This window comes from Rhea americana, unplaced genomic scaffold (assembly GCF_003343005.1).
Source record: "Rhea americana isolate MKP2758 unplaced genomic scaffold, rheAme1 scaffold_38, whole genome shotgun sequence".
Lineage (NCBI taxonomy): Eukaryota > Metazoa > Chordata > Aves > Rheiformes > Rheidae > Rhea > Rhea americana.
Window position 1 is genome coordinate 153881 of NW_028186512.1, and position 139061 is coordinate 292941.

General features: G+C 39.6%; 2 protein-coding genes across 3 annotated transcripts in view; one reads left to right on the forward strand and one right to left on the reverse strand.

The window, feature by feature from the left end:
* The first annotated feature begins 63209 nt into the window (after positions 1-63209).
* GATB (glutamyl-tRNA amidotransferase subunit B) lies at positions 63210-107240 on the forward strand. 2 transcript variants are annotated; one of them, XM_085313159.1, is made up of 14 exons: positions 63210-63362; positions 66033-66183; positions 78659-78772; positions 80984-81182; positions 82164-82286; positions 85227-85340; positions 86395-86479; positions 87212-87256; positions 89191-89380; positions 95563-95696; positions 96105-96183; positions 101773-101907; positions 104492-104654; positions 105315-107240. In XM_085313159.1, the coding sequence occupies exons 1-13, from the start codon at positions 63220-63222 to the stop codon at positions 104618-104620; spliced, it is 1641 nt and encodes a 546-aa protein (XP_085169285.1). In that variant the 5' UTR covers positions 63210-63219; the 3' UTR covers positions 104621-104654; positions 105315-107240. The 2 variants fall into 2 exon arrangements, with proteins under 2 accessions (XP_085169285.1, XP_085169284.1); XM_085313158.1 differs by lacking the exon at positions 105315-107240 and having other exon boundaries at positions 104492-104979.
* Positions 107241-112485: 5245 nt separating this feature from the next.
* The window catches only part of FHIP1A (FHF complex subunit HOOK interacting protein 1A), a 90140-nt gene continuing 63564 nt past the window's right edge, over positions 112486-139061 (reverse strand). Inside the window, exons 9-15 of the mRNA XM_085313160.1 lie at positions 131036-131203; positions 127568-127647; positions 125939-126126; positions 124396-125436; positions 120742-120920; positions 120310-120448; positions 112486-116234 (exon numbers count right to left, since the gene is read on the reverse strand). Of these exons, the coding sequence (XP_085169286.1) occupies positions 115984-116234; positions 120310-120448; positions 120742-120920; positions 124396-125436; positions 125939-126126; positions 127568-127647; positions 131036-131203 (2046 nt within the window). The 3' untranslated portion in view covers positions 112486-115983. The remainder of the gene's footprint in view (positions 116235-120309; positions 120449-120741; positions 120921-124395; positions 125437-125938; positions 126127-127567; positions 127648-131035; positions 131204-139061) is intronic.

Here is a 139061-nt window from a genome sequence, read left to right on the forward strand (position 1 = left end):
AAAGAAAGAAAGAAAGAAAGAAAACACTATGAATGCTTTAGAAATACCAGAGAATCCATCACAAGGATCTGGAGGCAAAATCAGGAATCTGGTAAAATTTCAGGAATTCTGCATTATTTGAACCTATTACTGAAATATCACACGAAGTAAAGTATTTTCAGTAGAGTTTTTTCACAACCCAAAATTCCAAGCAATCATGAAGCAATCAAGAAGAAATCTTTTCTCCTTTTGGATTTTTCCAGAAATTAGCAGGAATAAGGAGAAGTCATTTGAGGATCACTTGCACGAGATTAACTGCTCTGCGTTAATTTCTCAAGAAAACACTGCCCTGGAGCACAGAGACTTGAGCTATTCCATCACATTAGCTTCAATAGGATGCACTTCTCTCACTAGAGAGAAGGAAAGAGTGAAAGAGGCAGAACTAACATAGACTGAGTGTTTCTTCCACATCATCCACTTTTAAGCAAGTTAGATTTCCTCAGATCCACACAGACCTCAAGAGATCTATACATTCAGCAAACACATTTTGCTGCCTCTCCAAAGGAAGGGGCTACATGGGAAAACGTCTCTATGTCATACGCATTTGCATGCTCATTACAGTTGGTGAAGTTCTCCTCCTTTTTACTTCTGCACAGGAGATAATGAGGCCTTTCAACAATGAGCACAGAGGAATCCGTCAAACCTGAATTTGCACTGAACTGCAGCCAATAAAAAAGATTTTCTTGCATAAGGGACAACTGCTATAGAAAAATGTGTATATTACCAATGGGAATTGGTAATATACGAAGTTCCAAATAACAGTTCAGAGCACTTTGTCATTTAAAACTTTCAAAGGAATTTCGAGAACTAAAAGCAAGATAAGCCTGTAGAGTGTGCCCAAGAGCCTGCAGTCAGTTAATGAAACATCAAGAAACCTCCAAATTGCACTGTGGGATGAACCTGATGGCCTCAGCATCMTTTGGAAAAAAACAGATGCAACACATGCACCGCTCCACTGTTTTCTGGAGAAAAATACTCAAGATAACAAGTTTTATCCATAGCATATAAAATGTATTATATCAGGAAAATATTATTTTAGCAAGAAAGATCAAGTGATCTTCATAGGCATTTATCCTTGCCAACTGTTCAGACCAGCAGCTAATTAAATTATAGGTCCATTTCCTGTAAAGCATATGCAAAGACAAGAACATGAGGACTGCAGTAGAGTCATTTCCCTTAGCTATGTAGCTATCTTCCCTTTTAAGATTTCCACAATATTTTGTAGTAGGACTCAGCACAAAATGGCTAAAGAACATTCAAGCTGATGCAACACTGACACAAGCTGAAAGAGCACAGTATTATTGGATTTTCCTTTCCTTTTTTTTTTTTTACACCCCTTATTTCTTGCAGATGTAGGCTTGAGCAAAGTAAGTTTCAATGTGTGCCTCTTCAACTGAGCTTTAAGTTCAAGAGCATTCAGAACAAGGATAGCAATCTTGAAGTCACCTCTGCTTTATTGAGTTTCTAATTTAGGCAGAACAAATAATAGGTTCTCTCAATCTCTCCATGCTAGCTAAAACAATAAATAAATAAATAGTTGCATCTTGCAAAATCCTTACCAACTCCTACAACTAACTGTGCAAACAGCGGACCTACAAAACCTCAGATGTCAGAGACCAGTTGATATCAGTACACACAGAGGAAGCAGGATGTCCTACCTACCATACTTAGGTTTAAAATCACAGAARAAAAATGACTCTGTCCCCACTACAAGAAGGCATACCCACAGAGAGTGGTTAGGCCATGGAACAGGTTGCAGAGAGATGCTGAGGGACCTCCGTCCTTCAAGACATTCAAGACTTGACTGAAGAAAAAGCAAACAAACAAACAAACAAAACAACTTTGAGCAACTCAGTCTAACTTTGAAGTTGGCTCTGCTTTGAGCTGGWGGTTGGACCATTTGATCTCCAGAGGTGCCTTCCAACCTGAACTTATGTTTCTGTGATATACACTGCTGTATGACAAATCTCCTTTATGTACATGTGTATATCTAGATGGTTGCTGGATGACGAGACACACATTCAAACATACACTAGATCTATTTCCTGTGATGATTTTGTGTAGTAAGAGACACATCAGATGTTCTGAAGTTGGCAGCTGGCAAACTACAATATACAACAAATATTTTAGAGATTTTGGAGATTTCRGAGAAGCTACAGAATACCTATCACTTCATTAAACAGTGATCTTATGAACCCTGTTAATATTTTACCTCTGCAGAGGCAGAGAAATTTAGAATTGTATAATTTAGAACTAGTATTGTCAACTCTGATTCAGAAGAGAAGCTTCAATATCTATAGGAAATTAAGAACGGTAGTTATGATGCATCCATTCAGAATCAACGTCCAAAAGGGAGATTGGGGATCTACTAGCTACTTACCAACTAGCTACCTTCTCCTGATTCATCATGTTGTTGGAGCACAGCTTGCCTGACTGTGAACTAAATTTGCAAAGGGCTGAATTCCAATCTGGACAAGTTGCAGATTCTTTGCTTTTTTCAAAGTCAAGTCTGAACTTTGCAACAGGACACCAAGACACCATACTAGATCTTAATGCAAGCAGCAAGGCTTGCAAACCATCTCTAAGTAGTAAAGCTATTTGTAACTTTAGATTCAGATTCTTACAGAACTTTTGTAAATTCATGTCAGTTAATGATGCTGAGATGGTCTAAATTAGATAAGGAGAATCTGCTCCTAAGAGTCTCATTTCCAAAATGTAATGTACCACATATTTATCAGAGCAGGACTCCATTTTGTTAATGCTTGTTTATTCTGCTACCTTTGCATTTCGCAAACTGTTTTCACATCCAAGACATTTAACGTTTCTGCTTCTTAGGGTGTACGCGAAGCTATAAGACAGCTTAGAGCATGATTCACAAAACTAGTTATGAGTGCTCTGTAATTTTCTCATGGATCTCATACAGCAGCCAAGCTGCAAGCTGAATGCTTGATTCAAAGAGAGGAACAGCCACATTACATGGCAAGACTGTAAAATGCTGGTCAGGYGCTGGAAAACTGCAGCTCCACACAGAATTATGGCCTTAGAGAAACATCCCTATTTGGCCACTAGAAGATTTAATCATGCTGTCTCTGATCATCTTTTTTTCGGTTAACATCTGCCTGAGAAGGTCTGGAAATTGATAAATCTAACGGATTTTTCTCTGAAGTTTTTGAGACTGAAAGGACCTCCTCTGAAAGGCCCAAAGGTCAGCCCTTAAACCACAGCCTTCCCAAGTCCCCTAACTCCTGAGACGTGCTAGACAGATGTCTGTCAGCACAGAAGCTCTGTGACTCCGCTACACTTCAGATCTCCACCTCCCTAATCAGACAGCCCTTCTCATTCTGCCAATGACTTCCTCAGTTTGTGGCTGCCTCTGGAAGCATACCCTCCTTCTCCTTTGGGGGAAGATGCTAGAGATCATATTGGTTTTCCGAAGCTCTTTTCCTAGGCATCTACTAGCATTTAGTGAATGGTACTTGTGTCCCCTACACTCTGTGTCAGGTACCCATATAGAATCTCAAACTTGGAAGACAGTTAAATATCGGATAAGAGAGCAGGGCTGGGGAGGTACTAGTTACTTATTCTTGCCAAACATATGCAGATCAGTGAGGTATTCACTGTTTACTGGAAATAATAATGCTTTTCAAAAATAAAATTCTAGCTATACACTCATAGTGTAATTTGCTAGCTTCTCGTATCAGCTATTCAYGCCTTCTCCTTGTGCTCAATTCTTTCATTCCTGTTAGAGTTTTTTGTTTGTTTGTTTAAGTCTACTGAGATTTTTACACTGAAAAAAGGAGAACCATCTTATAATTTAAAGATATGTAAGTTGCTCTGTTTTTGGAAATTGAATAGAATTCATTAGCAACATACATTTACTATTAGCTTCTGATCTTTCTGGAATTACTTATTTTTCAGAACACCATAATGACAGGTTTAATAAAAACTGGTTCCTATATGCCGAGACATTAATTCTTGTCAAATGGAAATCATCTTACCTAAAAGAGRATGAATAGTACACAGGACATCGTGAATTATCTTTGGCAGAAAAGGCCTCTTTCAAAAATATCAGGCAACTAAGATGCTCGCAATAGCATCTGCTCTCACTTTTATGAATAAAGTTTTCTGTTGGATTCGTTTTCTTTTTCCATTTCCTTTTTAGCACAGGGTCCAATCCAGTATGAAAATGACAGAGCTCCTGCAGGAGGATGAACATCCTTCAACTTCCATTAAAACAAATGTGAACTGAGGGGCTCCAGCACATCTTAGAACATATTCACATTCTTGCAGGACGAGTCCCATATGTATTACCAGCATCCCACCGAAAAACATAATTGTGTAAGATATTAAGAAGTTAAAAATAAGAAGTAAGTRTCAATGAAAAACCTACATCAGATTTCTCTCATATCCAAATATTGCAAAGAGTCATATCCTTCCAATGAATATAAACAAACCCTTAACTGAATTCATGATATTTCAAAATCATTAGAAATGAGGTGAGGGAAAGCAACGTGATGCACATATAACGCACTTTTTGTTTTCAGAGGACAAACAACAGCGGCTTTCTAAAAACTAGATCCTTCTAAAGCAAGTCAAATAGGACACGCAAAACTCAAGCATTCAAGAAATAAGTCAGCACTGATAATTTTTCTCCTGGAGCTCAGGAAAAGAGTTTCAAAACCCAGAAACTGAGTTGTGCAACTGTACATCCTCATTAAAAGCCAATAAAGAACTCCTTAAGCTGGATATGTGCACACAAAACTAAAAGCAAAACTAAAAGCAAAACCAAGAGTTCCATAAAGGAAACTGCAGATTTGTGAATGAAGGTAGTTTACAGTCTGCTTTGCAGCACAATATAGCAAACTGTAACACAATTCAGTGAGCACAATGCCTCTTTAGAGTTCAAGGTCACAAGTGTTCAGAAGCATAATTTTCAAAGTCACACTGCTTTATGAGTGTTCATATGTCTAAAGACTAATTAACTGTGACAAGCTGACCACTAGGAAAAAACATGACAAGATGACAAATATTTTAACATAAATACAGTGTCATCTTAAAAAAAGGGGGAGGGGGGCGGATATGACTGGTTTGAAAATGAGTATTGTATTCTAAAACTTCTCTAATTAATTGAAATTTAAACCTACGAACCCCGTTAGATCCGGAATATAGTATTTCTTGTTTTAAACTACTCTCAAAAGCAAATGATCTAATAAGAAGGTATTATTTTTATGCTTTGCAGTCTGTTCCCTTTCTGTATTCAGCCTTTACTTACCAAAGTAAGAATTTACTTCTACTACTATCATTTACTCTGAAAAGTCAGAGGCTATAGGAAAGGGAGAACACAGAATTTCATTTTAAATATATCTGCAATCAGGAAACTAATCTCCAACCATATAATCCTTAATACTAATGATACATAGAAAGAGGATAGCCTTTGAGATTCAAAATTGAATTGACAAGTCTAACAAAAAGCACAGSTAGTTACAATGTCAAAACCACAAAATCTATCTTAGAGCATAAGAACTGATATCTTTGAGAGGAGAAAAGCCTAGCAAGCAAGACTTCGTATTTCCACTGCTTTTCCATCTTATCTGAAGTCTCAAGGCTTCACTTGCAATTGTATACACCTATACCATATTTCACAAACGTACCACATTTCACAAATAGAACGTGACCCAAACTCTGAGCTATGGCCTTAGATTTTCAGGACACCCCAGCACGTGTGAGATTAAGCTGCTTCTCACTTGATATTTAGAGTTTGGCACCATACTAGCGTAAGTTCACATCATAAATTCCAGTGGTCTTCTAAGGATACATTATGGTACCCAGCATAATTTCTTATGATAAGAAATCATAAGAAAAGCCCTAGTTTCATCTTTTCTTTGAATGTAGGAGCTAAGCCAATGTCCAGAAACCACTTGCCTGACTGAATACAAGTCATGAGGAGCTCAGGCAACTTAACACTGCTGTAAAGATGCATGGAGAGAAGTATGCTACGGCTAGTGAACTGCTACATACATACATTACACAAAATTCTTAACACTAAGTACATTTTGTTCTGATTTTGTTACAAAAATAGATTAAATGTTTTTGCAGCCAACAGAACTGCAGCTTTCCCACATGAAAAACTGCCATCACCTTTTGCCTGAGCAAGGAATATAAAACATAGCAATTAAGCTTCGTTTGCTGAAACTGGTAGAAAAATCCCAGTATTGACCTATTGCAATATGTTAGAATATAGCCCGAACCTAACAGCAGAACTAACTTCCTGATTAGTGTTTATTCACAACTATCCAAAGCCACAGGGGCCTTGAAAGCCTAAGTATTCTGTCAGAATCCTACTCAGAAGTCTGCACTGATACAGTCAAATTTGGTAAAGCTTTTTTTTTTTTTTTTTTATTCTGTCAGAATCCTACTCAGAAGTCTGCACTGATACAGTCAAATTTGGTAAAGCTTTTTTTTTTTTCCCCCAATCTCTTTTTATTTAACAATATACGCTCCTAACAACCACATGAGTGCAAAAAAAGAGCTGGGGTGGGCACATCCTTTCTCTAACATCCTCATGCAACAGCAGGACACAAATTAAATTTCATTACTACTTAATGGCATTTTTTCTTCTTAAAAAAAAATCTGAGATGTGATCCCAGCATCACCTCTCTCGTGAACCAACGCACAAACTTGTAGAGCAGGAGAGTAATCTGCACTATGTGGGGAGTGACGCAGTTTAAGTTTACTCCCACAGACCACTGGTGATCTTCAAGAGTAATTCTGCATATTGACTTACCATGTACAGACAACCCCAAACCAAAGGAAACATTTTTTCCTAAATTAATCTACCAAAAAAATCCATCTTGTTTACTACAGTTGTTTCCATTTTTCCCTCACTAAAATTAGACTCTACCATACAAAGTTACATATATCTGTATATACACTACTCAAAGTTTGTAATATTTGTTCAAGTCTTAAGCCTGTACCTAAAAGAAAGAGACACAAATATATAGGATATGGCTTAGCTAGTACGGATTTGTCTTGTGGTACTTGTCACTTTAATCCTTCTGAAAAATGTTAAATATTTCAGAACCTGGAAAAGCCAACTGTAAAAGCAATGTAAGTGATACTATTGCTAACTATGATTTTCCCAGTCCATTAAATATATGTTTTCTCTGTGGAGTCTGGTATCCATGTAATAAGCACTATGCAACAAAATACGTGAATGTAATACATGATAATGACAATAACAACTACTTACACAGGCCTATAAAAAAAATCTTTAAAATTCTGTTTGCATTGTGTAGTAGTTTCAAACAGTGGAAAGTAAAGATAATTTCATAACTTCTGTGTACTGCAGCAGACCTATGCTGAGACTCTAATAAGCTCTCTTTTGAGAAATAAAGGAGAAGTATAGATGGAACATCATGAGAATATAAGAGGTGATACCCTATGTAAGATAAGGTCATAAAACTTCATATTGTGTCACCGGTGAAAGCTTAGTGGTACAGAATGTCGAGGAAACAGTATAAGTGGAGTGTAATAATTTCCTCTGAAGTATTTCTTATCATTAGCAGTTATGAGACTTTCTTAAGTATAACATTTCCTCCAGATCATCATGTTTAATATTGCCCAACAGTCATTCCTTCCTAAAATTCTCTAAACTTTTAACACATTTACAGTTTTTTGAACTTGAAACATCCTTTGCCAATTGATGAACTCTAAAATTTAATTACATACTGCATTAAAAAAAAATCAATTATCCAACCTGATAATTTCATCGTTTTTATGCTACAGAAAATAGTTAGTAATCCTTCCCTAGTCGCCTTTTCTAAGCTTTCACAGTTTCACAGATCCGTTTCACAAATTCTTAAACAACTTCTTTTCTAGGCAGAGCAACCTTAGCCTGTTCAGTCTCTGCTCACGTAAAAACTATTCCATACATCCCTTCATCTAGTCTACTGCACATTTTTTGGAATTAAGTAAAGCTCGAGGTTATTTCATCTCCTTTGTAGTCCATTTATAAATATATTACATAGCAAAAATTGAAGTATAAATACATTAGAAGATTCTACTAGTTACCTCAATCCACAGTGACAGCTGACCATTTTTACCTCATCTTCACTTCCTGTCTTTAAAACAGTTAAAGAGCTATTCACAAGGGCTCTTGTGAAAAGGTTTTTGAAGAATCTCAGCACACTGTACTCAGCATACCACTCTTACACGAGCTATCATGCTCRCTAACACATCTGAAAAACTCTAGAAAAAAAGCTGTTAGACCGGTGAGGTATAGTTTTTCTTCAAAGAGGGGGAAAAAATTAAAATAAAGTTTATAAACCTCTTTATCCATGTTCACAATACAACTATAATTCACTTTTTTCYTACTAATATGCCCAGGGCAGAAGTCAGACCTTCTGGTTTGTCCTTCCCCAGAGATCTTTAAAAAGGTACATCACTTCCATTTGATGATGTAAACATGTTAAAAGTGGGCTGTGTCTGTATTGGATACATACTGGTTTGGAACAGTTTTGAAGTAAATCTCCTAATCATCCCAATTTACCACTCACTGACTTTGTCCACAGAGTGGATTTGGGTTGCACAAACCAGACGCTTTTCAGAGGAAACTGAACTGAGAGGTTCTTCCAACCCCAACAAGTTGGAAACAAACGACTGGCTCTTTAGACAGCCTGGAACTACATACACTGTGAGGACACTTGGTCCAAAGGACAAGACTAAAATCTAGCCTGAAATAGAAAGCCCCAGAGCTAATAAAGTCTCAGCACCTACTTCTTTTCTTACCATTCCTTTTGTACCAAATGACTTGCCAACATAGACAAAGCCTTACACAGTCAGAGCGGCAGAGCTATGTAGAACTAACATCAAAATATCTACACTGCTGCCTCGTTCAAGACATTATGCTGCTGAAGACTTGTTAAAATACCTTCTATTTTGTGCAGAACCAGGGATAAGGAGGAAAGGAGGTGTCAGGTGGAAGCTAACCCCTGAATGATCAATATCAATAAAATTTATAAAACTGATGGTAGTTGCAGCCTTTCTCTCTCCTGAGACCAAATTTTCAGGAGAGGCAGGAGATAGAGCTAGAACTTTGGCTGTGGCAAGAAGGTGAGGATAATCTATGACACRTGTGTGATACCTCCTTCTTCCCCTAAAGCTCTGCATAGCAAATAGCACTAGAAGAGTGCTGTGCCCTCAGAGCATAATTACGCCAATACTTCTTTTGAATAACTATAGCTCCACATCTTATATTACACAGAGCTCCAAAAAACCACTTAGTTGTTGCCTTTGCATAGACTCTGCACTGTGAGCAAGATTCTTTGCTAAAAATTAAGGCACATCTGAAATTAATTTCAGCATTCAAAACAGACTGTTCCACAAATTTCTGAATCATCCCCTTGAAAAACTGCACCCTTGTCCATGTTCCTGTTTTCTTTTCCCATTACTGTTTATACTTTCTAATTCTGCCAATTAGATGTACTAAAAAAAGCTCATAATTTAAAATCCAATTGCTTTAATTCAATTGCATCAACAGTCAAAGATGTCTCAAAATTACGGAGTCAGAGTTAACCAAGTTCAAGTACTTTTCAGATAAATTGGCAGTGAATTAATTAAATGTTCAACATTTTTATTTGCTGTTTTGAATCCAGATAATCTTTTATTCTTTTCAGTTGACTTACCCTCTAGCACTCACAAATTGAAAAATAGGAATCAACGCCATTTATATTCTTTGTACCTCAACTATATTAACACATTTTTCTTACTGGGAGTACAGAATTTCTATACAAATCTTAAGGAGGATTATAAGTACAGTTGCACATAATATTTCTTCAAGAGTTTGACTGGCACTACAAGTGAATAAGGTGGCAGGAACATGAATGACTTTTCTATTTTATTATTGCATGGTATCGATGGCAATTTTTTTAAACTTTTTTCCCCTTGTTACATTTTATTACAAAAATAGGTAATTAGAGTCAGATCCACGTCCCACTGTGGCATAAGCCACAGGATAACACGGTTATTGGAAATAAAGACAATAGTCTGCAAAAGTTTTCTGTAGAGATCAATTTGTGAGCACAAAGGATATCAGTGTTCAGTGGATGCCAGGTTTGAGATTTATCATTCTCCAATGGGCAAAATAGACAAGGTTAATTGTTGGGATTTAGTCCAGAACACAGGAACTCTGTGCTCCCGCTCCCTTGGCAATATACTGGCTTAACCAATAGTGTTCATGAGCACATTTCTCATTAGTGTCTGAGCCCGAGTTCTTTAATCTCGGAGCTAAAGGAATTGCCTCTGCCAGCAAAGAGGAGGCACTTTTATTGCAATGTTCTAAATACTAAAATTTAATGCTAAAATTACTCTGGTATTTGTGAAGTCAAACCCTCCTTAGAAGTGGTTGGTTCCACATAGGAACCGAAGGATGGAGTTAGTGAAGATATCTGCAATAGAACTTAACCCGGATGTCAAGCCTGAAGCCTCCCCCTATAACCAATAAACCTGCTAAGACAGAGGCTAYACAGATGTGACACACAATTGTCCTTAAAATGCCATTCCTTGTATCAACATTTACAGTGTTTACTATTTGACATCACAGTGCTGTACCATTTCTGTTCAATAAGGACAGAAAGTAGAAGTTACATGAAAAACAAAAAAGATAACTTTCACAACAACAAGAGAAGTCAGCATCTCAAAAGATATTTACAAGTTTCATTTCCTTGAAACTTGTAATTCATAACAAAGTTAGTATTTCAGCACGTTCCCTAAGGACATGGGATATCAGAAAAACGAACAAGTCTCCTCCATGTTCTCTCCATGAAAACACAAAGAAAAACAGGATAGACTAAAYGCATGCATGAAGTCTGTGTCAGTCAGGAATTAAAATAACTCTTGAATCTCGGTCTAACACCTCAGMTGAAGTGTTGTCCTTCCAAACTCAGTAAGTTCTGAATCGCAAGACAGTCCTTTACCACATGGTCTTTATCAAGAGGAACAAAAGCAAAACTCACTGTGTTGGTGGTGGCAGAAATAGCAGCTCCTGCGAGTCATTAACAGSAGGTGCAGCTACAAAAGAATAGGAACATAGCAAAGAAATAACACCAGGTCACATATGGGAATGCTTTCTGCAAATCCTATTCAACTCATCAAGAGTGAAAAGGGTTAAAAGGAAAACTAGTAACGTATAATGTCAGGACATTTTGTACTCCAAGTTCTTCCAGGATAKTTATGGCCATAGATGGTTAAACTAAGAGTTCTTTTGTAAGTATTTTTCATCGCTGATAGTGTCCTTTTTCTAGTGCTATTCAAGTCCTTTAGGTTTTCATGGCTTGGCTAATCCTATTTCTTTTTAAATCGCATTAAGACCATTAAGACCCTCTGTATGTATTACGGATAGTGAAAAGAATGAACACACACCTTGCARAGACAGTAGAATGCATCTCCTACAAGAAGGGAGGCAAGCTGGCTAGAATCCATCACAGCAACATTTAACTTTGGTACATAGTGGTGAAAGACATGCTTAAAGGATTGAGCAGCCTCCAAAATGCTTTCTAATACCATTACTGCAGCTCTTGGTTACACTAGGTTCCATCACCTGTCTAGACAACAGTCAATACCATTTTTCCAGTGTTTTGACATCAGGCATTATAGTAAGTGCTTTACCAGCAAGAACATAAAACCTACCAAACATTATTCTTGTTGATAAGTAAAAAACATTATAAAACACAGAACACTTGGTTTTATGGTGGATGTGCTAACAGGCTTCAACCACAGACATTTTTGCTTGCATTACCATAGTATCCAAATGCCATATACTGCTGCAAGTCAAATAGCTCTAATTCATTATTTTGACATCTAACAGGAGTTTGTGTGACTAGAAAACCACTAGTTTGAAAGTAGGTATGCTGCATTCCATACCAGAAGTTAAATTCTTAAGTTACATTCAGTGAGCTCCATGTCCAGTAACTTGTATAAGGCAGTGCACTCATAGCTCTGAAATCCTTTGCTCAGCTACAGGTCAGCACAACTATTTTTTATACTGACACACCAAAATTTATGAACTCTCATCTACATGCAATGCCTTCAGGACTTAATAGGTGCATCAATCACTGAGCAGCTGCTTCTTGACAATACTGCTAGGGCTAAAAAGAAGGACTGGACTTAGCACCTTTGGGATGATAARTTTTTATAGTGAAGACATCTCTTCACCAAGAAATGGTCTGGTATCACTAATCCACTTCACGGTGGCCACTGAAGCTAACGTTCTCTACCTGTTAACACATTAATTCGTGACCACTACTAGGACTGAACTTAATTGAGAAGTCTAACAATAAAAACTGTCCCACTGCATCTCCAATCCTTAAACTGTCTAAATTACCCCTAGTATCTTTTCAGATATAATCTTTTACTTCTGATAGGTCAAAYGGTGTATATTGTTACTAAAATACACAACTGATTATTGCTCTTTCATACACGCAGCTCTCTTGAATGCCCTGAAGTTTGAGGTTTCACCTGCTGAAAAATGCTAGCTTTGTGTACACACAATCTGAATACATAGCCCAACATGCTATTAAATTTTCAAGTACTGTGGAAAACTAATTTTCCCAGAGATTGTTTTTCTCTCTCAGACCATAAAATTATTGAGCGTAAATACATCCTCAGCGTTTTCTGAGCTATGTAATGGATAGGTTTCTCACAGCTCTATTCAAAGCAATATAACTTTTGTAGTTTTCAAGATTATAAGCCTCTCTTTTGTACTGCAAATCATGACAGAAAAGYTTAGTGTGATAGGCTGGGGCAGATCTATGCTATTATCTCTTAAATCAGTAGCACTATTGCTTTCACTCTATAGCGCTATACCTGCTAAGTTCAAATGATGATGACAAGATAAAGTGAGTCCTATCAATGGCATGCTTTGTATCCCATCAGAATAAACATTGTTAATACTTCACTGAAAACTAATGTAAAAATAGAGTGGGTTTGGTATTAAAATATATAATTTTTCTTTTTTTCTTCCAGGAGTGCTTATATTGCTTATAGTTATTGCATGGGAAGACATATCAAAAAAAAAAAAAAAAAATCTACACTTGAAGTCACCACAGTTGTGTTCCTTCAATTTTAGAGACTGTGTTTCTCAACATTACAGACAAGAAAAATATAATAAGAATTGTAACATGGATAGTAAAAATATCTTGTATTCTAGTTCTCCATAGGTCCAACTCTTCTTAGAGTGAAATAACATTATTAACACAAGGAAAAGTAAATCTTCAGAAGGCTTGGACTAGATCAACTCCTGAACACTTAATTAAACGGGAAGTTAAGATATTCAATATCTTGTAGAAGACATTCCACTTTTATCCTAAAAGGGTCAATTTACTTCTAAACCAAAGCTAAAAATTTCTGGGGCTGAAAATTAGTGTTATGCACATATAGCACAAATAGGCTTCTGAAGACGACAGTTACATGTGGAATACACTGACCTTAGACTAACTAAAACGAGGACTATCCAGAAAAGATCGCCCCTCAACTAGTAGGCAGACTAGTGATTGGGATTTGGAAAACACACAAAGCAACCAGTTCTCTAACTTACACACATGGTCAGTGGAACACCTAAAATTGCTGTTAGTTTATGGACTGATTACTTTCACCATCCTTTGAATTCTGCATGTCCGGAAAATGCTCACGATTTCAGGCTTCCTGGGAGAAACTATTACYGAGATTTGTAAGTACCACTCATAGAACAAATTTTCCTGGCCTRGACATTAATTGTTTATGATTTACAGGATTAGACTTTTCTCCTGAGAAAATAGTGATGTGACTAAGTAGGCAAATAAACCAGTGTGCTAATTAACAATCATGTATGGTGTTAATTTCTAGTCTGATATCCAGTGTTGGGCTCTCACTGTAGGTAACAGAACACCCACCTCCTTTCCAAATTCAGTTTGTAGAGTCATGTCTTATCTTTTCCCAATCTTCACTATTTTAATAGTTTCCTGAAAGGAGAGAAAGTCATACCTTCCAAAACAAAGTGAAGAGAGTGAGTTCTCTATTATTTTAAGTATACAAATAGTACATATTTCAGTTTTACTTCCTTGTTATTGACTTGCTGGTCTACAGAGAAGTGCAACAAAATAAATGAAATAGAAGTAAGGCATTCCTTGCATGGAAAAATCTCCACAGGAGGAAGACAGCAAGACAGCCGGGCCAACAGTTAAGAMGACGATTTTCTTCAGAAGCAGGCAGAGTTACACTGCTGCCTTGAAAAAGTCTAGACGCTAAAAATACATCCTAAGAAAAAGGAAAGAGTGATCAGAACATGGGTCTTTGACACAGTGACCACTGAAAGCCTCAGGAGTACAGCTGACTTTCTCCCTCATGCACAGATGAAGGTTACTGGGATGACTGTAATTAAGATTAAGGCATAAGTAAATAACACCATGCTAAAGTAATCAGAAACAGGAGTTCAATAATAAAGGCTGGTATATCCTCAGTGAATGAATAATACTTGCTCAGAAGATGTTTCAGTCACTTTAGTCAGCTACTGGTCGCCAGCTCCAGAAGAAGAGGAACATACAGATGCCTACCACTTTCATTAGCACAAAAGGTCAAATGGGAGGGTTATTTTCTTAGTCTACCTTTAGCTCAAGAGGAAGTGTGTTGCTTCACCTACAGAGACGAGACGGCAGCTAACCTGTCACCTGAAGGTTGCATTTAAGAAGTGAAAAGGGAAGGGCACTGGCACTGTCATTGCAACAGCAACCTATGTTAAGTCTGGTAATCCAACCAAAAGTGCACTGAACTACAGGGTTACTTTGCGAGAAAAAAGCAGCTCAGTGTTGGAARGAGTCCTCTGGTGAACAGAGGGGAGAGACAGCAGGTGCAATATGTAATCATATACCCAAGATAACACTATCTTAATACAGCTAAGCTTCAAACTTCTTTCCCACTGCAGAAAGATTCTTTCAGGGCTTTCAGTCCTTCAAGGATACTGTCTCATATCTTACATAAATTGAATGGGCTCTATTATTACTAAATAATCCAATGAGTTTACTGGCTGGCTGCAGGTATAGCTATCCCATCCATCCTGCCTCGACACAGTAGAAAGTTCCTGATCCCCTAGTATCTTTAATGTGCTTGCTGAAAAACAAACTATGAAGTGTATACTCAAGTAGGGCCTTACACCTACTCATCTCTTTAATTATATGAGCAATTACATATATAGTTGTCATAATTGTCATTAAATTCCTTCTTACAAATTCCCAACAGCACAAAAGTGCTTCAGTTAGCAAAAACAAAGGAGGACTGCATGAAAGTACAAATGGATCTGAACATTTTGGGGGGTGGGGCAACAGGATGACAACTGCAATTTACCTTAGGTAAATTAAGGTTATCACACTGGTAAAAGTGATCTGAACTGCTCATTTTCACTGATGGAATCTGACTGGGTAGAGCATTTGGAGGAAAAGACTTCTAGTAGTTCGTATTAATAGCACTGAAAATACCCAACACAGATCAGATGCACTAAGGCTTAGTTGTCACTCCAAAGTGCTTGTAAAAGAGAGTCCAGTGCAGGGCTACAAAGATGGTCAGAGGGCTGGAGCACCTGCCCTACGAGGAATGGCTGCGAGAGCTGGGCCTCTTCAGCCTGGGGAAGAGCAGACTGAGGGGGGATCTTATCAGTGTGTACAAGTACCTGAAGGGAGGGTGTCAAGGGGATGGGGACAAACTCTTTTCAGTTGTCCCAGGTGACAGGACAAGAGGCACTGGGCAGAAATTGAAGCACACGAAGTTCCACCTGACCGTGAGGGGGAATTTCTTCCCTATGAGAGCGACGGAGCTCTGGAACAGGTTGTCCAGAGAGGTGGTGGAGTCTCCTTCTCTGGAGATACTCAAAGCCCACCTGGATTGTCTACCATGCTCTAAGTCACCTTGCTCGAGCAGGCAGGTTGGACTAGATGATCTTCAGAGGTCCCTTCCAACCTTACTGATTCTGTAAGATCTAAAACCAAGGCAAAAGCTTACTGCACTTCTAGTTATGGGTGAGCTCAATGCAGGAGAGTTGTAAATTTTCTGTCAATGCAATTTATTTACTCCTACAGCATTACAAAATGGAATAGAGTATACATGCAATGTTTACTTCTTAAGCTACAATACCAAATAGAAGTCTGATATGATTAGTACCTCACTCTATAAAAATTTCACTTCGTTCATTTGAATTGCTGGAAGCTGATTTATGGATAGTACTGCTCCAGCTGGAGTCAATATAAATCCCAGTGATTTGAGAGAGAGATTGTCTTGGTTCTCAGGAAAACAAAACCAAGTTGTCTAGCCTAGACCTCCAAATACTTAAGCCAAATAGAATAAAAGTGTCGTGTGTGTCAAGCTTGTATAGTCTGAATCACAAAAAAGCTAGGACGTCTACTCAGTGAAGAAAAAAAAGACATACAGAAAAAGATGAGAAATTTATTTCAACCAAGAAAGTTCAYGAAAAACCCTCACAAAGAACAAAATCCTAAGCAAAACAGTGTATTTATTACCATTTACTATATAATGGATGACTGGGTGTGTAAAACCTAGCAAATAGAAAAATGAAAAAAACACATCTCAATTACTACAACCATGAGGAGTGATYTGAAAATAGAAAATGTAAAGAACAAAGATAGTACAGGTTAGATGTCTGCACAGAGATGTAAGAGAAGGAAATTTGGTTATTTTTAAAGTACTTTTTGCATCACAATTCATTCATCTTTGTCATCTTTCATGTTTCCCCATCTTTCCTATCACTTACTCTGCTTGTACGTATAGGAATTAATGCACTATAGTAGGTGCTCAAACATCATCTTTTTTATTAATATAGGAAATGAAGTGGAATGACAGTGATGTTTGTGCATATATGTAAAAATAGTGAATATTTCCACTTTGTTTTCATCTATACACTGATAAGACTCATCTGCTGCTAAAGGAAATACATTAAGATTCCATGAGGATTTACTCATACAGCAGAAGCTTGTCCATAGAGACATGTCATTTTCTCAAAAACTGAAATACAGTTCATCTTCAGTATTTTTCTATCAGCATAATTTCCTTCATCTCAGCAATCATCACAAGTCACAGTAGTGAAAGTGAATAAAACCAGTACTGCCCTGTATCAACCTGAAATTCAAAGATAGGAGGGGAGAAAAAACAAAATGAAGGGAATTTGTTCTTGAGATTATGAGTGCACTACTAGTCAAGTGTACAGTTTTATCTGAAAGTTACAGTTTCTAATAACTTAAAAATTATTTTGTCTGCAAATCTAGTTAAAAATAAGAATAAAATTCTTCAAAGTACCTTGAATATGTTAAAGAATAAACAATACTCCAACAGGAACATATAAGACTTCAAAGAGCAGAGTTCATATTCCACATATTCCATCATCATAGTGAAGTGACTTTACAAGTTTTTATGACGAAAGATTTGAATTTTTTCCCCATTTTTAAAAAAAACTTTCATGTATATGCATTACCTTAAGAGTGGTTTAAGCATAAAACAATAAAGAAATGCTGAGAGCGAAGTTCTGAAAGGCAGTAAGTTCCATTCAAGTTTTTGAAAAGTTTGTATTTAACAATAAGTTTCACAAACATTTTATGGTAGTAATAGGCACGCATAACTCCGTAACAAACATATGGTACACACGTCTAAGTATCACCTCTTAAAAAGGCAGCTCCTTTTCAACAGTGGCAACTTGGCAAACTCCATCTTACCTAAACAAAGTCTGACACACCTTCACTTACCTCTGAAAGCACTTTTATTACTACCGAATAAGAGAGAGATTTCAGCCATATCCAGCAAAAGTCACTAACGATCATACTTCCATTTGAAGCAGCAGATGGTGATACCATAGATGAGAACACATTTGGCAGGACAGAGTCATCTGCCCAGCCACTGAAGTCACATCATGTAGTGGCCTGCAAAATTCAGCTTGATTATGTGATGTGAAATCAAAACAACTAAGGCCAGAGAATGTTCTGACCACTGGACTTCACGAACATGATAGCAATTCCGCCTGCCCAGAATTCCCACCTGTGTCCTACAATCCCCCCTTTCCCCCTCAAGACTCTGCTGCTTCTTTTGCAGTTTGCTTTGTAAAAGATGGGCTCAGTTGTTCATTCTGTCCTTTTATTTCCATTGCAGTAGCTTATGGAGGCTTCATTTTATTAGACCAACTTTGTTCAATATAGGCACCATGCTTCTACAGAGCTTCACTGCGCAAACTCTTCTGTAATCTGTTGCCAGTATTGCCATCATGCCTGTAGCACTACGATATACAAAAGCTTGATTCAAAGCTCCATGAAATCAACAGAAAAGTTTTCTGACAGGACAGTAAAGCATGACCAAGTAACAGGATCAACAACCAAATTTCAAAAGTAATAGGAATAATTCCATACCTCCAGAGTTCCTTTATACAGCATGTTAAATATTGCCTTTGACTAACCTGTGGTTAATTTAATATAAAAAATCATTACTTTTGTAAACAACAATTATCATTTAAAAGTGAAATTCAAACTTGTCTTATTTGCATACAAGTATTACATGCATTCTAAAATGCCTTCTCTACGTTAAAGAGGAAACATAGCTCTCTCTGAAATTACCTGCAGTTCCGTGAATGCAATCCTTATGGAAGTTAAAAGCACCATAACTCCAAACCTACATAAAATCAAACAGAAAGCCCCTGAAATCAGCAGTAATATTTATTCACATGGAAGTTTGGCCCAAGAAACTCTTCATTAACAGCACCTATGCCTCTGAATGCCTGCTGTCTCCCCCTTTTTCCTGACCTTGCAAATAGCTCCCTTACTTCCCCCAACTCACTCTCTCTGCTCCAACAATCAAGCTGCTTTTGAGAGTCTCTCCAAGTGGCTTGAAGATGAGGGTGACAATACAGTACTAATAAGAAGCAGCTTTAAGTATAGCTCTCCTTCGGTAAACAGCAAATCTTTCGCATGGTCATATGCATAGGGTCAAGTGCAAGCCCATTCCTGAAATGCAAAGTCTGAACAGGAAATTACAAATTCCCAGAAATGTAAAAATGCAGTTTTTAATAGTTTTAGATCTGTGCTTAAGTCCAATCTAGAAAAGACAACCACTGAAGGATTTTCTCTTTATAGTCTAGACTGCTGCCATTCTTCATCAAAATCTCCTCGCATACCTCATGAAGAAAGAATATAAGAATATCTTGCAATACTATTACAATTATGGCACATGCCTCAGTTTTCCTACTTTTGGTAGCACTTTTAAGACAAGTAACTGAGTTAAAACTCTTATGCTAAGATTAATATGTGGACATTTGCATGTCTTGTCTGATGTGATTTGCAGTCAGTCTTTAGGAACAGAATGAAACTCTCCCACTCATAAAAGCATACCTTGGCAGGGAATGAAACATTCCCCTCTTCCCACACAGACACAACTGTACATTAACTTTTAAAATCAGGAACACTCCCTGCAACAAGGATCAAAGGAATCATGTGAAGAAAAGCGCATAAAATGGAATGGAAGATATTCTTCATAGACTTCAGAGAGAAACATGGGTGTTCCCTCAGTCAGACTTTACTCAGGCAATCCACACCAACAACTCTGACTTTCTGCGATCCAGTACTGTCATTGCTTGTCTGGCTTTAGAAAAACTACTTTGCCCAGCTTTAACTCATCACTAGCTCTCTGACCTTCCTTAAGTAGTAGTCTCCAGTGACCCACTAGCAAAATCTGTCATCTGAAATGCAGACAAGCAAGGGTACTGACCTACAGACCCAGTCTCAYGGCCAAAGGAGCCAGGGTAACAGAGGCTTCCTAAGAAGCTGTGCCAACACTGACTTCAGGAAATACTTGGAGAGGCTATGTGAATGGCAGAAAACCTTCAGCTGAAATCTGCCACTCACAGATGGTCACATAATGACAAAACCTGAACCAGCGGCCAAATCAAACGCAGCTGAAGGTTCAGGACATGTATACTTAACCTGATTTCTCATGCTTCCAAATTGTAGCTTTTTTCTGCTTCATCTTATGCTACAGAATCTTAAGGTACCCAGATGATTAAACAAAAACAAAANAAAAAAAAAAAAAAAAAAAAAAAAAAAAAAAAAACACACCACAGAAACAAAAGATAAAAGAAATCAACACACACAAAAACAAACTACTAATCCATTCTGTATTTTTCAGTTTTTGGAAAGCAGAAATAACTTAATGGCACAGTCTACCAAACTGCATGATTTACTGGACACTTCATTACTTCATATAGATTCCTCTTCCGTTTTGTTCATGGGGTACATAAAAGATGTATAAGTCCCCAGTGCCTATATGCATTCATCAGATAATATAATACCAATCAGCCTTCTCACGAGCGGCTAGAAACCTAGCTGGATTTCCAGGATGGGCACCCAATACTGCTAAGTGAGGAATCGATACAGCTTGATAGAATATTTTGCAAGACAAACGCTGTTTCTACTCCTGCCCTCACACCCCTCCTAGCTTAACACAAAGTAAGACATACCACCCCAGTGCAGAGTGCCTCACCCAGGGCTGCCGCAGAGAACACTCTGTACAAGCAGCCTAAAATGTCATCCCAGTCAGATATTTGATTGCATGTACTTGATAGAAGGATAGAGCTCAATTTCCTGCGCAGCAAACAAGATATTCTCGAGAAAGTCGAATACGCATTACAGCTGGCACAGATACAATTGGTTATTAAAATGAATCATACTTTTACAATTTAAAATAGGAATATTCATAACTTGAATGCCAAAACCAGTACTGTACAGTTCTAGAAGAAATACTTCTTGAAAATAGCGTGGGTAGAAATAGAATTCTATAACATTTAGACTATATATAAAGACATTTTTGATCAAAGACTGTTTCTGTACAAAATAATTTGTATTCCACAGAAGGGGATCACAGTGCTGTGAAGCTAATGGTTTTAGTCGATATCCTTTCCTTAGCCTACACTAACAACGCGATAAGCTCTTCCTGGCGTTCAAAGTGTCCTGTACTGGGGATCCCCAAAACTGAGCCATGCTTCCCCTCCAGTCCAGGTGATAGAAGGCCTTTATCACCCATTTCACAAATCATAGCACCTATCCTCCTGCTACTCTGTACTGAATCCCAGCCTCTCAGGCYACAGAAGTTTTTCCTGCCTTAACACATGACTGTGGGAAGAGAACAGAGTGGCTCCCTCATAAGTTAGACTCTCTGCAAAAATACAAGACCATTACAAAATAACAGACTTTTAAAAATAACTTCTATTTTTGGTCTGTCTAAAGTTATTTTTCCAATTCTCCCTGCTCATCCAGAGCATGTGTAACAATGATGGTACTAAAACTTTAACAGCTACAAACTGAGCAATACAATTTTGGTCTCTTATTGCAGGCATCTTCACGGAGTCTTGAAAGAGATGAAAGTACACGCATTTGTATGAAGTGTATGCACCTACTCGTATGTTCGCCCCCAAATCCCCACAGCTGCTTCTCTRTCCCAACCTGATATATGTGGGTCCCAACTGAACAGCAATGCACACATACCCTATAGCCATAGAAATTCCACATTCTTTTATCAATTAATTTTTGTCTCAGCCATCATCTGCACCTGCATCAACAAACCAACATCAGCAGTGCCATTTCCCCCGCCTCTCACCATTCTTTGTATGAACACTTGCTTTTCCCTTACATTCTGCCCGATACTAGTCTTTCACTCCATTTTCATGTACTCATATTACTCTTCCAGGTCTGGTAAAAGGCAGCTTCAGGTTGTCTTTTACTATCCTAAGGTTTTCATGGGGAGGAACATCAAAATACTTACTTTCTCAGAGCTGTTACATGCCTAGAAGAAACGGCTGGCGAAGAGTAAGGATTTGAATGACAGACAGGAAGGAGAGGGAAAAGAGAACCAAAATTTTTAGAGCTGCTAAACCAGTCCTGCTCTGGACCAACAAAAGCTCTGGCATCTTCAGAGAAGAGAATCAAAGAACAGTAGCAGCTTTCTCGGTAGCTTGGATGAATGACTGAATGACTTACTTCCGCAAAGGGCAGCTAAGGTGAGGAACACAGCCCCCCACAGCTTCACACCCCTGCAAGAATCCTATGTGAAAGGCTATGTCACATTAATAAACTAGGACAAGAATTTAGCAATATCTAAATTGTAATGCCCCTTTTGTGATTTACCATGTGGGTAGAAGACGACAACTCAAACCTAACAAACTAGCTGACTTTTTTTTATTGATGTTTTCCACCACATTTTGCTTCTGAGGTCTACTCCATTCCTCAAGGAACTAACACTGAGCAGTTCATTCAGAGAGGCACACAGACATGCAAGCAATATTTCTCCACATTGACAGTGGAAGATTCTTTCAGGTCAGAGCTTCAACACTCCAAACTCAAGACTCCTCCTGTTATAAGGTCACAAGTAAAAGCTCTGCAGTTTGCCACCAGGCAATGTTCACCATTCAGTGCCTAACACCTTGAATACTTCAAGGAATCTGTAATGACACGGAAAAGGGAGATGACAGACAGAGGGTCATCTCCAGCCACAAAGCACTTTCGTCTGGTAGAAGCAGACATCCGGAACCTGAGCATAAGTAATAACTTAAGAGTTCTGTCCAGCCTCTAGAACAGTTTTGCCATAACTTTTGCAGATTCCCTGAGTGCAAAGGAATTTTGATCTACTACCCAGTGATCCCAGGATGAAATTTAAATTGGAATACGTCTGTCTGTTGGGTATTTTTTATTTGGAGGGTTTTTTTTTTAGTTTAGAGTTTTCTTCAAACAGCAAATCTTTTTTCAAAATAGTAACAAATATTAACTATATATAACCAGCATATAACATATGAAATAATTAGTTGTATTCAACCTTTGTGGCACAGATTTACTTTCCACATCCTTTTAAGGCTACTTCAATATGACCCTACAGCAAACAACAATGAAAAGCTGGCCAGCAGGAAAATGCTTTCAATGTCTTTCTTAACATCACAGCCAAGAAATAGCTGCATTGGTATCCTTGCCAACTAGGTTCATATGTCAGCTGCTATTTGGATTATTGAGAAGCAACAGTCCTAAGAAGCTATCCTAGAAAGGATTGCAAATTAGTGGATCCCTATTCTTCATTTCAAAAATACTTTGGAGTACAGCACGAAGGATCAGCTGCAGCTGAACTTGGGAAACAGCACTGCTCTACAGGCTTGGAGCAATGGAGCATCCACTTAGATTTAATAGATAGTTCTCTTTCAAGAGTTAATTTGAATACCAAACACAGAAAGCCTTACTACTTACTACAGTTGTAGTGGAATTTCTGTATGAAGAAAGAAGTCAAAACTAAAAGATCTGTCCCACAGCTACGAATCCCCTTCCCAGTTCCAGTATACATATGTAACTGAGTTAATGGAGAAAAAGGAGGTGCACATTCCATTTTTGAACACGTTTACAGGAACATGTAAGTTCTTCTACTATGTCCTCAAAATGCTGTTTGAGAGACACAGTACATCAGTTCTAAACCAAAACCAGCTTGTGTTTGGTCAATTTTTGAGCATAGGCAGAGCAAGCCTCAGGATGTCCACATTTTATACCTATCATAGAAAGGATTAGAGAAAGCACGGTGTCAGCTCCTCTAGCCTTGCAACTCCCATCTCAAATTACTGCTTTTCTCCAGTCCTTTTTAGGCTCACGAAGACGTTATTTCAGATCAGAGTTCTTATTAACAAAAGATATGTACCTCCCTCACCTAATCTCTTTAGATTTTAGCTTTCAGTTCCTGTCCTACTCCACATCACATTTCTACATAGTGAAACGATGTCAATTCCACTGTGAAAGACTTTTGCACTCCTACAGTCCAGGAGCTAGAACATACACCTTATAAAGGTTAAAATACTTATTTGAGATGAACTGATTTTACTACCACTAACACGTGTGTACAGTATTCCGAATCAGGTTTACTGAAACTGTTGAGAATATTAACGAAAAACAGCTCCACTCCACGTTGGAAATGACAGTGAATATTCTGGGACAAAATCCAGCAAGGGCACCTTTCAAACTGCTGGTGTTATAACACAATGTATTAGCAAGTTGCACAGAAAAACAAATACTCCACACAATTAAGACCCACAAAATRTTCAGACTGAATTTGTCTCAGTATTTAAAGATCAAAGATAAAATTACTTCAGACAAGACGATTCTTTTCCAAACAACATACTTAGGACTGTAGAAAATGTCCATTTCAATTAAGATACTGGCACTGGCTTTTGAACATCACAAGTTTGATAATTTTATGTAAAGTAAAATAAAATTATATTCTCAACGGACTCCAGCAAGTGAAATGAAAATATTTCTAGCAGCTAATTTGAAAAGGGATATCATTAAAGCACTGTGTTGAATCTTATCTGTAGTAACCATTTAAACTTCTAGTCACGATATAGTCATTCAGCACAAAATAGCAGATTGTAATGTGGGCTGATATCTGAAGGCATTTCATGAGCATATTCATGTTGAAGTCTAAATTTTAGACGATCATTAGAGAGGATTACCTTTGAACCAGTTACAAAACCATTTTCTCCTCTTTGTTCTGTCTCTGAACTAGCACATGGCATTTCAAAGTTTAGTATGATTTTTCTTCTCTTTACTTCATTGACTAGTTAGCTAAAATACAATACAACACAAAACTGGAGATCATTTTCTTTTCTAATTGGAGGAGGGAGGGGGTCAAACCACTCAAATTACACAGCTTGCAAATTCACTGCCCCCAAAGCCAGGTTATCATCACAGCAATTACTTCCACCCTTTTCTTTGTTGCACTGCAACTATGGTTTTCCTCTGTTTGCTTGCATCCAGCAGGATTGATGCTTCAATGTGTTGTTAGATGAAAAATTTGCTTTGACACTTGTCACTACATCTTAAGCTAGAAAATGAATGTGGTTCTTAATCAGAACAGACAAAAGTACTGTACTGTTTGATGAAAATTACAATTTCTAACTGGCTCTGTGTAAACCATTCTAACCTAACGCCAAGCCCTTGATGATAAGTGCTGCTAGGAAACACTATTGGGCAGCTCTATGCATGCAGACGGTTAATTATGACTTCAGTGGAGAACAGTTCATGAGATTATGTACAGTTACAATGCAATTAACTCTTGTTTATCATTTCTTACATATCTGCAATGTTAGTTTGTGTGTGGAGCATAGATACTGTGCAAATCATTTTTAACTTCTCTGTTCAGAGGGGCCAAAAGCTATGAGGATCTGTATGCCTTTTCTTTTCAATAGGAAAAAGGAAACAAATCACATTCAGTTTACAACCAAGCCTCCCTCTGTCTCTGGTGCTCGTTTTCATGATTCCATATAAAAAATTAGCTAGATCTTTGCATACTATAGCCACCTGCTGAAATTTCAGCACCAAAATAAGATCTATAATTGGATATACAAAAACAGAAGCTCTGAAATTACAGCACCACGGGCCCCAAATTTGCAGCAGGGATAGCAGAATTCTGCAGCACTGTTTATAAGTGGCTGTCAGCAGTTGTACACCCACAGAATCTACTATTAGCAGTAAAAAAAAAAAAAAAAGAAAGAAAGAGAAAAAAGCCCACGTACACAGCCTCCTACTTTCAGCAGCTCTAATTTTCATTGCCCTTGCATGAGCTTTTCCCTGTCTTCCCCTGCAAAAGGAGTGTGTAGGCTCCATGCTGTACAGAGGGAATGCACAGGGCATCACCGTTTTTTCATAGCATAGTCAGGAGTTTAGAGGAAGGAGGAACAAGAACATTTAATCTTTCACAGCTTCCTTAAAATAAGGCTGAAAAATACTGTGTCTTCTAGAGTGAAAACACTATTTTCAGTTAACTTGCTTTTAATTAGAACTCATTTATCAGTGTTTTGAATTCTCATATAACTCTGATGATGAAAATCCACAGGCAAGGCACAGATGGAACATTCTATTCTAATCTTCACATACAACCTTAGTTTCTAGCTTTATTGACACTTGAACACATAAGCATTTTGTTTCAAATCTCCCACTGCAATAGTAACCCCAACAAGCTCCTGATACAGAAAGAACAGTGGAAGTGCAAGGGCAGAGTCTAGGGCTTTAGCCACTGCACCAGGCAGATTCAGCCAAATTCGGGTTCAATGATACAACAGTTACAATATTATTTGCTGCTTTGCTTCGGTGATCCCCAGTTGCCACAACATACTGGAGCTCACTGGGAAACAGAACTGGCATGTCATGGCATGCCAATTTTGATGCCAGGCTGTCCAAAGCTCTGCTATGTCCTAGCCTTTCTCCAGGGCTGCTCCAGGTGGCCTCCAGACTATCTGTGAGAGCAAACTTGGTAACACATCAACATATACTGGGGATCCAGTCCAAGATCTCAGAGTAAACTTTGCTTTCCTCCACCCCAAATGCTGATGCAGAGGAGAGGATTGAGACTGCAGCATCTAGAGCAGTAAATTGATCACAAAAATCTCGATACAACTTGGAATAAATACAAAACTAATCCAGACTCTCTTGAACTTAAAGCCCTAACAGAGAACACTGTATACAGATTTTCTTTATCCTCTTTGCTTTTTGAGAAAAAAGGAGCTAGTTTTCTCTATTTGCTGTTCACCAAAAAGATTTCAGAAGTCAGAGACCTTGACTTGTTCTGCTAAAAGTAATTAGCAACAGGCTTCTGTTGTGAACCCTCGCACTTTATTTGTAGAGGTGGGCCAGCAAGACATCACCTGCCAAACTGCTGGTTTTAACCAACTGAGAGCAGCTGTGTCAGCAACCCTGGGTGCCAATGTGAGTTTCCAGCTAACCTAGAGCACAACCTCCTTTCCTTTGGCTGCCTTTCCTCAGGAGGCAGAAAAAAAACTCAGCCCAAACCAGCCTGTTGATCAAGTGAGGTGGAACTGGGCATCATATTAATATTATGAATGCTCCTCCTTGGCCTCCCCAGGAGGTGCTGGCCTCTACTTTCACAAGGACTGACAGTAGCTCTGACCCCTAGAAAATAGACAATGCTCTGGGCTCCAAGAGGAGTTATGTCCTGTAGTTCCATATGTCATTTACTATAGGACAAGGAACATAAAAGATCAGGAAGGCCATTTAAATTGAGGGAGGATTAGGAGAATGATGACAGTAAATAGAGGCAGAAAAAAAGAATTAACTACAACTTCAGGACCTTCAGGACCTGGATGAAGCTGTAAGATGCACACTGCAAGACATATGTCATATGAGCCTCTGTTCTATCACTTCAGCTGTGTGGTCCAGAGAGGGCTCCTGAAAGAAGGGTCAAGAGCACTTCACAGTGTAAACCTGACAAAGTAACTCAAGCTAACACTCTGACATAGTAACACTCATTCACAAAGTGAAGAGACAGTTCAAAAATCGATGAAGCTCCATCTTACATTGTAAGCATATGTAATGAACTTAAGTACAAAGTCCATAACATTCCATCTTTGAATTTGGGCACTGACAATGCTATCATTAACATCGGATTGTAAATCTTTCGAGTGTTGTAGTACTGAACATTAACTCAGGATTTGTTAGGTGTACTCTAGCACAAGCAAGTGTTACTAGGAACTTCCATATAAAAGGAATGTCTGCTTGGGGCCCAGCAAGAGAATATTTACTTCCTACATCATGTTCTTCTAAAGAATCTGATCTTCTACTTCTGTGACCTGCTTCCTGAATGCCACAAATACTTTCCTCAAATCTTAAGTCAGACAAAACATAGAAAAGTCAGCTCTAACAGGCTTATCAAACTACCATTTTTTTWATTCACTTAGTGTATTTCTCACATCTTCAGCCATAGTAACTTTTATATTATTTATATGGAAGTTTGAGCCTGTACCGTTTCCTCACCTTTACATCAACCAGAGAGCACATGCTGTCAGTTACCACAGCTCACAGAGTACTTTTTAAGCTCCAGTAGCTGTCTGAATAATTTATGAGTTCTAATATCTTAGCAGTAGTGATTAAACTTAAACATCTTTTTCCAATTCTATGCAAACTGAAGTGTATCACCCCCATGTATCAAAAAACCATAAATCAGCTTAGAGATTTATTACATTGTATCTTCAAGATTTCTCTTCTTTTGGCTCTCATTCCAGCCATCCACTGCATCACAGGGACAACCAGCATTGCTCAGTAAACAGAGCTGACTGAGAAAGGCGAATTTGCTACCCGTACAGTTTTGACTACCTGCACGCSCATCTCTGGCCCACCTGTTCTCCCTCCCCTTCCAAACTTGTGAGTGTTGTCTATTCCCCAGCAGTTTGCCCACCATATTTGTGCTTCCCAGCCCTACCTGAGCACTCTTCCATCCTTCTGCAGCCCAGCTGTTCAGTCCTGTTTTCACCTAGCTAATCTTAAGTTCTTCATAAATACGCTGCTGCATCAGACGAGTCAGCCCAGGATCCTGTCCTTCAGAGTGACATTAGGAGATGCTATTTAGAAAGAACATGCAAGCCTGCCATTTTCTGCAATCCATCCCCAGCATCTGCAAGTGTTGTATGAGATGTTCAAGGGTACACTGCTACCTAGTTCTTTAGTATCCATTTACAGACCTGTCTCTATATGAGCTAATCCAATCYCTTTTAAACCTGCTGATACTGTCACAATCTCCTTACAGCAGCAAATGATTACAGAAAACTCTCACCTGATTCTGAGATACTCTTCTTATGTTGTAACATCATGCTTGCTCTGAGTTTGGCATTATGTAGGGATGGTGGTGGATTTTTTTTTTCTTTTTTTTTTTTTTTAACATAAATAAGTTACCTCACATTTATCTATTCTGAAACTTGATCTACCACCTTCCGCCTCCTTCTCCCATCACACCCCCAAGCTTTGTAAGGTCCTTCTGGAAATCCTCACCATCAGCACATCATTTGACTTCCTAAATAAGCTTATCATTATGTGCAACCTTGGAGGTTTCGCTGTTTACCCCTTCTCAGATTCACTGACAGTGATGGTGTATAAAACTGATTCCAGCATTGATCCATCCACATCCCTCTCCAGTCTCTTTTTCATCTTGAAAAGCGACTAGTATTACAATTTATCACTTGCTTCTTGGCCTTTAAGCAACTTCCATTTCATGAAATAACCCTTCCCCAGTCCTATGACAACTTACTTTCTGTAACAATCTTTGTTGTGAAACCTTCTCACAGTCTTTGCTGTTTCTTTCACCCTGGAAAATGGGATGGGAAACTGCTACAGATATTTTTCTCCTTATTTAGGAAGGCAATGGTACTCATGTTTCCTTTGCATCCCCTGTCACTCAACTTCCTTGATCAAGTGAAGCATGGAGGAACAAAGTAACCAGCCTGTTGCTTCCAAGGGAACAGTGATATTAGTAAGAGCAGGAAACAAAACTCTAAGATATTTGGCTCCAYCTGCTCTCGTGGGAATGTTAGTTTTGCTACGAGTAGGTGTCATCTTTCTCTCACAGCAACTTTGATCACTGGCTCCATTTCAGGCAATGCAAATGGCAGAGGCAGACGAACTGAAACATTTATTCCCACTATATTTGGAATCTCTTCTCCTATTATCATAAAACTCGCATCAGCCATCACCAGAAAGTACTTACAAAAGCTGGCAACATAACCTAGAGATGAAATCAGTATCACCCACTGAGGGCACACTTGACCATCACACAGACTGCTCGAGGAGTCCCGTCAAAACGTTCTGTTCTTTCAGGGAGTAATTTTTAGGAAGATTAGCCAGGCAGGTATAGCTCTACATCACATGCAACAGAACTGAAAGCTGTAGTGTCCTGTGGGAAAATGACTCATAGAAGCAGAAGAGGAAAGAGGCATTTGGGTCAGCATTTATTGAAAAATAGTAGATGAAGAACTTGCTTGTATTTAGTGGATGCTAAGCACCATGTACACTAAGTCCAACTTGTTTAGTCTGCTAGACTACATTCTAGTCCAGTGTCCTCAGCTTACCTCATTGTGCTCAGCCCGTACAGCACCTGAAGCTGCCCAACTACCAGTCCTACGTTATACTACATCTCATCCCCTTCGAGTCACATTTTAATATATCTGTAATGATGCTTATTTGCATGAATAATGTTCTGTACTCAAGCAGTTAAATGAAATTTAAGATTGAACAAAACTTATTACCATGAACCAGAGTGGGTTTTCCTAACAAACACTGTTTAACAGGAACATTATTTATGGGGAAAAATGGTTCCAAGAAGAAACTCCTATGCATGCTTAATGTCTTCTTCCCTTTATTTTTACTCTAGGTAGTGGGAAGGACTTAGAAAAACAACACAATCCAAAACAATGAAAAATTACTCGATCCCTTCTAATGACTGACTCCATGCAAAACTRCTTTTTTCCCCATTTTCAGTTCAAGAGTTCTTCAATCTACTGGATATCAATAGATAAAACATGACAAAAAAGTTCAYTCAGAAGGAATCTTAAATTAAATTCCAATCTAATAAAGGCCATTTATCTTCTCTGACTCACGTCTAAGAATGAAGGAAGTATAATGTAGATCCTCTTTGTCATGACCTCTTTTTCATTTCTTATTTCCTAATGTATATCAGGCTACTGAATTTTGGAAAATGATGAGGAGAAGATCTGGTAGGTGCTTCTCTCTAGAAGCTTTATTTTTTTCTAATTATTATATTTGAATATGCTGAACTACTTCAATTTTATTTGAAACTCAAGAGGTGAAATGGTGTAATTAAAGTTAACTGAAAGACACCTGCACAATCCAGTTGAAACTGTTTTTCACTTTATATCCTCAGACAGTAACGATGCACCTACAGGTTACCACAGAAATTACAGAAAAGTCTCTCACTTAGATCAAGAAGGATTCAGAGCCACATGGAGTATCACATTGTTTTTAACAGGAGATTCACACCCAGATCACAAGCCTCAATCCCTTATCTCCCACAGAGAAACGTCCCCCAGCGTTTCGGGGCACAGTGGAGCGTGAGCTCCTTAGATTTGAGACTGGAAAYACATTCTTCAGCTGTGAATCAATACAGGAACCACAGTTCACTTCACATACACGTTGCTGATCGCTAGGACCACGGAACGAGCACGCTGACGGAACCCAGATCCTCCTACATTACCAGGGTGTCAGCACAGCCACGCTTCTATGTGGCAGCTCTACTGCTGCTGGTGCACATTAACGCTTTCCGCTTCCATGAGAAAGACTTACAGATTGTAAACAGGATGTCTGAACAAGCCCAACGCTCACAGCCATCCTTTAGAAACTAATCTCTGGTAACAACAGCTAACTTCTTTCTGCTGGTCAACCTGGTAAGTGCAAACTGCAATGCACTGGGTAGAGATTTTAAACTATGTATTTTCACAATACGTGAAAAGGAAAAAGCAAACAACTAGTGTGAAAGTAGAAAATGCCAGATATCACTCCAAACTCCTCAGACATGGTTAGAAAACATTAAAAGCTAACAGTTAGATTTAGGTCTGTGTGACAATGGCTTCTACCCTCTAACTCCACAGGTAATTACTCCAGTAGATGGAGCGGATTTTGCTAAGTGAATTCCCTCAATCAGTAAGTACCTCTTCAAATACAGGCACTACCTGTCAAGAGCAAACCAACACGAGTTATTCTAGCCAGACACATCAGCTCCATTTTGGTTGGGTCTCGCCTGCAATTTACTACTCTCCTTTCCTAAAAGTCTTGAAAGGAATAAGCAGGATAAAYGTGACTTCCCTTTCACACAACGTAAACAAACAGGTTAAAGAGAGACCTCAATAAGCTTTTTTCTTCTTTTTTGCAGAAGCAGAGAGATTAGCAATTAGTTGTARAAATGTTCACCAAACACTTTGTCATCAAGGAACAACAAAACACTTATCACAGATGTTATCATGAAGTTTGATGATGTATTTTTGGTTATTCCTGACTAGGCCTAATGTCGATTTCTAAAGTTCATGCCACCATGGTACCCATATGCCTAGATACTCATGCCAGTTTTGATCAGTGTGTGCACATATTTATATGTATTCATATACTCGCACATTTCACACATATATATAATATGAGTGCATGTATAGGAAAAACGTGAGGAACTGGTAGGAGGAAGCTTAATAAAAGGATCGTCTCAATCAGYTGGGAGCATGACTTCTTTGGTTGGTAAACAAGCTATTTACAAAAACTAATACCTTTTACAAAAGCAAATATCACTGGCATATCACTGGCACGTCACTTAAGAAAAATTACGTAACTTGTGAGATATCTTAATGTACAGGTGTCTTCAAGTTAAATTAACTTGGAAAACTGCAAAGTGCAGTTAGGCCTAGCACAAAAAACAACTCAATAATGAAATACGGATAAAAATTACACACTTACCAGTATGGAAGCTAACTCATTCAACATTTATATTAGTTAAACAGGCAACTGTCAAATGCCTTTCCTATGAATATTGGTGGATCACAGGGAAAATACTGTTATGAAATTTCAGTCAATACTATAGCAGATGATTTTGACCAGTAAATCAAGTTCTAGATATGAGCTTTACCTGTGATACTGCTTTCTGTTGCATCCTGTGACATATCACAAATCTTTTTGCCATAGCATCCCCAGAAGGTAAATACTCACTCACCTCAAAGTATTACAACAATCAGTCTACAAGCCTCATATACCTAGACACTGTCAATGTAGAGGAAGACATTCAGAACTTCACAACACATGGTAATCCTTGCAGGATCAAACCTAATTGTAAAGTTCTTTGAAAATCAAATACTTGCTGAGTAAGTATAGTCTACTTGAGGGCAGAATTTCCCTTTAAAAGCTTAAAAAGCAACCATTGCATATATTTAATAGTCATATCATCACCTGTGCCACTGATTTACAGACTAGCAATCAAGATCTGATCTCCAGATTTTCAAACTACACTAAAACTAGTGTCAGAGCAAATAATGAAGAATAATACCATTGGATTCCAAAGGATTTGGATCATTTAGGTAATTAGGCCAGCAGATGGCAAATGCAGTTCAGTGCTGAAAAATGTAAAATAATTGGTCTGGGAATACGTGATAAATAGAACAATCATATAACATGATGATTAAGAAAAAAGATTATTTGTGTGTGGGGGGGAAGAAAGAGATTAAACCATGCAGACCTGCATACAAAAAAGAAAGAGAGAAAAGCTATGACAATATATCAGCAAATGAATAAAATGAAAATGACAGCGGGCATTGGTTAGCTCCTATGAAGCATAATATAATGTGAACTATTTTTATGATTAAGAGATTCAAGCAGGAAATGATTTAATTAGGTAACAACTATTGTGAAAATGTAAGTATAAGCAGAAACATTCAGCACTGTACAGGATGCATTTGGCATCACACAGCAAAAAATCTGAAGTCAGTAAAGTTGTCTGAAGATTAAGTACACTAGTATAAAACTAAGGCCTTTTGAAGTTTAAAACCAAAGCCTGGGTAAAACAAGAAACACTAACATATCACAGAATCATAGTACCTGATTAATAGTCAGTATCTCAATGTAGAAGATGCAGGGAGATTTCTTAGTCTCCCTTTTGGAATTACTGGGTTTTGTGTATGAGACCAAATGCAAGTTCCTGGTCCAAACTCTGCAGACYAAAGAGTTGGGACTTTGGTCTCTTTAAACACAACTCTAATCACTGCTCTATCAGCTGTTTTAGAGCAAGCCTCTCAAATCTGTCCTAAAGTTAAGGTCCCATTTCTAACACAAATTTCATCAAAACTAATATGATCTTATAAAAGGTTGAAAATGTCATTTTTGTAAAGTGCAACAAAAAGTTGATCCTTCAGAAAACTCACAACCAGCTGCACTAATTATATACCTCATAGGTGACCATGGTACAGTAATTACTTCTTTAGCTAGGTGTAAAATCCTAGTTTGAAGTACTGTATTATCCAAACAAGGCAAAAAAAAAAAAAAAAAAAAATGGTGACAATAAGACAGACTAGGGGGCAACTGGATAAAGGATGCAGCTGTGAAAAATCATTGCAGGGCTGTCATTTTTGGTACAAACCATTACTTTTAAGTAATAATATAATATACATATGAAGACTAAGCTAGAAGAAAGATTTGTGGAGCACTGAGTAGTAGGCACTGGTACTCTTAAAGGATGTTATCACATACAACCAATGACAAGGACAATGAAAGTTACGAGGAAAAATCCAGGCAGCCACGACCCATTTTCATTGAAAAAGATGAGAGAGATAACAAAATTGAGATTTTTGGAACTACTGACTGTTGTTATAGAGTTTATTTTTCACACTGGCAAAAAGCAAATTTTTTAATAAAAATCAATCCTGTTTGTGACATGAGATTTATTTGGAGCAGGATAGGATTCATGGGAGTAGGATTCACGTCCAAACTTCAAAGTTACAAAATGAGAACCAAAACTTAAAAATTACAATATAGAGATGTGCAAAGCTCCTGCATATGCTAGGAAATAAGTACTGATATATATCACTGAAAGCCTCAATAAAAAAAAAAGTAGCTTACCAAAGGCTGCAGTGGATTCTTCATCAATGGAAAAATTTTTTCAGCTGCCTTTTTAAAGTATATCGTCTAACTTCAGAAGTATGACAAGATATCTGTGAATCTGCACAGGGTGATTTGATTGTTGTTTTTTGGGGTTTTTTTGTTTTTTTTTTTTTATGTGTGCTTTTTTAAGAAAAAAACAGAAGGGCTGTAAAAAAAGCAGACTGATGAGATTAAAATACCAATAAATATTAAAAAGCACATTCCTAATCCTAAAATATCTTTTGTTCTTATAAAAGAACCGCAACRTTCTTCCCTTACACCGTTAATTCTCATTTTCATCTTAACCTGGTAACTTTATTTTATACTTGAGCTATCATATGAAAGTGCTTTGAGTGCTTTTCTCTGATTGCACTGGCAGAGTTATACGAACCATTACCTATCATTACCTTTATTTCAAACCTGTCACTCCTTCCTCTTTGTAGCCAACAAGCTGTAAGAAGAGGAAAAAATGCAGTCTCTATCAGAGAATAAAATCACCCATACARAAATGAGCTGAAAGGAACATGTGAACAAATGAGGAGGGAAGGTGAAGAAAGGCAGAGATGAGAGTCTTGATAAATCTGCTCTCTCTGTGCAAAGGACATTCTACCGTCCTGCTATAAAAAACACCTCCAAAACACAATGCACACCGGAGCCAACTTCTGCCCGATTCTCCTTTCTCCCACCACACCTTGTACTTGAAGTACCTCAAACATTCCAAAAATATCATGCAAATAAAGATAATATTGACACCACTGCCTCACACGTGGAAAAAAACGTACATAGCTGGAGCTTAAGTGCATGAGAAAAGATGCATTTCCCTCAAAACTGTGCATCTCTTACAAGGTGCTTTTCAGTAAATCCTTCATGAGCCACACAAGGGGCTGTGAGCCATTAATGCAAATTAGATGGCCCCCCTCTCACTCCAGTGCTGCCAGTGACACATTAATGACCTCAAAACGCACTTGAATTTGGAGCTATTTCCCTCCGGGTGCGTGCCAGGCTGCCTTACCTCTGTAAAGCTGTGGCATGCTCCAGCTGCTGCTGCGCATGTATGGAATGCCATTCCCACGCGCAGTAACATGCGCCCTTAGCCAAACACTGAAGGAAATTAACCATTACACAGAGCGCGGCAGCTAAAGCTCAGAGACTAAAATATGCCAGTAAGCCTTGGTTTGTCTCCTTRAAACACTCAAAGAAGCCACACGCATTTGCAAATTGATGGGGCTACTGACAGACCATCGTGAAGGCAGCCAACTTAATGCAGCAGAAACATTCCAGAWACCTTGTTTATCACGCTCAATGCACAAGGTTAGCAAGACTGTTCCTTAACATCCTTAACTAAAAAAATAGAGCTAATGCCACAAACTGTGGTATTCCACCCTCTCTCAGTAAGTACTTTATTAGGAGATGAAGAAATACAAAAGATTAGTTATCCATGTACTCTAGCAGGGTAATCAAAGGCACTAGAAATAACCAGAGGAAATAGTGCAATGAATTGGCAAACAGACGGCTGAATTCACTATTATTCCTCATTTGGCCATTAAACCTCTACAGACCAAGCTGAAAGCTCTCTTATTTTTTCCACCCTTGCATATGAATGTAAGAGGGGAAAAAAAAAAAATCCAGCAAAGGCACAGAATGACATGCAAGTATCCTTTGAAAGGTAACATCTCTTGAAAACACCAGATTCTTCAATTGAATAGATTGACAACAAATGTCCAAGTTTAGTAGAGAGTCTGACAACTTTTATCTCCAAAGCTATCCAAAAAAAGAAAATGGAAATACCTGGGATGTGTGTTAAGAATGAAGCCAGAGTGTCTGCCCTGGTGGGCACATTATTGGGCAGCTGCAGGGAACTATAAGGAGTTGGTTGAAGGAACCCATTAAAGAACATGAACGGAGAGAAAACTTACAAGACTTAACAACAAAGAGGACGCACAAATAGTGGCAGAACACAGACAGGGATAGCTGAACCCAGCTGACACCCTAGAAGTCATCTGATGGCACAGAAAGTTCAGATTCAGAAGCAGATTTCACAACTCATTTTGAAAAGATTTATACACCCATGCTTTATAGTCCACATACATGCGCTTTCTACGCTGTTACTTATTAATACCTCAAATAGCAAAACAATCTGTAAACCTAAAACAATCTTTTTCCTCAAGGTTGCTTGTTGATTATAGGATCTCTTCTGTCCTGCCAYTTCCTTTGAATGATCTAGAGCAGTTAAAATACAAGGCTCAAATCAATTTAAGCTTGTCATTTTACTGTGGTTTTAGCAGAGGTAAAGAAGTGTCCACCCTTCCTCCCCCCCTCAAAAAAATATATGTATCTAGTGGCAGTCAACAGTGTTGGGATGTGGAGAAATTTCTGTGACAAGGATAGGGAGAAGCTCAAAGATAAGCTGTTCCAAGAGCACAGATGGTGCAAGAAAAAGCCTGAAGAAAAGAGAAAATAGTAACTAAAAGTAGAGAAGAGTTATGATGATGGCAGTATATATTTCTAGGAATTAATATGCAGCTTGTCACCCCCCCCATCCCACCCCCCCAAAAAAAAGATCATCACAGGTTAGTATGTATAAGAACTAGAATGCAATAATGACATTGTGCATTCCACCCAAAACAGAATTCAAATTTGAATTTTATTTTCATTTCAATACATGAATATGTTCACTGAAGGCTACAGGACTCTGCTCTGACTACAAAAAAAGCATATAAGTTCAGATATTAAAACACACACACACACACACCTATTTCAGTGCTTGGATCCAAAAGTAATCCATGAGAGTCAGAGAAAAATATGCCCACTCAGAGACAGGAAGGAAAAAGACCTTGAAGAGAAGAGTGCGGAAAGAGGAGAGGCAGAAAAAGCAGATCCTAAAAGCAGGAAGAAGTCTGCAAACTGCGCTACAATGACAATATTGTAATTTGCTCATACTGGCTCTGTTACAATCTGTGAAAGACTGTTCAGATACAGTTATAGCAAAATACATCCCACTATAAATAAAGAAAATCTTTGATTTCCACAGGAAGAGAACAGAATATGGGAAACACATCAAGCCGTTGTCTGCTGGACTACATACAGTCAGAATATATCAAGTCTTATTATTACCATTACTTCATTTGGATTACAATAGCACCTATAGCTCAGTAGGCAACTTCCAAAGATTCCATCAGCGCTTCAGAGGATTCCAAATCTAAGCGCATGCAAGAGGGAGGGGAGAATATTAAAGTTTACCCTTTCAAAAAGCAAGCATCAGCTTACTCCACCAGCTAACTAGCCAAGAAAAAAAAAGAAAAAAAAAAGAAAAAAGAAAGAAAGAAAGAAATATCTAGTTCATGATTTATATTATCCCAAGCTTGGGGAAAATCTATTAACTATCCATAAAAGCTTCCCTCTAAAGAGCAGCATATGGGGGAATGAGAACTGACTCAAATTGTAGTAAGATCCTGCTGAACAGATTTGCACTCCCATCATGTGCAGTACCATGCATGGTCATGGAACTGAAAAATCTGATGCACATGTATCTAATGTGCTCAGACTAAAGAAGAACAAGAGACTAATCAGTAGGCAGGGAATACGCTTTCCAGAAGGGCTCCACTTCATGGGGGCTCCACTAAGTGGGCATCTGCAGCTGCAAACACACTTGCACATTCTCTTGCAGTCTCTAAATGAGAAAGATAATGCTGCCTAACAGATAGCAATCACATTGACTAACTGCTTCTGGCACTTGTGCTCCTACAGAAGGAGAGATGTTCAAATACTGCCTTGTAAATGAAATTGAAAGCCCGAAACGTGCTGGGATGCGAGCAAGTTTTATGAGCTTTTCCTTCAATGCACAATATTTGAAAAGTATGTACTGTCTTTTCAAATTTGACTTGAGAGTTGGACAGGACCAAAAATCCTGAAAATACGTATAAAGAATCTGAACTCTTTAGAGGAGAGGAGTGCAAATTACGGCATTCCTTCTCTCCTTTCTTTCACTTCAGTGGCCTTCATATGCATATCACTTAAAGACAGTATTTTAGCAGAGTTCTTAGTGACAGCACGGAGCACAAGATATGCACATGATGCTTCTCTGCTACACCGTGGATTTACGGTTGGGATACTAGGTGAGAATAATCATCAGTCAGATGGAATTAACTTCTCTTCTGCAGTCTCTGTTCTCTAGGAGCTTTTCAGAAGCAATATGCAAACAAGCAGCTTATGGATGGAAGAGAAAACTATAGTCATAAATATTGTCTCTGTTATTGTGTTACCATGGTTCCTGAGCAACACAGGCCATTCTGTTAAGCACTATACGAACAAAGGTGCAAAGGGTGGGGGGAGAAAAGAGTCCAGAGCACCACAAAGCACTACCACAACTTCAGGACAGTAGATGGCAAAAGAGAGGAAAATACAATGAAACAATGGGATAATGTTGGCCAGTACAAAGAGTGGTGATCTCAGCATAACAGCAATTTATCTGTCAATAACCTTTGTAAACACCATCATGGAATAAAGTTTTTAGAAGGCACTTGAAGGAGGATGATCAGCAGGTCTGTGCTTGTTACATGAGAAAAAGCACAGAAGTATTTAAAATTTTACATGCTGTTTGGCAGCCGGAGGCAGGAAGTTTCACATTATTAAAACTCACATTTTAATAATGCTAGAGATACGATAGGTGGGAGAGAATAAAGAGCCTCGAAAACAAATACCTTACATTTAACGCAACAGATTAAATGGGGCTAGCTGATGGGAGTCAAGGAAAGAAGTGACAATGGTCAAAATGAGAGCTAGGAAAATCGTATTCAGAGTAGCAATTACCATTGACGTGAATGGGTCAGAACTGCATTGCCAGGGCTAGGAAAAGGATGCTGGCATAATCAAGGAATATGAGACACAGTAGCATGAGAATGGCTGGCAGGGAAACCTAAGGGCTCTATTTTAGCTGTTTTGAGCTTCAGCAGGTGCACAGACAGACCCAAGGAGATAGCAGATAGGCCAAGATCTTAGTTTGATCATAGAAGCAGTAAAATACTTCTAGATCTCATCAGCATAGAGAAGGTATATGTACTTCCCTTTACAAATCGGATCTTCAGAGGATGAGATTCAGAGAGAACAGAAGGCCAGAAAGAGCAAAGCCTTTACAGACTATGGATGTGAACTGGGAAGATCAAACAGACCAATCAGATAGACTGAAACAGTGCTAAGATTCAGGAGCACAAGAAAAGAGTTCAGCATATTCTATGTACTACCCCAAAGCCGTGACAACAAACACGGCAAACAAAACAAAAGCTGTTGATCTTGAGCCTTACCATTTCTGTGTGTACTTGTGCATGCACATATGTATGTGTGCATGTGTTAAAAAATGAGAAATTAAAACTTCAACAGATTGTTAACTCTTGACTGACACAGGAATCTAGTAACCATGCAGGGAAAGCACACAAGCCTGACCAAATCAAAGGTTGGAGACAACGCACACAGCTTGTCAATATTTAAACTACATTTTCTAAAAAGATTAGTGAAGGAGAAAAAAAAAAAAAAAAACAGGAAAGTCTCTAGTGTCACTTGTCAGTTTCCGACATCCTAGATCTCTCAGCTGGGCTTTATGCTAAGATAGTTTTTGGCAGATGATTCCTCTAGACAAAAGAAATAAATTCATGCTTATCCTATTGGACCCCACTACAACATTTACTATCATCAGTCATTACTACTTTCGTATCTTCTAGAACACCATAAGGTTGAATGGAAATGCCTGAAATCTTTTGAGATCTTTCAATCCACATGAACCCAGACAGGCACCAGGAGCTACTTCTCCTCCACTTCTAACACCCTCACCTGAAGGGTATCACAAACTTCACTCTTTTCCTCAAGAGTCTACCAACCTGCAAACATCCTCAAGTTTGTTTTTTTTTTCTTTTTTTCCCCCATCATAAAAGTAAGTCTATTTTCAATTTTTTAAATGACTGATGAAAATCATCACATGGATGAAGATGATAGGGAGAAATGCAAAATGCAGCAATGATTTAAAAAAAAAAAAAGAAAAGAAAAGAAAAAAACAACAAAAACCCCTTTCTTCTTGGAAGTTCCCAGAACACCAAGTACTTCAGTTGTCAGATAATTAAAATCTCTCAGGCAATCTCATGGACTTTGCATTACAAACCCAATATAACTGAACAACACAGAAAAGGCTGAAGACTTGACGCTTTTTTCCCTTAGTCTGCACAGGCAGACTCCACTCACAGACCTCTTCTTGTATCAGAATAGTTTGGGAAGGAGAAGTGTAGCCAACAGTGGGGGAGCAACAGTCTATGACTTCTTATAAAAGCTAGATGTTTTCAAGCCCACAGGACCAGGTGGAATATACTTAAAGGGGCTGAAAGACTCAGCTGATTGATAGTAACACCAATGTTACAATTAATGAAAATTCATCATGATCAGTTCACAGATGACTCAAAGGTGAGCATCACACTGATCTTCAAGAAAAGTAAGGAGGAAGTCCCAAAAAACAGTCCCATTTGAAGCCATGGAAATTATGCAGCACATTGTCTTAGAATCCATTTCCAAATGCACAAAGAAAAAGAAGATAATGAGGAAAAATCATCTCTGATTTATTAAAGGTAAACCACACTTGGCCAACCTGTTTTTTTCTATGACCAAATGACTGGCTAGGTGGAAAAGGAGAGAGTGGTGGATGTAATTATCCAGACTTTAGTAAGGTTTTTGAAAGCTGAGAAAGGATGGGCTAGAAGAGCAGACTGCTAGTTAAGTTGAAACTAGGCTGGACTGCTGGGTTCAGAGAGTACTGTTCAATGTACCAGACTAGCTCAGTTTCTGTCTGGATGTCAGAAATAAGCAGGATATGCCAAGGATTCATACTGGGTCCATACTGTTCAATGACAGTTGGGCAGTAACAGTGAGAATCTGGAAAAGTTTTGTACCTGGAGTGCAATAAACCCTTATACCAGTACACGCTAGAAACTAACTGGGCTGAGTTTCAGCCCTGCTAAAAAGAACTTGTCAGACATAGCAGATACAAAGCTGAACGTAAGCCAAAAGCATTCACTATAAGGCAAACTATGTACTGGAGTGCACTAGAACGAGCACGGCCAGCAGAGCAAGGTGAATTCTTATCCCTTTCTACTTGATGCTGGTGAAGCATCAGGCATCTCTGCCCAGCTCCAGTTAAAGGGCGATATGCAGAATCTGAGGATAAGCCACAGTGGAGGGCCACAGATATGGTCATGGGCTTAGAGCACATGATTTACAGGGAGTGCCTGAGGGAGCTGGGCTTCGGAAGTTAATGAAGAGGAGGCTAAAGGATTTTAGACGGGATACAGATGTAACAATCCATGCTCCTCTTGGTAGTATCTGACAATATAACAAGCTTCTGTGGCTTCAGAGCCACAGAAAGCTTTCCAACTAGGAAGGTAGGTAGTGCAGCATGGGAAACAGGTCACCCAAAGAGTACATGGAATCTCCATTGCTGGCAAAGTTTCCAGATTTGCCCAACAAAGCCATGGCCAATCTGTTCAAGTGTTGCTAAAAACTCCCCTTCCAGCAGAATGTTGTACTTGAGGATGTCCCAAGATCCCTTCCAACCAACACATCTACGTTTCTGTGAAACRGATGTCAAATAATCATGCCAATAAAGCACAAATTTTCTTGTGTGCTGCTCATGAGCTTTTCGCAGTTCAAGCAGCTTCTTTGGAGTTCTTGACAGCACACTGCAAATTAGTGTCTTAAAGCTGCTTAATTTATGCCAGAGGATCAACATATTCCCCAGGCAACCCTTCCTGAACCCAACAAAGTGTATACAGCTAATACAAAAATGACTTTTGCCTCCTTCCTTTTCATCAAGGCTGAACTTTGTCCTGCTGAATCTAACAATTAAACAAAACATCTCCAACTGTTTACAAAGAAATTAACAAAAAAAATACAGGATAAACTCCATCTGCATGCCTCTAAAAAAAAATGTGATGAAGACATTTTTTGTGTAGTCGATGATAGAAAACAGGGGTAGAGATCAAAGTACACAGCGCACACATACCTTTCTACATACCTAGTACCTTCTGAAGTTGCCACAAAAGGGGTTTTTGCAGTCCTTGAAAGTCAGCATTTGAAAGTCAGGCATTCTGTGATTCGTTCCAACCCAGGTCTGTAAGTTCACCACTCACAGAAGAAAAAAAAACCCTAGACCCTCTACATGCAGCTGCTCTACATGCCTGTAGTAAAACTGCTGACATCTTAGGTCTCATGTAAATAGCTGTATGTTTCAGTTCTTCCTCCCATAGGCATAATAAGAATTAGGACCAGGGCAGGCAGTAGACTTTTAGAAGACACTTGATATTTCAACGGTAAGTTTGAATAGGTTTTTAGCCTGCTGCAGCACGGCAGTAAAATATATAGGTCTAATCAAACTAGAAGACTGAGCTAGTGACAGATCAGGAGAGATGTAACTGTTCACATACTATTGTGAAACTCTAATATAAGCAGTAACTTCAGCATCTCTCCTCCCCCTCTCTCCTCTTAGTAAAACTAAGCAACTTTTGGAACAACAGGTTCTCTTTTTACAGCAAGTAAGAAAAAGTCCAGTGCCTTCCCTCAAATAAATACAGCATAGGCAACTTTCTTCTAGAAAACTGGTATGGTAAAAAAGATCTGCAGGTTTGCTTGATATTGCCTACTGGCCTTTAGAAATGATCCTGTGATCACTACTGTAAACTAATCATAAAATCTACCTGTCCAAAACACTTGCTCTGTTTATTTCTGGGGAGCTGGTCAAATCAAACCATTAGATTTGCACAGCAAAAAAGCTCAAAGTAAGGTTGAAATACTACCTTCTCATTCAAGCAAGCAAGTTGTGTTTACCTTATTCTCCAAAGCCCCAATGTTTTGCACAGGCATTATACAGCAGCTCAGAGTGGCCAGGACTGTAAACACACGCTCAGGGTCTGCAGTGTGCGAACAGGCATACAGTAGATGCAACTGATACTATCAAACTATCAAACTGCAGTTCTCTGCTTGCATTACACCTGGGGGAATTTTCTATCTTCCTCAAGCTTTGTGGGATCCTATAAAAGCAGCCAGAAGTACACAGAAGAGTCCAGTGTGCTACAGCTACATCTTACAAAACATAAAACTAGCATTTTAAAACAGGAGTTCTAGTTTAATTCCTATTGAACTTGTAAGGGGGGCAGATTAACCACTTTGAAAGCTGAATGGATGCATTGAGCTTGACAGTAGACAAAACATTACATTAAAGCAATTCACATCAGCTCTCCTACAAGACTGAGAAAGTAGAGGAACTATCATCACTCTCTGTTATGTTCAGGACCACCTTGTGTGCCAGCTGCAGTGGTGGTCAGCGTCCCAATGCATCTCTTGTGAAGTGCACTGTGGCCAGTAGTGTATTTCACATTGGCTGCCGAAAAACAAGATTATATTAATCGCAGATGATACAAGCTTGAAACATTACCCCAGAAGAATGTAAGACTGAAATCCTACCTACCAGACTACCTATTGAGCACTAACCTGATGGACAGTTAAGAAACCATAAATAAACCAAATAAATCAAATAAATCCAGATGGCAGACCAGCAGCCATACATTATCTCACAAGCATTCACTATCACCAATAGTACAGGAGAAAAAGTGCTGTTTAATTTAACAGCAATGCAGGAAAAATAACATGCCTACTGCCCAAGACAACAACAGCAAGTTCCCAATGAAGTTAATATGAACAGAGTCCATGCTGTGGCGACATTTCTATGTCCTTCGCGTATAAAACTGTATTGCTAACATCCTGAAGCCTGATTCAATGGTATGGGACATTTCTTCAATAAAATAATTTTGTTCTAATGAATATGTGGGATATCGGAACATTCAGAAGTACACTACCTAGCATTGTAAAAGCRTCTCTCAAAGAACACACACACAAAGCAAGGGCAGCCTTTCCTGACACCGCGCTATCACAGCCTGTAAAGTTGCCTTTTATATTTGACTATTCAAAGACTTTTGTTTCTCCTTTCCCCACTTGTTTTCACTCTGCATCAGTTAGACTGCTACAAAGGCTGTGTTCACAAACAAGTCTGGGCAAGTGAGCTAAGGATTTAATCTTGACATAAAATAATATAGATACATATTGAAGCTTAAGTGCTGCCTTTCGCATTATCTGTAATAGTGCAAATCATACCCAAAGAACTTTATACAGGAAGGAAACAATATTTAAAATCCAAACTTGTTTTCTATTGTGTACAAGATRAGAAAAGTTTCATTTTTTCAAAATCTGTTTAAATTCTTGACTACTTAGATGACCATTCTATTATTAGTCCAGTGCAAAAGCAACAATAAGAATTCCATAGTGCTTCATGGGTCACAGTATTGGATCCAAAAACTATTAATGTAAAGGTGAAATATTATCTTCTTATTGACTTCAAAGGATTTTGGCTCAAGCCCATAGCAAAAGACATAAAGTGAAGCATTGCAAAAATGCCTGAAATGAACTAAAGCACTTCTCAAGATTAAAGAGAAATTATTATATGACACTGGATTTCAGCAATTACTGGTTACCAGCCTAACACTGTAGGATTTAATGCTATTTTCCACAGCTCCTATTCTACTATGAACTGGGGTTATCAGTAATAAAAATTCCAGTAAGACATTTTACCCTGCTTTTGCAAATCCTTAATCTTTCCTCTCTTTGTTAGTCTTCCCCACCAACCCTCCTTTTTAACATCATACTAGTTATGGAATCTGCTGAGTTAAGCTTAGACACACACAAGCCAAAAGGTAACTTGAGGGCAGAAAGCACKGAATCAAGTGGAATCTGAACTATTTTCGAAATAAAAGTTGACTTTTGCAGCTCAATGAAAGGCACTGCTAACAGTACGACAATGGGATTCGAATTACACAGATAAACAAGTACTTGTTTATTTAATAATCTGCCCATTCATGAGTCTCAGAATTTATGCTCTTCTCTGGACCTGATCTGCTTATTTCATTTACATATCCTGAAGCACCTATTAGGGGCAAAAAGGGTTTTAACAAATTATAAAAGTGAAAATTCTTCAAATCTGCAAAACAACATTTAAATGAAACTTTTACATGTATTATTAGTATTTCACTAATTATTATCATGTAGGAGTTTTCACCTGATCTTTGTTCCTACCTGTTGAGAAAGGCAAGAAAAAAGGAACAATAGAAAACTTCTGTAAATACAGATCTTACAGAAGAAGGCAGGCTTTCATCTCTAGATCTGCTTCTCTGGAATTAAGATGTGTTGTTCAATAATCACTTGTCACTAAAGCATTTGCTTCATTCAAGAACCAAATTCTAACTTATCAGTGCTACGTAACATGAACTCTAAGCAGCATTAATGACAGTCTCTTAAAAGTACAATTTCTAGTAAATTAGCTATAGGTTCCAGTAGTTTTTTTCTTTTTTTTTTTTTTTTTTTTTTTTTTTTTTTACGTTCATTGTAAATAGGAAAACCTACTCAAACTGAAAGGTATGTCTTCAGAACTCGTATCAATACTCACCTTTTGTTAATGCAATAAAATTCCATCTAATTAATATGATAGTAATAAATTTCTATTATTGATACTAGAGATTAGTAGATGTACAGCAGTGATAGGTGAGGTATTAATATAAGAAAGCATTGCTCTTCTAAATGAGAGCCATGCCAAATGCCAAAATTATGAAGTACTGAGATCTGAGATTGCCAGGGATGCTGAGGTCTCATGTGCCACACTATACCACAAACTGCTCGAATCTTCTGTTCGGTCACACTGTCCCYACATCTTTTAATTACCCTCTCGAGCCATGCACGTCAATCCATCTGTTTTCATGGAMTAAAGCACAACGGGATGCCAGTCAGAGTGACTGCCAAGGAAGTACTACCACTGCTTAAGAATGCAGTAAAAACAATAATATTTTAAAACTACCTTCTCTGTGAGGTATTCTCTACCTTCCTAGAGGTAGGCTTCCTGCAGGYATCTGCCCATTTAGGTACTGGAGGATTTAGCTGACTGCATAGTATATGCTTCTGGGTGATATTTCTCACCATCACAGCAAGAAACACTTTTGATCAAAAAACTCATTGTAAACTGTCCCCTTTAAGGATAAACAGTCACTTGTTAACATCTTTTAAATTCTCTGAAACTGAAGCTTATTTTGCCCTCTCCTCTGCTGCTATCCCACAGTATTCTGCTTGTAAAACTGGCACAGAATAGACAATTCGCTTTATGCTGATCTGGGTCCAGCTACAGAGGGGAAAAAAAATGCTAACAGAAGGAGCTGAGTGGTGAAAGGCCTATGAACGAAATCTAGATTCCTTGATATCAATTGTAGTTTGACTGTCTTCAGGGGATCCAGGATTCACTTTTAAGGTTTTTGTTTTTTCTTTTTTAAGAAAGATTCAAGAACACAGATTATTCAGCTTTGAAGGCCACAAGATAGAAAGAAAAACTCTATCTAGTGTTCTCCCTGTACAACACACCTAAAATAACAAGTGTCACACGCGACTTATTRGAATTGAATCAATTATATCAGATTGCTATGTTGTGTTCAAATACAGGAAGCCTAATAAGGAGCTTTTGATTTACTGTTCATCTTTTTCAGAAAACACGGTCTTGTGAGAAAAAGATGATCAAAATAGAACAGTATGTTACAGTCTATGTGAAGGGCTTCTGCTCCAAAAACAGCAAGTACAACTGCCTTGCATTTTGGGGGAATCCCTTGACAACACAGGCTACCACTAATTAGTGAGCAAATACAGAATCAACCACCTGCATGCCACATAACAGAATTCTGTATATTACCACTTTTAAAGACCCAGGTGTATTAGGCCACACATAGCGCTTAAAATAAATTAAAAAAAAAAATCACCAGGGCAACTCGTTGCGTAATTGAGATGAAATGCAATAATATATGCAAATCACAGTCACTGAATTTCATGACAGCAATAGTTCTTTTGCACCAAATCCACAGGATTGCAATAGCAGTAAAAGTAAATATTAACTCATATCATAGTCTCATGACCTTGCATCACCATCTCTGAGATGAGAAGCAGTTGAACAGTAAGAAGATATCACACATCTTAGTCCCTATAAAGTAGGTATCAATAGCTTTTTGGAGGCAAAGGATGCTGATGGAAATGCCTACATCCCTGAGAAAGCCTCTTAAGTCTTGGGCACTTCCCAAGCTGGAATAACTTCAGCCTCTTAAGGTTCTTTAGAACTCCATACTTAGAAAGAAGAACAAGTCTTCAATCCCTTCTTTCTAAAGCTGATCCCCTGCATAAAAAATGTCTATGCTATCGCCTGGCAGGAGATCACTTTCCTTCCCACTATACTTACTAGGCCACATCAAGATGGTTTCTCAGTAATTTTGGGCAGAGAAGGTCATACAGCTATTTATCACATACAGTTTAAGCAGCCCAGTCGGATGGACAGATCTTGCCTTTCTTCACAAAGCCCAACCCAGTCATCTTCCCTAGTCAATTCCATCTTTTGGTTGTTGTTGTTTTCAAAAAACAAAGGATTGATCCCCCCCCCCCCCAAGCAACTCCTTGCACATATGCATATTCTGACATTCAAATTTATACTCAGATTTGAATCCTACAATGGATCATTTTGAAAATGAACTGTCAGAAAAATAAGATAGAAAAAAAAAATCTAGTAGACTAGTTTGGCACCTACCAGATAAACAACTGCTCTATATTGTGGAAATTTTGTGATCACCACCTCTGACTGCAAGACCAGTGCAAATCTGCAAAGGTAGATTTTCAAAATAAGTCTCCTCTTTGAGTTACTGGGGGGGGGGGGGGAAGGAAAAAAAAAAAAAAAAAAAAAAAAAAAAAAAAAAAAAAAAAAACAGTATCCGGGGAGGGGGAAACCTAATCATCTTGATGTGCCACTGAAGTCAAATGGACTAAGAAAGTATTGTATTTCAGAAAAATGCTCTAGAGAAGACTGAGATCCCATCTAATTTTTTAATTCTTGCCATTAAAAAAAAAATTGTTTCTATATCGAAACCATTTTCTCTAACAGCCAAGGGACTTCTCTCAAGCAGAGCCATTAGCCTGTTAAAATAAACTGTATGTAATTTCAAATAGGATTTGGAACACATTAGGATCACAAGCTCCTATGCTTAGATAGGAATAACCAACTGCTCAAGCACACAATGGAGAACAGCTGGCTAGACATCAGTTCTGCAGGAAGAATCTAGTGCTTATGTTGGATCACAAACATGAATGCAGTAATATATTTGTTTCAATACCATTAGAAACGCAGATGTGCTGTTTGTAGGCATAAACATAAATACAGACTGAAAAGTAAATGAAGTAACTTCTGCTCTGTTCTGCACAGGTCAGCATGTGAGGCCTCAGCCAAGTTATGTATTCACATCTGGGCATCACATTTCACAAAAAAACATAAACCATCCGGGGAAAGTCCAGAGAAGAATGACAAGAATGATCAGGCATCTCAAAAAATATCAGGTATGAGGAAAGACAGAAACAGCCCAGACAAAAACAGGTCAGTTTAGCTTAAAGAGAAGACTATCAAGTGGAAATGTAGTAAGAGTCTTTCTGGTTTATAAAGGGCTTCTACAAAGAGGAAGGGAGTAATTTGTTCTGCCTGTCCTCTGTGGACGTGCTACCTTACTGCAGCAGGAAAGATCTGTGTTAGATATTAGGAAAAGTTTTCCATTAGCAAAGACAGCAAAGGACTGAAATGGGCTGCCTGTGATATAGGAAATCTCTACTGTTGGAGGTGCTTAAGAACATGTTAGACCTCTCAGGAATGACATCAGCATAAGTTGATTCTGTTTCAGAACATGGTACAGATTCAGAGGACTTCCGGTGATCCAAGAGTATTTCTTGATACTCTCCATATTCTCTTTCTTTTCAAAGTTTTTTGCAGCATGTAACTGTTGCCTTTTCAGTCCATTTCCACTTTCTGATCTAGGATCGACCAAGTGTTTGTTCACAACTAGCGCATGCAGAACTGCAAAGCTTGAGAAATACTGAAAAACAATGCCTAATACTAAATTGAAAAACCTTTAAAAATCCTATAGAAGATACATGAATTTGTGAGAAGGTGGTAGTCTAAAGGAATAAAGTAATAACTTACGAAGTGTGATCCACTCTAAGACTTCTTTGGGGCTGGTAAAAGCTTGAGAAGCTTCTTGTTAAACCAAAGCTATGCGTTACTGCAGTTAAGAAGCAATACATCAAAGCTGTCAAGTTATCCAGCGTACTATGCTTCATTTCTCGCTTTCAAAAACTTCGAAAGCCTATTTGTAAATTCTAGGAAGATATACATATCATCTGGCACCTGACACACATTCATGAACATACTAGTTGTGTTTAAGAGTTGAAATAAAGGAAATTAAGAAAAGAGTTCAAAAATGACAAAGAACGAACACAGTAATATTTGCCTGCCTTATCCTTCTCTGTGTTCACTGGCTGAGTGACAACAAACCTTAACAAACAAAAAACCTTATTCTCTCCTCTCAGAAAAATTTAGTAATCATTTTTCCATCCCTAACACATGGATTAGCAAAACTGTATTAATTATTTGTGGGAGGAAGAGGTAGTAGATAAAAGGGAGTTAATGAAAAGGGGTTATTAACGGGTAGCATAGCAACATTCATGAGTATGCAGCAAATGGGGCAGATACTTCAGTAACTGATAAAAGAACTATTCAAAGCGTCACACACTGGTAAGAAGTCTCTGGGGTCTTTCTCTTTACAAAAATAGTTGTTGTAGCCCTGTACTGATCAAACAGTAGCTTAGCTTCACTTCGTTATTTATTTGTGAGTAGAAATGGACAACCAACATAATCACTATTACAGTTAGATTGCTACTTACAATTATTTAAAAACCTAGCAATATTATATTTTAAGCTTTTTAATACTGTAAGATATATGTGTGTCCATTTGAGAGAACAGTCTCACTTCACATGAAATCATACAGGCCTATTTGTGCAAGCACAGAACTACCTAGGTTAAGAAAGGCTAGAGGATTAGGACTGAAATATTCTTGCTCAATCTTAGAGATTAATTCTGCAATGAGATAATAATTCACAACAAACTCTGCTATAGCATCTGGGACTTCATTTACTCTTTTGGGGAAAAAGTAAAACATCTCCATGAAGAATCTTAATTTACATCCCAATCTCACTAAATCCAAAGGATGAGTGTGCCATTTGTTTTGCATGCCTGGGCCACCCACAGCATAATTCCACTGCTGGAGCAAACACACGAACAGCGCAAGTGGAACCTTACACAGGATAGCAAAATCATGCCCACACCTCAGTTAGTGCTCCTCAATTCCAGCATATTGGCACAAGTCTACTCTCTGTGCTAAAATGCCAGGGAATGAACGCATGCCTCATTCTCTTTTGCAGACGAATGATGTTTCCTCCGGTTTATGGAAAACACCAGGTACAGTAAGAGTTGTCTGCTCTCCCCCACCCCCCSCAACTCGGTAGCAGAGGTGACAGAACAGAACACATGCCCATATCTCAGCTGCCGCAGTTCAAACTACTGTTTGGTGACTGTATTCAGACTGGGTCAGACTGTAAGAGGTCATTTACTTCCCTCTTCTATAAGGAAGGTACTCACATTCCTTACACTAAAGAATTCCTAAATTTACAAAGTTGTTGTTGAATAAACCACATCACTCTACTGCTTGCATTTGCCCTCCATTACCTTTCCAGTCCAGTCAAATGGGGTGTAATCCACTGTTAGGCTAGCACTGAACTGTCCAAATACATAATTTATAACACGTCTCCACATTTAAAAACTCTAGAGGATTATTTTTTCCTGCACTTAAATCAATGTACCACCCATTACATGGGTAAGGAACCCAGCCTGGAGTGTTTGCCTATAGAAGTGAGTATATAACTAATGAACTGAAGATCAGTTAGTTAAATAGCTGTGCAACTGCACAAGAACATGAGATATAAAGTACTGTAAGAGTACTACCTTCTACTAATGATATGTTTAAGAAATTTGAAAATAAGCTCCAAAACTGAAGGTCAAAACACCTTTGAATCTAGATGTCAAAACAAGCATGCAATTCATTAATTGCTAGCATGCAATACAGAATTACTGCACTAAACCTCCAGGAGGTGCTGTGATAAGTCAGTAGTCAACAAGACCCAGCCCAAGGCAAAGGACATCATGTGTTGCATTTGCCTATTTGCTACTAGATAGCAAAGCAGGTGCAATCAACTCATGAAGAACTCTACCCACTGAACAGACTTTCTGGACAGGATATCAGACTAAACTGCATCAGTTTTATACAGCTGACATACCACTGACCTCATTAGACTGTTCTTTGATTTAAACCAGCATCAATGAAAACCAAAGTGTAGAGCTTTGATTGTATCAAAATTCTGCTGGCTGCCACTGATTTGGGGAAGAAAACATTCAGCCACTTTACTGACATTTAGGACTGTTGAGATGCAGTTTTGACTTTTGCTGTAATTTAGAATAGCACTAGGTTGACTTAAAATTACATTTTGATGTAATGGTACTTGATCAGTTTTTCCTGAAACCACGTATTGCTGACACTTGGTGAAACACTAGTAATACTTTATTTCTTCAGCCAAACCCTTACTTGCCTCTTCAGCTTTCTCACACCAACTGTGGGACAATCTGCCAAAGACTGAACTACTTGAATATTCTTTTCTATTTAGAAAATCCTCAGAAGTTTAATGTTCTTTTGATAGCCCCCAAAATACTGTCTTGTGCATCTTTAATGCCGCTATCGAGATGCATATCAAGTGGGGTTTTGTTTGTTATGCTTTTCTCATAATGAAGTTCAGGGAGCTTTTCTGCCTCAGCTATGGGTAATTATGCTGAAGTTAGAAGTTTCGGTGAAGAGTCAGGAACATCATGCCTTTCCTGAGAAAGTTTTCATGTTATCTACACCAAATCAGATGTCAACTTACAGGTGCACTGTGCTTACTGCAGATATTTTCTCACATACAGCAGCATAAGATAGTGATATGGTGCAAGAGGGAACAATATGAATTTATAATGAGCTAAACCCAGACCTACTGTTACTGTGCCATGTTGAAAAAAGTAGAAACAATGCTGTAAATTCCAGGCAGAAGATTTATATTACTATTATCCTCTAGATGATTCCTACAGTTGGATTAAAAAAAGTCTATATATAAAGTGATTTTCAGCCATCTCTTGCTAAAATTAATTTCAGAGAAATAGCACAGAGGACAAATACTGAAGGTCAGACTTTTTAAGTTTAATGAGTAGGTAGATAAATAGCTTTTGACAAGCGATGTTCAGGAAGCCTAGGTCAATGATACTTAAATAGCAGGGTGTGAGATGGATATAAGAAACTCAGCAAAAGCCTTAGGTGAGGCTGGGTTTCTCAGTCTCCTCAGCTACTTGGTAAGTTACAGTGGAGGGTCTTTCTCTACCCTGCATACTTATGGGTAAGTCAATCTGAACAGAGTCTGGGAAGAGAAATACTGCTGCTTACACCTTGTACTTCTAGGAGGCACTTGCTGCAACTTGGTAATAAAGCTGCTGGGCTCACCTACCTATCCTAGAAGTCAAACTCATGTTCAAGACTTCCAATTGTCYTTCCCAACATGTGCTCTTCTGGCCTGGCCTGCCTCCTCCTTTCATGTTAGTGACTTCCTGCCATGGCATGCCATGCCAGAAGAGCTGGGCATTTGCTCGGTTCAAACAGGTGCCACTGAGGTTGATGGAAGAGTTCCAAGATAGGTATGAAATTAATCCAACTATGTGTGGTAGATGATAAAGTCCAGTATCTCAGCTGCTGTGTAAAACCAGCTGTCAAGATCCAYTTATAGTTTAAGTTTCAAAACAGACAAAGAAAAATTTGGGAGTACTTCAAGTCTTGGTCAGAAGCAGCCACATCAGTACCCCAAGCTGTGTGTACGTCTCCGTGTAATCGAGTAGAATAAGGAGAAGCTAAATCTCTCTCTGAAGCCAGGGGGTAGGTTTGCAAGGAAGAAAAAAATCACTAATCTAGGTTTTCTGTTATGTCCATGCTCAGCATGTTTCTTTCCCTCCTCAGAAGATTAGAACAGCAACCTACAAACTTTTGTGTGAGTAGTAAACAACTAAAAAGATTCAGCTAGGCTCTGACCTGGTTAGAGGTATCCCATTACCACTAGAGATTTCTGTGCAAGAGAAAAAGAGGACAGATTATAAAGAGGGAACTCTAGCTGCCATCACCATCCTATATCTTGTTGAATTCACCTCACTAACACCATAGCTGATCATGTAGATTACCTGCCCTGGGCCAAGTGAGTTTGGCCCCTTGAGTTTTTACATTTGGTATAATCACTAACTTGATAAATTGTGTTGCAGTGGCTCATGCACTGTTCACTCAGAGGATAAATACAGGTCAAATTTATTGATTTTGCTCCTAGGTTGGTTCCTAAAACCAACTCCTGACTAATTGTGCCAAGCTACATGTGCCCTTGAATCTTTTGAATAAACATAGTATGCTCCTGACTTGGTTTATTTCCACTTCTTTCAGCAACAGTGAATCAACAAGTTTCATTATCAACTAAAAATAGCTGGTGTCATCCTGTGGTCTCAAAGACTGGACAATCCATACTTCCTTCATAACATAACATTTCTGTAAAGTTTGTTGTTCTGCTTCTTCTGATCCTAAGGTATGTTCTGCTTCTTCTGATCCTAAGGTACGTTCTGATATTTGCAAATTCATTTAAAGTCTCAGCTTTGCAAGTCAGGTGATTCAATGAGAAACCACTACTCCTAAACTTAATTTTAAATGTTAACTCTCCACATGTTAAAGTGAATTTAAAGAAAAGTTGAGAATATGAATTTTAATAGCTTAAAAAAAAATAAAGGCAGGTAATTAATTTATTATTTCTAAAAAGAAAACCAAAAAAAAGCCCACACAAGTCAGTTTTGTGATCTGGAGCAGGTGCAGGGGGTTCAGATTGCCAACACTAAGAACCATTTCAATYAATTCACTTCTCATTGATTTGGATCAGTACTTCAGTGTGTAGCAGAAAAAAAAAATCAAGACTTAATAATGAATATAGCAAGCTTGTAAGGAAAAGCTATGAATGAACAGCTTAACTGGACACTTGCAAAATTAACTTGTCAGAAGTAATTACTCTGTATGTGATAAAGCTGGAAGTGTCTCATATAAACTACAATTTAAAATAGTATTTATGCTGTTTCTTGGCATGTAAAGATATATTCATAATGTGCTATTTACTATGCTACTACCGTGCATTTTCAAATCTCTCAAGAACCCTTTGGTCCAAGCAGACAAAAATTCATTTTGCGTTCGGCTCACAAGAGAACACACTGCTACGCAAAGTCTACACTTATCATTGAAATTTTCTCATTATTCTTTCTCATGTTTCTTCTCCTCAAGTCTGAGTAAAATCCTCCTGACTAAATGTGTGTCTTCACTTTCTGCACATAAAAATATATTTTAAAAATAAACGCTACTCAAATTGGAATACATTCAGTGATTGGGAAATGCGACCACAAACTAGGGAAGCAAGACTGTGTAATTAGAGGTCATCAGAATTTGCACACTAACTACCACAGAACACACATGGAAGATTACCTCATTTTCATCGAGGGAATAAACTACTTTGCATTACCTAATGCTATATGCGCATATGCAGATATTTACAACAGAGTTATGTCCAGACCTAAACATCTCTGAGCACATCTTGTTGTACTGCTCCTATCCTTTGCCTTTTCCTATTACTGCAAGATTTCCAGTAGTAGTATTTAATTTCTGTCCATTTGTTTTGTATTTTTTTTTCCTTTCTTTTCTTCATTTAATGTTCAATTCCACATTTCAGAACAATTTAAGAATACAGACATGCTTTGGGGAAGAGTGCTCTAAGAGGTTAAATCTTTTTCTCTCAGGACCTAAGAGAGACACCTTCGCAGCAGTTTTAGGATCAATCCCACACACTTTATTCATGCAAACACTTGCTGAGGTCCTGAATTTTTTTTCTGAACAAGGCTTGCAGAATCAGCCTTCTGATACGGCACAACTACACTCTGCTGATGCTGGTTTGTACTGAATTCCTTGTACATGCTGCTACATTGGATAAAACAAAAAGGAAATATAAACTTCAAGGATTATTCAATTTATTAAAACTTAATGAGCCATTGCTCCAGTATGTGCAAAGCAAGCAGTATCTCTTACATTCTGGCTTTAGACTGCAATTTACTAATCAGTTACTGAAGATGAAGCACCTCAGTCCCACAGCAGTTATTGATTGATAGGTTAATAAAAGTTTCTACAGAAAGAATCTCACTTCCATAATTAGAAGTTTAGGGGCAAATCCAAGATGACATAGGAAAAAAAAAAAAAAAAAAAAAAACATACACACATACACACACACACACACTCTCACACTCCTCTCCTTCCCTTTAAAATAACAGTAAAGGAAGCATTCCATTGTCAATACATTTTATACAGTGACATACCCCTTTAACATTGCTGCTGTACAGGAAGTATAAGTTATTGTACCTGCTTGTGAAAAGATTAAAAAGAGAAAACAGATGCAGTTTTATGCAGTATGTACAAAATACCACCCTGACAGTATTCAATAGAGGCAAATTATCACACAGAAAACGTGGCATCTAAGTAACCAGTTCAAAGTAACCAGTTCAAAAAAAATATAAAAGGAGTTCTGGGCAGAATATTTTCATCATCTTTTTTTTAAACTAGTGAGCAGTGGGCAGCAACTCACATTAGTCAGAATGAACCGGTGGTGTCGTGGAAAGCCTAAGGACAGAATAAACTACGCAAGATGAAATACTTGAATCAATTTCGGTAGCAACTGTGTCCGCTAGGTCACTACATACGCAAGCAACAAAACAAGAAAGAAGTTTGTGCTGCTTTTGTGTGTTCTGTCCTGTCTGCTACTGAACATACTCATTCCTCCAGGTTGTCCCAAAATGACTCTGTTCACAAGCACTCAATTCATGCAAGTAACTAACTTCTTCACTAAGTTTACAAGGTCCATGAAGAAGTCATGATCAGAATTCAAAGGAAATGAGTCATTTTCAATCTGCAAAAAAAGTATCCCTCCACCTAATCTACTGAATAATGTTACTGAATTTCTTCTGCGTTTCATTTATCACTTTGGTATGAGAATATTCAGGTTTTACATAGGAATAAGATTTATTCCTATATAAATAAATTCAAGTTGTGAAATGAATGAATAATTTCAAGGACATTCTCTTTTCATTCTCAGGAGAAAGCCAAGTTCACATTTTTTGATTTCAATATCAGAAAAGTTACCAAGCACACAGGTATGGCATAAGTACAGAGGGGAAAGGGGGGGGGGAGAGAGGAGACCAAAAACCACACGAACATTCCTGCTGCTTACTAGACAGAGAAAAAAAAATAGAGAGGAGAACATAAATCTGATATTGTTTCAGCTGCCAGAGGCACTATGAAGAGCTCAGGACAGAAGTGCTACTATATAAGGAATAAAAAAAGTAATTTTTTTTAAAGGATGTTCAAGAGTAAAGACATCTACATCCAGCTGGATAAGGATTCCAACCCGAGTTATTTGAGTCCACTTGTGCAACGTATAAGGCAACATATAGCTGTATATATTTGAGAGCAAAAATAAAATACAGAGCATCTTGAATAAATAAATAAAGAAGTAAAGCCCTTAAAAAAAAAAAAAAATCACCCCAAGCAAGTGAAACAGAGGTCCATGTTGGAAAAATGGTGAGACAGTTCTGTCTCACTTCAGAATCTGGAACGTCATTCAAACTGTTTGAGCATTTATCTTCAGTATTTTCCCTCTTTTTCCTTCATTTACACCATTGCAGTAAAAGCACAACAAAAACTAGTCAGAAACTTTCACCTGGTCAACAGTTTTAATTCACATTCTTATTTCCCCTGAAGATTAAAAGCAATTCTTGGTGTTAAAAACAAGAAAGGCAGCCCCAAGCAGCACTGTGCCAAGGCTCTGGAGTATTATTTTCTTTTCTTTTAAAATGTAACCTCTCTAACTTGGCTGCAACCTATAAATAATGCCACATTTTAAAGAAATCCCTCTCTGAAAAGCACCACCCTGATGGTATTTAACACTTGAGACTATTTTTAAAGTGTTTTCGATTAAAAAATTAATTTTTAGGCTAAACTAATGTCATTATTATAAACAGGCTTACTCCGAGTATTACGTTGCTTGACAACTCTTTCATACAGTTCTTTGACTTACTTCATGACAGAGAAAGTCAATAATAACTGCAGGTTTTGTTCATTATTAATGTCATCTCTTAGTCAAGGAAAAAAAACTTTGATGTGCATTCAGGATTTGAACAYTGACTAAAATTTTCTCTCTTTAACAAACTTAGCAGTCTTTGCATTTATTTTTTTCCTTGGGTGGGGTTGTCAGCTGGACTCTTATAACTGACTACATGTAACTGAAGCCATAAACATTTTAAAATGATACTAGAATGGACAATCTATATTCCAAGCACTATTTGGAAGGTATGGGTTGTCTAAAACTAAGTACTTTTGAGAAGCTGCAAGACTACGTTGTGCTACCTTCAGAAACAAAAAGGGATTAGAATTTAGTCTTGTGCCTCATACAATAGCGTTTAGCTCCTTTCCTTACATCCAGGGGTCAAGAGAAAAAGTTATTGACKAGTACTGTGTTATGTGAAACCATATGCTGCTGAAATCTTATATCCCTGACCTTATATATAAAAGTCACAGATAGTCTGAAACAAGAGTTGCAACAAGAGTTGCTACGTTTAATTTAGGGAATAACAGGCCTCAGAGGTAACAGCTCTTTGAAACTTCAGCTAAAAATTGCAAAACAGAAAAACAGAATACACAAAAAAATGCAACAGAAGAGAGGAATAAGTTAGTTTCTTTCACCTCTGCAGATTTTTTCCTCTACTCCTTGCAATAAAGGACAAGGAAGAATAAAGTGAAAACAGAGGTTGAGAAGACATTTTTCAAAGGCCATCATTTTTATGCAGACACCAAAAACAATTGAACAGTATACGCCGGTAAATTATAACATCAGCTGAAAGACTATCAAATATTTTCTTTTGTGTGCTCCATCACAGGCAGTATACACACAAGATCCATAAAATAGATTTTTATTCCCCCCCCTCTAATTTTGGTACTTCAGCTAAGCCTTTGCTATTTCCAGATATAGGTTCTTTTGCTTGAAAAASATTTAGTATTAAAAATCCAAAACAACACAACATATTCCCTGAATAGCACCTAAATACAAACCTGATACATTTCCTAAATTACAGCTCAAATATTTAGAAAATGGAATACATTGTAATGGGACCAAAACAAATGGAGCAGTCATCACAGAAGTAAATGACAAGATTTCCAACTAAAGGAAATGAATAGCTGGGCAGTTAGAAACTACCAAACGTAGTATAGGTACACAATGTGAAATTTCTAATAACATAGCCAAAAAACTACACAAACAGAACACAGGGATATGAACAACAACAACAACAAACTCTTACACCTACAGTATCTGAATGTCACCTCAGAAAAAGAAGAGTTTAATTAACTGGACACTAGGATTAACAGTACCACTTACCATAGGACAGTATCAGTAGTGCCAAATCCCCTCAAACAAATACTGYCTTTGCCTTCAGAGCTCCCCCCAGTTACAGTAAGCCCAGTAGCCACTCCACTTGCAGCTCACTGCCCAAAAGCACAAGCATGTTGCTCTCTCCTAAGCAAGCCACTAGATTCCAAGATTACCAACACCTGATTCAGATCACAGGTGCAGACGCTGACTTATTGTAGCTCTACAGGGCAATTATCAAGGGTGAGCATGAGTCTACTCTGAAAAGGTAAGCCCCAAGTACAGAACATAGTACTTCTCCCTATGTGAAAATCAATATAGTACAGCCACAGTATGAGTGGTTTTAATGGYTGAACGGAAGACTTAGCTTCTCTCCTACAACATGGCCTCAGAGGAATAGCAAATTAATTTTCTACTTTTTTTTTCAGTATCTCTACATTACTTTTATTTTTTGGTTACTGAATAATAGAATTTGATTACATATATGTATATCTATATTGTGGTGTTCTTTCCCTAGTGAATTCTGATCCGTTTTTTGTAAAACCTCAGTAATACTACTTTTATGGAATAAAACAGCATTACCTATCTGATAATAGAAATTGATGCCATTTTGTACATTAACATACTTTGATGCAAAAGTCTGCAAACCACAAGGCTTTTCATATCACCCATCTATCACAGAATGAAGGCATGCACACACATGGTCAGCAGATTATACAAGGCAGTTATGTTATCTTCCTAAATGCTTTCTCCTGTGTTCAAGAGAAATATATAAATATTTTAATATATTTGCCATCTCCCTGGCTTATAGCTAGATGAGTTGGACCAATAGTCCAGGCTGACATAGAAAATCATTGCCCTTATTAGCTGAAAGCTGCAAAAAGAGTATTTCTCTGTATACACTTGTAGAGGAAAAGGCTTTTGTGGTACAGAGGTGATGCTAGGAGCCTGTAAGTTTGAAAACATCCCTTACCAGTTTGCTTCCAAACTTAAAAATCCTCTTCATTACTCCTTCCTGGAGGACAAAAATAGTAATAATTTGATAGACTACAGACCTACTCTTCCAAAAGCCTCCATTTCAAAATCTAACAAGGGTTCCTGCCTGTTCCTTATTTCACATGCTGAAATAAGACACTGCAGGCAGCCTGCAAGATATCTAACAAACACCCAGATCTGAACACTCCATTCCCAGCTATACCAAAAGGAGATCTCACAGCCCACAAAAGGACTAAGTATGCATGCTAAACATAGCTTGCAAGGAAGTAGAATTTAGAGCTCAAGCTCTATAAATCGAAATTCAGAGAGATCTTCTTTCAAATGAGTGGGACAGACTGCATGTTTATGGCTTAAATGATATGTTGTTGGGCTTTTGTCCTCTACAAAATTCCAATTTCCTCTCAGGCACTGGTTAAATTCCTATACTARTAAGAAACTCAGACTCACAGCAAACTGTTCCCTAGGCCTACCCTCTCTAAGACAGAAATCTACATAGTTAGTGCTGAACTACTATTGTGCAAGTCTTTATACAGTGCCGGATGCCGGAGACATTTTGCTATTCCAAGCCACACCATGATCTATAAACACACTGGAAAGTGGATGCTGCTGCCTAGGGTATATAAGGAACAAATAAGCAGCCTTTTCTACCTCAAAGTAAGCTGCTGGGAAAGGCAATTATTCCCTGCTTGTCTGTGATTGATCAGCTTCCTGTATATAGATGTGCAAGCTTTCATTTATTACCTACTTGGTCACCAGTACACAGCTGCAAAGAAAAAGAGCTTTTTAATGGCATTTGTTTTGGGGGGGATTGTGTGGAGACAATTCAAATCACAAGCAATGTCACTTTTCAATTTTCTTCTGTAAGACAGCAACCATACAGCTGAAAGTTCCTGAGGAATAGTGCAGGGTGTGGAAAGAGACTTTCAACCTTTCTATGCCTTCTGCTCCATTTTGAATTAATATGCACAAAGGGCAGAAGCCTGTACAACCAAGGCAGAGTAAGACTTTAAGTAACATGATTTTAATATTCATATGGTTTTAACTTCTTAGAGATTATGAAATTTTCTATTACATCAGAATAACAAGATTGGAAAAAAAGTATTGTAATCTAAAACTTACCATTTTTACACCAGTGCAAACATTTTAGAGTCATATTCAGAAGCTGTCCTCACAGCTGGGCTGATATGATCTGCCAATTCCTATAAAGTAGCAAATAGTAATTAAATCCAGCATTCATGGTTGACAATTGTTAAAGGAACTCAYATGTTGCAGAAATAACATAATATACTAAAGATTCAGCCTGAAATGCATTCTTCTTAGCAATACATTGCACGGGCCTAAATCCAAAAGATCACAGGGTTTTCTTCACATCRAAATTATCACAAAATCATATATCCAGTCCATTGGGTTAAAGATTGCTATATAGGCTTTTCACTGTGGTGTCTGATTAGTCTGAGAGCTCCCTGATAGCAGAGGAAAAGAGACACGCTGATGTTCTTTCATTCTCCCCAAAATATCTCAGATGGCCTATGGCCAGTTCTTCTTTACCACAGAGAAATTTTGTCCTGGTCATCCTCTTAGATACAGGAGGAGTTATTCTGCAAGGAAGAGAATACCATAAACTGCAATACTTAGATTACACTGTACAAGTAACTGTTGATGAGCATCTCCTACAAATACCTCTCAACTGGTTCTTCTAAACGAGAAATCTCTTTATTACTTTAACTCATTTAAAATATATGTTAGAAAATTAAAGTTATAAAACAAGTGTTATAGAACATTTTCTTATTTGGGTTAATTACCTTCCACATGATTCTGAACCCCCCAGCATGCCACATTTGAGCTTKAAAAGACAAGAGGGTATAAAGGTTGTAAGACAGTGCTCATGTGCACCACTGTCCTCTGCTGGAGGAAATCAGTCTTACTCACRTTTGTGACTGATTAGCTTCTATTAGTAGTAGCTGACATAAAGGAAAGATGACATAAGCAACAGCTAATGTACATTCCCATTTAAGCTCCACAGGCCTGTGGTTTAGGACATAAGGTTGTTAATTCTATTGTCTGTGAAATGTAGCTGTGTAAACAGCATCCRAGATGTTTGCATATGCCCTGGACAGTGATCTTTATTACCATGTATTTGTACTGCAATAACACCTCCGGGCCCTGCAGAGATTAGACCTCACTGCTCTGTGTACACAGAGTTAAGATCTAAGGCTGCAATTGAACACCACTATACTAGCAGCAGGAAACAAGGCAGACAAAGACAGGTGATTTTAGGTGCCCAAGACTGGCCACCRCCTACAGAATACAAGCTGGTTTTGTATCAGTGTGGCACTTAACACAAAACCATACAAAACCCCTTGGAGAACCTGAGCCCAAGACTCTTCAAACAGCTAACGTAGAGACGGAAAAAAAATCGACATCTCTCGCACCAGCATTTCTAGGATGACCGTTAATATCCCCAGGATAGGCACAGAACCTGTACAAACAGGTATCTCAGGCTCCTGAAACCCCTTCAGATTACCGCGCAGCCCCCRTGCACGTCGCCCTGCCACATCCTCCCGTAGAAGGGGAAACGCCTCCCTCAGAGGGGGCTGCGCCAGGGGCCAGGCCTGCGCCTGCCGGCGACGGGGCACCACGACGCAGCGCCCTGAGGGCAGGAAAGGCTCTGCCACAGCGAGSGGACAAAATCCACCCTCCGCTGACCACAGGCTGGGCAGAGCTCGTCCTCGCCCAGCGCCTGGAGCAGGCGCGGGCCCACGGCTGACTCCTGCGCCTCGACCCTGAGGAGCAGCGACACCTGTCGCCCACCCTTCGCCTCGCCGGCGACCGCTGCGCCATCACCGCGCCCAGCGCACGCGCCCGCCGCCGCCATCAKCCGGCGCGAGGCGCCTCGCCCCGCCCCCCGCCGCCAACGGCTGCCTCGCGCCGGCAGGGGGCGGGGCCAAGGCGAGGGGCACCTTCCTCCCTCCCCCCCCGGGCCCTCCCTTGTCTGCCGGGACTTGTAGTTTTCCTTCCCGCGGCTCCGCGCAGCGCACCCGCGCGCCGGACTACATTTCCCAGGGGGCGCTGCGGGAGCGGCGCGGCCCAGAGCGAGGCAAAATGGCGGTGGCGGCGGTGGCGCGGGGGTTCGAGCGGGTCTGGCGCCGAGCGTGGCGGCGCGGCGCTGCGGGCGGCCTCCCCGCGCCGGCTCGGGCCGTGGCCTGTAACGCGAGAGGCGGGGCGGTGCCGGCGGGGCAGAGCGGGTACGGTGCCGGGGCGGGGCGGGGAGAGCGGCCGTTTAGAGGGCGGAGGCGGCCGTTTTGGGGTGCGCGGGGTCGGTTGCTGCGTTAGCAGCGCGGGGCGGGAGCGGCCGTGGCCCGTGTTCAGTGCCGCCTCCCGAGGGGACTGAGCCTCGGGGATCGCCGGCAGCGCGTCCCCAGGCTGCGTTCCTTTCCCTGTCCCCTTTAAAAAAAAAAAAAAAAAAAAAAAAGAAAAAGGTTAAATAGCAATTTCGTATTCCCAGTGCGGCTGTGTGCCTTCGGCACGTTTGTCTCTGATAAGATTCCCATACGGTGCAAGCAATTTAAAAAGCGTTGCGCTCACGTGTAAGGAATATAAACAGCACTTGCACCAAGGACTGCGCAAATGCTCATAAATATTTTTCAAGGGGAATTGTGGTCTAAAGGAAGCTTTCTTATCTAGCAGAGAAATGTGAAAACTTTGACAACGCTGTCCAGAACTGAGCATTTTATTCCCACTGCAGCTGAAAAAGGGTTATGGCCTGTGCCGAGCTTTCATGTTCTCCATTTGTCAAGATTCAGGTTTTCCCGCACAACTGATCACCTAAGTAAGGTTATGTAGACATTAGCAGAAGTTTGCTTCTTTAGATTGATTCTTTGGAAGTAGAAATAAAAATAAACTTTGAGCAAGCATGGCAAGAAACTCTAGCTTTCTCATCAGGCTTGCAAGTAGAGCTTGGGGACAGTTCAAGGTACATACATTTGCACGTGAATGTAAGCACACTGAAGTGAAGCCTGATGCAACCTTTAAAGCCAAGGTGTGAGGGAGAGGCGTTTCTAATGAATGTAGGAAAGGATGGGAGGAATGGGCCTGCAGACTTAAGAAAAAAAAATCTAAATCCTGAGATATCTTTATGAGTAACTGAAAATACCAGAAAAAAATAGTGGGGTTTGCAAACTGAGTATTGTACTAAGCAAAATTAAATGTAATTTAAAAAAATAATCTGATATGTTTTATTCACTTAACATTTTGATTTCTGATCTTAGTTAAATAGATGGTTTAAATATCCACTATTTTGCTTTAGTGCTAAAAAGAGATACTGCAAACAGAAGGTTGTGCAAGAACTTATGCATTGATCAATTTTCTACCTTCTTGAGTGCTTTGGTCTTTGATGAAGTGCTATAACACTGACATCATACTTGTTTCAAATTTAGTTTACTATTTAGAGAACTGTCAGCTTCCCTGTCAGGTCAGGGTTGTTTCAGGCTTATTGCAGGGAAAAAACACTGAGTTTACACTTCATTTTACACTTCAAAAATTTGTTTTCCCTGCCATAAAAATACATACTACTTTTTATAATGAAAACTGATACTCCAAGTTGAAAGATTTATTTTTTAGTCTTGTCCACATTTATCTTGTCTAGGTAAGCATCAGTATGTTTTGTAGTGAATTGATAAGCATCCTCATACTGTCTTTGCAAAGTTAGTCCCTTGTCCTGCAAAAGCTTGCGTTTGTAGATTACTCTATTAAGGTGAGCTGTCCAAATTATTAATACTTAYGGTAATACATGGTTTGTTTAATTGCAAACACTGGAATCAAGATTGGATCCTTAGTCTGAAACATAGCTAAAGAGCTTTTTGTTTTAATAAAAAATGTAAAAGCTCATTTAAACATCTGAAATTTACTCTTTTATGATAATACCCTTTGTAAAGGAGCAGTGTAAATCTGCACCACTAGTTTGGTGTTTGTAGGGATGTCCTCAGCTGTTGGAGGACAGAGAGAGCTAAAATCTTGGCAGCGTGTTATGTTCACCTTTGGAAGGAACGCTATATTTGATATATTTGTTTAATGCTTTTCCATGGCTCTCTTATCTGCTATAGCTATCTCTGTACTTGCATTGCTGAAGTATCCTGTCATAGAAATGTGATTTCATCACTGAAATATTATTTGTGCCACTTCATTTGTACAAGGCCAAATAATTACTTGCAGAAACTGTCAAGCAATTCATACTGTAAAGGTGACCCTTTCCCCTTGTCCATGTAAAGGTTTTGGATGCGAGCATTGCAGTTACTTTTCAGATGATATGGAGAAGCTTTATTCTGTTCAGTATGTTCAGAGAGCAGTAGCTCTCTAGTTGAAATGATGATTTCTTTGTTATCAGATTACTAATGTTTATGCTGATATGCTACTAACATTGCTCTGGAGAGCCACCTTTCCCAGCATGCAAGTGACTAGCTGACAAATACATAATTTATTATGCCACCTATCTGTTGGAGATTTATCAAACTACATGAGAAGTAATTGATATTTATGATGATTTTGTGATTTTCAAGGAATACTAAAGTAGGGTTCATCAAGCATGCAGGTTGCCTCATTCATTTCTGTAAGATTTGTCATGTAAGGAAGAGTTAAAAGTTTTTGATCGTTATGTTTTCTTACAGCATTCTCTCCTGTATAACAAAGACACTCTGCCACGTATTTTCCCTGTATACATTGTGGATGAGTCTCTAGTCTCCAGTACTGTAGCACAACTTTTGCCATTAAATTGTAGATGGATTTACAACTCAATTTGCAATTTTTCTTTACAATTGCATTTTTTTTGTTGTTAAGAGGAAGACTTTTGTATCTTTCAAGTGATTATGGATGTTACGTGTCATTTGTACTTTAACTGTATTTCTGTTTTCCTTTTTCAGTCTTGCTTCCTGGGTACCAGTTGTGGGTCTGGAAATTCATGCACAAATTAGTTCCAACTCAAAACTTTTCTCTGGTTCCCAAGTCCAGTTTGCAGCACCTCCTAACTCCTTGGTGTCTTTTTTTGATGCTTCTTTACCAGGAACCTTACCAGTAAGTTATGTTCCAGTTTAACTTATGTCAGATTTTATGTTAATCATTTAATTCAGCAGGTGACTTTCAGTGCAGTTCTAATAGTTTGTTCTTTCTAAGATGTGGCTATAGAAGTTTTTATATATTTTTCTGTTTGTTGACTGTGTGATAATATGAGCTGCCTAGTATTATTTCTTTTCAGTTTRCCCTCTCCTTAGTTTTAGCTACAGATATTTAGTATCTTCTGCTAAGGATAAAAATAAGGAGTATCTCTTGTACGTATTGAATGACTAGCAGTATTTCTCTCAGACCAGAGTTGGGTGTATTTGACTAGTATGCCACACAGGAAATTCCTTAAATATTAGAAGGTACTTAAAATCATATGAGAGAAGAACATCTTAGATTTCCAAACGGCCATTTGATGTTACTTTGCCATATGCATGTTTATGTAGCTCTCATTTACCCTTTGGAATGTCTCACTACAGAGTTACTTGGTTTCCTAAGCAGAAACTCTCTGATTTAGGGTTCCATTTGTATTTATAGTGTAACATAATTAGGCAAAAGAAGAAGAAATATATGTGAAATTATGCAGACTAGTAAGTTGGAATACCATACTAGCACTTAGCAATGATAATTTATTAGTGGCTACATGATACATTTTTAATGTCATAGTTTAATTAATTAAAATTGTTGTTTGTGATGGCCAGGATAGTGCTTCCGTAGAATTCTCTGAGAACCCAACACGTTTAATATAAAAATAATGGTTAGAAAGTATAACAGGCACTCCTACTCTGAAGTGAAAATAAATATTGAATGGACTTAATGTTGCATTGTGGAACAAACATGCAGAGACTATAACAGGGTCAAATTATCTAATGCAAATGTGCTTTCCTGAATATGTTTATTAGAGGTTTGAATTCCAGTTTCAGATGTACTTTTTTAGTCTGTTTGAAACATTTCTTTTCTTCACCATAATGTAGCCTTAAATAGTATTCTGAAATGGAAAATTAATCCATGGCTAGATTTCTAAGGGCTTGGTGTATGCCGTGTGATGCTTAAAAAAGAAGTATTTTGATATGTTCATTCTGTATTTACAGAGATATTGAAACTTAATGAAGTAGAGTTTAGATGCTGATAGAACTAGGATTTGACTCTGATCTCRGTGTCAGTTCAGGGCTGATTTTCAGATCTAATTATATAGATATGTTGAAAACTCTCCAGAGAGAATGGGAATCTCATGCAATCATTTGGTTTTAGAAGAATCTAGTTAGACTTGAACATCAAAAATGAGTTCCTTTTGTTTAGGGGCAGGTCCTGGAGTTAATAATCMCGAAATTTAAACTTAAATGTTCAAGATTCTGGTTTTAGGTCTCCTACTTAACATTTTGATAATGCATAGAAATCCTAATAAATTGTCTAATGCTTATCTTCAGTCAAGCTGAAAATCTGCTCAAGAAGGAATAAAAATGAGTGCACTTGCTGCACTAGAAAATTAATAGACACCTATGTKTTTTCTGGTAGCAAACAGGTGGGCTTATTAGCTTAAAATAACAATGTATATTTGTATATGMTAGTAATATCTGAAGTAGAAGTGGATGGATTTTGGTGGATTTCRAAAAACTTTAAATATGGGTTAAAAAAAAGTAAAATCTTAATATATGATAAGATTATTGCCTATTAAGTCTTTTTAGAATGTAAATATTTGGGCTTTCCTTTAAACTCTGTTTTGCTGAGAAATGAAAAAATAGGAACAAAGTTTTAACAGTGCTGAAGAATACAGTAATTGTGCTGTTGGTAACAGAGAATAACTGATGTCTTTATATAACTGGTTATAAGTGTCTTTCTGAGAACTGTAGTGACTGTTTCCAGGGTCACATGGATTTAAATTTGCTGTGGGACCATGAGATGGTTGTAATGGAGAACCATGCTAGAATTACTACTTTCATGTTARTGCTTTGTGGGGGGACTAGAAAGAATGGTGCTAACAGGTGCTTTTCAGGTTGTTGCACATTTCTGTGCCACTAGTGAGCATGAGCATAAACCTTTGCTGTTGCTATGCCCTGCACAGGAGAGGGGAGAAGAGAAGAATCTGCTCACCCCTTCTGTCTTTCCTTTTTATATTTTCTTCCTGTAGTGGAAGTAGCATAGTGTAGCATATTTTGTGCTTCTTCTTCAAGTAGGACCATCATAAACAGCATCAGTGTCACAGCCATTTCACTGTACTGCTTTCATAATGTACCTCTGAGAGACAGATGTATTGAAGAACAGCCATGCAGATGCACTCCTCTTTGAAATCAGGTAGAGAAAAGATAGCTGTGGCAAAGCTTTGATTAAAAAAAACAATTTTAGAAGTAGTAGGACTAAAGGGCACATGCTATGCTCCTGTTAGAGGTAACAGAACCACTCACTAGTAGACTATGTAGTATCTTAATTCATTATTGTAAGGATCTCCTTTTTTTTTTTTTTTTTGCTAGATATAAGCCCTCAGAATTTTATGAACCACACAAAGGCATTTTTTTTTTCTTTTTTACTTTGTAGAGGGACTTGGCAGTGAACTTTGCTTGATGTCTTCAGAAAACCTGACATGAAGACAGTATTAAGCTATGTGTTGGCAGTGTATAGTGCAGCATAGGTACCTGTAGATTGATGTAAAATTCTTCTGAGGATCCACTTACAGCCTGATTTAGCCTCTTGGAGAATTATGAAAATCTTTATAAAGATTTATAAAGATGAGATTGGGCTCACAGAAAGCAAATCCAGCTATTTTCATGATTGAGGTGTTCAACTAAAGTTTAATAATAGCTCAGCCATTGAAATAAGATGGCAGATCTAGTAGCTGAAACCCTTGTTGTCTGTATTTACCGTCCTTGTTGCTAATCATAGAGTAAGATGCGTATTTTAATCTTTGACTCCTTTGTGACTAAACTGGAAGAGTGATCCAGTTTCTTTGTAGACAAGTGTGCTAAGATGTAGTTTAGGATTTACATGACCAAGGTTTAAATTAATAAAGATTTGAATGAATGTTAGCCCGTCAGTCTTAAGGATTTTGAAATCATTAACAGCTCATGCATTTAAACCTCATTCTCTTCACAATGTGAACTGTGTCTCTTCTATCTTTTTTTAAAATAGTGTTTTCAAAACACTTGGTAATGGTCAAGCTCTTGTTTCCAGTGAAGAAAAGATAAATTTCTTTTGACATCAGAAGAAGATGTTTGTGTTGCACTGCTGTAAAACCTCATGTGACATGCTTGATATTATTTTAATATGTAATATTTTTTCTGTTCTGTTTAACATCCTTGAGAGCCTGAGAACTCACCTACTCTGCTGTCCCATAATGTATTCTCTTGTTTTAAATTTCTTTAGTATTCCCTTTGTAAATATTGTTGGAAGGAGGTGTTTGGTCCCTTCTGTATCTTTTCTCAGCTATATGATGACACTCCTGCAATGAAGTACAGCTTTCTCTTGGAACAGAGAGGTGCTAGAACAGCCGTTAGCTTCTGATTCTGCACCTCTGGCAATTTAAACTCCAAACTCTGACATCTCCAAAGCTGGGGAGTGTCGCTGCAGTGGTTTGTGGAAGCTGAGAGTGTGTGTGTGATGCTGTTACCTTCCCCACCCTGCAACACTGCACTGTGGAATGGCTGTCCAGTGACCTGATAGGGGTGATTCCCAGTCTGAGAACATGAAGAGTGCTTTAGTCACCCTTCCTACRTTGAGGCTGCATCCATCCTTGGCAATGGCAGATACCTGTCATATTTCCAAATATATTGGGTGATAAATTGTCAGGTGCTGTGATGAGTTTGAGATGTGTGCAATATCCAGGATTTCCTAATGCATTTGCTTTCAAAGGAATTGAGAGCTTTGTGTGTGATTTTGGTGGATCTATCTTTCATCTGTACATGTTGGAATGAAAAAAGCATTTGAGACTAAAAAYCTACACTTTACACTTTAAACTAGATTTTTGATAGCTGGTGCCTGTTAAACCTGGTGATTGCAACAGCTGTTTTACCAACTTGTGACTTCAGTTTTGTTTCGACATTCCTGCTGGTATGCATATGAATTTACTCCTTTGTACTTTGCTTTCAGAAACCCTACTTCTTAGTTTGCCTTTTGATAACAATCTTTTCAACTGCACACACCTTTCTTGAGGACCTGGGCAGTCTTCTGATCTTTGTATGCATGTTGATTTAGCTGCTGTAATCTACATTTTCTTTTCTTTTGGAAACCACATCATGCTTAGGTTGTTGTATCCTTCTGTAGCTCATCTCAAAAGATACTAATGGCAGTGCCAGAAGGAGAGAAGGTGAGAGCATCTTTGTTTTAAGCCATTTGCTTAAGTCTAGGTTCACTTTAATTGTTTGTAATTTCTTTCAGTAAAACTGTGATAATTGTACACCAGAAGAAAAAAAGATATTTTCTTAAAAACTGATGGTACCTATCAGATCTCTACTGCAATCCATTCTCTCCTGAAAATATTAAGATTTGTGACATGCATCACATCATCAGTGGTTAATAGTCTTCTGTTGCTCCCAGTGTCCCATCTTGCTGGACTTGCAAAGTATGTTTATCTCAGAAGAGAAGCCTCTAAAGAGAAGATCCAATATAGTTTTGAAAAGAACTAGAAGAGAGAAATATACTTTCAAACCATTGTTTTCTAAGAAGGTCCTGGCAGTTCATAGACTCTTGAATGATGGATTAAAGCCTGCCTAAATATTGACATCAGTTCAGCACTGTTGTTATGGTCAAGAGTCTTTGAAAGATAAGGGAGGCCTGCTTTCAGGGCTGGGTTATGGGCTTTTTTCCCTCAATTATATTTTTTCCTACTGTCATAAGAACCTTCACAGGCTGAGGTTACCTGTAGAACTAACCTCCTTCATCAGCATCTGTGCTGCCAGTAGGTTTAGATGTTAGAAGTGAGAATCAAAACTGTGGTCCCAAGTCTCTGGTGAGCTTGAACAAATGGCRAGTGCCTGGTGAGCTGTTCAAAAATTTGGCCTGCATTTTCCCTTAACTTTGTTGTAAGCACTTGCTTAATCTATGAATCTTTCTTAATAATGAAACTACAGAAAATTTTGGTTTTTGAAAAGAAATGTTATACCTCCCCAGCTACTGCAGTTGCTTAGGTCAACCTTATTTTCTCCTTCAACTACAATGCTGTTTTTCTGCAGACACCTCCACTCTTACTTTGAAGTGTTTGAAGACTTCTGCCAATGCTCTTCTCTCAAGCTTTGAGGGTGTCCCTTGTAACTGTTTTATCTCATTTTTTGCTGTGTCTTATTTATTTGTGAGAAGTTGAAACATTCATTCTGGATGTTTTGATCTTTTTGTCAAGGCTAACAGTTTCTGTAGGACTTTGTCTCCTTAGCACCTCAGAAACTGTTCTACCTATTGAGTTTCTTCCTTTTTGTTGTTGGCTTTCCATCATTCATCCTTAACAGGTCCCTCTGACTGATGTAAAATTGCCAGTTAGAACTGCATTGAGTTGATACTCATCTTACTATCACCCTTTTCAGTAGATCCTTCAGTGCATCAGTGATGTTATCTATGTATTTTTCTCTTATCTCCTTCTGACTCTTTTTTAGTGCCTTTGCTTTATGCATTTTTTTTCCAACTYTTTGTGGGGAGCGAGCGCTTGCAGCGTCTTGTTTCTTTCGCATAGTTCTGCTACCACAGTTATTGTGGCATCTTTGATACTGTTGGACAGCAAGACCATTAGATGACAGCAACACAGATCAATGACTCATCTTGCTGGATTCAATCTGAAATTGCTACTGAAAAGCACACTAGCCTTTCTCAAATAATATTTCTTAGTGTGCTGGGGATTATCTTTTTGTTAAGTTTGAACGGTGAGTGGRTGATTTTGGACAGACAAATTATTATTGCTTCTGTTATCAGTTATTTTGTATGTGTTGGTAACTTTGAATTAGATTTAGATTTTCTCCCAGTATGCAGAAATTGGTTTGGTTCCAGAGGTCTCGCTTTGGCCAACTCCAAGGTAGTATATGTATGCATGAGTATGCAAATAGTGTTCTGTTAAGCAAGAATTCCTGTAGTAAGTACAGTTCTTTTTTCTTTTTTTTTTTTTTTTTTTTTTACCATTTTGACTTTTCAAAACAACATCTTGCTTCTTCATTCTTCATATTAACAGTTTTTTGGAAGACTTTTACCATTAAAAAAATTACTCTTGCAGTTGCACTAACAGCTAATACTTTTTGAACCCTTTGACCAGGTTCAGCTAAATTTGTCTCAAAAATAGCAARTTTGTAGAGGTTTTTGTGACTATACTAGCAAACATTCGTGTGAGGGGAAACTCAAATTAGCAATTGATTCTGTATTCCCYTTTCCCCACTGCTGTCAGCTTTATTTGGGCTGCTGCCATTCAGGTATTTGTGACACTTTATACTCACTATTTATACTCACTTTGGGATCTCCTGTGCCAATCTCATCCTGCTAGTATTTAGATGAAAAGAAGAAAAAGTGGAGGGAATCATGGGAGAGATACAGTTGAGGTCACTGCCTAGCTAAAACAAACTAGGACAATTATTCATAGGAAATTAGTCTTCATTAGTTCTGCTGTTCAGAAAAACTTACTTGCCTTTTAAGAAGAAATTTTATTTTCCTTTCTTAATGGCTTTTTGCAAGACTTGTTGCATTTTGTGGCCTTTTGTTTGTCTAAGTAAGTATCTTGTCTCTTTGTGTGATAGACTACTTACGTTTTATTTGTTCCCAATCTGCATGTGGCACTGTCTTACGAGATCTAGGTCAGGARGACCACACTGGAGGGAAAGATGGCTCATTTTCTGGTGAATGCAAATGAGCATGTTTCAGGAGACTAGAAATGRGTGAAAAAGGGATGAGGGAGTTGCAGCAAAGGACTGGGAGCTTTCATTGTACATAAAGACTGCAACAGGCAGCAGAGRGCAGATAGCCAAGATTCAGAAATGRTGGAAAATGACAGCCACTGTGTATCAAAGGTGAAAATTTGTTACAACTCAGAAAACCCACTGAGCTGACCACTACCAAGCCTACAAGCAGAGTCATCTGCAAGGATGAACTGGGCAGCAGTTGGTTTATAAACTCTGTCTATTTTCTTCTCTGCCTGCTTTGAATTTCTCTGAGAAAACCAATCTCAGTTACATTGAAGAAGCCAAATTCTTTCCTGTCAGTTCTTCTATTTGGAACCAGTTCCAGTTCTGCATGGCAGAAGTTAGTTTTGTTTTAGCCATGGTATGTGTGTCAGCCCAAAGATCAGTAGTCCAGAGCAATGCCACTGCATTGGCTGCCTCACTCAGAAAATACATTTTTTTTCCATTTACACCCTTGAGCCCTTTGACCATGCAGTGGTCTGAATTGATTTTTCTTTCTTTGTTTTTTTAACACTACACTAACACTGYGCTATCTCAAAGGACTGAGAAACCCAGAAGTCAGACAGTAGTTAAGCAGCTATGAATCTGGTGATRCTCTCCATTTTTTGTACCCCCAAGGTCAGAATTTCTCACTGCTCCTGGTGAATTTATTTGGTCATCACTGCCACAGGAAGATGCTTCCTCCTATTCTAAGCCTTGTGATACAAACTCTCAAACTAGATTTTCAACTGAAAGACACTATGCCCAGTTATCTTTTTGGATACACGTGGAAGTAATATGTTTGAGAGCTGGGCACTGTTGACATGTCTGAGTTCCCTGGTTTTAAGATACACCTTGAGTGTGCGTTGCATCACTGCAAGCTGGCTTTGCCAGCAGACAAGGTTAAGGACATTAATTTGTTTTGTATAGCAGGATGTATCTTCAGAACCAGATTGCAGAAAAATGAAATTAGAAAATATATTAAGATTCTATTTAACAAAAAAAAATTATCTTCCTTGGCTGCTGCAGCTTCTCAGTTACCATTTCATTCTCTTTCTGTTAATTTAAAATCTTCATTTAAAATGACTGCTCTGCTTCTGCTGCCCTCCCCCMGTTTCTTTAGGGATAAGAACGTAACGCTCATCTTAGGGCAGGAAGTATGCTGTGGAGCAGATGCTGTACTGAAATGCAGCAGACCTAGACTGAAGCTACTCTTCAAACTTTAGTTGCAGTTAGAGACTTTATTTTTTGGAACAGATGGGCTCTTTGCAGGCCAAATGAACARTAAGACTGGGATTTGCTTGTTCTTTTTAAAAACTGTTACTAYATGCCTAGAGGGAGGGATCTGATTGTGGATCTGTTGAAATAGTGGGTGATTTAGGGTATGATTAGCTCTTATTTTTAATGTACATCCTGTAAGTCATATCTACAAGATAGTTGTGTCCTTTTGTGCGGGTGAGCAGACRCCAAAGAAGAACTCTGCATTGAGATACTCATCTGCGGTGTCAGCGTGAAGAGTCACGGTCACATGTAGACCAAGTAGACGTGGGAGCAACTTATTTTGAGGTTTAATTTATGAATGAACTTCAAGGAACCATATGTTAGAGCAAGTTGGGACTTATAATAGAGCAGAATGATGAGACAGAATATAACCATTAGTGGAAGCAAATAAAAATTAGAGGGATATGCAGTAGGAGTACCTGGAAATATGATTAGATATATCTGTTGAGGTTTCTAAAGATTACTGCCTGGTCTACAGAGAGCTAGCTAAATACATTGCACTAGTTCCTACTTCCAGCTGTTACTTTGAACGAAAAGGAGATAAAATTAAGTATTTCCTAGATAAATAGTCCTGTAGTTAATTACAAGATGATGATTTCTCCCTGATTATAAATGGGAATGAAGGTCKTCTTGGGATAGCTGATTAATATGAAATTACTTTATTAACATATGTGACTTAGAATCAAAGAATTTTAGAATTTCTGGGGAGTGACTCTGATTTTACAATATTTAGTACAAGGAATACACTGTTGTATATCTATATCCATATCATCTGACACTGAGGTGCCACTGCCATAATAAATATTTTTTAAAAGAACAGCAAAAATAAATTTTTTCCATGCAAGTCATTTAGGCAATTCCYTTTTTTTTTTCATTCATTCTGTGTAATACTCATTAGCAAAACAAGTAGTTCTCTTAGTATGTAAAATATTCTCTTACTCTCTTAATATGTAAAAATGATTATTTACTACATATAGAAACATGTATTTTCACCTAAAAAAAAGAACCAACATTCTTTAATGTATTAATACAATGAGCAAACCTGTTGGTTAAAAAAMCTGAACCTGTTACAAATTGAGTTTTGGTGGGAATTTGTGCGGTTGAGTGTATTGTATACAGTCTTATAGCTATTGAACAGTCTTGTATTTAATACAAAGAACTTTGCAACAAAGAAATTGCAACTGAATGATAAATTTGTGAAAGGAATCTTTCTGCTTGGGGAAAAGATGTAAAGAGCAGACAAATATCAGAAAAAGAGAGATCTTTGCTGGATTGTTCTTTCATTCCTCTGGCCTTCAGTTACCATGGTGCTCTAGCCAGGTAACATAGCTACATGGGAAATGGTGCTGTTGGTGGGATGCCACTGGTAAGGATTTTCATTAATTTCAGTACAAACAATTAACATTTTCTCTTCTGATATSTTTCCTGGAATTTCTTGAAATAAATATGTGTTGGGAATGTCTCAGTTTTAGAAGACCAGAAATATTTAGGAAGGCTTCSTAGATTCTTGTGTTTTGTCCATAGCTATTCCAGGAACTACATAGCTTTCTTTCAAGGCCAGTGCTTTGCTAACATACTAGACTGGCAGCTTGTCAGTGCAAGCCAGTAATTTAAATCTTCAGTGCTAGTCAAAGCTGTCAACTTAATAACAGCTTACAACATAACCAAGCTGGGGGGACTTATTCTAGGTCATTAGTGTGGGAAGTTTCACGTACTGAATTGATATTTATCACTGAAGATTATTTGAAAAGCTAGACTTGTTCCAAGGAAAAGTAGTAGTTTGCCTAACCATCTCTGCTTTATGTGCACAGCTTTGATCATAAAATACTGGAACAAGTAGTAGTAAATTAGTCACTTTGGAAATGGAGAAAAAYTAAGCTGGTAGCTTTTGATTTTTAAGGAAGTAGAGTGTCGGCATATTCTTAATTGTCAAACAGGGGAAGGGAARCAGATTGGCATGGTAGATATCTCAATATGGCACTATGGAGAAGATTTAATTTGCAATGTCTTTTATCACCACAGAGGTCAATAAAGAAATAGCACAGGAGRTTTTACTAGTGCATGAGTAATGATGCGTATGCATACAATGATTGGGTTACTATGATCCAATCCATTGGGGATACATATGCATCGCTTTAATCTAAATACCTAGCAATATTGCATAGAAAATAATCGATACTTCACTTTTTTTTTTTTTTTTTAACCAATTTTTCCCCACAGCTCCCAAAATGGCTCATCAGCAGTAGTGCAGAGGCTCACTAACRTAAAACGTATGTGGGGATTATTTTCTTCACCCTAAAGCAGTGTTATCTCGTAGGCTGATGAGTAAAATGTACTGTACTTTGTTTGAAATAAAAGCAGAAGAGCRAGTGGTCAAAGGTGGTAATTGTCGTGCAGTCGCTATCAAAACTCTACCTGTGATTGCTGAACCTCTATGAGACTCTAACTTACTGCAACTGGTGGCTTGGGTTTTACTTTGTTCTCAGGTTCAGAAGCATTCATCATCCTTCACCATCAGGAAACATTATAGTAAGCTATTGAGCATTTGTCCACTGTTTTTGGTGCAGTAGCGTTCTGAGTCTACCCAGTCCTTATAGAGCCTGATGGTTTTTGGTGATCACCTGTTAAAAAGACTTGATTGGCATAGATTTTCCTAGCTTGTAAAGCTGAATAGGCTCATGCCATAAGGCTTTATGTACATTGCTTATGTAGTTAGAAATGTTAGGGTATTTTACGCATTCAACAATTGGACTAACGTTATGATCAACTTACTTAAACAGTAAAAAAAAAAAACAAAAAAAAAAATGTACTGTCTGGAGGATAAATGCTATTTTCAGCACTTAATTGCTGAAAATGGAAGCATATGCTAGGTAATGAACTGCAGCTATGACAGTAAAATAAATTAATATTTTGAAGTTGACTATTTTACTTTATTTTACAGTCATGACTAAYTGGGTTCATTTTACTGCCGAACAACATTTCTATGAGAAATAATTCTTCCTTTTTCCTCTTTCAATATTTGCTTTATGTGTCCTTTAGAATTTTTAATAAATATAATCTGCCCCAACAGGGTGGTGCACTCATTAGCCATATATAGTTACACTGAAGATTTGAAGCAATTTTTAAGTTTCTGTTATATGAAGAATTTCTGTTATTTTTCAATGAAATTTTGATTTCTCAAATACTAGAAAACTAAACAGAGAGTCATTTAGCAGTGAAGTAGATGATAGGAAAAGTATGCTCAAACTGTTCTCAGAAGTCAGGCTGGTGTATAATAAAAGTAAATACTCAGAAATAGTGAAGAAAGTAATACTTAAGATCTACACTTCTATTTTCTGCTGAATGTAGATGAATTTTTCTAAATTGCTGTACCTAATGTGCTGCTTTAATGGTCCTTGTGGAAGCAGGACTTCTTGGCAGCTGTACAGAGCAAAATAAGATGGATAAAGTTGTGCTCTTGTTTTAAAACGTGGTAAATGTGAGCATGTCAGAGTTATTAAGGCAAATTTAGTCCTCTAGTCCCCTTTTTTCAGTTTTATCAATTTAATGTTAGTTGAACGAACTGTTAAAKTAATGAGAATACATTTGAATAAAGCATTAACTTTGGGACCCTGCTTGCTAGTACTTTTCGGAATGGCATTATTTGTCTCCTCAATTCTGAGCCAACTTGGAAGGTAGAATGATGTAGCACTGAGAGTGCTGGGTTGCAGAACTGCAGCCCCAATTCAACTCTTCCCGTCTTCACGAAGGCCCTACTGGGTCTTCAGATCACGTGGCATTCTCCAGGAGCCTTAAGCTTATGGATTCCTTCGGTCCTAGAAATGCATGTGTGTCTGCAACAATGGGATTAATTGATGTCTCTTTGGTTCCATTGTAGCAAGCATATAAATGTGCTTAATTTCATCCTTGTTCAGTGAAGCACAGAAGTCTATATGTAAATTCTTAGGAATTCAGTGTTGGCACAGGTGTTCTAAGGCATTCTACTGAAATGGCACCACAGTCCCTAACTCAGAACCCCTGTGTTCCCAGTGAGGTGGCARCTGGGTACAAGTCAATTATCATTTGCTGTGATTTGTCTTTTGTATATTTTTGAGAGTGCAAGAATACAGGGGTATTCACGAAAGTAGCAAGCCAGAACAGTGCACACCGCCTTCTATGGCATGATAAAATGTTTTTTCATCTTAAATTTTTGCAAATTTTTAACTACAAATGCTTTAATGATGAATAAGACCTACCCACACCAGGAAAGAAATATAAAGCCATCTGAAGGTGAGCAAAATTGAATATACGCTCCATATAAGGCAGCATGTGGAAGATGCATTTGTTGCACAGTGAATATCTGAACAAAATCATGTGTCATGTTTCCTTAGGTTCTCAACAGGAGATGCGTAGAAGCAGCAGTGATGACAGGCCTGGCACTCAACTGCAGCATAAACAAGAAGTCCTTGTTTGACAGGAAACACTATTTCTATGCAGATCTGCCTGTAAGTACCTAGTATAGCTGGTCCCTTTACAGCTGTAGGAAAGGTCAAGTTGTGGAGTATGGGTGGCAATAGGGTAGGAGTGAAGAGATGCTTATTCTGTTTTCAGGCTGCTCACTCCAACAGGATGCTGTGCTGTGCTCTGATGAATAGACAGCTGTACCCTGGTGCTTACTGATTGAATATGATTGCTCTGATTGCTGACTCCTTGCCTAGCTACACGATTCCAGTGGCTTAATGTAATTGAATTGGGAGCTGGAGCTACTCTGCCCCTTAAGTTTTCCATTCCTGGCATTTACTACTAATTGTCTGTCAGAGTGAAAGCAGTCTGATCATAGTCCTTCATGTAAAATGAATGTATGACAAACACAGCTTTCAAAGGTATAAATGTAAATAGTGTCTTTTTGCTCTGATTAAKAACCTAAAAATATTTAATTTCCCTTTAAAACTTGCTCAGTCGGGAATTCCAGTAAATTTAAAAGTGAGTCTTTGTACAGTTTTCGTATTTGGAAGAAAGTAGCACTGAAGGTTGAATACATTTTACTGCACTTGGTGTGGATGAAAGAATGGTGAAATCAGTTAAGAACCTGACTTCTGTAATTACAAGAGGATGTAGCAGAGTTTGGGCCTTTTTTCTGTTTTAATGACGTTAAACTTTTCTAATTATAAASATGTAAAGAGGTAAAGAAATCTCATCCATTTGTTTAGAGGATGAGAGTGAGGTAAAAGAGGGTGTGTACATACTGTGTGCTGTCACTGCCCCRTGACATGAACTACAAAATCCTCTGGTCAGATAAGCATGGAAATTTGGGTCAAGGCGATACTGGCACCTTTTACTAGCTTGAAACTTGTAATTACGGTTTTCTAGTGACTGGCTTCTATTGTTAAAGACACTGACAATAAACTGCCCAACCTGCATTTCATAGTGAAATGATCTAGTCAGGAACCCTGTAATAAGAGGCTGAGTTTAGGCTAATGAGCGGTATAGAACAGATAAAATAATCTTAAGGTCTTTTGACAATGAGATTATTRTTAGCTCTGAAAATGAGACATTGGATGGTAAATGGGACTCTYTCTGTTTATTGTCACTCACTGTTTGAGGCTTTAAAAAATCATTTTAATGAGAAGCTGTGGGAGGTGGGAAACCTGTGTGTTTAGCATAGACTGCATAGAGTCAGTTATTTTATTTTTATTGTAGTGATCATGACTAGAGGATCATGCACTTCATTGTCTGTATAAACTGAGGTGTTCTCTGTGCCAGACCATTGCACTCCACCCCAGCACACTGCTGCCATCTTCAAACTTTAGAGTAGAAGCCTCCTCCCAAATCATTAAAATTTGACTTTTTTTTTTTTTTTTTTTTTTAATTCTCACTGCTGGACTTACTAGCAAGGAGGAAGATGTAAGGACTCTACCTCAACAGAATAAATTATTCGCTCCTTTATTCTTAGGTCAGTGCAGTGATTCCAGTACTTTGTCGCTGCCAACCTTTTATCTGACTGGCAGTTTCCTCCTTCAGTGGAGCCCCGAGTCTGCTGTGGCRTTTATCAGTTGTGTGCGTTATGTGGAGTTGCAGTGTCCAGCTTGTAAATTGCTGCATTAATGAAACTGAGCTTTCTCAACTAAGCTTTCTCATTTTCTTGATTCCCTCCCCCTCCCCCCCTTTCACCTTCCTCCATTTTTCTTCCACCTAATAAATAGGTGCTGAACAGGCAGAGAGGGAGATTCAACCTGACAGGAAGATGAGTAGTAGTCCAAGCTTGGGGATGGAGGTAGGGTTAGTGTCTTCAGACAAAATACATCATGATCAGAGAATCACAGGTGTAGAAGAACCTTTTCTAGTCCATTTCCTGCCCTAAGAAAGCATCAGGAAAACTTAGTCATCCACGGCAAGTGTTTGTGCAGTTGGTTATTGATCGTTTTTGCATTAGTGTACTGTCTTTACACTTGCCCTTATTGAGGAGCACTCTCCTTTTTTTTCCCAGACCTACAACTCAACACAGTTACTTTGAGTTCAAGTCTCATCTTCCAGTTTGCTTCTCTTTCAGTGAAGCAATACAGCTTGTGAATTTGTGCATGTTTTCTATCGCTGCACTTAGGTCACTGTGGAAAATGTTGCATTTTCCGTTTTGTTTTTAGTCTCTAATCTGTGTTTGGCTGTGCTTTCTGTAAAGTGAATGTTTTATTTGACTATACAGCTAATTTTGTTGACAGGCTGGCTATCAAATCACTCAGCAAAGAGTTCCTATTGCGGTGAATGGGAGTCTGTCATACAGTTTCTGCATAGACAACAAAATGAGCCAGATGGTGACCAAAACCGTGAGGATTAAGCAAATCCAGTTGGAGCAAGACAGTGGAAAGAGTCTTCATGATGATGCAAGGAGCCAGACTCTTGTTGACTTGAATAGGGCTGGTAGGCTTGGATTRTTTTCCTATTTTTTCTTCCTTTCTGTGTAAGATTAGTCTTTAAAGTTAGATAGGTAACAGGGAACATGTAAAAAATTAAAGCTAGCTGGTGTCTGTTTTCCTGAAAATCAAAACACATCAAAATGACCATTACATTTACAGTAGAGGAATGCTTGCATTTTTTAATGGTCATTGGGCCTTTCTTGTCGTTGTTGACTGATGGCATTTGGCAATAGCAAGTTAGAAATCTGTTGGCTCCAATTACGCAAAACTGTCAGTCACGCACAGCCACTCAGCCCAAAGAGCTATTTAAGCTCTTGCCACTGTRAGCATYRGATTTTTTTTTWWAAAACAAAACAAAACAAAAAAACACCCGCAGACTCCTAATGAAGCAAGTTTGTATGTAGAAGGAATAGCTGTTGGAATCATCACTGCATGTGTCAGGCGTTTCTTTTAATTSCTAGCTTTGAAAAAGTGTAGAAAAAGCTCTCTTTAAACTTTGAAACTGTAGACTAGTTGAGCCAAGTTAGTACACAACACAGGCAGTAACCTGGATRGTGTAGCCTATTGTGTCCATTGCTCGTATTCTCTGAAAACTGGATTCTGAAACTAAATGCTAGAGTACAGCTGTTTATAGTTCTGTCTGTTCTAAAATTAGCTTAAGAAAAATCAATTTGAATCTGAAATCAGACTGGTTTTATATAGCCGTTCTCTGAAAAAAAAGGCAGAGAAGTGTTTCCTTCTGTTCTGCCTGTCATTAAGGGCTGGAGGAATGTCCACAGGTTGCCTATTGCTTTAAAAAATAAAAGGAGGAAAAGGTTTTGTAGCAATCTGCAGCTAGGCCCATTGTGACAGTTACTAAATAATACATGGAGGTTTATTTTTTTTCAAAAAAAGCCCAAGTGCTTTCGTGTGTTTAGCCAGTTGCACTCTAATTTGCCAAAATCAAAAGCTGTTGTTGGAAATCTCTTGTCTCTTTTGCTGATAGGAGTCGGCCTTATGGAGGTTGTCATGGAGCCCGATATGTGCTGTGGGGAAGAAGCAGCTGCAGCAGTCAGAGAGCTTCAGCTTATTCTTCAAACACTTGGGAGCAGCCAGGCAATCATGGCAGGTATGGAAGGGGGAGGGGCACATTCCCTTGTCACCTGTAATTCTTTGCATATCCAGGAGTTTTGCAGCTTCTGGTTATTTTGCTCTACAGTTGCTTAATACAGCCTTTTCTCATTGCTGTTTTTAAAATCCTTAGAGCCTGTCCTAATGTCTGTCATGCTTCAGATGTCCTTAAGGGCCTACTTTCCTCTGCAGAGCTTTGCAGTGTTAGATTTTATATCACTTCACATTAATTTTCAGGATAAATTAGTGGGCAGGAAGGAGTGTACACTTCCTGTGGTGTTTCTCCCTGTCTGTCCTCATCTTGCTTGCCACAGAGCTGCAGTCCAGAAGCTCTGTAGTGATGATTAGTTATAGAATATGGAAGTTACGGGCCACAGTCAGTGAGAGCATGGATTGTGTCACAAGCTGTGTGATAGGTCGCAGTTGGTCACAAGATCGATGTAAGCAGTAAATCTATAYTGGTGTTGGGTGAGACAGAGTAAGTGACAACCTGTGGCAGATCTGGGTACTGGGATTTATTTAAGAACCAGTGAGATTAGAGATTTTACTTTATTATTTCACACACTCCCTCCCTGACCTCCAGCATTATGTTCACTAGGTCTCAACTTCATTTCCCAGTAGGGAGATCACTGCTGGACTGGGGAGGTCAGACAGAAAGTCATCTTAGTTTGTGCGCAGCTGCTTGCAGATACCAATCTTGAGCATTACCAGCCTATGGTTGCAGCTTGCAAGTAACAGGCTTCTACTTGAGAATTTAAAAGACAATTTCGCTCTTTCATCTACAGACACATATATATCCAAATATGTGTTGCCTGTTAGTGTTCACAATTTAAACTTTTTTTTGCCTGTAATGATTGGCCTTACTGATCTAGCAACAAATTCGGGTCRTAGTATAAATGGATACATCTCCTAGAGAGCTGAGTTAGAGCAGCCCATGTATCACCCAAGACTGATGTGACCCAAGAAATGTTGGCTAGTGATTTGAATCTAATTTAATGTAGAGAATGAAGTAATAATTGCTAGACATTATATATGTTGACACAGTACCTTGCCTTACCTGCTTTTTCTGTCAGAATCTTTTCTCATGCTAGTTTTACACGCATCAGATGGGGGATGGTKGTTAAAATTAAGCATCCATTTTGGACACTTCTTCCCAGGTCATGATACACATACCCTTATATCATCATTTATCACTGCTGAATTTGACCTTAAGAGTTCCATTGGAATTGCACTGTGGTATCTTTTGATGCAATGAGATTTCTGACTTTAAAGGAGGATTCCAGCATTGGAAATATTTTCCCTGTAGTATAGTTGGCTTTAAAAGTATTTGGAATTTTTTTTTTCCAAGTGGTGTTTTTAAGAGCTTTCTACTGTGTTTTTATTTCACCATAATTACTTGTTTTCAAATAAGGGCTTTACTTGCTCTCATTTTACCTTTATTCTACTTGTATGTTCACAGAATAGAAACACCCAATTTTATCAGCTCTTATTTTGTTAACAACAGACAAATGAAAACATGATTTCATTGCAAGATGATCAAGTGGGAAAAGAAGCTGGGCTTGCAGGGAGAAAACCTTTTTAAGAACACATGGTGCCTGGCTCTCCTTTCACTTGTGGTTGATTAACTTCATTGTCTTGTCACATTGACACCTGCATCCAAGTAGAAGCAGACAGTGTCTCAAAATGAAACAGGGACAAGACAAGAATATTCCTCTGTTGAAACAAGCACTGGTTTCATCCCAAAGAATGAGCCCATGCAACTTCTCTTCGAAGAGATGCTGGGTCACTCCAGCACCTTTGTCCTTCATTTACATGTCTGGCAAGGCTCTGTGAAGACAGAGAAAATTAATGTGCTGACATCCAGCCTACTTTTACAGCGTGTACCAAGTCCTCTCTAGTCAATTTACATCCATTGACCTGAATGAGTTCTAAGCTCTAGACTTCTTTGCAGGTTTAACACTGAGCTGTTTTGCATTTTCTTAGTAGCGCTGCTGTATAGAAACATCACATGTTTTGTTTCTTTTTATCTGTATTTGAAATTAAACAACAAAGAGGAAGTCTAGAGATGTTCTCTGTGCAATAGGGAAAAAATGATGTGTATTTTATAGTGTAACCTCTCACGTTTCTTTTTTCCCTCAATTGACTAACAGTGGTAAACTCGTCTTAGAAGRGATGTATTTAGAGGGAAAACTGTAAGGATAAAATTCTGAGTTACTTGTGATTGAGTCAGAAAATATCCCTGAGAACATTAGGCCATTTTTGAACTAAAAGTGTAGGAATTTTATGTGTAACTTTGTGTTCAGTTTCAGTTTTTGGCAGCCAGGGAAATTTGTTTGGAAGAGATTGCAATTACTTCAAGCAGAGARGAAAAAAATTACAAAAAATCCACTGTTTCTGACATTTTGTCCTTGAACTGTAAATTCCCAAGGACACCTTAGTAAATCTGTTCAACATAACTGCAAGTTTTTGTGTTCCATTCTAGGGTAGTATGCATCCATCAAATTGTAATTCCAGAAGGTGTTTTTGTGCTGTTTTTAGAGGAATGGAAGCTTTCAGTCCACTACTATAAATGACTTGTCTAATTCTGCCCTTTCTTTAAGGGCTGTGAATCAGTAACTCTTCTCACTATATGGCTTAGAGGATTTGCCCTTTACTGCACTATACAGTTTYCTCTGAGAGGAATGATGAGCGATACTATTAGGGGAAAAAAAGAAAAAAAAAAAAAAAGGTTGTAATCCCAGAAATTTTGAATGATTGGCTCAGAGGTTTGAAATGGAATCACAAACAGAAAGCTATTATGAGATAGATGTTACTCATTTCTGAACACATGGAAGTCCGTTATTAATGCTCTGCACATAATACGCAGTTTAATGCATGCCAAGGTTTTCATTCCAGTGTAGAGGGCAGACTATTCTGTTGATGAGGTTTCCTTTTACAGAGGGTCAGCTGAGAGTGGATGCCAATGTTTCTGTCCATCACCCTGGAGAGCCTTATGGAGTGAGGACTGAAGTGAAGAATATCAATAGCATACGATTCCTGGCAAAAGCAGTAGGTAAATGATGGTAACTTCATTACTGGAGCACTGTAGACATTTTATGTGGTCTCAGTAAGTGAAATATGTCAGGGCCCTGAGTACACTAATAGGTCTTAATTGCCCTGACTACCTGGACCTCCCATCCATGCTCTCTGCCCATGGGTCCAGGAGTCCCATTTATGCWCAGGCCTCAACTTTGCTTGAACTGCATCATAAATGTGCCTGTTTACAGTCCTGTCTCCTGATGGGCCTTGGACCTACACTGTAGTCTGACTGGACTCCCTGGATGGACCCTGGACCTGATAAACCCCCTCACCCTGACTGAGACTGTAGATGGAGCCTGTTACTAGTACACAGCTCAGCCCATGCTGTTCAGGCCCTGTGAGACTGTCCCCAGTCAGTGAGGGCACTGCTTGTGCTGTGGTCATCTTTGTCTCCTGGCTTGTCTCCCTGCTCTTGCTGTTCCCTGACAAAATATATCTTGGTATGGGGTACCRCAGGGGTAGCCAGCATGTTAGACTGCAGTTTTCTTGCAGAGGTGACTCTATGCCTGCAAGAAAGCAGATGATTCAATGTTCAGGATGTTTAGTTTTGATCTATATTTTCACTAGCCCTGTGTCCTCAGATGAAGCTGATTGCTTTCGGCTGAGTACAATAGACGGTGTGTGTGAAATTCAGAGAGCATGCAGCTGCAGCTTGGGTATGAGCAGGAAAGGATGATTATTACATCTCCAAAACAAAACTGGCATGAAGAAGATGAGAATTCTCATTCCAAATGCTCGGCTGGGTGATAAGAAGGTCACTAGGAATGCGTGGCTTGACTGCAGTGCCTGGGAGAAACATTTTCTGTTTTAAAGAGAATGAAAGAAAATGAGGAGAACATGCAAAAGAAGTAAACAGTGCTAGGGAGAGACAGTGACAGTGATAATTTTGCCTGTAACTACTGCTGTTGATTTCATTAAGGTTAAAACAAAAAACCTTTCCATTATTACATAGCAGTGAAAAAGGAAATAGTCAAGTGTATAAAAACTAATTGTGTGGTATAACTGGCTTCTTCTTTTGTTGCTGTCAGATTATGAAATACAGAGGCAAATTGAAGAACTTGAAAATGGAGGAACGATTCTGAATGAAACAAGAGCTTTTGATTCCAAGCTTGGGTGAGCTCTTATTTTAGAAGAATAGTGGTAATAGCGGCTTTAGAATGCGAGAGATATCAAGTGACATGATCAGGAGAGATAGCATGGTATCGCTCAAGTTCAGTCTTTTAAAGCTAATGTTCACAAGCATAGTCCTGTCACAGATAGTAATTTATTCTTAAAGTTGAGGCTTTCACACAACACATTATGTACAGAGTTCCTGCTCTGCAGTCTAAACGAACAAGACAGGCAAATAGTGGGAGGGAAGATGGACGCAGAGAAGTAAAGTGACTTCATAGTGCTAAGACATTGGCAGATTTGGGAGCAGACCTAGAATTAGGCCACGGCAGCTCTCCACATTTACACTTGGTAGTCTCTTCAATATAGCAAGCTTCTGAAAAGAGAATTAAATTCATTTGAATTCTGTGGGTTTTTTTCCTTCATTAAAGCATCCAGTGAGGATGAGTAGGAAAGGCTGTAGAGTAGTGCCCCAGATGCACTCACTTTGTAGCCTCAGAACTAGCAGACATGTTTTACTTACTTTACCAAATGAACATCTGTGTAATAGTGAAACTAATGATAAATGCTGTGTCAAGCAATGTTTGGGTGAAAATGACTCCCCTACATACATGACTGCCCTTCTTTGAAGTGGCTGAAGGAAGCTGTCCTTATGAAGTGATTTTTTTGTTTTGTGTTTTTACCAGAAAAGTACTGTACCACATACCGCATCTTACCTGTGTTGTTTTATTTTAGGTGCACTATACCAATGAGAGATAAAGAAGGAAAACAGGATTATAGGTAATTTTTTTAATAAAGTTAATATTTCAAAAACTGAGATCTTATTTCATCTCTTGCTTGTAGACAGTATAGTGAGCATGTGAAGGCCATCAATATAGCATATATTAGAAGTGTACCTTACAGTGGAGGGGAAGGAGACCTATCAAAATCAGTGCTAGTCCAAGAAGTTCAGATATGAGACTGTGCCTCATTCTGCTAAAGCCCGTAGATCTTTCCCACACACTGCAGCTGGAGTGCGTTAGCTCAGAGTAGACAAGTTGAAGGTTTGTTTTGTAATCGGTAGACATGTTCTTAGGAGTGCCCTGACGTAATAGAAACATAGGAATATTCAGTTAGTAGACCATGCTTCTTTATGCTTAAATTCTGTAATCAGAGGCACTGTCTGAAAATCTTGGCTACAGCTGAAGGATGTCAGTACTCATAGGCAAGTGTCTACCTTAAGATCTGCCTAGACCTGCTTAAGATACTATCCTACTAAGAACTTCCTGTCTTTCACTAGTGTGAGATGACAGTCATCACCATTTGATTGCTTACATGGTTTGGTGAATACTCTTCAATCTGCTTTCAACAAAGTCAGCCAGGCTCAATCAAATGGTATATAGCCACCCAAGAAGGAGCTACCCAGAGAGCGAGGCGAGCAGATACGGTGACTGTCAGGAGACAGTGTTGCTGGAGTAAGTATTGGGACAGCACTGCAAAGCAGGAATTTAGGGAGCCGACAGCTGCTGAGTGCCCTGGAACAGGAGGTAGCCACAGTGGTGTCTGGATGGGGAAGAGTCAGCAGCTCAGTGACTGCTGAGGGCTCTCGCTCCCTTTCTCCGGCTCTGTGCATGCCTGCCTTCCACTTCGGTCAGGGCCATCTTAGCATTGATCCAAACGGWAGTTGCCTGGTCTTGCATCTCAGAGACAGTCTTCCCATTTCTCCCCACTCTCCACCAGAGTTTGTTTCCCAGCTAGAGAACTGTAGTTCTGCAGGATGAACTTTTAGAGCCTCTTTGTCATATCTATGTTCCTGGTAAATCAGTGTGTATTCTACCRCTGACCTGATCAGTGTAGAGCAAGGATTTTGGAAAGAACTCCTTGGAAAGACTTTAAATCTGCTTTTCAAATTAGMATTTGTAGAAATGCAGCAGAAAAAGCAGTGGCCATTTTAAGAATTCCTTATGTGATAATAGTAGGCCTGACRTTTATTTAACTAGATTAATTTGAGCAAATGTTAAAAAACAAAATAAAATTCAAGAGAACTCGGGCAAGACTGGTTTGTCTAAGATACTTCAAATGAAGACTTGAAAGATTACGATAATCAACATTAAACTGTTTTTCTGTTTTTTTGTAACTTTACTGCTGCACATAATGCATTCGACTTAAAATTCCTATTTAGGAAGATCTGAAATAGAAGTTACTACAGTAAGCAGTGTGAGCCTAAATATCCCTTATTCTGATATTTATGAAACCCTCATTTGATCATGTAAGAGTGAAGTTTCTGTTTCAATCGCAAAGATATTCGGGTGGTTTGAGTCGGCCTTCTCTTCAACAGGCCTTTTGTTCTGTGATGGCACCCTGCTGAGCACAGTAGCTTTGCTTTTAGCACAGCATGAGGTTTTATGAAGATTTGTGAGGTTAGGATGGAAAGGTTACAGCCTGCACAGATCACTTCTGGCAGTTCGTTGCCGATCTTGGTTTCTTCTTGCCATTCTGCTCCTCTTGCTGTCTGGATTTGTAATTCATGCTCAATGCCAAAAGGAATAGATTGTTTCCACGTCTTTCTTATTAATTTGGGGGCAGAATTGTTTTAATTGCACTCTTTTGGTCATGGGCTCTTTAACAGTCAGTRACAGATAAAGAAGAAAGAGGCTTTGTGGCAGATTTTATTCCTTGTTGTTGARCTTCTGACTAAAAATAATTATAAAGGAGTTTTTCTTCATTTTCACTAGGTTTATGCCAGAGCCAAACCTTCCTCCATTGATTCTGTATGATGCTAAATCTTTGCCAGTTAATATGAACCATCAGCAAGTGGTAAATATCGATTGGATTCGAGAGAGACTTCCTGACCTCCCCAGTGTGAAGAGAGCAAAGCTTGTTGAACTGTATGGGATTCTTCCTGAACACAGCTTCACCTTATTGGTAGGTCTGTTGATCAAGTGCTAAAATAAACCATGAAACTTCAGAATTTCACGATTTTTGAAAACATTCACAAATGTCATATTAACCAGCTGTCAGAACTCAGGGATTTTTTAATTGGAAACATGTCTAACACATTGCCTGCTTTGTACCTGGGAGCCATATACATGGTATGGTGGGGAAAAAAAAAAAGAAACTCTACGCTGTGTGCCTAGAAGAAGCATTTCCTAAGCAAAGTGCAGGTAAGTAACTGTTACTTAAATATTGATCTTGTCTGTCTGCACACAGACAAAGCAGTAACTGACTGCAGCAAATGGACAACTTCCTGATGACAAATCCTTGTCTGCAAGCACAGGCTCTTCTTGTCTTTGGGTCAGGTACAAGGCTGGGCATGTTGTCAGTATATAACAAATTAATAGACATCTTTTCCAGACTGCAGAAGGAAAACCTGTATTTTAAAGCCTTCAGCTTCATGTGCCTAAATCAGTCTGGTTTCTATGTTATTCTGAAACATCCAGACTTAGTCAAATATAAAAACACAAAATGTCTGTAAAACATCAACTTTGACCTCAAAATGCAGTTTACAGGGGATAGGTTCAGAAGATGTCATGGGAGAGAAAARGATGCAACAAATGTGATGTAAATGAGGAAATGGTAGCAAAATGTCATAACTTCCAAAATTATTCCAAAGAACTTTCAGTCTCTTAAATACCAATTGCAGCATCTCTGCTAGTGATAGCTCTGTGTGGGTGTTAGTGTACCCACCCGTTGTTAAACACTTCACCTAGCCAGCTAACCTTGGGCAGTGTCCTCCTTTGTAATAAGTGGAGACAGAAAAAGAAAAACTTCTTCAGCATAAGATGTAGAGYGGAACCTTAACTACTTTAAATCGTCCCCTGGAGGAGTTTCTTTCCTTTAACTATAAGTGCAGGTAGAGTAGTGCATCTGACTTAGCTACTTAATATCCCTTCTTCGTATGTCTGTATTTTAATACACTTCTGCAGAAGCTGGTTCTACAGAAAAAAAAGTGATTCTTTTTCTGAAGAAAACTGTTAAGAAAACTGCTTTTGTGGTGGTGTGCCATTTTAGGGAGTTGCAGATCTTTTACTTTTTGGTAGGCAGATCTATCATAAGCCTTCTCAAAGTCCTGAGGCTGCAGTAATCATACTGAGAGGTGTCAAGTAGACAGCAGTAATTTACCTTTCTAGTTCATTATGAAAATTGCAAAAAGTGATTTAGCAGCCCTCTCCATTCATGYGTTTTCTTCACATCAACAAATCTCTTACATATAAAAATAAAAAAGCTCAGAAGAGCAGATAGATCTAGCATCCCTTTCTTTGACATTTTTTTTCCCACTTCCTTTCACTTGACATCAACCTACTTCTTGCCCTGTCTCAGTCTTGTATCGATGGTTTCTACTATGCAGTTTCTGCCCCCTCTAGCAACTAGCCCCATATCAGCAGCTCCCCTTTCTTTCCAGCTCTTCTCTGAAATCCTCTACTGCCTTTGCTTCTTCTCTCTTTAACTTCTTCCTTTTTGCAACAAGTAAAATAATGAGCAGGCTCCAAGCAGAAATTTGAGATACAGCTTGTAATAAGATACTGCATTTATTTGAATGCATGAGATGAACTATTTCTTCATTGTGAGTCTTCTGTTACTGTGAATTAGGATGTCAGCTTGTATACTCTCCATAAAAGTTGCTTGCCTGTTCACTGGGAGACTAGTTAACCTTAATTCATCTGAAAATGGTATGTCCATTGCTGTGTTAAGCTTACCTCAGAAGTTACAGAAGACTGCTGATAGGGCCAGATGCACAAATCTAATGAGCACTCTTTCGGGTTAGGGCGCCCAGGAGTGCTCATTAAGTAAATGGTAGTGGTAGAGGAATCCCTCTAAAATGCAAAATCTCTGTTCTGTGCCAACTTGTTAAAGCAAAGATTATGCACCAAAGTTATATTGAAACAATGCCATACTTCAAAATGCAAGTTAGTTTCCTAGCTTATTTCGTTATGCCAAATGTATACAATAACTGCCTGTATGTACTGCAGTATTGAGAATGACAGCCATGAGACTTCTGCTTTGCCTAATTACAAGATGAGCTGAAATGGAAGGAGAGCTTTAACTGTGAATATCTTTATATCTCAGATTTCGTAAGTGTAAACAGCTAGATTTTTGACAGTTTTACATAAATTGCAATAATAAATGAAGATTATGGTTTTCTTCTTGTGAAATCCTGCTTACTCATAGAGATGCTCATTCTTTGAGCCAGGTAGACTCCATGGTTTTGGGGGCTTGATTTATGCATGCAACTTCTACTTTGCTGTGTAAATTGGTAGGCTGTCAAATACTGCTCTTCAGTCGAGAAGGATCTCAGAGAACTTTACTAGGTATGGTAGTGTAGTATTTGTCTTATCTCCTATTGAGACAAATCCCCAAATTTATTGACATGGACATTAATGTGACATTTGTTTTCAAAAAGCGTGTTGAAGTCCAAAGATGCTCAGCCAAAAAATAGATTGGTTGTCAAAATACAGCATTAGAAAAGAGTGGACTCATAACTTGCTTTCTTGTCTGGATTTCAGGTCTTCTTCCTTAGATAACAGTGACAGTTGCACTTGAGCTCGCTYKCTYTCTCYCTYTYTTTTTTTTTTTTTTTTTTTTTTGGTGAAACAATTAAACAATTACATTTGTAAGTCCTTTGAACACTTGGAAGAGGGATGCTGTGAAAGTAGTTTTTGACCATTTTGTTTATGGCATGGCATTTTCACAAACATTGGTGAATTTATGCTTATTTTTTGCAACTTAAAGCATTTCATGAGAAGCTACATGAAGAAGTTTGAACTGTCTTTCATTGACTGCTGTGCTTCTCTGCTTTAATAGGCTAGATGTTCTGTTTTCTTCCTAACAATCTGTTAAATTTTTGCTACAGTTGTTACCTCAAAGTCAGTTATTGTGGGAACTGTGATGGTGAAAATGGGAAGAAGAAGGCAGAAAATGAGATTTTGTTTGTGAAAAATGATGTAGCTTTCATCTTCAGTTTTTTGGGAAGCTTTGTTGGTCTTTAAAAGCACAGGTTTTCATTACAGACCTAATGTCTCTAAAGATTCTAAAATAGTGTTCGGTTTTAAAATGGTTAGAAAGCATCTGAAATCACTCAGCCACTACTTTTTTGACATCTCAGTACTATTAAATGATCATTTTAAACCATGTTTAAGAAAGAAGTTTACATCTGGTTGACATATTGCATGCCAGATTTCATGCCAATGAGATTCTAATGAGCAAGTTGCAATGTATTTGGCGCATAATGAGAGCACCAAGTGGCCCTCCATGACAAACACAGTGCAGTAATTCCAGAATTCTGTTTTCCCTTCTCTGAAGATTAAAATATGTTATTCAGAATTAAGTGAGGCAGTCAGTTAACATTCCTGTAAACCAGAATGTTATGGCTTACAGTGGTTTTCAGCTCAGATCTGTCACAAGGGACAGGTTTGTGTGCGTGTGTATGTGTGTGTTAACTCTTCATAAGTTATGATGTAGAAATACAGAAGCAGAAATACCTAGTGTGGACAGAACACAGGAAACTGATGAAGCTTACATTAGTAGGGAAGGATTTAAGCTGAGATTTTTATTTTTATCTTTTTAAATGATGGATGGTAGAGCTCTGTGTCAGAGCTGCTCCCTGTTATTTTTCCCTAAACTTAACAAGATCCTGTCTCTTTTGAGTGAAAGTCATTGAAATTTAATTTGGTACCTCAAGTGAATTTGGCCTGAGAAAAGTTGACCAAAATGCCCAGCATGTTAAAGTCAACTAAAAGCAGTACAGAGTATCTAGAAATTGAAGATAACCAAGTTATTCCTGCAATTTTTTATATGACAAGAAAATAAGGAAAACGTTTCTTTTCTGTCACTCATTCTGATGTTTTGACATTCTGCCTTACTCATTTCAGTCTAGCATTGCTGGGTTTTCCTACTCTTTGGCTACAGAAGATGACAGGCACTTAAAAAAAACCCAAAGGATTTTGGGGAAATATGTCCATTTTCATGTGCAGAAGTAGCAAGTATGGGGTTTAGTGTCTGCTAGCATATGTAAGTCTACCCTGTAATTGAGAGTTGCTGGCCTTACATCCTCCTGCATCCTGGAAATCATCTGATTAAAATATGAGTATGTTTGTCCTTGATTTTCAAAGGTCTGGCAGCAGGGTCAGAGCTGTAGCTCCAGCCAGGCTGCTGCTATCCAGCAATCTGAATGTGCTTGCTGCTAGAGATAAGCTCTCTAGCATATACGTGGTGAAAGTGTTGGACRTGCTGCATCTGAGCTATGTCGTCTGCATTCAGACATGTGGCAGCTGCAGACATTGGCTTTGTGTACGTTATGTTGTAGCTAGACCTGTTCTCTGTAGTGTTTGTAAAAACCCTCTGCAGCACTTGTAAAATAAATAAATGAAAACAGCACTTGCAAGTTGTTCGCTTCTTTTCCCACATGAACTGGACAGGCATTTTTATCGTCGATGACCCACTGTTTCAATAGTCTGTGTTTGTTTATAATAATGAAACCTGAGGTAAATTAGAAAAAGTACAATATTTAGTAATTCATCATTTGAATAATTTCACTTAACACACACGCAATTGTTAATCAGGTTCAGTATGCCTTGATAACTACATCACTCCTTTGCTGTGTTAAAGTCAAATTTGTTCTTCTGATATATTTAGATTTTACATTATTTGGTTATTAAGTAACTGCTAATTAAATTTGAAAGAACACTGGAAAGGAAGGAAGTACATGTATGTGTATTATGTACATAAGTAGGGAGAGTTGCTGGAGTTACCTGGGTTCACARGAGGACCTCAGTGGCTAACCTAGGCTAAGAACTTAAATTCTTTGCTCATGGTCTCGAGGTAAAGTTGAAGGGTCTGATTGTTGTCTCACCAGTTTTACAGCACATCAACCCATTAATCTCAGCACACTTTGTTCTATTTTACAGTTTTAATTGAGGGTAGAAGTAGTCTGCGGTCTTCTCAAAAGCCATACAGCATTGCCAATGAAAGAAGAAAATGTGGTATCTGGATCTGTTTGAAGTTTATGTGAAAGATTTGAGGAGAAGAGTCTGAGATTCTGTATTTTACGTTGACAGACTGACTTTAAAGACAAGGGAGAATGATGCTGTTTTGATGGGTATATTTGAGTGGARAAGTCAGGCTTTGGTTAGGTGTGTACCTACATTCTGTTTGCACAGAAGTGGTCACAGTGATCTGGCTTTAATGAATATGCACTAGGAAAATGTTTTTGCTGTGATGACCGTACACTTGGCTGGCTCTATCCTGTTACCTCTCAACTCCGGAGAGCTGGCTTGCCCTCCTGTGTGTTTATGCCCTTGAATGCAAAAGTCCAGTGGCACACTGGATTTGGATTCCTCCTTGAAAAGGTAGGAAGTGTCATCTAATATCTTTTCAGCTTTCAGTAGTCCTCATGAGTTGTGTGCTTCAGTTAAAGATCCATCATTGCCTTGASAAACAGCACAGCATTCATCAGGCTATGCAATACCTGCTCTTCTTAAAAATCTCAGATTTCACTTAGGCTATAAATTGAATCTCCTACTGTCGTACCTGCTGAGCATTCATTGTTCTGTGGAAAACCTCACACAATTTCTGTGAAAAAAATAGAAAAATAACCCCCCACTTCTTACAGTTAGAACTTTCTATATCATTTAAGAATGAACTCAAGCTAATCTTACTCCATCAATCCAGAAAAAAAAAGAGATAATTGCAAGATAAAAAATGAAATACCTGTAGGTATTCAGGAAAAATCTTTTCTGGAAAAGATAGCATGACAGCTTGCTACATGGGAGCATTATACTTTCTAGCATTATATAGACTTTCTAAAACATAAGAGAAAATGAGATAGCTTCTCCCCAAATGCTAATTTTAGGGGGGAGTTAAGAGAAAAAACTTCTTTTCATGAAGTTGGCTTAGAACACAGAAACAGGCTGACAAGTTGTACAAATGTATTCTAGACATATCAGTTTCTTTGCAGTTACCTTAATAAAATTACCCTTTTGACTTTGCAATGAATTCCTCAAATGAAGTTTACTTCAGGACTGCATATTTTTACTCTGAATATAACATATTATTAAAGTAATTATGCTTTTAGTTCAGCAACTTTGATGTATTTAACTTTTCTTGAACAGAATGAAGACGGATTAGCAGAATACTTCGAAAATGTGATAAAACAGACACAGATGAAGCCAAAGAAAGTGATCGGCTGGATCCTAAATGACCTGCTCAGTTACTTAAAACAGCATGCCCTTTCAGTGAAGGACAGGTAAGGCTTTCTGATTACTACGATGGTGAAACAAAAATGTTCCTTTTCTCACGTATCATCACTCCTTTGCTCACTTCTGCTTTAATTATTATCTGAATTATTATTATTTGTACTCCAGGGAAAACTATTTAGGCCTTGACAGTGTTGCGATGAATGAAGTTAACCAAATGCCTTTCAGAGAAGAGGACCATTTACTTAAGAGTAGTAATCAGTGGCTTCCCTTCTTTAAAATAGGATAATGGTAAGGTACAATCAGGCAATCAAAAACAGACTTCAGAAGATGAGTATAGTGTATCATGAGGAAGGATATTAGCTTGTCACAGCGTGAGCTTTAGGCAAACAAGAGTAGCCACTGATGTATTATTTACTCTTTATGTTCTGAGGTAACTTTTACCACTTCTTCTGTAGCCCAGTCACTTCTTTTCTCCTGGCTGACCTTCTGAACCTTCTAGAAAGAAGACAAATTTCTTCATCAGCAGCCAAACAAGTAAGTACCTTTTTRATTTTTCTGTACTTTGAATGTGTGGCTGCTTTCTCTATTTACGTAGCAATTTTTTAAACAGAACGTACCAGTACATTGCTTGATTTAAGAAGTAAATTATTTAGAACGTTGATGAAGGATAAGTTTTATATCTAAATTATATACATATAATAAATGATAATGCCTCACACACRTGTAATCTTACAGATATATTGTATATTCAACATTAAAAGGTGTCATAAACCAAATGCTAGGTGTAAGCAATGAAAATCGAAGTCAATTAAAGAAATTCTGCCTCCAGACAGGCTGGATAGTAGATCTCAGGTTGGTAGATCTCAATTAATCCGTGACTTGTAGTTAAACTGAGAGTTTCAGCTACTAAATACTGTGGTGTACTAAGTGTTACATTCTCAAATGTTAGCATATGGAAAAGGATACAGTTCCTGTGGGCATACTCTCAAAAAGAGGTCTGTTTTGGCATACCTCCTGAGTCAAAAATTGAGAGTTCTGGCATTTCTTTGATTTTCTTCTGGCTTCTTTGAGCAACAGCTGTCTTTGGCCAATTGAGCAAGTATTGTGGGTAAAGCCAATTTTCCSCCTTTTTTAAATATCGTGTTGGTTACGGACAATCTGAAAAACTGTCATGAGACACGTTTGTGTCTGAAATTGTGAACTGCTTATGATAGATGTGGTGAGTGCTCTGTGTATATTTTGAGATTATTTTTTGTGATGGGGATAATCTGTCATTCATCTCAAATTCTTGCAGGCTCATTTTGTGTGCCTGTGATTAGTTAGTATCATCTAGATAAGTACATTAGATGACTGTTGCTTCTCAGGTGGTCATTAGAGAAGTTGTTAATGAAGATACTTAACTTACCTTGCGTGGTTTCAAGTTTTTAACACTCTGAAATATAGAGGGCAGGTCCACCTTTCTACCACATAGTGATTCAGTCCAAGTACAGCTTTGGAATAGTACTGGAGTCAGTTCACTTTATGCATGATTATAAACCAAATAAAAGAATTGTAAATGTGGCTGTTCACCTCACTTGGAGGCACTTGCATTTAAACTTCCTGATATTCTTTTCTCTTTTTTTCTCTCTTTTTTTTTTTTTTTTTTTTTTTTTTTTTTTTTTTTTTTTTTTTTCAGGTGCTCGTGGTTCTTAATTAAGTTGGTCTCATGATTGCTTTGCTTCTCTGAATAGCCAGCTCTTTATTATAGGCACCATAAATATGGATTTAAATGTCTACTTCAGGCATACACATTTGGAAAATTTGGATTAGAAAAGTAAAAGCTTCAGAAAGGACATAAAATATTAATAGCAAGTGCATTGGGATGCACAGCAATTCTGTGCCTGCAGGTTATGGAGCACCTATCAGTTTGGTGTCTGCATTTCAGAGAGAAACTTCATAACTCCATTCTTAACTCTCAGCTTCCTTGTGGAGGTAGAGATAGGGTATTAATACTCTTGTAAAGGAGTTTTTTTGCCTTGTAACATAGTTGTATGCCAGCACTTCAGAGAGGTTATGAAACATCAAGAATTTCAGAGATGCATTTCTTGTTTAATTACTAACTCCTTGTAATGTGCATGTTGTCCTTTATGTTCCAAAACTGGACACAGAGTAATAACAGTACTGTTTGCCGTCACTGAGTGATGCTATCAAACTGCAGGAACCTTGCCACATTTAGTAAAGTATTTTGGTTGCCTAGATGTCAGAAGAATAACAAATGTTTATAACAATTCTCAGCAATAGGCACCGATACTGGATGGCCTGAGGGCAGAACGGGCTATATATACACAACAGCAGATGAATTGCAGCTCTTGGGGTGGAGGAGAATGAGCTGCAGTGGCAGAGACAGATCCAACAAGAAATGATGGAAGGGTTTGATGGGGTGAGTTCGCAGACATGCACACACATACATAGTSGCTGCAGGAAGCTGTTACCAGCTTAAATTTTTTAAGAGGTTTGTGTTCAGTCTCTTCTGAATAAGGCATTAAAGCTAGATAGATAAAAGCTGTGAGTGCTGATTAGCAAAGAACATTGTAAAGTAGTGTGCATATGCCAAGGAAAGGGCACTGTGTGCTTACATAATTACCACTTAGGTAATTACAGAGCTCCCACCCAACTTGCCATCAAACAGAGCATCTTACTTCAGAGGTTCCCGCAGTGGTTTCAGACTGACATGGCTGTGCAAAGTGGAGCAGCTCCCAGCTGTGCCTGTGTGCAGGGCTGTGGGGTGAGCGTGCGCGGATGCAGGAAGCCTGCACAGACACGTACTGTGCCCCCCCTCCAGGAGGCACCATTGGGCAGTCTGCAGTGGGGCATGCTGGTGCTGCTGACCCAGGGTGCAAGAGCAGGGCTGAGCCTGGCTGAGAGGGCAGTACGCCTCAGCTGGGACCTCAGCCCTCATTTGCAGGGGTGGCAGTGACTATATCCATGGTGTGAGGGCCCTGCTTTTGAGGTATTGCACTGTAGGAGGAGAGTAGTTCCTGGGCTAGGGAAGCAGAAGTTAGCCCTGCTGCTGACAGCTATGCTCAGGCCACCCTGCATGGAAACCTGTGCCACGTGCTCGTCGGGGAGCTAGTGCAGGGTGTGGAAGAAGCCAGGCCCCAAGTCAAGTTTGTTTATGCAGTTGTGTAGGTCATCCACATAGGAATGCTTTGAGACCCATTTGGCACCCCGACATACAGTCAGATACCGGGGAGATAAGTACAGTACACAAACCTAAACAGAACCATCTGCTTTGACAATTACGGCTGTACCATCTGGAGCACTGGACCCGGCTTTCCCCTTGCTTTTGTCAGGGGCTGAGGGACAACTGCCAGGCATCAAGGCTTTCCGTCACTGGAAGGGAGAGATGCCCACAGGCCTGGCTCAAGTGGGAGTGCCTGCTGCTTCCCTCCTACCTTTGGCAGCAAACCACTGCGGATAGAGTTTCCAGTTGGAGCCGTTCTCAGGCACTGCAGTCAGCTGGCATGTTCACCAGTTGCAAAATGTTTGATATGATGCCTGTGGCAGCCAGACGTTAAGGCCTGATTAATTTGTCTTGACCAACGGTTTGCTGCTATGCCTGCGTAGGTAGAGACAGCAGAATGTCATTAAAATCTAATCACGCTCAGGCAAGAATCAATAGTAGAAACTATTGAGATTTCAGTAATGGAAACGAGGCTTGAGATTCTCGTTTTGGCTCTGGAGACTTTATAATTTGATCCCACCGTTCTGGTGCAGGCAGTTTGTGTAAATGAGTTGAAATCATTTTTTAAACTGCTTTCTTTAGATTTGTACTCCCTGCCAAGTAGAGAAACACATTTTTAAAAGCACATCTTTGACAGGACTTGGCCGCATCTCTTTCTGCTTTCCTACATACCTGCGAACAAGCACAATCCTTGATAGCATTGTTGCTCTGCTAGCTGGTGGGTATGTTTGTTACCAATTTGGAAAGCACCCATGATGCAGGTGTCACAGGGAAAATCTGGTGCCTTCGAAGTTTCTAATGGGCAAGTGTTTCTCTCTGCGAGGAGATGTTTGGCAGAGGAAGAGCAGGGACTCCGAGCTGGATCTCTGATTGTCAAACCGTCCAGTCCCTGATCTGAGTCAGCCTGATGGATGAGGTGCGGCTGGGTAACTCCGCCRCGGTTGGCTGCTTAGCTTTTGTTCGTTGCAGATTTTCCCCTCCCACAGCCTGCAGCATCCGGCTTGACTACTCACCAATCCTAAACGTGACTTCTGCCTTTTTCTGTGAAAGCGACACGGCGTGTTCGCCGGCCAGTCTCTGAGCTGCACAACGCTGCGCGGTGTTCTGCTGTGAGCTGTGCTGTGCAAAGAGGAGGCAGCTCCTTCGGCGGGCTGCTGTGTCGCCCGGGGCCTCAGGAGGCCACAAGGACCCTGCCCGGGCCCTTGGGGAAGGAGCGGGTGGGAGCTGCCTGTGGGACAGGAGAAAGGCAAGCAGAAGCAGGCAGGTTGAATCTCTTTTGAAGGTATTTGTTTCTAGGGTATTTCAGGTAGCTCTGGCATGATGATTTTTAAGTACTGTACTGAAAGGAAGGGCTTGTAGAAGATGTCTTGTATTGCATTGATTTTTAGATATAAACAGTTTAAAGCTTCACTTACAGTGGTTGTAATTCTGACTACTTATCAGTAACTCTAATACTGTGGTCTCTCTTTCTGCCCTTCAYCCTCTTACAGAGAATGCACAAGGTGCAGCCTTCACAGTGCAGCTGTGTGTCGTTACCCTCTCTTGAAGTCCCTAGTGGAGCAATACGATCTCATGAAAAGCTTTGGGGGTACAGCAGGCAAACAGATCTTGTCTCCTTGCAGGAAGTGTCAATACATGATTCTTAAAATACTTGCTGTAGCTATAAAACTGTTTCCCTGAGGGTCTTTTGTTCCAGAAAACTCTTGTGTTTTGAGGAAAGCTTCTGGGATAATTAAAATACCATCCCACATGCTTCATTTTTCCTAGGCTGTCTTGCTGCCCTCCTAATTATTTAACATACAGTTTGAATGCCCCTTTTCCTCTCCCCCTTCCCAGCCTCTTCTTCATCCTACAGCAAATACTTAATGCTGAATTTTTGACACGACATCCATTTCCAAACCGGTACACAGCGATGGCCCAAACATACAATTACATCTTCAGTGCAAGATCGAGCACAAGCAACACTTTCAATAAGAGTTTTCATTCTCTTCTCTTGCCTTTCTGAAATAAGAGCAGAGGGAATACAGAAAATGACTGCCCAAGGAAATTGKTTTTTTTATAAATGTTCTCTTCTCTCAGGCTTATTCTAAGGCAATAGCCCTGCTGCAGCACAGGAAAACACACTAACATTAACTAGTAATTATTCCAGAGGCATAGGTTTAGTCAGCACTCACATACCTGGAGGTGATGCATAGGTGAGCCGGAGCCGCTGCATAGATTCTGCGTGGCACTATTTTCCTTTTGCTTTGTTATAGGTATCCTCATTACAGCTTGCTGATGAGGATTGGTAATGGGACGTGTCACCTGGGATTGGACTTGGTACAGTGGTCAGCTAATTGTCAGTTCCAGTGCAGAGACATTTGTCATGGAAATGCATTTTCTTAGTGCTCTCAGGCAGTAAGTTCTTGTGAATAATGTGAGACGAGCGCAAGTCCTGCCTGAGAAAGAGCTTTGCAGTCAGTGGCTGCCATTGCGTTTCCCCCGCTGCCAGCGAGGGAGGAGTAGCAGCTCCGTGCAGCGTGTGCAGTGTGCACCATCGTAAAGCAGGCACAGCAAGGTGCTCCGGGGTTATGCTAGGCAAACTCTTTTGAACAGCTATCRTTGCTGGTAGTAGGCAAGCTCTGAGGGCTGCGGTGGGCTGCAGTGCACCATTTTGTGAACCATTGACCTGCTCTTATGCAGTGTGCGAAAACGTATTGCTTCATTTCAGGCAGCAGTAACGGAGGGGGAGCAAAAGAGCTCTTTCTGTGAGGCATGGGATTAAGTCTTGGCTTTGTTCACATTTAGACCACCTGCCCTGTTACTAAACTCTGACTTCTTAGTTTGGGAACTGAAATACTGCATGTAAGTGACATTGATATGTGAAGACACTGACCATTGCTACTCACTGTGCTTTTCAGGTGCTGGAGGAATTGTGGAAGGGGGAAGGGAAGACCCCTCTTGAAATCGTTAAAGAAAAGAAACTTGAGCTGATCCAGGATCAAAAAGAGCTTGAACAAATCTGCCAGGCGGTGATTGATAGACAAGAAGATGAGGTGATTATGATGGTGCTGGGAAGCTTGGGCACTCTGGTAGTCTGTGGCACTAAAAAGGGGATTTAGATGATGGCCTCTCCCCCCCCCCCCAGCCCTGGCCTTTTGATTGGTATCTGAGCTCTAGAGCCAGTATAGGAGGTATTCCGTGGTTTTATAGAGTTACTGCTCAGTTTTCATCAGGATCTTTTCCTATTCTTCAGTATTTTACTAAGTGGTTTTTTTTGGAAATTGGAGCATACACAAAATGAATAGAAGAAATGACCACTCTGGCTAATGTGCCAAGTCATTCTGAAAGACCATAAAAAATTACTGTAAGAAAGTGAAATTCTGGAGGTCTTTTCAGCTRTGCAGTGTACTGCCAATAACCTGACCTGGCCACTTGGATAAACACAACTCTGATTTTTGTGTTGTCTTTTGTGACGTTGGGGAAACAGTGTTGAACTCTTCTGAATATGAAGGCTGAGGTTATCCAGCAGCGAAGTGTATGTTAGTTACGGAATTACAGACAGTATCAGATCTGGTGAGGCAAGACTTACCTCTCTCTTCCCCGTGTCCCTGACTCCCTTCACTGCTGAAGGGAYGAGGCCACCTGGCTCTGCAGCATGACAGGGTCTGTGGGGTGGGAGGAGGGACCAACACGAGAGCAGCTTTGGGGGTCTTGAGCGCTGCTGCTCCTCCTGGGCTGTTGCAGCAGCGCAAGTGCCACATAGGGAAAAATGTGGGGTTGGCTCATCCCTATCTCCTTCGAGGGACCTGCAGCAGCCTGTCATTTTAACAAGCTCTGAGCCAGGAAAAGGGAAAAAAAGCTTGTTGAGCATGCAGGGGAGGAATGGGAAGGAATGAATCTAGACAGTGTCTAACATCTGCTTTAAAAAACCAAAATGGAAACAAGCACGYATACATTCTCTGAAGCAAAAAATGTAAAAGCAGGAGTGAATAGCTTGCTTCTAATATAAACATTGTCTAGATACATTTGCCATTTGGAAAAAAAAGCATTAACATCTTTGGAGAACAATACCACCCACCCCAGATCTCACTGGGGGTGCTAACAGCTCTGCAAGAGCTTTTGATAAAGAAAATGAGCTTGCAGTAGGTCGGTGTGACCTCCATCAGACTGAGTCATTTGCAGAGGCTGATAAAAGTGCTTCTGTAGCTTCAGACTGGTACAGAAGCACAAGTGTGGATAGGAAGAACATTAGAACTGATTGGGCAGTGCAGAAGCTGGAGGCCCGTAACTCCACTGCCATTTCATTAGTAATGCCTTCTCTGCAAATTTAAGTCCTCTCTGTTTTCCAGTGTTTCAGTCAAGCTGAATGCAGTAAAAAGTGGCCTCACTTCACAACTTTTCCCAGGTGATCTTTCACTAAGGCAAAAGCTGTCCTGAAGGCCTGTAATTCAGTGCTTTAAATTTCTAAGAGAGCTTGCCTTACAAAACAGTTAGCTGGGTACTAGCCAGGAAAGAAAAGGTGTGCCTTGCTGTTCCRTGGGAACCTTGTCTTCAGAAGGAGTTAACTCACAAACAACAGTTGCATAAACCAACACTGAGCAATTTAGGAAAATGCAGCATCTGAACCAGGCTGCATTCTTCTGCACGCAGGTGATTTCTAGCAGGTAAGGAGTGACAAGTCGTCTCCATATGGAGACATTACAGATAAGACTTCAGACTGCCAATAATTCAGATATGGTAATGACTAGTAATATTTGCATTTGTGCGTGCTGTTGCTACAGTTGATGATTCTTACGGTATCAGTCTTTCTACCCTTACTATCTGTGAATATGACATCCTGTTTAACTGAAGCTATCATGTTTTGCCCAGTAATTCTGGCACTGCAGAGAACGTCCTCCCAGCCACACAAACAATACGAGGGCCAAAAGTTTGTGTTTCATTCGTGGTATCTCCTTTAAGTGTACTTGAAAGTGAGTTTCTGACTCTGCCCCCCCCCCCAAAGTGTTTTTACTTAGCTTTTCAAATATGGCCCCTTATATTTTGCAGGTGATTGTGAATCAAACACTGGCTCTCTGATAGGGCGTATTTCTGATGAGTGAGCTAATAATTGCTTTGTTACAGAGGATTCCTTACTTGGAGGAAACACTGCTGTTACAGAAATACTTAAGTCTTCATTGGAAAGACATCACAAATGTTATCAAATAAATAGTCATTCAGGGCCAATTATTTGATATAACTGACCAATACATTGGGTCAAAAGCATGATACATGCTACTGAGTGGGGGGGAGTCCATCTCATTTTTCTGGCTCTTTTCCAGGGAGTCACTGTTTGACTTTCAGAAGCTGTTTAAATCCAAAAATGTTTCCTTGACTTTTTCAGTAGAAGCAAATCTATTAGTTGTAAGCCCTGCTGCTGTAGAGAGCTGCTGTTGTCTCATGGGGGTGAACTAGGAGTTGTGCAAACCTACTGCAAAATTGAATAATAAATAATTTTTTATTATTTTTTTTAAATAATAACCACAAACATGGTATTCTACAACTGTGATCCAGAGGACAAAAATATTCATACCTAGGCTATAAATGTGTGAAAAGGCCATTTCTCCTTGTAACAGTGATGTCTGTCTCTTGCTTTTAAAGGTCATGGCAATAAAAGCAGGAAATCAGAAAGTTCTGAATAAGTTAATTGGACTAGTTCAAAGAGCAACACGAGGACGATCCAATCCCGTTCTGGTGAAGCAAATACTGGAGAAGAAGCTGTCAGAATAACTGCACAGCCTAACTGCAGAAACGCCTACAGAAGGTGCCGTTTGCTTCATTCTCTCCAGTTCAGCTTTGTTCACCGCAAATCAGTTTTGGTGAACTAGCATGAAACAGGCTTACTTTCCCCACCCTGGTTATTCTTCAAAGAGCATTAAGGTCTAACCTTGCCTGGATGGCTGCATCCCAGGATGCGTCCCAAGCCGCATTTGGAGCCGAAGAATAGCAGGTGATGCAGACGGTCATTTCCATCTCTGCTTTGGTGGAGCGGTCAGAAATGTCATTTCCACCTAAATAGAGGGAGCAACTTCCCAGGGCAGAACTTAAGTTGGACTGGTCAGTTTTGTAATAAAGCAAGTGTAAACTCAGCTTTTCCAGCTTCCTTTTGGTGAGAAGGGAAATTCACAGATCTTGAATGTGAAGTCTAGTGGTATACACTAATAACTCGCTAATAAATTAGGGTGAGCACACCAGCAACTAGGATTAAAATACTCAGCTGTAATTAAAAATGGTCACGCACACCTCCGTGCCTGGCAGAAGAGAAAATGTATGCAACGCCATCATTTGTTCTGGTTTCTGACAGAGATGGGGAGAGGACAAGGTCACTGACTACTTACTTAAATAAGTGCCTGAGGCTAATGCCACAACACGCACACATCCAAAACTTAGATTGTCAAACTTTTTGCTTGCCTTCTCTTCCTAGGTGCCTGGGTGCACGCCTTGGATGCTCGGGCAAAGCTGTTTCAGTCCTGCGAGTGCATCACTGATGTACACCTGAGCCTTCTGAGATTCATTCTGGCCTCTGAGGTTCAGCGTAACTGTCACCTTTCTCCTGGCGCTGCACAATCTGCAGAGGAAGGAGGATGCCCCCCTTCTTTTATACAGTAGCTCAGCACAGGGACAGTTTGCACCAGTTCAGATTTTCTTCTGGGGGAGAGAACTTGAGCCTGCTTTTCCCGTACAGCTGCTCTAGGCGCGAGGCTGCAGGCTCTCCTTTGGTGTGGGGCTTTCTGCTGTCACTTGGAACTGCACCACTCTGGAAATAACTGATCGTTCAGTTGGCGTACCAAAAACAAGCAGGATTGGGCTGCGCTAGAATGTCTTCTCCAGTATTTAATCCTGTGTATTTTCCTAAGTAAGCATTCTATGCCAATTTTTCAACTTGTTTTCAGCTCCTACTTTGAGGTACCCATGGAGATCCAGGGTTCTAGAGTCCAGCTCCCAGGGCCAACCACTGGCATGTGTAAATTCCGTAGCTGAGCAAATCATTATTAAGAGCCCAACTAGAGGCAGCCATTCACGTTTACATTTAGTAGGGAAAGAAATCCCATTTAGCGCCAGGGGTTTGGAGCTCCCTTTTGGATGCTGCTAAACCATACATTTTAAAGATTACATTCAGCTCATGCCTCAAAAATGCTTTTCAAAGGGACATGTGTTGTTAGGAGGAGCAAGCGCAGCAGTACAGCCCTGGGACTTGGTCATCTTTGCAAACGTGGAGTTTGCAACACTCATTCAACCTAGCTCAATGGCAGCACGTTCTCAGAGCACTAGGGCCATCGTCTCTCTCGGGGACGTTTCTGTACAAACAGGCTCATGGTTCAAGTTTGGTTTCTGAATTAGAAAAGAGGCAAAAAAAAAAAAAACAGTTTTCAAATACATTTAATGAATAAAAGGTATGCCCATAATAACATAAAAATATCTTACAGTTAAAAAGTTATACAGCTGACAAAAAGCAGTAACATGGTGAAATTTCCCCACTGTTGCAATCAAAAACCTTGACCCTTAAAAAAAATAATCTGATATCCATACAAAGGCATTTTCTATCAGTTGTCATGTCATGAGCAAAGAATAACATTGCCTTTTACACAGTCGTACCCATTTTATTCCAACAGGTACAATTTCTGTCAATAGAAGCTTTGACAATTCAGCAAACTTTAAATAAGTTTCAGAATTGGAACTCTGTTGAACTCTTGCCATGGCAGAAAGAAACCAAAAGGCACAAGGACTTCTGCATGAAGTCTCAAATCCTAATTTAACAGTACTCTTCAGCCTACACCAAAAAAATTGTATATATCATTCCCAAAAGGTGGTCCTCCAAGGTTAGTGCTTTTTGTTGCACAGCTTGATGCTGCTGTGCTGGGGTTACCTCTACTGTAGGGGGTGCAACTTAAAGAACAGACACCAATGAATGTGGAATAATAATAATTAAGCTGTATTTATTTAAGAGAGAAGGATTTCCACTACTGTAGCATGGCTACTGCTGGTAAATGTATTTTTAATGGCTGCTTCTTCCCTAGGTAATTACACTTTGCTAATACAGTACAAAATCTGTTAAAAATCTTAAGCCAGGTTCTATAAGAGTACATCACTAGCTCTCTGAATGAGTTTACTGTAAATCTCAATCTATTTTCATCTCTACCTGCCAGACACAATGAATAACAAGAAAGATAAAAAGGGATAATTGTAATATCCTTCTCCAGTGGGAGAAGGAAAAGAGCAGCTATAGTCTATAAATTTTGAATTATGAGTCAGGCWTCGCCAAATTTTTATACAAATATTTTGCAGACATACATACACAAAATGTAAATTTTTTTTTCCTGATAATCAGAAAGTGTTTCAAGTTAACCGAGCTCAAGCTGATGAATCATTTTAATGTTGGGGAGATACCAGTTATCTAACTCTGAAGCAGCCCTCGCTGGCRGTGGTAGGAGGTGGAGCTGAGAAAGCCGAGCGCGGTGAGCGAGCGCTGCTGCAGGTACCGCAGCTGCCGTGGAAGGGCTTGCCAGGCATGGTACCCTGACCTGACTGAAGCAGCCTACGCAAACGCGTTGCCCTTCTCGGCTTGGCAAGAGCCTGAAACACCAACCAGCTACAGCCACCGTCGTCACTTTTGCCTCTGTCCTAAATGGAGCTAAGAACAAATCCAAMGCAAGCAAGTGAGCACCATACTGTGCAAAACAGCTTTTGTTCATATTTGAATAGCAAAGTGCATATATCCCGTAGTCTACAAAGCACGTAAAAGACAGAACAACTCCCAGGGATTTAGTATCTGCTGTTTTAAAAACAAATGCAAAAATAAACACAGGATAGGTGGGACCAACAAGAGAAAATGCAGAACCCGACTACGGAGAGCTCACTGGCAGAACGCTCTGCAGACCCAGAAGCTTTTTTAAGGGTGGTTATACCAAGGCTGTGAACTCAGGAATTAAGACYGAAGCCCTGACCCTAACTATCAATCAAGTCTGTCTTAGTTACGGTGGTGCTCCTTGATCTACTGCCATCTGTGCAACAGCACTAGGCAGGGTGAATTAAGGACAGTTTTGTGCAGATTTTGAGCAGCAACCAGCCACAGAGGGCCGAGGAGAACGCTTACAAATTAGAAGCTGACACCAGACACGGTCATGACAATCTCATCTGATCATTGATGGAAGTCCTTTAGTAGGTCACTCCGAAGGCAGAGTGATGATGGTTTCCAGCCTGCATAGCTGAAGTATCCCCCCAAAAAGAGAAGAATATTTACAAAAATGATACTGCCAATGCTGAAGTAGTGAAGAAAGAATCTCTAACACTCAGCCTTAGCGGCAGAGTTTAATTTTAACTGTGTTAAAAATAGAAGCATATGAGTGGAACCTTAACCAAAAATTTACAGCGAGAGCGTTCACGCTGCGATTCCGCTGCAGCCCCTTTCCACTGCGCCTCTGTGGCGTGGTGTCACTCCGCTGAAACGTTCTCGTTTCTGTTCTGAGCACCCTCTATCTGCACACTTGCACGGGCACTGACCTCAGCAGCACCTTCTCAGTGATTTATGGCCTTGTGTGTATGCTCAACATGTAGAGTGGCTTGTTTKTTTTTCCTCTTAAAAAAATTGGGTTTTCACTCAACTGTATTCTCACACTGCTCGAGGGAGAAGCCAGAGTAGCACGCTGTTCTTTTTGCCCTTGTTGCCTGCACCTTCCTTGCAAATGCTGTTTTCAGACACTCCAAAATTTGTTATATTCTGCCTCACATAATGGCAATAGAAAAACAAGTTAGAGCAGCTAGGAGGTCAAGATTTATCTTTTCAGATACAGCAGGAGCTCATCTGGATTGCATTGGCTGTTCAGAGCAAGTCCCCCCAAAAGCTACAAACCAGCTTAATATAGAGAGAATTCTAATACCACATGGTATGAGGAAGACAARAAAACCCACAGAATCCTGAGTTGTCAAAACCTTTGATTTGCTATRCCTTTATCTGCCCATTGCGATGACAAATTTAAACTCTGCTGCCATCTAGAAGAGCTTCCGGGCCAAGCTAGATCAGGAACTGGGGCTCACGGCAGCCTCTACCTCTGCRCTGCAGCAAAAAGACCCTCCAGGAACGCTCCTTCGTTCCCAGCCATGCTCCAGCACGTGCCCACAGCAGGCAGTGCATCACCACCCCTCCCGCCTTACTGCTGCCCGCTGCCACCGAACAGGGCAAAGCTCTGAACTCRAAGGGCCCGAAGAGACAAGAAGCCCAACTATGTTTGGATTTTAGCTGCAATAAAGCAAACTCACCCTGGGGAGCAGACGTGCTTGGGCGTCGCAGTGGGACAACGAAGGTGACGCATGCAAGCCTACACAAATGCAAGGGGGTTTCACTGGGAACACAGCAGTGCAGCATCCCAGTGAGCGCTAAGAGCTCTAAGCTAAGAGCGCTAAGTCTTCCCTCTAGGTACTAGGTTAGCCCCAGCCCCTTACAGCCTCCTGGAGGACGCACAGGCATTTCACAGCCTTTTACAGCATCTGCTGCCTGAGGACCTGGGGAGGAAGAGGGACCTGCCCTTTGCTGCTGCTCCCCTTCCTCTCCAGGTCCAACTTGTGACCCTCCAGATAACTTCATCTTAATTGCTGTCTTTTCCCCCAAAAGACAATAGACCTCCATGCCAGAGCCTACATAACCGCAGCACCCAAATACCACCAGTGACGGGCAGCCAGTCACTTCACCCCGTATCCATTGCCTTGGTCATTACGGCGCTGGAGCGAGGCCCGGCGCGGGTTCGGGACTGGCAGCTGCAGCGGCTGCCCTCCCAAGAGCGAATCCCAGCGCGGCTGCGTGGAGGCTGATAGTGTCGCTGTCGGGAACGCGCCCTCCGCTTGTGAGCATTTTGTGTAAACGGAAAGCCAGCGCTCTCCTGAGACATGGTTGTATCAACCACAGCTTTAACTGTCCAAAGCACTCGAATCACTAAGCAGGCATAACCATCAGCAAGTTGTATGTTATTTTCTCATTTCTAAAGCTTCAGAGGCTGCATTTTCAGACTGGCTTTGGAGGCTAGGATTTTTCCACACTGGAGTTCAGAAACCAATATTGTTCTTCTGGGGTTTTAAGATAGACACTGGTCAGAGCTGCCAACTCCAAGCTGCGCTTGGACCCTGAGGGCCACCCAGAGAGACAAGACCTGGAGCCCTTGGCTCAAGTTGCAGCAGCAAGTTTGGAAACCAGGAGCGAATCCCCTTCCTTTGAAGAYGAGGGGACGTTTTGCCCGAGCCCTGTCCAAACTGACACAGCAGCACAGAGCTGGACACAGTTTAGTTGCCTTGAATTTAACAACACATCCACATTATTTTTTGGTCTAAGTCCAAGCTAGTTATTTTTAAAATAGACTGCAATAAAATACAGCTGCTATGAAACTGGCTTCATCAGAAATGTAAGTTTGCAGGTAGTTAGTCCAGAATATCTAATTGTATGTGGGCACTCTGCCGAAGCCCCAGAGAAAGTTACTTGGTTGAGAAATGCAGCCTCTGCACAAAAGTTCCATCCGGGCTTTTAGCCCAGAGACTTCAGTCTTAATTTAATCCAGCTGCCACACAAAAAAAACATTCTAATCAATGAACAAAAAGAAGATTTGCACAGTCAGCAACAACCCCCCAGTTTAAGTACCTGCATATCTGAGACTACAAGTAATGCTCCTATTCATAAATAAGAGGCTTCCAACTGAGCATATAACAAATGAAACAAATTGATGCTAGACCACAACACGTTTAGAAAAGCTGAGGCCCCCTGAAAAATAAAGTACATTTAGTCAGAGCTGAGCTTTCATAGCTAACGAAGTCCCTGAAATACTGCTGCATTCTGCGGCTGCTTTCAGCCTGAGAGCTGGCACCACTGTCCTATTATCTGAATACCTATTTATGCAAATCTGATGCCACATAAACAACGAGCAATTTTTACCCTCTTTCACACAGTTCCCATTCAAAACACTCCGTGGCATTACTATTCGACTGGACAGTTACCATAAGATACTGTCATACTCATTTTTGGACTTTGCTATGAGCATTTTCTTTCTGCAGCTAGTCCCTGATAAGCTGAGGTAACAGAAATGAAAATTCTCGCTGCATTTCACACGGATGCAAATGCCCCCTGCTAATCCGTGGTGTTTTACCTTTGGTGTGGTCATTAATGTAACCAGTCTGAGTGTCATGTAGCCTCTGTTTCTGCTGATAAAGCCCAAAAGATGGAAGGAAGAACATACTGTAATTATCTAAATCAGATCTGGACACAGCATCGTGTCAGAGCTTTCCGAGTTAAAAGAAAGAAGAAAATCTCTGTATTCTACTCAGATGCAGTTTAAATGTTACAAATGTAACAGGAGCCTTCATAAAAACTGCAGGCACGACATCGCAATTTCAGTAAATACAGCACAGTAAATTGCTTATTAAATCACGCTGCTCTCAAGCACGAGCTCTGGCTACAAATTCAAATGATAAATTATGTCATTGTATTTACTGTAACTGCACCAAACCAGGCAGCTCCTATCCTTTTCTTCCCAACACTGAGRTTTTAAAGCTTCTTGAAGGAGCTAAACCAACCCTGCTGCAGCACAAAACCTTGCGAGAGACAGGCACAGGCCACGAAAGGTTAGCGAGTGCTTAAGCGCTGTGCTAGATGATCTACTTCTATTGGTAAACAGAACTTAACCTCTTGAACGTAAACCCTCAGACTCTGCCGGACGCAGTAGTTTGTGTGCAACTATCTCCCTCAGGAGGGGGAACAGGCCACTTTGCTGCTGTGTCGGGGCAAAGGGCAGGCTGAACAGCGCTGGTGGCAGAAACACGGTCCAGGCTTACTGTCTGTCCTGCCCCAACCCATCCAACACCATTCTTCCGCGAAGATCGAAGTCCATCCCGATCACCAGGCTGCTTCTCCCTTTCTAGGGAAAGGGCCGGTCTTCCTTTTCAAAAACATCAAAATGCAATCTAACACGGCAGACGCCCTGAGCAGGCACAGCAGCCCAGCGCGACTGGTCGGACTTTTTACAGAGTGACAAACCCCAATGGAAAAGGAAAGAAGAGAAGTAACGCGTGAACCAGATGCTCTGAAGGAATAGATCCGGATATGCTGGTGAGAGGGGCTCTCCCCTGCCTATGCACACTGCTGAGAGTTTTCCTTCATCTCCCTGGGATACAGCTGAGAACAGAAGCTTTCATTGCTGTTCTTCCAAACCAAATTAAGAAGTTAACTGGGCCAAAAATGCAGTCCATCTTTTCACCTCTGGAGCTGCAACACCAGTCAACCACCTGCTCTCATTTGAGACCCCACATCCTTCACAGAATCGCAGAAGGGTTCAGGTTGGAAGAGACCTYTGGAAATCAGCTAGTCCAACCTCCCCRCTCAAGCAGGGCCACCTAGAGCATGTCCTTCTTTAGGACACAAGCAGAAAGGACCAAATTAAAGAMTAATGCCTAGAAGACAATAATAAAAGGGCCAGCAACACAGAAGGAGAATTGCAAGTGACTGCCTACGCCCAAAGATCAGCACCCACAACGGATGACATTGTTTTGAATTAAAGTTGCCAAATTCTTTAGATGAACTGATACAAACCGTGTGTGTGTGTGTGTGTGTGTGTGTGTGTGTGTGTGTGTATTCATACGCTGGGACTATCCCACAGTGCATCCAAAGATAGGTCGGGGCAAAAGACAATGACTACAGCTGTTGACTACAGCTGTTTTAAGATACGAAATATTCACTTTATAGATATGTTGCAAAAAATAAATGGCTGAAATTGTGGTAAAGATCCCTTGCTAGAGTAGAACTGCTTACAAACACTCAGCAAAGGCTGCATCACGGGAAATGTGTCATTTACAGTTTGAAACATACAGCAAAAGACTGAAAATTAACTTTGGTGCCACTGAGCCGCTACCTGCAGATTTTGGAATAAATCTGCCCGAAGACACTTCATTCCTGACTGAAGCAAAGACAACGTGTGGAAGAGAAGGTCTTCTAGTCACATGTGCACAGGGGGTGGGGGGTGGAAATCAAGGCTGTGCAACGCTTCCTCTCCCCTCTTGGAAAGGGCAACACAATGCTGTGTACTGCAGGGGCCAACYGATCGGACTGCGGCACAGACCCCGCTTTGGGAATAACGTACTGGGAGGAGGCATTATAAGCCATTACCTACACCAGAGCGAAGGAGCTCACTGAACGAGCATTTGGCTGAAGAACGAACGTAATGCTCACAGAGAGAACTCATCTCCAAGGAGTGACATTTTAAATCGGAGTCCTGAGCCAGGGTCACTGCACTCATCCACCTCTTCCTTTGGGGGAGCTGACTGACAGGTTTCCTTTTCGCATGGAGACATCGCGCGTGCACGCAGACGTGACCGCAGTCACAAGAACTTCCTCGCGCAAGTCCCGGTTTCAAAGGCTGACTCCATCCTACTGCATGCGGCAGGCTCAAATAATTCCTTTTGAAACTACTTCAGCTTATGAGCTAAAACCTCCCCTTCCTCAAACTCACAGATGCTTTCTGAGCAGTCCGCACTTTAAGATCCCCATCTACCTTAATAGGCCCACTGAACTGAACATTGCCCTGAGTTTGCACATTTGCTAGAAACACCAGTTAAAATTAACAATCCCCAAAGGTATCACTCCTAGCCAGCAAATAAAGATTCTTGTTTTAGAATAAAGACAAGGGAAGGGAGTGTTCATAAAGTAAATTTACTGCACTGAGCACTGGCCTGCACAATTTTTTCCTCTTCTTTTTCATTCCTTTTTAAAAAGGAATCCTTAAAAAAGGGATTGGACTGCTTCTGCCATTCAGCACTTGATTCCAAATCATTAGACGTTAGCTGATTGCATTCATTTGCTAATTTCTCTTTTGTTCACATAACGTTCCTACTAAAAGCATTGAGGAGCCCAGTAAGCACTGACTACACAGTGCTACTACAGTTTCCACGTGGGACACTACTGAACTCCTTCAGACTAGGCCTTGGAGCATGGGTTGAAGTAACTGTGGGAGAAGAACCCACCATTTCCTAGGACAAGGGAAGAAACCTTAGTCTGTTCGTTGCCCATTTCCAACAACAACGCAGGAAAAAAAACAAAGAAAAGGAGGAAAAAAAGAAAAAGGAAGAGCTCTCTTAAACCTGGATAAGCAAGATTTAAGAAAACCCCTACAGCTTCATTTGYGTTTCTAAGGAAGCTTGGGAGGTGAAACAGGGCCATGCAGATGATTTACAGGATGGTGATACAATGGTGAATTGTTGCTTAGAAAAGAGACAAGTTAGAGGGAAAGAGTTGGCTGGGAAGCAACATGAGGGCCGCAGACAACTCTCAGTGGTGGCAGATGTGAGGGCTGTAGAGCAGACAGGTGAAGGCAGACCCAGAGAAGGTCTTGAGGCAATTTTCTTAGAGGTACACTTCGGGACTTTTCCTTGGCATAGCCTAAAGCTTTCTGACACAGCTTGTAGATGAAAGGTACAACTTTTCAGAAGCATCTGATGGATTCAGGAGCCTAAATTGCACTGCAAGTTCCATAGAAATGTGACCTGAAATTAATTAGACACTTCGGGGGGGTTAATCTGATGGTATTACCTTTTCTCTTGCCATCTCTGAAAAGTGCATTTGAAAACAGGGATGTGATTAATTGGAGCACCCCAGCATTATGGATTTACAACTAGCAGGAGCATTAATTTATGAAAGCATTATTTTTGACTTCCACTTCTTTACATTTCCTGGGGTTGCTGCTGGTTTCTTTCCTGGACAAAGGAGTTCACGGCTTTCTTGAACTAAACTCCTCTTTATGTAGAGGCAACTAAGCACATTGGAAGCACAATTATGCTACTAAGATGAGATGAAACGCGGTGGCGATGCACCAATTCATCATGTTTGGGTTCTTCTAATGAAGCCCATTACTCATAGAAGAGAATTTTCTCAAGCAGTTAGTCACGAGCAGACAGCTTTCCCTGTTACTGCTTCGTTTTCTGCAGCTGGTGAAGTCTGGTCCTCCCCTCACCATCCCAAAAGTGCAATATTAGGAAAAGCCAACACCTAATTTAAAAGTAAACAAATAGTATTTAACTTTCCCCTTAACCACAAAACAACAACAACAACAGAGCAAACAGCTTTCGGGAGCAAGCCAATCTTTTTCATTAAAAAACTGACAAAAACAGCCTGCTGTCCTTTTAATACTACTGAAAGATACTGAGTACCTTTCTTCAGCTTATTAAAATAAGCATAAAAATAATCTACGCATTAATTAAAGCTTGCATAGAAACATTTTGTTTTGTACTTTGTGCAAATCTGACTAAATAAGGCTTGCTCAAGAGTTTAGGTAGCARTGTGGTAGTTATCAAAGAATGCTGAGAAACTGCAAGGAAAATTCCAGGCAGTCTGCAATCCACATCCACTTACACAGTTCATTTGACTTCAAAGACCAACAGCTGAGAGCTGCAGATCTGTCTGCAACATAAGGCAATATGGTATGTGTTGGGTCCAGCACCTGCTTGCAGCTAGTCATGGGTTTAACACACATAAGACCACTTGAATTCAAAAACAAGAGCCACTAGTTAAAAAAAAGGACTTCGGAGGTGGATCGGCAAGAACTCCCACGTCAGGGAAAAGGGATGGCAGGGAGAAGGGCAAAGATGTGGAGAAGCAGAACCCTTCGCGTAAAGGGGTTCTCTGCAGATTTTGTGTAATTGCTCTACCTGAAGCTTTCCCCATGGAGCAATGCTTTTCCAGAGCAAACTGCCTTGTGGCAGGCTATTAGAACAGTATTTCTGGAACAGAAAAACCTAAAAGGTCTGCCCCTCTCAGCCAATCCACAAGTGTCTGCTGCAGAAATTTGACAGGAATCTGTGACGCTAGGAAAGGGTGGCTGTGTGAAAAGGAGGAGATGAACTAGGAAGCTGCAACAACAGCAGTATCAGGAATATCTCAAATAAGTTATGTAGCACAGAGGGAAATTATAAGGCCTAATATCAGATAACATGGAGTAACATCCTGCCTCTTTCTTCCCCCTTCAAATCAAGTATTTTCAGGAAATATCAAAGTACAACCTTCTTTTGTAAGCAGCTTTGCGTTAAAACCCTGTTTAAAAGCTTTTTAAAAATGTGATTGAAAAAAGACACTAGTAATAATCCTCAAAATCCCCCAGTATTTTGTAACATAAAATGGAATGTTCCTGCGCCAGCGCTGCCAGCTCCTTCAGGAACTCCGGGTACAGGGCAGCTGCGAGAACGGCATTCCTCACGTGCGCCGGAAGGCTGGGAAGAGCCAGGCCTTTCTTTCCTTTATGTCCCAGGAAAGGCTGGAGTATAGCCGGAGAAGCTTCGGAGAGGCCCCTCCCTCTGCCTGCGCTGCCGTTGTGCTGGACATTACCTAAAGGCAGGAGGAGAGGAAGAAAAGGCTCAGTATATGCAGCATACGTAACACTTGTGCAGTGACCGTACCCAGGTTACAAGGGTTGCGTTTAGAGCAGTAGCTTGCAGTTCCCAGACTGTACAGGGAGATACTCCACTAATCYGACATTTTAAAGTTCTATACGGCCCAATTGTATTGCATTTTTTATTAGACATCTTCTTCTAGGTTATGTATTATTCAGTTCCAGCTCTGATGAAAGAAAYATGTGGGCAGTTGAGGAGTCATGGGAAAGAATAGTATGGATTACCCTTATGAAATAAGGGTCAGATAATATCTACCATCTAAACCCAGCACGGTTTTCTCAATTTAAAATGATACTGCATTCTGGCCCTCCCCTGGATTAAAGTCTTTACTTTTCTCTCTCTTTCTCCCTCCTCCCCTCCACTAATCACTGTGTAAATACAACTGAGGCCTGAGCTGGCAAACTACCATGAGAATTTGAGTAAGTTAGTAACTAAAGGGAAAAAGTGCTTGAAAATTTGACTTCTCTGTAACTCTAGTCCCTGCCAACTTTCACTCCTAGTCATCAAGAAATAAACATTAAAAAAAAAAGGTAAAATCCACCCCGTGTTCCCCACAGCATAGACAGCTATATCATCTCTCCTGCCAGAGTTCAGGGGGTCAGGCAGGGCTCAAGCAGCAGGATGTGTGGAATGGCAGTGACAGCAGCACTTAAATTTCAATCAATCGCTCCTCGTTTCAACCCGCAGCAGAAATGCGCTTTAACTAAATGATGTTCTGTGTAGTTAAAAAGGTGAAAAAGATGTCAGTGAGACCAATCAGCTTAGTCAGAAAAAATCCTGCATAACCTAACAGGGGGTGTTCTCATCAGCTGTGTAATTCCTCAAAAAAAAAAAAAGTGATATTAGCCCATCATTTTGCAGGCAGTAAAACAAGCACTTCGTCACTGCACTAACGAGAGGTTTCCCTTAACCGACGTGTAGTTTATGTTAAAACAACTCAGTCTCGGGTTACTCGTGCCGCCTTCTGCAGCATCTGGAAGTAGCTAATGCGAGGACCCCGCATGGAGGAGCCTCACACGACGCAGCAAAGCAGTTCTYGCGTTCAATAGCTCTGCACTTCCGTTCCCGTTACAAAGTCCTTTGAAGACAAAGAGGAATTATTGTACGCTTTCAAATATCAAAAGAAATTTTAATCTTAATCATCTAGCAGCATTGCACTTTTCCTGAGTTTCAGAAAACCTCTCCAACTCCAGACTTATCAATCATTCATACTGTTATTCTACAAATTTCTATCTACTAGACACAGAGTAGGAGAATTTCAGTTCCGTGAAAATTCTGACTGTGGGAAGAAAACTTAAATTATGAATAACAATGAAAAGATGAAGTTTTGAGCTTCCCTTGAAGGTCTTTCATTTTTGTTTTTATCATCGTCTAATACTGTCAAAATGTTTCATAATTATTTTAAATACTTTAGGCAATAAATCCAGAATGCTACCTCGCTGTCAAAGTTTGTTTAGTTTTTGTTTTTAAACCCTTCCTTTCAAAAGGCAAAACTGACACATTTCCACAGAAACATTTTGATTCAGATTAAACTGCTTTAAAAATACCCAAACAAAAAAGCAAGCAAAAAATAAATGAATAAAAAAACCCCACCAAATACAAACAGAGAAAGCTAGTCTAGGGACCAGAGATTTGATTTTTTCTTTGACTGAGCCTGTCCACTTCTTTCTAGGTTCAGGATGCAAACTGAATTATACAATTGAGAAATTGAGAAAATTAGTACTCTGGGGACATTGTTACCAGTGTGCTAAAGGAAGGGCAGTATCTCAGACTCGTATGGGATCTAGATCATGACAGCTCTACCTATCTAGGCCTAACCCAAACTACTGGTTAAGCAAACTACATACTACTGCAAGCAGAAAATTATCCATTCATTTTGCTACAAGATTTTTGGAGACCATCACTGTCAAGAGAAAGGTAATGCTTTGGAATACTTTTATTTTATATTTGTGCTATTCAGTAAGCCTGGCTTCCATTTTTCAGGCCTAAATTCTGTAGGAGGCCAGTTTTGCTCAGACCTGCAGGGAAAACTGTTCAGGGTTATTTATCACTTCCACTGGCAAAAGAACCCCAGAGAAGCTTTATACTAGCTTTAATGCAGCAACTTTTGAGCATCATGCAAGCAACTGATAGGATCTCCCCACTCTATTTCATTTACCATTAGTATAGTTGGTTCCTACCTTGCATTTCTTAATTGACCTTGTACATCTTGACGGACTAGTGAGGCACCTTGCCCCAAGAATYAGAGCTTGATTGTTGGCTTCACTAATCTGGCTGGAAGCCAAATCTGTAGCTGTACAGAAATGTATTTATTCCCTAGCCATTTGTCAAGAGGTACATTTTTTACAGTGGCTGCCACAGAACAGAAGAAAATGTACCGGCAGGGTGACTAAGCAGCCTCTGTTTCAAGTTCCTAAATAATAACCAGTATGAGGAGACCTGGCAAGTTCTGAAGCCCACAAAACTGAGGTAAAAAAGGAAGTACAAATAAATGCCAAAATCACTGACTGTTTTATTTAACTGGGGTATGACTAACCAGCACTTAAACCTCTGAAGTGTAATGCTTGTGAGTTTACTCAGATGGATGAATTTCCACTGGGAATGCATTATATAAAGTTTTTACTGCCAGTACCTGAAAAAAGTTGCCTCCTAATCTTGTCTCCCACAATACCAGCTTCTTCTAATTGTAAGGCTCTCTAATCTATGACACCAGAATGTAGTGCCTCAACCCCTACCAGTATCTGCAATAAATAGCTCATTTACAGTATGCACCTTCACAGACTAATTCTCCCAGAAGCAGCTTTGGTGAGACTATAATTTTGCAGACTAGCTGTCCCACAAATCTTAGAAACACACACCATGCTGACTAGAAACTAAGAAAATTATTATTCGGAGCCTTGAGAAATGAAAATACAATTAAAGGGGCATATAGAGAGTCCCACTTTCCACACCTCTGGAAATCCTCAACAAGTATCATCATCTTCACAGAGGTCTAGGCAGAACGGGATGATAACTATCTATTCCAAATGATCCGTAAGAACATCTGCCTGCAGACTCTCTCAAACCCTACAGTGGAGTATGTAATAACTGCGATCACTGTATTCATCAAATTCAAAGCATTCCCATCACACGAGAAATGAGCTTTCAGTGGAAACGCGCAGCCAAGGCTGACTGCTCAGCAGCAACCCCAGAACAGGGTGAGTTTCCAGGTCGGGGCCCCCAACACTTCCAGGTGGCCAGCTGTCTCTGGAAATTCCTCAAAGAGAAAGCAAGATTCTCCAGTTTGTTTATTCGTATTAACTCCCCCACTGCAGCGTGACTACTGAGGCCTGTGAAGACAGGCGTAGCATACCCTGCGCTTGGGAAGCAGCTGATGTTACAGAGTCAGCTGGACCGTAGGCTCGTTGGAGTCAGGCCTGTTTAACTCCTCAGCGCTCTTGAAGTGTCCTGGCCGGTACCCACCATTTATTGTTACGTTCTATGCTTTCACTCAACAGAGCGCATTCAAAGTTTTCCGGCTCGTATCTACCTCCTTCARCAGCAGCACAATCCACAATATGAGGCCTCATTCAACTGATGCAGAAACAAATTCATTCTGGACTTCTATCTTCCCTAACATTTACAAATAAAGAACCAATGACTAGCTGAAGGTCAGGCTAAAAATAAAACCAAATCATGCACATATGCCACCTTAACTCATGCCTTGAAAGCAAGTTTGTTTACTGCCAAACTGACAGCGAGCCAAGCAAGTACTGATTTTGTTACTCTTTAGACAGGCATTTCTGCAGCAAAGACATAATAAAAGCTTCTAAAGAGCACAGAATATCCAACTAGATCCATATACTGTGGTCTACTGAGGATCATCAGTTTAAAGTCAGAAGTKTACATCTGGTTAATGGTATTCATAAAGCACCACACCTATTTTTAATCATACTGCAGAAAACAAGAGAGGTAACTGGTGAGTCATTCCCCACAGCACTCCTCTGTGCTGTGAGTATGGTTAATATTACCTTTACTTAGCAATTCTTCAGCGGCATCAGATGTGTCCACACGAAAAAGTAAGTACTGTTGGGCTTGCAGGAGAAGACCTGGGAAGTCTTTCTCGATGGAAGCAAAATGTTCAATTTTATTTTTCACAGATGCCAGCACCTGCCAAAACAACACTAACAATTACTTTTTCTTCCCTTGTGCCCAGTGCAGCCATAGTCTGAATACTCAGCCTTTCTCTAGCTGCATTAAAAAGAGTTATGACAAAAGTTGCGGTCAAACGGAATTTTCAGCTCTCTGCACAGATATAATTAAAACATCAAAATGAGATGAGAGAGGCTCTCAGACAGCTGGGAGAACAACAGGTAGAACTGAAAACAGCTACAGTAAAAAAAAGACACTAAAAACACTGTTCCAAATCAGAATAGGCATGACTAAGACTTGTGATCAGGTACCTGATAAAGTGACCGTACACTAGGCTGAAATACCATGTTGGTGTTGAGCAGAAAGGAGCGAAGAAGAGGCTGTGGATAACTTGCCAGCTGAGTAATAATCCCAATAAGCAGCAAGTTTACATGCAAGGAATTCTCCAGCATGTTCTCCAGCTTTGACAGCACTACGCTGATAAATGGTCCTGCAAGAAAGGAGGAGGAACCAATGGTTTTGTTTTTCACAAAGGAAAAATCCTAAAACGCAAGAAACAAGCATTTAAACACAATTTTGATCATCATAACCAGGGAAATCAGCCCTCCTACATGCTAATTAAAGCCAGCAGGGGGGAAAAATATATATCTGAACAGACAAAACACACAGGAGTTAACAGGGGGTATTAAAAACTATCATGACCAAGAGCACTTCAACTAGCTATCAGTTTCCATTGACAGCATACTAAACATGCACAAATACTCTACTTTATACGAGTAAATAAGGATTTAGCTTAACGTGTTATGACCTATTCCCCTTGAAGTTAATTGGGAAGGTGCCACTAATTTCAATGCAAACAGAATTTGTGCTTTTCACAGTTGCTGTGCCTTAATTCCACAGAAGGTCCAGGCAAAGCAAATTACAGCTAGGTTCTTTGTCTTATCAAAATTACGGTGTTCTAAAGAAAACATGAAAATCCTACTCTAAAACCATAAAAACAAAACTCATGATAGTTCACATCCCAACAAAAGGCACTTTCTGCACCACAAACAGTCACACAAAACACAAAAGACATAAGAATAGATTTATACGCAAAATTATTGGTAGACATAGGCTTTATCACATAAATGTCACCATTAAATAACAGCTTTAGTTTGTGTATTCATTTTGCAGGATAATCACTGAAATACGAAACCATTTACCATGAAGTGCATAAACCCTTTGTGCTCAAGCTTAAGAAACCTTTGCCAAGCTGAGCATGACTTAAACCAAATAATAATGGATTTCAATACATATCGCTAGACAGTAGAGCAGGGGAGTTGCTTCAGGCAATCCATAAAAGTGACCTAATCACAAAATAAAACATTATGATCAGCCCTTGCCCAAAGTCAGTCACACTATACTACTCTGTGTAAAAGCTCTGGAAACCCTGCAGTGGAGTCTCACGATAGCACGGCTGCCGCGTTACTAACTTTGGGCGCCGCAGCCCCAGTCCCTGGCAGAAGATGGATGCTAGGGGCATTTCTAAGGTGGAGAAGGTGGCCAAAACCCCGTCGTGTTCCAGTTGCCCCCAGCYAGTGGTCGGCCTTTCAGGGCCGGAGCCACCCGGGCGCAGTTTTGACCAGCCTTACGTGGCTGCTGCAGAGGCTAAAGCAAGCCTGGGCCCGCACGACAGCAAGGACCAAATCGCAAGGGCCTGCGCTGCCACTTCACCTAACAGAGCATCACGAAAAGCTGAAGTCTATTATGTTTTACAACCAGTGYGAGCGCAAAGCGAGCACTCCCTCGAGACCTGTCCATCACTGCTAACCCCGGCACAGCTCCGCGCACACGGAGAAGCAGGAGGGCCAGCGCAGGCASGGCTCCATGCGGCTCCTACCTTTATGCACCACGATAACAGTCAAAGTGAAGTCGGTGTCGTGCCCTGGAGGAATCCTCCCTGCCTGGGTACCCAACACAGCAGCCTAGAAACRTGTTGTGGAGGTACACAATTCCTCCTATCCCAGTGTAGCCTCCTGTTTCCCCCTCCCGTGTTCATGGAGGTGCTTGCACTGAGCTCCTGAGGACCACAGTGCAGGGGGAGCTTTAGAAAGAAGGATTCCCGGAGAAGAAAAACAGTTTCTCTCTTCCAGGTCACACATCAGATCACAGTAGATAAAGCAGAAGCTAGATGTTTGTAACAAACACTGCCCGCCACTCCAGGTTACCAAAACACATAAATAAAACTGTCTCAAGGGTAGGGTGATTTTTTCAAGAAATCACCTCAATAAAAATCCAAGGAACTAAGCAGAGCTGTAAGAAACAGGGTAAACAGATCTGAAGTAAATATATATATATATATATATATATATATATATATATTCCTTTCCTGTCTATGCATCTTCATGCATCTTTAAAGCACTGATTTATGCAAATAAATAAATGGAAACAAGGAGTTTGATGCACTACACTTCTGTTGCTGAACATCACATTCTTTCTTGTTCAGGGGCAAACAGGAACAGTTGTGTTTAATGATTTTAAATCAGACATAGAAAACAACGGAACTAGGGCTACCTCCACGTACTAACACTTCCTTCATAGGTCCACGGAGCTGAACAGAGCATCTTTGCACTGCTGAGACCTACTGGGTGCAGACACCACCATCTAGTTACTTAATTCCACATCAAGAAGCCCCATTCCATGACAACATCCCAAAGCAGTGAGAGCAACAGAAAATCCTAATTCCGTATGTCTATATACACAGCACTCCAAATCACATGTCATTTCCAAGGCATTTTTATGAGCATCTCCTTCCTGGCAATCACTAAGACAGCCATTAAATAAAGGTGAGGAGTCAAAGAGTCAAGTGCGTTGTGGGGAATAAACAGCAAGGCTTTGGGGTTCTTTTGTTTTGTTTTTTTGAAAGGAACAAATGGAGGAAAGCACTGATGAAGAATGAAAGACTCAGGAACAACATTTTTGAACTACATTTGACAGCGGGTAATAGGAAACAAAAAGGTTTGAAGGTGATCAGCTTCTGGTACAAGAAAATTACCATCACAGAAAAAGTAGCAAATGGATTGGAGAACAGGTTGAGTTTTTCCAATATTAAGAGACAGTGCCAGGCATGCTGGCCACAGCTGAGCCAGAAAGGACTGCCTCCCAGTGGTAAAATGAATGTTTCCCTCTTCCTTCCAACTGAAGTCAGCTTAGAGAGGTTTTGCTCCACATGAGAAAAATCTAGATACATTTTTTATTTGCATTGCTGTGCTCTAGTTAAAGAGCAGGAGCTTGCAGTGCAAGGAGCTGTACAAACGCAGATCAAAAATACATCTCTGATACCCAGTACCATTCTGTTTCTTGAATAGTTTAGACAGTCCAGAAACCAAACTTTAACTGGTATCTGGCACAAGACAGCAAAGTGTGCCAACAGTGAGGGCAGCCCTGACATATGAACAAGAAGATGCCAGGACAGTGCTTGCAGACAGGCACGCCCAGAAACGGCACCAGTGCTGCCACCTCGTGCTAAAACGTGAAAAAGCAGAGGAGGAAAAATGGCAACATGACACCACACTTGTAGCATCAGAGGTAAAAGCCACCACAAATATTTCTGAGGTAATCTGGGTAGAACAGTTACTCCATTCCCCTTTCAATAGGGGACTTTTCTCCTAGGATGATGGAGGTCTGGCATATGAGCAATATAACCACATCTCAAGATTTTAAACAATTAGAAAAGAAAAAGCAGCCAAAAAAGAACTGAGCAACCACCATTTGCTGTCACTACATCAATTGCTTTACTTTTATGTTCCATCTCTTTCATTTTCCTTGGGTCAGCCTCAGCTACATGGGCTGTAGCCTGCTTAGTGCCAGGACTGTTCYTTGCTCTGTGCATTTGTGACTTGTGCTGCCCAATGGGATCTCCTTTGGCCACCTTTCATCACCAGACCTCAATATTTGTTATGTATGTACCTAACAGGACATTTCACCTGTAAATGGAGCACTCTGGCTCCTGGCAGCATGCTTGGGAAAGAAATCCTCCTTTGGTCCAAAGGGAGATGATATGTTTTCTGCTGAAGGAGTGTCTGCTGAGAAATTCTCAAAGTCCTCCTCCTCTTCTGCCGGAGACATGGCGCCAGGAGCACCCAACTTCTGTTCCTCCAAGCTTGTATTGTTTGGATTCAGTTCCTTAATAATTTTGTCATACTGTGCAATGAAATCTTCACCATCTGTGCTCAGTAGTCTTATGCTTAAGTTACGATCTGCCTCCTGAGGAGCAGGTTTCAGCTCCAAGTCTGGCTGTGGATCAACCTCAACCATTTTATGGTTCATTTGCTCTTTCGTTACACCTTGAGTCAAGCTTGAATTTCTCTTACTGTGTTCATCCAAGTCCATTTCCAGCTGGCTGATCGCAAGAGGCCCATTGTTTACAGTCTGGCTTTTGACTTGATGTTTTCTGGCTACATCTGAAGTTTTCTTCTCTGAGTTGTCATCTTCTTGAGCATCCTTCTGGGCACATAATCTATATACCATAACATCATCCTGAAAGTCTGATTCTTCTATGTAAGATCCTTTGATGAGCATGATTGCATTTTTCTTCATCTCCTGAATGTGTTTTGGTGGCTCTGCAGGTAGCTGCATTTCTGTGCTTCCTTGATCATCATACGGATGGGGTGAGCTCACATCAGAACCAGCAGAAAAGCCTGTGTCATAACTATCATCCCATTCTAGCTCCAACTGTGTCTTCTCACTGAATGGAGTTATTTGAGAAGAGCTACACGTGCTAGGTGTCCTTTGCTGGAGGTGAAACATGGGGTGTTCCACATCCTTATTGTTCTCCTCAGCAAGCGTTTGGATAAAGGTATCTGGATCAGGATTTTCTCCATCATAAAAGGCAGACCAAACCTTGCAGTCCTTCAGACACTGAAGGATGGCTTCTTGAGCTTCCCACAGGTACTGCAGGTAGCTGATGTCCACAGCTCTTCCATATTCCACAGTGCAGGTCGATTCAGAAGTACYTCTGTTACAACCTGAAATTAAATAAGAAAATTATTCATACCGTGAAGCAATAAAACAACTAAAAAGTTCTCTAGCAAAGAGGTCACTAAGACACRGCAAGTAAAGCCTTTAGCCTCAAACACCCAGTAAGGCAGGAAGATCAACAGCATAGAGACTGAGAGATTTACTCATAAATAACACATGACTTGCTCTTACTGTGAAATCAGCACTGTAACTCGGGATTTCTGAGAGTCCAGCCCACACCCAATCTTTAAGACAATAGTGACCTCTGAAGTAGCAACAGTAACAGTCATGTGTCTCCGTATTGTTTCCCTGATTGTATATTCAACTTGGAAAGCAGTAAAATAAAGTTTCAATAGACCTAGACACAGGGAAGGAATTAAATAAGCTTTCCAGTCCAGCCTAATTGCCTAGTACATGATTGATCATTACATTCCCCTCCCTTCTGCCCCTCAGATGAGCTGCTTCCAAACCAAACTCAGTTTGTGATCTGTTTAACTGAGCACCAAATACCTTTAGTTTGTGCTGCCTTTGTCCAGAGGATATAGGCTTTTTCTTGGCTTTCTAGAGTCAAGGTGATCCCAGTAGAGCAGCAAACTGGTGTGAGAGCAAGAAGTTTAGCAGCAGATACTGAGTAACAGTCTCTTTCTTTCACAGCCCATCGCTGGCTCAACATCATGTGGTTACATGGGATCAGATACCTGAAACAGCAAAGCCTGATATTACTCTGTTGTCCTTTCATGCCTGAGAAAGCAACAACATATACAATTCCTGTCCTACCTTCCTTCTCTCTCTAAATTAAAAGATACAGTATCTTGACCGAGATCCAAATTCATGCTCTCAAGAGCGTGACACACTGACTCCTTTTAGTGTGAGACTAAGGTTTCATGAGGAACTGTCAAGTACAGTAGATAGATCAGCTGCATTAGAATGGGGAAATAAACAGCCCTTTGCCGGTTGCTGCACACCTGCTGTAAGAAGAGGTGAGGGAATAGAATAGAGTGTGCATAGGTCAATGGCTAACAGAACAGTTTGGTCCCAATATGAATGAGTTACCTTCCCCAAATCCTTTCTTTAATTGTTTTTCTGCAAAATCCAGAAAGAGTCAGTTTACACGTGCCAGGCAAGCAACCAGTAAAAGGGAGGGAAAAGCTGTCAAGGCGTTTTACTGCAATAGATCAAGACTGAGCTCTGGGGCAGAGGAGGAAATAGCTAGGGGGAGAATGAGGCACAGAGAAAGTAAATTCTTATGTTTAACTTCCTTATAGGACTTGTTTAACATTTTCASAGCACTTCAGTAAGAGCCTGAGTGTTAACTAGGCTGATGTTTTGCCATTTAAAATGAAAAAAATTATAAAAGATTCCCTAAATAAAMAAACAGAATTCTAAATACAGCATTCAATTCTGTTAGCAGGAAAGCCCTACCATACTTGAGCTCACAGACGTCCTAACGACATTCTCAGGCACAACAGCCACAGCTAGAGCAAATCTCACCTTAACACCCATGGGTAGAGGTGAGACATATCTGAAACATCCACATGTTCTACAGTGCTAAAAGTCTGATTTAGTTCCACTAGTACATCTAAATAAAAAAACAATTCTAATTTTATATACCCATCAAAAATATAATTGAGCATTCTTATGTAAACCAGGGAACAATCATTTAAAAACATAAACAAACAATGTATTTAGGACATTACATAATAATCTATGTGCAYCACTTAAGATTTTGAAATATTCCTCTGTGAGAGAGGAATCAAAGCAGTCGAAAAAAAACAACAAAAAAGGTAGAAGCTGTGAACAAGTATATTGCTCTGTATCATAGTGTACAATTCACAAGAGAAAACATGCAGGAAAGAAGAATTATACATTCAGAACCAGGGAATAAGCAGTTTGGAGGTGATAAATATATTTTTGGCTTGTCTTCTCTCACTTTTATTCAAAAAAAGAATAAAAAATCTGTTGTGCCTGAAGATCGTRGAATGTAAATCATACTTCAGATCTGGTGTGCTTTTGTCAGAATCTTAAATATTCTTATCTCTCTAGTTGCTTGGATTTGTTCTCTCTTGGAGAATTCTCATCTAGTCCTTACTGGAGACCATATGTCTCAGAATAAGGATGAAAAAGGAGTTTGGACTTTACCTTAAAACTAGCTGTAACATCACATCTTCACAATGTAATCCAATGAGTGTTCTGAACAATGCCAAAGAGACCACACAGAGCTGGAAAACGATTAACACTGTTAGTTTTTGATCTGGAAATTGTACCTTTCCAATCTTCCTGCACTCTGCATTGTAGAATGGCTTAGTCAGAATATAATRCTTTATAAGACATTGCAAGCATGCTATTTCATTTTGTCAGCACCCTTATGGGATTTTATTAAGCTGTCTAGAGCTATACATACACCCAGATATATTTCAACAAAATACGAGCAATCCAGAAATTTCCCTTAAAAAAAAAAAAAAAAAAGAAAAAGCTATTTAAAAAGACATTCTTCACACAGGTATTAAAAAGACATTCTTTACACAGGTATTAACAATAACTTGTATAGAACTGAAAGCAGTAATTTACCAGTGTAATATTTTTCCATTTTTTCTAATTTAGTAATTTAGTTCAATTCAGCATGTAGTGAACYCTGTAACTTGGAAGATAAAATATTCTATTTTACCTCTACTATGTAATTTGAATAAGCTAAAGGTCTTTCCTGAAAGAAAACTTAAAAGTCATGTCAAGTTTCTGTTGTTTTAGGTGTAAGATATGTTAGTGTTCTGCACACTTAGAAGTTGAATGCTTCTGTACCTCAGTATTTCCATACCTACACCTTTGTGTGCAGGTACAGTTCTTAGGTATAATCTCCTGTCTGTTGCTTTTTCCTGGAAACAGTATCTCACAGCTGGCTTCGACTCCAGGACCAGGCTGACTCTTCTGAGAGCTATTTATTGTAAAATGACCCTTTAATAGAGTTTCAGCTTAGTGTTTAAATCCTGTCTCTTCAGGCACATATACCATAAGAAGTAAATTCGCATACTCAACATAGACCTGTGAAATTAACTGCRCTTCTCAGTAACTAACAAAAGAAACAGATCAAAATAAAATAGAGGAAGCTCTAGATATTTTCCTGCCTCATTTTTTCAGTCACCAAGCGTTCTTTGGAATGCCATCAGTCTAACAGACTTCCCTGTTAGTCTAGCCTGACATGGCTTCTCTTTTAAAATCATGGAATTTCTCCTCCTTCGTGCAATCACTTTCCTTACCTCTGTTATTAACATGCCCTGCTCTGCAACAGCATGTTGCTATGTTCCTCTCTCTCCAACCCACATTTCATCTAAATCGTCTACTTAAAGACCCTTCGTTTTACCATTTCAAATTCCCTCTGTCAGACTTAAGTGATTCCTCTACAGGATGCTCAGCTGTTCATGGTAATGAAGACCAGATAAGTGTTTCAGTTTCATGAAAATATATACACATACATGTATTTTCCCTTACTTATACCTCTTTGGAATAATTAAATAGAAAAGTTTAAACGAAGGCCACTTGACAGCCTGTGAGAAGTAAAAGTTTCTTTGATTCTCTGGATGTTAGCTCAATAACCAAACCGGGAAAAAAAGAAAAACAACAGAAATTGAATAAGCCCCATATTCTAAAAGCCAGCTGGGATCTGGAGAAGGGAATAGGCTGTAAAGTGGAACCCACTCGCCGGGCAGGCACGRAGCGAGGAGAGCCGGCGGAGCGGTCAGCTGCCGGCCTGCCACGAGGCAGAGCAGAGCTCAAACTTACTGCCCTGCCACCACTCCTACGAGCAGCCAGCAGGAGGGGGCTAGTTAGCCAAGACCTCCTAACGACCAAGAGATGGATTAAGTAGAAGGGGAAGGGAGRAAGAAATAACCAGAAACGGAGTTCTTCATAGGAACATGAGGGCAGAGTTGAAGACCTGTGAGACAAGCTTTTGGAAGAAATCAGATCCTTCCTGGAAAGGTATGTTTTAGCTGGAGGACATGGGAGGAAGCAGGAATTCTCATTTCCTCTGTGAAATTTACTGAGAGCCAAGTCTAACCATTCTTCAWACCGTGACAATTCAAAAGACTGCCAGAAATAATCCTATTTACTTTCTTAAATGTTCTTATATTTAGATAGTTGAAATTGAGTTTGCAATATGGTTGGGGAAAAAAAAAACAAGAAAGCAGGATTCATCTGAAGAAATAAAACTATTTTTGTGTTTCATAAAAAGAAAAATGTTGTATCATGAGATAAAGGGAATGGTGTCTTTATAAGTGCTTTTGGCCACCTGTCTTTACGTAAATTTAATTTTGTTAATTATTAGTAAACATTTTCATCGATAATAACGTACATAGCTTTTGTGTTATGGAAACACACAGAAGTCTGCAGTTCTGGATTTTGCATTTGGCCGAGCTATACCGCAGAAAACTCATTTAGTATCACAGAACCATTCTGGCTGAGATCCCGAGTTGCTTAGGGCTGAAGAGTTCTTTACAATTCTCATTTCCTTTGCCTATGGAACAGTAATTATGATTAGCAAAGACAACAGCRTTTGCATTTTTTGTCGACAGAAGCTGTTTTGAGTTTTCGGAGTTAATCCATCTTAGAGATGCAGTAACAGCAGTATGTATTCATACTTGCATGCACTTACATTTCTAAAAAAAATTCAGACAAAGCTACTGTCCCTAATACACAATTTTAATGCACATGCTGGTGTTCTGGCTTCTCCTGTACTTGCACTAAAACAATATTCTGTATTTCATCTATGAAGCTGTCCATCACACAAGATTTAGCCAAGACTGCCAGCCAAGAAAAGGTTCAGCAAGGTGGTCCAGTGCAGTGAGCGTTCGCTTTTYCTGCCAGAAGATCACTCTGTTAGCAAAGGTATCTCTAGTATTTCCATCGGCTAGCTCTCCAGCTACRGTGGTGCACCATGCATACACTAAGGACGAGCTCACCCTACATTTGAGATAAACCTCACCTAYGCAGGGCAGTGAAGGCAAAGAAAAGGAAGCAGGAATCTCATCACTTGAGCAAGGAAGTGCCTTCTCTTAATCAGCAAGAAAGTGGACACTACCACAGTTAAGCAAACATGCTGTAACAATACAGACTTGATTCCTGAGAACTACGTTGGCAATACTGCAGTTCACAACTTGAACAACTTGGGGAACTTCTTAYAGAGTCCCTATCACCTCCCACAAAGATTATTTAAAAACATTGTTGCCTGGGAAAGTTCCAAAGACCAAAAATGCTCCTCACACCCCAACTATATTTATACATATCCTACAGATGAGTTATCTATGGCAAGACTAATACAGCAATATGCAGAATGAAAATGCTTCCAAAACTTTAGTTTTCTAGTAGAATCCAGACTCCCAAAAGCCTCTATCTCCCTCTGTCCCATTTGCCTGTATGCATAAAGCCACTCCATACATTCATTGACTTTTCAGTACAAAAGTAGCTAGATACCAGTAAACAAGCAATGCAAAACAACACAAAACCCACCTAGATTCCTCGTTAAAAGATCCCCATTGAATATAGGGAATTTCCCATTTAAGTAGCTAACCTACATCCTTGCCAGTACATGAACTGCTTCCCTGCTACTTGCCTTACCTGGAACGGTGTATTGATTCGGCTTGTAAGTGTATCTAGGATGTGCACATTCTCATGTCGGTGCAGCAAAATAAAACGGAGGAAAATCTTGAGGAGAGCTGGCTCTGAAACACTACGCAAGAAGAGATCCAGGTATGCAGTAGTAGTCATCACTTCTTCCACAGTCACCTACAAGCCAAAACAAGGCAAATGCAGAAATACTGCACACAAAATATCTCTCCATTCTCTCCAACTATACAATATTCAGCATCCGCCCACCCATCCACTCTAAGCTCTCCATAACACTGCCATAAAGATATTTTGAGATCTTTGTTTTTAAAYCTACAAAGTAGCACATCTCTGACTTACTCACAAGGTCAGTGATTTTCAGCATTTTTATCCTGTTTCTCTCTGCCCTGCTTTCCCACCCCCAAAAAAATAAATAAATAAAACTAGCACCCCAAATCTCATATATGCTGAAATGCAAAGAGCCAAATCATGCCAGAAATTCCCCACCACCTTTCTGCCCCATGTCATCTCTTTTTCAACACACTCCTGCCATTCTTTGAAGCATTTTCAGACACCATGCACACCTGCATTTACCTTATTAAAAATAAATAACAAAGCAAAATCAAAACATCGTACAGACTCAGGGTTTCAGATTTTTAAAAAAGCCCCATGTCTATGCAGAATTTTGCCACTATCTTCCTCCTTTTTATTTCCCATAGCACCTCAACTCCTCATCTCACTCAAGTTCTTAAACTTTGTGTATACACATACCTACACAAGTGCACAAACAGAAGACAGTCTTCATTATTCAATATTTGTATATCAAAACGCAATTCAAATATCCGGGTGACATTTGCATATCGCTTGGATAACCCACACTACTTTGCTTAATGCAATCCTTAATGCAATAGAGCTTATCTATTGACAATATGCACTGGCAAGGCACAGAAAATTCCAAAGGCCACCTCTGCACCACACACTGTTGTTGCAAAGTCAGCTTTTTAAAAATAGTTACACAGAAACCTAATAAGCTTAAGCGTACAAAGATAAACCCTTAAATACAAGAATCTGCCTATATGAAAGGAAGTATTAAAAATCTTTTGTTTACCAAACTTAGCTGGATAAATGAAAAGACCGATTTTATTAAAAAAAGAATCAAAGCTGTCACTTCAGAGCTAAGAGGATTTAGAAAATACTCAGAAGGGCAGCATTTATGTAACATGCTGTAAATATTAAAATCCCTGTTCCATTATGCTTCATGTTAGCTACATACACAGTAATGTCATGCTGCAAATGTTCCCTGTAAAGCATTTAAGATCACAAGCTGCTTCTGGCTAGATACACAGAACACAGGAATGCGGCATACAGCCTGCAAACCTCACAGAGACGGGGCACTGACGAGGAAAATGCAGAGCAGCGCTGAAGTTAAGGTMTTTTATTCATTCTCCAAGGCATCATTCTCACACTCAGCAACAACATCCTTAATATGACTGGCGGACTGCTTGCACATTTTGTCTTTAGAAGCAAACTATCTGTAAAGCTGTTACAATCAAATCTTTCACCAGTATGGGAAGTCAGTGAGTTCATCTTCTTGGGCTATCGCATTAAGTTTGATCAAACATTAAGACATAACAGTGAAAGGAAAGGAAAAAGGCATGTTTTCACCGGCTCTGTGAACTTTGTAAAATCAAGTAAACAACAGCCAGAGACATTTTTGAGATCTGTAATTATATGTCCAATGCTACTCAAAACAGAAATGCAAATATAGTCCTTTCAAAGAACATCTATTACTTYACACTCTAACTCATGATACACTTTATGAACTCATTCCTCCTGCTTCCCCCACAGAAGTAAAGCAGCATCAAGTTCCCAGGTGAAGGACTCCAAAGGATGAAGTGCCAGAATTAAGACTGTGACTGCAGCCTTAGATCAGGCTTTCACAACTGTAAACATAATGATAAAACTCTTGTAAATGTGCAGGCACACACATTTCTCCATAGGACTACTGCCACATTTCAACCACCCTAAAAACTTGCTCAGGAAGTGAGTTAGTGGTGTGCAATTACACAAGCTATTTCTCGTCGGAGCCGAGATTCATTCTCTGTAACAGCCAAAAGGTACGGGACCTTCTGGAGCGACAGAGACTGGCGTCCTGGCAAAAGCTGTTGCCTGCTGCCCTGAGAAGCGGCCTTTTTTGGTTGGTTTGTTTTCACGGTAGCAAACTGTAAAAAGCAAAAAGCCAGAAATCCATCATGTGACATGATAATGACAACATCCAGTTCACTAGAGAGTTCAAAACCTCTGCCAAGAAAAGGTCAGACAGAAGTAATACATTTTATGCATCTGTGTCACTTCTCCTTCCTCCTCTGTGGGGAAAATGAAGCATGCACTTGCCCTGCAGGTTCTCAAATGTTCAGCGACAGCACAGGAACAGACCTATGTATATGTATAAAATACTGAAACTGTAAATGAAAGAAAAGCCAGTAGATTCACAAGGGCAGTGACCTTTTTATGAAATCAATGCTCTTTGGGCAACTCATTCTACATTTGTATCACTGAGGGAAACCCATATGCTTTTCAGAGTGAGTATCACGAACAAAACACCATTGCAGGACACTCTGGAGGAAGCCARCTTGAGACTATTTTAGAAAAGAAATGTTCAACACTGAGATCCTCTTCAGTGCTCCTAACAGCTTGGGGACTAGATAAAAATAAAATCGCATTTACCATAGCCAAYGCTTCACTAGAGTTAGTAGCACCAACTAATGATTGGAAGTCCAAATATTTCACAGAAGAGTTAATTGCTGAAACTGGGCTTTTCTGTACAGGGTGCCACATCAGACCTAAATTTTAATTTTTCGAAAAGATAGCTGAATCTGCTCAGCCATTTCCTGAGAAAGTGGCTAAGAAACTGTAAGCTCTGAGGATTTAAAATGGGTTCTTAAGAACCTTTTTTTCATTTTTCAAGCATCGCCTTACTCACAATACACCTTCAAACTTCTGCAATAAATGGAGCAAGGATATATATAGCAGCTCACTGCACAGTGCTCAAAGCAAGCAAGTTAATGCCGTGCCAAGCAGTTTTAAAGCTACCGCGTTGTAAAAGTTCCTGTGTTCTTTCAGTGTGGCACTGTGTACAACTTGCAGCTGAGAACCAGCACAGAGGTGACTCCTCCACTTTCTAACAAGAATAAACCAAGACAAAAATATTGCTCTTCTGCACCTGAAACAAAAGCCACATGTACAGTTCAGGAAAAAGATCCATTAACCTGGCAAGCAGACATTTATGTGCTTCTCCTTTTTTATTATTTCTGACAGTAAGTGTAACCTCTAAAGACTTCAGACACTAAGATAAGTATTAGAAAAGGCTAATTTTAGCTCTATGAGACTAATCTTCATTTTCCTCAACGGGGTACATGTACCTGTTCCAGAAAAATCCAGTATCTTGCCATGAACTAGAAAAAGGACCTTGGAGGAATCAGCCACATTAGCAAAAGCCAGCCTTGGTAAAAACCTCTTGGCAAAAACCTGTGTAAACCTGTTCTAAAGATCACTTTATATAAAACACATTGAGTACTGAAAGTTAGACTTATTCAATTTGTGCAGTTTTTATTGAGAACTTCTGTTTTCTATCATGTCTACCACATATCAAAACAAGGCATTAAGCTTCATTCAGGCTACCTGCTGGTCATCTCTCTTTAAGCTAATACTTTGTGAGACAGATTTAGAGAAAGTATGGAAATCCTTTTTAATACACCCAAATTGGTACTTAGGTGAAAAAACGAAAGAATAGATGTTCCCAGAGAACAAAACATTTAATATCCAGGTAGACAAAGTGCACCACAGTCAAATTCTGAGGCAGCTTACAAAAAAATAAATTATTTCAGGGAAACATTGACTTCAGTATAATTTATGCAAGTAAGCTTCAGGTAGCCCTCAGAATTGAATCTCTGTAACATTTTTGAAAGGATAATAAGAAAAAAAATGCAAACCTTCACATACCCACAAATATCACACTTAATTTGAAAATTCTTCAGCTCTGATAATTCAGGTATCAAGAAAAGCATTGTAACATAGGGAAATGAATAAAATTATGACACAGGCATTTTCTAAAAGAAGTATTCCATTGAACAGTAAATTTCAAGATACATTTTTCATAAAGGTGTTTCAGCAATATTAAAATCCATCGCTACCACAAGAGAGGAAAAAAAAAATCACCAGCAGCATCCTTTGATTTAGTTCCTTTCTATTAAAACCACTCAGGAATTGATAAGACTGGAGTGTCTCTTATCTTATGACAAAGTTGCAGGGTTAAAAATGAAAGAAAAATCTATATCCATTACATTTATCAGATAAGCATTCTACCACCACTATTTTTGTTATCCACAGTTGTAACAATTAAAATTGTTTGAACTGTTGAAAATGTATGTATATATTTAAATGTTCATCTAAAGATATCACTAAAATAATTCAAGTGTATATCTAAAGATTTTCCTTTAAAAAACTCATCCACATATGTTTCTTTACAACAACCAGTTGTTACAGATCTTTTTAAAGACGCAGTCCTCTATAAAAGGGACTGAGAGTCTTCATAGCCAGACAGCTATCTGACTAGAGATTACTGAAAACAAAAAGCCACATTTAGCATTCTAATACTCCTTTCTAATTATGGAATAAGTTTTAGCAAATCTTTTCCTGCCTCTGATGACTGACTAGGTGGTGAGGCAGAACACTGTGAAGAGATCCCGTTTTCACAAGTCACTGTGCCAAGTAATAGCAAAGAGCCAGAAATTACTGTCATGGCGAGAGTCAGTTTAGTGTATTACACTCATTGCGTTAGACCAATTGCACTGCTTCTTTATTACTGGCTATTTTCCCTTGGGATCCACACAATATACTTTCTAATTTACAACTTCTTGCCCTTTTACTGAAATATGCCTATCATGATTCCTCCCTTCCTTCACATCTTTCTGGGATTTCTGGGAAAAAGGATTTCATATTGCCTATGAAGAAATCCATGAATGCTCTGACTAGAACTTACTTTCTAGATCCAAGAGCAGTTTCAACCTGAATAAGCCCAATCCACTGATAAAAGATGTATCCATCCTCACCCCTTTCTCCTTTCTATTCATTTTCAACTTCTTGCTCCCTGTTTGCCCTGGCAGAAGTGTTCATGCTTCACTTCACTGCACAGTGAATTGGCTCAGGGAACTGATCCAGCTTAAAGCTACCCAGCAAATAATTTTAACCTCAATCAGTCCCCTGCAGGAACGTTTGTGCTGGCAAAGGAGGGGTGAGGAAGAAGTGGCTTCAAGGATAAAGGAGGAGGTTTGCACAGAGGGTGCAGAAACCAGAACTGCTTCAACCTCCAGCAGTGTAAGTTTATGCACTGCTTCATTTTATAGCAGTTTATCATCAGAACTACAGCTGTTTACGCAAAAGGTGAATGGCATTTTTAACACATCCATTCTATAGCAAAATTAGGTTTTGCAAATATTGATGGGCTTCTCCAAAGCATAAATCTATTCTAAGTTTTCCAGTAACATTCGTTTTACACCTTTTAACATCAGCTGTCCAAATGTTTTTCAGTAAAGCAAAAGACAGCATTATTTCTAAATAGAACCTGACATTCTTTTAGGCTATTTATAAAGATGCATTTAAGACATAGGGGTGTTACAGCAAACTATTTTCTAATCTGTATAGTATAATTCACAGGTCATTTCCCTCTAGCTGAGCTGTGTAATCAGCAAATAAGTATTAACAAATTATCACAGTAGCATACCATGTTGATGGTTTTCATTTAGATGGGTTAGTGTGCAATGTAACCGAGCCCCATCTGACAGAGCCTATTTCACGGGATCATGCCAGTGCTTCCACAAAGCAGTTCTGTTCACTTGGCCATGAGCAACTATGTATGCTAAAAAAAAGTTTTCCATTATTTGGATTAAAACAAACCTTTCAAGCAGAATCACAGAAGGGCTGAGGTTAGAAGAGGATCATCCAGTCCAATCCCTTTGCTCAAGCAGTGTTACCCACAGTATGTTTTCCAGGACTCTGACCAGACAGCTTTTGAATAACGTCCAAGGAAGGGGACTCCACAATCTCTCCAGGCAACCTCTTCCAGTGCTCTGTCACTCTCACAGTAAAGAAGTTTTTCCTCACATTTAGACAGAACTTCCTGTGTTTCAGTTTGTGCCCATTGCCTCTCATCCTATCGCTGGGCACCACTGAAAAGTCTGGCCCCATCCCCTCTACACCCTCCCTTCAGATACTTATACACATTGGTAAAACCCCTCTCAGTCTTCCCTTCTCTTCTCCAAGCTGAACAGTTCCAGCTCTTGCAGCCTTTCTTCATCTAACAGATGTTCCAGTCCCCTAATCTTCTTTGYAGCCCTACACTGGACTCTCTCCAGGAGCTCCATGTCTCTCTTGTATTGGAGAGCTCAGAACTGGACCCAGCACTCCAGATGCAGCCTCACCAGGCCTGAGTAGAGGGGAAGCACCACCTCCCTCAACCTGCTGGCAATGTTCTGCCTAATGCACCCCAGGAGACCATTAGTCATCTTGGCCACAAGGACACATTGCTGACTCACGGTCAACTTGTCCTCTAGGACTCCCAGGTCCTTCTCCACACACCTTCTTTCCAGCAGGTCAGCCCCCAACCTGTACTGSTGCACAGGGTTATTCCWCCCCAGGTGCAGGAYYCTGCACTTGCCCTTGTTGAACCTCATGAGGTTCCTCTCTGCCCAACTCTCTAGTCTGTCCAGGTCTCTCTGAATGGCAGCACAGCCTTCTGTGCATCCACTGCTGCCAGTGCTGAGGAGGCACTCTGTCCCTTCATCCAGGTCATTGATGAAGAAGTTGAATAAGACTGTCCCAGGACTGAGCCCTGGGGAACACCACTAGCTACACGCCTCCAACTAGACTCCACGCCACTGATGACGACCCTCTGAGCTCTGCCTTTCAGCCAGTTCTCAATCCACCTCATTGTCCACTCATCTAGCCCACACTTCCTCAGCTTGCCGAAGAGGACGTTATGGCAGACAGCATCAAAAGCCTTGCTGAAGTCAAGGTAGACAACGTCCACCACTCTCTCTTTATCTAACCAGCCAACCACTCCATCCTAGAAGGCTATCAGGTTGGTTAGGTACAATTTCCTCTTGATGAAGCCATGCTGACTACTCTTGATCACCTTCTTATCCTTCATAAGCTTGGAGATGGTGTCCAGGATGAGCTGCTCCATCACCCTTCCAGGGACAGCGGTAAGACTGACCGGCCTGTAGTTGCCTGGGTCCTCCTTCTTGCCCTTTTTTGAAGACTGGAGTGACATTGGCTTTCTTCCAGTCTTCAGGCACCTCTCCAGATCTCCATGACCTTTCAAAGGTGATTGAGAGTGGCCTAACAATGACATCTGCCAGCTTCTTCAGCAATAACTATATTAAAACTAGCACTTAGGTGCCATGTTCTGTAGCAGTAAATGTTAAGAAATTAAAAATTTGCTTTTAGCATATAATTTGCCAATTTTTCTCAGTACAGTCTTCAATACATTGAAAATACGAAAATTGCATAAATGCTTAAAATATCAAGAATAGCTCTCTTTTCCACCCAAATTCTCTGAATATCTGAATATTTGAATTAAATCAGATGAGCTTATAGAAAAAAGATGTATATAACCAATCTTAATTGTCTCAAAGTGACATATATATAATACATATCACAATGTAGCTCTTAACTAACTAGCACGTGGTTTTGATTTCAAAAAAAAATGCTTATTAAAGACGTCCTGAAGAGGATTTCACTGACCAGATTTCTAAAACAATGCTTAAGTGTCTAGAACAATATGGTAAATAAACATTTTCCACTATCAAATAAATAAAGACTCTTAAAAAATAGGCAACATAGCCTCTAGCAGAACCAGAAAGTGTCCTTACACTTCAACAGGATTACTCCAAAATCACCCAGGGATTTCAACTAGATTTTAACTGAAGACAAAATTAGCTCCATTTGCTTACCCATGCCATTATAAGATTTGGCCCCA

Excerpts from the sequence above, each read along its gene's own strand:
- GATB (XM_085313159.1), top strand. The coding sequence starts at position 63,220 with ATGGCGGTGGCGGCGGTGGCGCGGGGGTTCGAGCGGGTCTGGCGCCGA. Across the intron at positions 86,480-87,211 it reads GCTTTTGATTCCAAGCTTGG|GTGCACTATACCAATGAGAG; the intron begins GTGAGCTCTTAT and ends GTTTTATTTTAG. Across the intron at positions 95,697-96,104 it reads GCCCTTTCAGTGAAGGACAG|CCCAGTCACTTCTTTTCTCC; the intron begins GTAAGGCTTTCT and ends CTTCTTCTGTAG.